Source organism: Camelus bactrianus, chromosome 16 (assembly GCF_048773025.1).
Source record: "Camelus bactrianus isolate YW-2024 breed Bactrian camel chromosome 16, ASM4877302v1, whole genome shotgun sequence".
NCBI lineage: Eukaryota > Metazoa > Chordata > Mammalia > Artiodactyla > Camelidae > Camelus > Camelus bactrianus.
The window spans coordinates 44,027,353-44,160,812 of NC_133554.1; the positions used below are offsets into that span (position 1 = coordinate 44,027,353).

Below are 133,460 nucleotides of genomic sequence, written 5' to 3' on the forward strand. Positions count from 1 at the left end.
GCATTACAGCCTGTTTCCCTTCACAGGCTCCAGATGTTGGGAGGGGGACGGGACAGGAGCCACAGGCACCCACCTGCAGAGCCTGAGTGGAGCAAACACGGTCACCCTTCGGCACAGGCCAAGTGTCAGGGTGGTGACAGGAGGCAGGCGTCACTAAGAGGCCAGGCCAGGGAGCTCACACTGATTGAGTGCATGAGTGTGGTGTTCAAGGCTGTTGGTCCAAAGGTCCTGGAGGGTCCACATTCCCAAGATACCCTCTCACTTGCCAGGCTCCCCTTGAACTTTGTGGCTCTGACCCTTTGGAAGTCTCTGGGCTGCATTCCTCAGGGTCTGCTTGCTTCTATCTTGTGGCTGAAGGTATGTTCCTGGGAGAGCCTTCCAACGAGGCCACCTTACACACTCTCCCTTGGGGAGATTTGAGCTATTCCTTCTGACCCCAGTGGGGAGCCCCATTGCACACCCCTTAGTCAGCAAGCCAGCCACAGCAGAAGAGCCCCCCATGCAGACATCAGCCTAAGATTCCAGGTCCCCTCTCCCCACCCTTGCATATGGAGAAGCAGAGGTGGAACAGCTGAGAGAAACATCCTTGCCCACCCCCATCCCCCAGGCATTTGTGTTTTGGGGGCAAAATGAGTGTATTTACACCCCTCATGGTCCAGATTTCTTTAAAAAAGAAAACACAAGAAAGTCAAAATATGATATTTATCTGGAGTGAGAGGGTAAAGAGAAGTTCAATCACTGAGCTGTGAAGCAAAATCAAAATAAGAATCAGCAACAGACCAGCTCTGTCTTAACCCCTTCCTCAGCTGAGCACTTTTCACCTAACCCCTTCCTCAGCTGAGCACTTTTCACCTATCCTACTGATATTCTCAAATCAAGAACGTAGATCCCACAACTTTTCATTTTTATATGAAGGTCCCTCTGCCAGAACTTAGTTCCTTTCCAGCTCACCTGGTAGAGCCTGGGGTCCAGGCAGTTCCTGCAGGCAATGATGAGGCTTCCACATGGTCTGAGCTCCCGGTTTCCCTCTGGTCACAAGCTCACTTGGACTCAAATCTCTGTGCCCTGAACTCCCCTCTTGCCAGGGCCTGCCCACTCAGTGTCCTCCACTAGCGCTGGGTCTGCGGTGTGGGCTTCTGGCTGGAGAAGGAACCCCCTCTCTTCCTGACCTCACAGCTCCCCCCTCCTAGAAATGACAATGGCAGAATAGGGCAAGTTCTAGAAGCAGACACTGCACACCACATGAGTTCCTCCAACCAGGAGGCACCTGAGAAAGCCTGGTCTTTGAGACCTACCTCCTCTCCACCATACTCCTGCCCCTACACTCCTTTCTGGAAAATGTCTCAGTTTTTAATTATGCCCATCCAAAGTCCATGTCCTGAGAGGGGCAGCAGGGATGTGAGGCCCAGGAGGCTGCTGCCTGACCAGGTCAGACTTGTCCCCAGTGGACACCCCTGGCTCCGCAGTGCCCTGCATGTCAAAGGCTTCCCCAGCCCAGGGACAGAGGAGGACACAAAAACTGAGGGAATGGTGGGGGGGCACAGATTATAGGACTTGAGGCAGCAGGGACATCCCTCCAGGACCTCGGAGGGAAACACCAGGGAGTAGATGCTGAAGAAACAAGAGGAGGGGAAGGAGAAGGAGAGAAAAAGGAGAGAGAAGGAGTCAGCTAGGGTGACAGTCGCGATGGAAGCACCTTCCTAAGATCTGGGACACAGGCCTAGTAGGGACCCTGTCCTGGGGCTCCAAGAACAGCTGGTCTCCAGAAGCCTCACCTTCATATTCAAGAGCCAGGGCAGGAAGGGAGGGTATAGCTCAGTGGTAGAGTTCTTGCCTAGCAAGCATGAGGGCCTGGGTTCAATCCCTAGTACCTCCTTAAAAAAACAAAACAAAAAAAACACAGCTAATTACTCCTCCCCTCCCCCAAATAAGTATACATGAAAAACTGGAAGGAAAGAAAAAAAGAATGATTTAAAAAAAAAAAGTCCCAGGGTAGAAGAGGAGCTGAGGAGTTCCAATAAAGCTTCTGAATATGCTTAGGGTAACTGAACTATACATTTAAAAATGGTCGAATGGATCCTACTGTACAGCACAGAGAATTCTATTCAATACATTGTAATGGCCTATAATGAAAAGGAATATATACATATAGTGTGGCTGAATCACTATGCTGTACACCAGAAATTAGCACACTGTAAATCAACTCTATTTCAATTTTTTCAAAAAGACTTAAATAGAATAGAATTTAAATACAAAAAATAAACTAAATAAAATGGTCAAATGGAAAATTTTACATTATGTATAAGTATGTTGTGTAAAAGTTTAAGTAAAATGTTTATGTTATGCAAAAAGAAAAGAAAAGAAAAGAAAAGAAAGGAAATGGTACAGTTACTTTGGAAGAGCCTGGCAGTTCCTCAAGAGGTTAAACAAAGAATTACCATTTGACTGAGAAATTCTACTCCCAGGTGTGCACCCAAGAGAAATGAAGGCATACGTCCATATGAAAATTTGTACACAAATGTTTGTAGCAGCATTATACACAATCAAACAGTGAAAACAAAATGTGATCTGTTATTATAATGGAATATTATTCAGCCAGAAAGGAACAAAGTCCTGATTCATTCTACAACATGGATGCACCTCAAAAACACTAAACTGAGTGAAAGAAGCCAACACAAAAGACCACATATGAGTCTATTTATATGAAATTTCCAGAATATAGGCAAATCTGCAGTGACAGAAAGGTCAGTGGCTGCCTAGAGCGAGGAAGGGGTTAGAGGGAAATAGGCAGTGACGGCTAACAAGTTTTGGGGTTTCTTTCTGGGGTGATGAAAATGTTAGGGAATTAGAGAGCAGCAATGGTTACATAACTTAATGAATATACCCAAGCTCATTAGATTTTACATGTTAAAAGGGTGAATTTTACGTTATGGGAATTATATCTCATTTAAAAAATAAGATTACCAACTGTTAGAAAAGACAGGAGTCTTCTGGTAAAAGTTTGGCCATCACTCCTGGCTCCTGGCTGGCCATTCCTCTCCTCTCAGGGACAGGAGCCCAGCAGGTCTGGGGTCCACAAAGCCAAGTACCCCTGTGTCAGGTGTCACAGGCTCAGGATGCTCCCAGTAGGGAGGGGGAGGCAGGGAGGACAGTGGGAGAGAGAGGACCTTGGGGTGTGAGGAGGGAGAAGAGGGCACAGACTGCCCTGCCCAGTGCCCATTGCCTCCCCTCCCACACTTCCCAGTCCTGGGTCCCCAGCCAAAATCCCCATTCCAGGGCCCATCTAGTTGTAAGAGAAGCCCCCGTGGGAGAAGGCAGGGAGGTCCGGGGCACAGGCTGCATACTTGGGGAGGCAAGCCATGGGGTTGACCTCACAAGCCCTAGGATCCTGGTCTGCCCGGAAGTAGATGGAGTCAGCAGAGTCAAAGGAGGGGTCCTGGTCAAAGAAGTTGTAGGGCCGGAGGAAGAAGCCCACTCCGTTCCCTACAGTCACCGTATTGGGAACGTCCTCTGCATGTGGGATGTGCAGGAAACCGGTTGTCACCCAGGCCACCAGGTCCTAGCAGGGGTGAAGAAAGAGGATTTTGAAGCCTGGCTTTGCTAAGGACATGCCTGCCCCCTCCTTCGCAGTGGCCTTGTGTGGAACGATTCAGTTCACCAGACCAGGAAAAATGTGAAATTATAATGCTTTCTTCCTTGGTGGGCTCCAAAGACCCCCTGGAGGACTCTGGATTAGGAGAGAATGAGGTGGCTCGTCCTTGCTCCCCCTCGTCCGCCTCTGACCCCCACCTCCTCCCTCTCGACTCACCTGCCCAGCGATGGTCTCATTGTTGATGAAGTCCGTGAAGTCCAAGGTCGGGGTCCAGGGGTCATTCAAATTGTAGATGCTGATGCTGCTGGGCTCCTCCTCCTTCCGCTGGGTCACAGCCAGCTGGTACCTGCAGGGGATTTGGATTAGACCCCCAAGTTCAATCGACCCGTCCCGCTGCCTGAAGCTGCACTAGGGTGGGGACATGAAGGGGAAATGAGCACAGAGGTCTCAGGGTATCAAACCTCTTTATTATTCTTTGTCCACTTCCCGTTCTTTCTCTCTTAAAGTTCCTGCATTTCTTCAATATCCTGTATCTCAAACATCTACTGGCCCGCTGTTCAGACTTCAGATGGGACTGTCGCTCATGTGTCCATCCAGATGGATGCATATGCCCAGACACAGCCTGATTCCCATCTTAGGTCAATTTCAGTATCTTATGTGCTTGGATTTTAGGGGACACCCCCTCAGATCTGTGCTCCTCTCTTCTTCTTTGTTTCCCTTCCAACCTTGATTGCAAACATTTTAAACATAGAGAAGAGTTGAAAGAATAGTAAACACCCACATGCTCACATCCTAGATTCTACCTGGAACATTTTGTTGTATCTGATTCAGCACATATCTCTCCATTCATCCATCCAACCAGTAGGATTCATTTTGAGTGGCCTAAGATTGTGGCTGCAGGGATGTGTGTGTGTGTGTGTGTGTGTGTGTGTGTGTGTGTGTGTGTGTGTGTGATGCATGCACACCCACGGGAGGTGGGGGAACCTGGGTTCCCAGCAACATGGAGCCTCTTGTACAATCTGCCTCCCCCAGTGCCTCTCTGGCACCCCACCACCCACCTCGCCCAGCTGAAGGCTCTCTCCATGGAGCTGGCCTGGGGCAGCGGCTCCCCAGGAAAGCTGACCACCTGGATGCGGTAGCCCCGAGGGTGGCCCCACTTGTTGCTGTGGTTGCTGGCCAGGTACACGTAGCGAGGCGGGGCAGTTCCCAGGGGGAAGGCAGCCTGGTCTTCCGTCTCCAGCAACTTCCGGGTCACCTGCAGCCTCTGTATCTGGTGCTCAGGACTCCAGGGTATCGCCGTGGGGACAAAAGCCGTGTCTTCAGCCCAGACCCAGTTCTCCACTCCTGCAAGGGTTGGGTGGAGGTGGGTGAAGGGGAAGGGTGGGAGGGAGGGCTGGTCATACGGTGGCCCTACCCCCTCTAGACTCTGCCCCGACCTGGCTTCTGAGGAGGGGCCAAAGAGAAGTCCAGACTGAGTGTGCCCCTTGCTTCCTTCCCCTCTTGTCAAGATACCCCAGATCCAGAGTTTGGAGAAAGTCTTCCCCCGGATATCATATCCAGTAATCATCCCAGATGTCTTGTGACTGGGCTTCCAGTGACTTTGTCCCTCTGAGGAGCTAAAGGGAGAATGGTTTACCTGAGGTTGGAGCAGTTGAGCAGGCAATGTGCAGAGTCAGTTTCTTTCTGACCTGAGGAAAGGGTCTGCACCTCACATCTGAAGCCTTATGGCATCACCAGACTGCCTTATCATGTAAATAATAACAGTGGTAGCTCACAATTGTTGAACTTGAAAAAGCTCTGCAAGGCAGGGTGCTGAGTACTTTACATGTAGTGATGCTCTACTTGCACAACTATCTTATGAAGGAGGAACTGTAGTTGTTCCCATTTTACAGATGGGATAACTGAGAATTAGGGAATTTAAATAATGTGCCCTGGTTTGTCACCAAGGGCACTTGGTTAGTTTCATGACAGGGCTGGGGACCCAGGTCTTGGTCTGGCTCTACAGGACCCAGAGGAGACCAACATAAAGTGGTCCCATCACACATGGACAGCAGACACGCAGGCTAGAAGGAAGGAAAGGCAGACCCTGGGCCCAACATTGCTGGAGCTTACAGGTGTTTTCTATTGTTTGGGGTTTGGAAAGGAATTAAGAGGAAGGCCAAAGGCACAGTCTGTTGCCTGAATATTTGGAATTTTGAATGATTTTATTAGAGTCCAACTAGGTTCCATATTATGAGGCAACTTAAGTGATCTGAGACCAAAGAGCAGTAAACCAAAACATGCTGGAAGCTCCCTCCATACCTTCCAAGGATCAAAGAGAGCAGAGACTGTTTGAGCAAACCCTCAGTTTCCTTTTGTGGATTACTGCTCCTAGTCCACACTCTACAGTGCCTACTTGTAGAGGACAATTAAAGGGAAAGAGTTCTCATTCTGATATATCCACACTAGTAGGCTCATGTGGATAATAACAGCAACAACAATAGCTAATATTTCTCAGTGTGTGTCAGGCGCAGTTCCAAGTGTTTGAAAAGTTGCCATTGCTTAGATGTAGAGATAAAGAGGGACATGTTGTGTTAGTTCTAATACATACATATATTTTCTAAGTCCAATAAGAGCCTAAAAGCAACATCCCAGTAATAATGAGCACACCTGGTACCCAGATCTTGGCTTCTACATACTATTCTCCAATAAAGGAGCCAGAGATTCTTGGAGAAGTGGTTGATTCCAGGGCTGGAGCAGAGAAAATACCAGATGGATTTAGAACATCTTATGGTGCCAGAAAGTAAAGAAATGCTTAAAAAAGGATGGCGGCATGTCAGAAGGACACAGAAATCAACCTGAAGGATCTCCCAATGGCCAAAACTGGAACAATTTAAGGAACAAAATAAACAATAGTACTGGGTTTTAACCCTTAGAATAAAATATCCATGAATTTATACAGTAATGAATAAATGATTACATATATTACAATGAGGGAAAAGGAGAGATAAGACTTTCTTATGGAGAATTCCAATTATTAATGTATAAAGAATAAGGGAAAACATTTAAATGACTAGGAGGGAAACAGCAACAATAATTGTTGCATCGAAAAATCCACCAATAGATGCTAAAATTAGCAGGCAAGAATTTGAGAAGAGGGGTGGAGGGTATAGCTCAGTGGTAGAATGCTCAATTAGCATGCACGAAGTCCTGGGTTCAATTCCCCAGCACCTCCATTAAAAATAAATTTTTAAAAAATTTTAAAAAAGAAATTTGAGAAGAAAATAAATAGTATATTTGCATAGCATCAAAAATTTCCCCCAAATATTTGTTAATTGCAAATGGAAACATACTAACTTTTACGACGAAGGAAGCTGGAAAACACTACGTTAAACAACTGCTTGAGGTCAACATCACTGATAAGACAACATATGGACATCATGTACCCTTGATATGATGCTCTAGGGAGGAGATACATCATTTCTGTGGTTTTCTTGCCAAAAAAAAAAAAAAAAAAAAAACCACAAAAACAAAAACACAAGCTCAATCTAATTATGAGAAAATATTAGAGAAACCCAAATTGAAAGACACCCTACAAAATGATTGACCAGTATCTTCTAAAAGAAAATTAGTAGAAGCACTGATGAAATTCTCCTAAGGTCTATGGTTTATAGTATGATAATAATATTAATTCCCTGCTTTTGATTATCCTATGGTTATGTGAGACGTTAATATGAGGGGGAGATGGTGAAGGGTTTATGGGAATTCTGTATAATCTCTGCAGCTTTTCTCTAAGTCTAAAGTTATTTCAAAAGACAAAAGGTTTTAAAATAGTCACCATTAATCTTTACAACAATCTTATGAGGAATGCGCTGCCTATACCATTTTTATACTTGAGTTAAGCTGAGACACAAAGAGGTTAAGTGTAAAAATATTTCAATCACACACATTTTCTGGGAGTTCTCCATGCTCTCTCTGCATCTCCATTAGAATGTAAACCTCCTGAGAGCAGGGACGTTGTTTCTTTTGTTAAATTGTTTAAGCGCAGTGCTCGGCACAAATATGCATTCAGTAAATATTCCTTGCTTGCATGAGTGTGATATGTTGTTATGCAAGAAAACAGAAGTGACAATATATGTGTACAGTATGGTTGAAATTTGATAGTAAAAATCTAAATATGCCTATCAGTATAGCTTATCTTGTACATAGTAAACACCATAATATACTCTAGAATTGCAGACCCACTGTTTTAAAAGACGGAAGAATTTTCTTAAGCATGAGAGAACAGACATCTAAGGGTGAAAATCTCGAAGGAATTCGATGACTTTCACATTTACTTCATATACTTGTACATTTTTAAGGTTTCAATGACAATTTTAAAGCTAGGCATGAAGACTTCATCCTCCTCTACTGGAATCCTTGCCTCCGCCAGGATGTCTTACCTCCCACATCAAGATCCACCTTGAAGTTGACACTGTGAGTATGGACGGTGCCCAGCGTGTGCTCCCCAACCTGGTTTCCAAATCTTCGGGCAGCACCAAAGAGGAACGATGAACCAATATAGCCCGTGGCATGGACTTTGACTTCTATGGCCCCATTGGGGTGGAAGACCAAATCGCATATATAGTCATAGTTGAGCATGGTGGACACAGATCTGATAACCAGCACTGTCTCTGCAAGGCCCCCAAAATAGTAGGCGGTCTCATCTGAGTGGTGTCGCCTCAGTGGGAGGCCCTGGTTCTGCTCAAACACACAGAAGGCATCGTGTAGTGTCTTGGGGGCTTGGGACTCCAAAAGGAAGTGCCAGTCCACGTAGGTGGCCAGATAGGGGCAGTCCACCCCACGGGTCAGAGGTGTGGAGAAGTAGCCCAAGCCAAAGTTGCTGTCCGCATACCGGCCTCTCAGAGCAGAAGGAGAATTTCCACCGTAGACGGCCAAGGCCTCCTGGAGGCTGACCTCATAGGCCACTCTCTCCCTTCGGAAGCGGATGTCAAAGATCCTTGGGCCAGTGAAAACTCCAAGGCCAAAGGAGAAAGTCCACAATGAGGAGGCCACTCGACTCCCCTGGACAATGAAGCGAGGACCCTGGGGATGGAACTGCAGAGGGGGAGACAGACCCGGGGGCACTGGGGATTTCAGGGACCAGGACCCACCTGTGCCATTGTCTGGGACCACCACCACATTCACCCGGCCAGCCTCAAACTCTTCCTCCAGCTGGGCCAGACTCTCATAGTAGCGGCCTTGAAAGAACACTTTCTGGATGGTCCAGCCGGTGGGGTCCAGAGCCTTGTGGTCTACCAGTAGTTCCAACCCCAAGGGGTTCAGGTAATACCCAGCCCCTGAGTTGTTGTAGTAGAGGCCAAACCAGGTGGCCCGGTCCCCTGACTGCAAACCACGGGGGGCTGAGTTCATTGTCACCAGGTTCTTTTCTTGGCGTTTGTAGGAGCAGCAGTGATGGAGAAGCCCAGCAGCCTGGGGCAGCTCTCTGTTGAAGATCATGTGGTCTATGTCCAAGTACTCTCGGATGGGCACAGGGCGTCGGTGATAGGGCAGGGGTCCCCCATTACGCTGCACAGTCACATCCCGCATGTAAGAGGGGTGGGGCAGTGGTCCCACCACCAGCTCAGTCACGTTGGGATGGAGCTGTCTACCAAAGAAGACGATGGCCAGTGCCTCCCGGGCAGGCGGGGGTCTCCCCTTGTCCAGGTGGGCCAAGGCTGCAGCCTTGGGGGGCAGCTGCAGCTCTATTGAGAAGACACAGTTGTCCGAGGGTTGGGCCTGGGCTGCGTCCACCAGGTCTGGCCCCAGTTTCTGGGCCAGAAAGCTCATCACAGCTGCCAGCTCTTCTCGGCTCAGGTCTGCAAACAGCTGGCTCTGGCCATGGTGTGTCCATTGCTGGGCACTGGGAGATACGGAGGGGCAGCTGGGTTTACATTCCTTCCCTACTCCTTCCTTACTCCCAGCACCACCTTCACCCATGGCCATCACCAGAACACTACACAAAAGAATGAAGAGGGCCATAGCTGAAGCTCCTGGCTGTCTTCAGTCTCTTGAATCAGAATGCAGAATGCAAGATAAAAAGATCGACCAACAGGACCTGAGTGCAGGATGTCTCTTTCAGTCTCCAGAGGTGCTTGGTCTCTGGGTGGTTTTTCTGGGAAAGAGGCATGATGGGTACATTGAAGACAAGCAGCCAAGTACAGAGGGTTGGGAGGGGGTGGAAGTGGACGGTGCCAGGAGTCTGGCCAGGCTTGGGAGGCGGGGCTCAGGTGGGAACCTGGACTTTCAATGGCCCATGTAAGCCTGTCCTCCGGTTCCAAGTCAAACACTCAAGTTCAAGGTTGGGAATGAAGCAGGGGAGGGGTGGGCTTTGGCATTAACACAGCTGGAGCGAGTGCAGCAAGAGGAAGAACTGACAGGGGCAGAAAGGGACTGTCCTTGGGCTCTTCCTCTACCCTCTGGATGGAATCTTTCTCCTGGCTACAAGGCTGCAAGCAAAACTCACCTGTGCTCACCCCTCCAGCTTGCTTCCCTCCTTCCTCTCTCTAGTTTGTGATGCCCTCCAGGCTCTGCTCCTCATCACTGTCTACTGCTACCCACCCCCCATCAACCAGAATCCTACTGGAATCCACTCCCTGGGAGGCTTGAGAGGTCTACTGAGAACACAAAGCACCTGGGAAGAGCTGGGGGGCTGAAGGGCTGAGCCAGGTCAACATACTGGAGGCCCTGAGGACCCTAAATCACTGGAGGGAAGCATTCGCGGGCAGGAGGGTAGAGCCAATCCGAAGTCAGAGTAGGTGGTGGGGTGGCAGTATAACAGAGACCCCCATCCATCCCTCGAGCAGGGCTGATGGGTCAGGTTAGAGCTCAGGGTGCCTGGAAAACTGGCTATAAAATTAACCTAGCAGCCTAGAACCCTCATCTCCAGGAAACCCTCCTCCAAAATGTTGTAGAGGCAGAGAGCGAAAGCACCTCCACTTTCTGGGCAGCCAGGTCCAGAACTAAGAGAAACTGAGGGTTCCAGAGAGGGGACATGCTTTCCTTTATGATCCTGGGGGAGAAGACTTTCTAACCTGGACATGTCCAGGAACATTTCTTCAGGAAGCCACGATAGACAGATGCATGGGCCTGGGGGAGAACAGACTGGATGTTCAGCTGAAGAGAACAGGAGGTGAAAAGGTATAGAAAGTTGAAACAGCATTGACATGGGCAGGGAACGGCCAAAAGGTCAGTGTCCTTGGTGCGAGGTGGGAGGGGAGGCAGGCAGGTCGGGAAGCCTTGTGTTTTAAGCAAAGTAGTAATTGCAGGAAAAGAGTTAAGAAATCTTGGAACCAGTTAAACCAGGTAAATCAACACCAGAAAGGTCAGATTATCCAGATATCAGCTCATTTATGCAATCAGCTATATTTTGATATGGAAATTAAACATAAGGGGTCATTTTGTTACTGACCCAGGTTCTTGGACTCTTTAATCAATAGAAATCGATAAGAGACCAGATGAGAAATTCAGGCAAGGGACTCGTGCTGCAGCAGGAGGGAGCAAAGACAAAAGACAGGTTCCCTTGCTTGCTCTCTGTGGAGGTTAGACTGGTTTCCTTAAATGAGGTGAGGGTTGGAGGGCTTGGTGGGTCAGTTCCAGGGGTGGCTTAGGTGGTCTGTCCACCCCCTTGGTGCTGTGTGCAGGCATCATGCACAGTCCCCTACTTTTGCTCTGGCACCTCAGAAGTGGCAGTTGGTTTGTGACCTTTTTGTATCTTATTGTTCATAATTGCCCTGAGTGCGCATGCATGGATGCAGTTATTTTTAAGCCCTTATAGTTCCTTTGTATTCTGTTGCTCCCAGAGACATTTGTTCAGGTACAAGAGCAGACACTCCGGTAGAGGGTCCCAGGTCCCAGCCTATCTCAATTTGAAATGAACCATTTGGGTTTCATAATAAGGAGGAGTAGAATCTAAGGTCAAGGCCCAGCCCTGGCCACAAGGCAAGCTTTCCCAGCCTGGGAACATGAATCTGGGCCTTTGGTAAGTTATGGTCTTTGCTCCCAGCCAAGAACACAATGTTAAGATGGCTAGTGTTTTTTGTCCTGACCAGTGTTACCAAGCAAAGGTCGTGAATGTTTGCTCTGGTTGGGTAATGCCAGGCTGTCAGATGGGAAGTGGGCAATGATCAGGTGGTGGGAGGGAGAGCCTTTGCCTTGCCTGGTGGGGGGATGAGGATGTAAGAAGGCACCCCCTCTGACCACCTTCCCTAAGTGTCTCACTGTCACATTGTTTCCTTCTGACATCATTTCATCCTGGGCTTCACAATCATCATGTCAAACACTCTGAAAACTTGTTGAAAAGGCGTCTCTTTTGAAGAATTAGGAGACAGGACCACACACCCTACTCCCCTAACTAGGTCTTATTTCTCTTTGGACAGACCTGGCCCCAGCCTCTATGAATGTGTTGAAGATGAGCTTATCCCTGGGAGCCAGAGCCCACTCCTGGCCTTCAGGTTGAAGACTGAGCCCCAGGACGTGGTGCTTCAACCGAGCTGCTGCCCTAGAGACCATGTGCAGCCAGTGGGAACCCCCCTCCGTATACCCAGTCACTCCACTCTGATCCGCATTCTAGGGAGATGGCTCTGGCTGAGGCGCGGAGCAGGGCTTGGGTATAGGACAGACTAGAGTCGAGGAGACCAGGCAGGAGGCAAAGGGCCAGGGTGAGGTGAGTGGCCTTGAGGACACAGAGGAAAGGATGAGTCTGGACAGATGTTGTAGGTGGAGTAGATGGGACTCAGTGCCTGATTGGGTGGGTGGGTGAGTAAGGGCACAGCCTCTTAGATGACACCACAAAGACACAAAGGTTTCCCATTGGGTGACTTGGGGTGGGAAGAGGCTCTCACTAGTTGGACCTTCATGGAGAGCAGTGAGTTTAAAGGGGAAACCAACAAGTTTGAGTTTGAGGTGCTCAGGGGGAACCCCAGCACAGATGCCCAGAAAAAAGGGCCATTGGCTCTATGGGCTAGGAGTTCAGGAGAGAGGTTCCTCTAGGCTAGAAATACAGACTTGGGCAAAACAACAAATATTAGTCATGAATTAAGGAGAGCCTGAGCTCACCCAGAGAGGACCTCTGGAGAGAGGAGACAGGAGGGCCAGGGACAGAGTCCTGGAAAATACTGAGGTGTGGGGCTGAGGGGACCTGTGGGCAGAGCAGAGGGCAAGGAGCCAGCACAGGAGCCCGAGAAGCAGCAAATATAGATGAGGAGGAGTCAGAATGTGGGGAGGTCAAGATAAGAGAGAGTTTAAGAAGCGAGTAGTCAAATGCCACTGAGAGGTCCGGAAACTAGGCTGGGAAGGCCTGCGGATTTTGCATCTGGGAGTCACTGGTGACCTTCGTCAGAGCAGGGCCTGTGGCTTGTGGGTCAGCAGAGGGAGGGCAGGGCATTGAGGAGTGACAGAGGTGGGAGGAAAGGAAGCAAGCCCAGGAGGGGTAGAAAGAACATTCCTTGGAGGGCACAGGCTGAGAGAAGACCCCCGGCCAGGAGAGGTAGGGTCCTGGGAGAAGCTTAGAAAGTTGAGAGGAAGAGCCAGTCAAAAGGGAGAGATTTAAAGTACGGGGAGATGAGTGGATAACTGAAAGAGAACTTTCTAGGAGGAGCCAGAAGTGGTGGGTTTCCCCTTAGAACGGGTAAGGAGGCCGTAGAATTAATGAGCCCATCCTCACTGCCAAACCATTCAAAAAAGCTGTCAGGAGGGCTTCAGACACATTTTTTTTTTTAGGGATTTCACTTTTTTCCAAACCCACTGTGCACTGTGTAAAGGATCATCTAACCAGTTATGCCGTCACCACGCTAACTACCAAGGGGACTGATTGTTGGGTGGAATTGTACTTTAATCAGCAAGTGACTTTCCCAGGCGGTAAGTGATCATTAAATACAGTAATGCTCTTCCACTCAGGAGGTCATGGGCTGCACAGCGGGAAAAACCAGAGTCAGTGGCCAGGGATCCTTCTTTACTTCATCTGTGACCTCAGCAGAGGTGGGAAGTGGGGAGGGAGGCAGCTGGATGTGGGGTTCTGATCCCGGCTCTCTGCAAGCATGGCCTCCTCAGGCCAGATTTCCCACGGGAGTCCTCTGCCGGCCTCCCCCTGCATTCCGGCCACCGTCATTTCTCACCTCTGACCCACCGCCCTGTGGCTAAGCCATCTGTCCACTCTATTCATTGTACCTGGGTTGGAGGGAATGTCCTCAAAGGCAACTCTGACCCTGTCACTCCCTTGGTGAGAATCCTTCCATGGCTCCCTGTTTTCCTTAGAGCAACCATGGCAGCAAGGACCTGCCTCTTCTGCCCTCTGTTTGCCCCTCGGGACTCCCCTCACAGCCCACCCACCTGTCAACAAACTTAGGTACTTGTATGGTGCCACTGTGTCACCTCCTGGCCTTTGAAGATGCTGTTTCCTCTTTTTAGAACCTTCTCTCCATTCTCTTCCTTCTCCCGGGGCTAGCTTCTACTCTTCTGCCAGGATCAATTTAGACATCATGTCCCTCAGGGAGCCTTTCCTCATCCTCAAGTCTGGGTTAGGAGCCCCTGCTACCTCCCGCCTCCTCTCTGAAAGTCCCTCGTGTAATTGCCCCTTTACCTGTCCCTCTAGCCCCTCCCAAGGTGCCTGGCAGGTAGGAGGCACTTGGGAAATCATTGTTGAATGCATGTAGGAATCCTTCTCTTCCACTGCAGAGGGAGACTTTCCCAGGCGCTGCAGGAGGAGAGCAGAGGCAGGTGAGTGCATCCTGTGCTCCTCACAAGGGCTCCCCGTGTCTACATTCCTGGAGAAGTCCCAGCTGTGCCCCTGACCTAGCCTCGGGTGGCCCCTTGTCCATCTCCTCTTAGGAGGGCAATGGGGGCAAGTCCTAAAGATCTCTGGCCTTGGAGACACCAGTTCTTTTAGAACCTGACATCTTTGGTCACTATTCCTGCCTATCGCTTGACCACAAGTCTGAGGCAGACAGTCCTTCCAGCCTCAGGGGTCTAAGGGAGAGAGTGGGTGGGGTAGGGGGCTGGGGGTCCAACTTGCAGCCCTCTAAACCCCAGCAGGGCTAACGATCTCATGATCTCCATGTCCACTGAGGCCTGGAACAGGGGTGTTATCCCCATGATGACATGTAGAGAGACATAACCACAGTCCCTTTTTCAGATCAAGGCTTGTGAGCGAGCCTTCACACACATTCACATGCACACTCACCACTTGCAAACACTCACCCTCTTGGGTCTGGAGATGGGTTACAAGACAAGGAGTTTCAAGTTATTAAATCGGGGTAGGGGGAGGTGTGGACACCAGCATTCCTTTTTTCCTTTTCCCTCCAGCTGACTGTTGTGCAACTGACCATAAAAAGGAGCCAGAAGGAGGTGGAAACAAAAGGCATGTAATGGAGAAGGTAAACTACTCAGGTCATAGAAAGAAGTAGTATCAAGTAAGTATCAGAGCCACGTTGGTCATGACATCCCTTTTTCTCCTCTGTCTCAGTCTTCAGTCTCTCCTTGTCTTAAATCTCTTTCTGTCCTCTGTCACTCTTGCTTCTACCCCAGGCCATGTTATAAATTCATCCAGCCATCCCTGGCCCTCTCTCCTTACTGAAGTCTTTTTCCCTGTTCTTTGGAACCTGGTTTCTCTCCAGCTTACTGACTCGTCTCCATCCATTGTTCCACTGACCCAGAAGTGAACTTGGACTTGGGGCAGGACAGAAGGTAGCAGAAACTTCCGTGATGCCTGCTCTCCCTGGATGTGATCTCCCTCTGGGCAGAAGCTGAGAAGCATCCAAAATCTGGTCCCTGCATGGCACCTCCTAGCCTGGCCTGGGCTCCCAGCAGGCAGAAGTCACCCCTCCCCATTGCTTCCCCTTGCCCCCTCTTCTGAGAGAAACAAAGAGAGAGAGCGCATGAGACAGAGCAAAAGAGAGATTGACTGAAGTTTAATATTTCCCCTGGAGATATACACTCAAGAGAAGGCAAAGGAGTTACCAGAGGCCACACCCATTTCTCTGGGTCTCAAAAATGAGAAAACTGAGTCCCAGGCCCATCTCTTAACTCACTTTACCCTCCCCTACCTCACCCTTTTTAAGGCCCGTCTGTAAAAGAAAAAAATAGTTCTTGTTTGGGCCCATTTATTATCTGAATAATAATAAATGAATAGGTAAAATTATGGTTCAAAATTCAAAATGTACAAAAGGATTTATAATACTAAGTCTCCTCTCTCTCTGGTCCCCACTTCCCAGTTTCCCTCACCAGAGGCAACCTGTGTTACCTGTTTCTTCTGAATATGCATCTATAAGAAAATATTTGTATTATCCTCCCTTCTAATACACAAATGGAAGTGCCCTATACACAGTTCTGCACCTTGCCCCTTTCACTGGAAGATGATTCCCTATAAAGAGATGTAATTAGTTTTATAATTGCATAGTATTGCATTGTTAAGGCTGTATCAGAATTTATTTAACCAATCCTCTAGGGAAGGATGGTTCTGCTGTTTCCAATCTCTTTCTATTTGTATACCAATCCCTAATCCAGACCCTCCTCCCCTGCCTCAAACCAGGACAGTGATGGGGAGAGGCTCCTCCCCCAGAGGCTGGCCTTATTTGCATGCCCACATGTGACTGGACAGCCCCTGGCCCCCTGGCTGGAGTTCCTGGGTCTTCCTGCTTCTCACAATTGGTGCCCACCCAGCCTCCCTTGTTGGCTGTTACAGAGTACAGAGGGCATTGGTCACACACAGACCTGGCACAAAATGACCACTCCACATTACCACTGCACCCACAAATCCACTTAAAGTGCTAAGTTGAGTTGCTGCTGACTCTATTCATCCTCTCCCAGAGAATGCAAGGCAGGGCTATACAAATGGGCAGAGAAAATTGTGGGGAAACACACCCTGCCCCAGGACTGGGGGTAAGGGCAGCTCCCAGACACAGGGAGACAGACAGGCGTCCTCTCAAACTAGATGTACCTTGCATATTGAGACTTCCACAGGCCTAGAGCCAGGAGAAGAGACCAGAGTTAAGAAATGAGGGCTAGGGGAGCATCAGGGCAGAGGAACATCCCTTCAGGGCTGGGAGGGAAATCCCAGGATATAAGAACAGGTAGGAACAGGAGATGGTTAGGCAAGAAGGAAGAGAGAGACAAGGAAGACTAGTATGAGAGTGACCATGGGCCAAGGGGCCTCTTCCAGCTTTATTCATGGCGTTATAGGCCTGGCAGGAACCCTGCCCTGGGGCCTCTAGGGGGCTATCCCCATAGAGAGCCTTCTTCCTTGCCTCCCAAGGGAAGGACTGGAGAGTCTTAGGAGAGAATTGGGATGTCCTAAAAAGGTTTGGGACAGCCAAAAAGCAAAACCAAAAACAGGAGTCTTCTGGGAAAAGCTTAACCATCATCACTCCACGGTCCCGAATGGCCGTTCCTCTCCTCTCAGGGACAGGAGCCCAGCAGGTCTGGGGTCCACAAAGCCAAGTGCCCCCTGTGTCAGGTGTCACAGGCTCAGGATGCTCCCAGCAGGGAGGGGGAGGCAGGGAGGACAATGGGAGAGAGAGGACCTTGGGGTGTGAGGAGGGCACAGGCTGCCCTGCCCAGTGCCTGTTGCCTCCCCTCCCACACTTCCTGGTCCAAGGGCCCCAGTCAAAATCCTCATCCCAGGGCCCACCTAGTTATGAGCGAAGCCTGCGTGGGAGAAGGCAGGGAAGTGGGGGGCACAGGCATCAGCCTTGGGAAGGCAAGCCAGGGGGTTGATCTCACAGGCCCCAGCATCCTGGTCCCCCCGGAAGTAGACAGAGTCAGCAGAATCAAAGGAGGGGTCGTAGTCAAAGAAGTTGTAGGGTCTGAGGAGGAAGCCTGCGGCATTCCCTGCAGTCACCGTGTTGGGGACGTCCTCTGCATGCGGGATGTGCAGGAAACCAGGTGTCACCCAGGCCACCAGGTCCTAGCAAGGGGTGAAGAAAAAGGATTATAAGGCCTGGCTTTGCTAAAGACATACCTGCCCCCTCCCCCACAGTGGCCTTGTATGGAATGATTCACCTTGCCAGCCCACCTTCCCTCAGAAGGATTTTAACTCTTTAAACATGTTTCCTACTAGCCCAGAAGTCAAAGCATAGTCAATTTCATATTGGGAGCCACACCTGCCCCCAGTGCCAGCCCACACCCACCATCTCTGATGTTCCCCATAGCATCTCCATCAGCCTACCCACCCCCAGAGGAATGATGACACCCACCAGCTACTTAGCTCCTCTCCCCTAACTCTGTGAGAGAGTTCCTAAACTCTAACTGAGAGGCGGATGGAGGAGGGAAGTTCAGGGCTTGGGAAGCAGAAAAGTCCGACATTTAAAAATTAATCCTTTAGTGGTAAAGCCAGGACTGAAGAAGCTTTAGATATAAGCTATGTGGCCTTCCTTGGTGACTTTCAGCACTCCTGAGTCCTGGGGCCCTAAAAGGGCCAAGTCCACAAAGTTGAGACTTAGAAGGCTGTAGTGTCTTGAGGAGAGGCTGGTGCCTCAGCCAGTGTGTACGAGTGAACTCCCAGCTTGGGAAGATTCCCTCAACAGGTAATGATCGGATCCACAGAAGGCAGGAGTCAGCTCTGCCTTTGAGGAGATAGATGGCTTTCAGGGACCCCCAGGAAAAGGCGGGGCTCATCTCTGGGCCCCTGCCCGCCTCCCTCAGTCCCCACGTGGTCAACCGACCTCTCCAGCAATAGTCTCGTTGTTGATGAAGCCAGAGAAGTCCACAGAGGGGGTCCAGGGGTCATTCTGATTGAAGATGCTGGTGCTGGTGGGCTCTGTCTCCTTCCTCTGGGTCACGGCCAGCTTGTACCTAGAGTTGTACTAGTCAGGCCTCCAGGTCACTAGCCCCATCCTGCCTCCTGATTATTGGGGAAGGGAGCCCAGCACATGGACCTCAGCTTTCCCATCTCATCCACACAGTGACTTTGATGCCACCCTAATGGGTTGCCCAACATCTTTCCATGTCCTCCTGTTCACCCCTTGTCATTTCACAGCATGGCCTCTCCAAAACAGAAAAGAATTCTGCCATCTGGGCTTTAGTATTCCAAGGGGGCCATGTATCCATCCACTGTGTGAATTTTGATACCCAGGAAATCCTTTTTGAGTTCTTCTCTCACCTCGCATAAAATTTGAACTGAGTTCCCGAGTGCCCCTCCCAACACTCCCTTCTCACTCTCATTCTCCGCCCCTTCCCACTCCACAAAACACACACACCGTGCCACCCACCTCGCCCAGCTGAGGCTTCTCTCCATGGAGCTGGCCTGGGGCAGCGGCTCCCCAGGAAAGCTGACCACCTGGATGCGGTAGCCCCGAGGGTGGCCCCACTTGTTGCTGTGGTTGCTGGCCAGGTACACGTAGCGAGGCGGGGCAGTTCCCAGGGGGAAGGCAGCCTGGTCTTCCGTCTCCAGCAACTTCCGAGTCACCTGCATTCTCTGTATCTGGTGCTCAGGACTCCAGGGTACCGCCGAGGGGGCATAAGCCATATCTTCAGCCCAGACCCAGTTCTCCACTCCTGCAAGGGTTGGGTGGAGGTGGGTGAAGGGGAAGGGTGGGAGGGAGGGCTGGTCATACGGTGGCCCTACCCTCTCTGGACTCTGCCCCCACCTGGCTTCAGAGTGGAGGCCAAAGAGAAGCCCAGACTGAGTGTGCCCCCTGCTTCTCTCCCGTCTTGACAAGTTATCCCCCATCTTTCAGCCAAAGCTGTTGACCTGTGAAATATGTCTTCAAGGATTTCATTCATTCATCCGTTCACACCCATTAGTGGAGAGGCCTGTGCTCGGCGCGGGGGACATACAGGTGAATGAAACTTTATTCTTACCCTCCTGCTCCCACTGAAGCCACAGAGGAGCAAAGCCCTGAGGGGCCTGCAGTGCCAGAAGAGCACGCTCACGATTCAAGGTTAGAGGAACACAGGTGCAGGCAGGAGTGGGGGCCTTCCTGGGCAACGCTTCAGCCTGTCCTCAGGGGATGTCATCAGCAGAGATGACACGGCAGGGCATTCTAGGCAGGGCCAAAACATGAGCAAAAGAAAAACAGCCCGACTGGCCTGGGCGCTGTGTGTGTCCAGGGCCAGGCAGGGTGTGTGTGCAGCTAATGCAGCCCTGGGGGAGAATATGAAAGGCAGGCAGGAGCTGCACTCTGAGGGGAAGGGCTTCGTAGGTCCCTCTGTGGACAGGGTCCCATAGGTGATGGGGAACGTGGGAGGTGTGTGAGGGAGCATGCTGGCATGGGCTGGTAGGTCCCTCTGGGTGCAGATTGAGCCCTGAATCTGAGAGGAAGAATAGTCAAAATGGCAAAGAGAGGACTGGCTCAACAGAGGGATGGCAGTGGGGTCTAGCGAGCAGTTTGGGATGTTTCAGAGGCAGAACAGAAAAAAATCTGGTGATTAACTCAATGTGGGGAAGGACAGTGAAAAATGACAAGGCCTCTAAGACATCATGTAGCCTTGGCTCTCTATGTGACCACCAACTCCAGGAACTACCCGGAATGTTCCACAGCAGTCACTCTACCCCTCACACTTAAATGTATTGTGCCCAGAGGGAAACTCAGGGAAGAGGAGGGAACACCTTCCAAGGAAACGTACAATCTGGGATATTCCCTGATTAGCCTACATGTGCCAGGGACTCGGCAGAAAGCAAACAGATCTTCCAAAACACCAGCACTGCAGGCCAGACACAGATGAGCCAAAAAACAAATGTCTGCCTCGCTAAAATGAAGCCCATATAAGTGCCAGGGAAGGAAGAGGGCAATAGGGACCCTTAGCCCAGATCCTGCCTGAGCTGAGCTATTGCCCAAGATTTTCGGATGAAATCAAGTGGAGAGAGGGTGGCAGGGCTGCACCCAGCCAGTGAGTTAACCTCTCAGTGACATTCAGCAGCCAGCTCTCTCCCATCCAGCAAAAGAGGAAGCATGAAATTCCAAAACCACTCAGGCTCAGATCTTCCTTTCCTGGAAAACCTCCATAAAACTCAAAGCAAATGCAGACAACTCTTTAGGCTCCTCTTCTGAATCCTTGCCTCCGCCAGGATGTCTTACCTCCCACATCCAGATCCACCTTGAAGTTGGCACTGTGGGTGTGGATGGTGCCCAGCGTGTGCTCCCCAACCTGGTTTCCGAATCTTCGGGCAGCACCAAAGAGGAACGCTGAGCTGATGTAGCCCGTGGCATGGAATTTGACTTCTATGGCCCCACTGGGATGGAAGACCATATCCCACACGTAGTCATAATTGAGCAAGGTGGACACAGATCTGATGATCAGCACAGTCTCCTGAAGGCCCCCAAAATAGTGGGAGTGAAAATATGAGTGGTGTCGCCTCAGTGGGAGGCCCTGGTTCTGCTCAAACACACAGAAGGCATCGTGTAGTGTCTTGGGGGCTTGGGACTCCAGAAGGAAGTGCCAGTCCACGTAGGTGGCCAGATAGGGGCAGTCCACCCCACGGGTCAGAGGTGTGGAGTACTTGCCCATGCCAAAGCTGCCGTCCATATAGCGGGTCATCATTGCTGCTGGGGTATTTCCACCGTAGACGGCCAAGGCCTCCTGGAGGCTGATCTCGTAAGCTAAACGTTCTCCCTGGAAGCGGATGTCAAAGATCCTTGGGCCAGTGAAAGCTCCAAGGCCAAAAGAGAAAGTCCACAATGAGGAGGCCACTCGACTCCCCTGGACAATGAAGCGAGGACCCTGGGGATGGAACTGCAGAGGGGGAGACAGACCCCGGGGCACCGGGGATTTCAGGGACCAGGATGCACCTGTGCCATTGTCTGGGACCACCACCACATTCACCCGGCCAGCCTCAAACTCTTCCTCCAGCTGGGCCAGACTCTCATAGTAGCGGCCTTGAAAGAACACTTTCTGGATGGTCCAGCCGGTGGGGTCCAGAGCCTTGTGGTCTACCAGTAGTTCCAACCCCACAGGATTGAGGTAATACCCAGCTCCTGAGATATTGTAGTAGAGGCCAAACCAGGTGGCCCGGTCCCCTGACTGTAAACCACGAGGGGCTGTGGTCATTGTCACCAGGTTCTGTCCTTGGCGTTTGTAGGAGCAGCAGTGATGGAGGAGCCCAGCAGCCTGGGGCAGCTCTCTGTTGAAGATCATGTGGTCTATGTCCAAGTACTCTCGGATGGGCACAGGGCGTCGGTGATAGGGCAGGGGTCCCCCATTACGCTGCACAGTCACATCCCGCATGTAAGAGGGGTGGGGCAGTGGTCCCACCACCAGCTCAGTCACGTTGGGATGGAGCTGTCTACCAAAGAAGACGATGGCCAGTGCCTCCCGGGCAGGCGGGGGTCTCCCCTTGTCCAGGTGGGCCAAGGCTGCAGCCTTGGGGGGCAGCTGCAGCTCTATTGAGAAGACACAGTTGTCTGAGGGTTGGGCCTGGGCTGCGTCCACCAGTCCTGGCCCCAGCTTCTGGGTCAGAAATCTCATCACAGCTGCCAGCTCTTCTCGGCTCAGGTCTGCAAACAGCTGGCTATGGCCACGGTGTGTCCAGGGCTGGGCACTGGGAGATACGGAGGGGCAGAAGGCAGGCAGGCTGGATTCACCCCCATCTCCTCCTCTGCCAGCTAGCAAGACACACACCAAGGCAAAGATAGTGATGATAGCCAGAGCGAGGAGCACCAGGGTGGTCTTCTGGTTCATTGTCCCAAGAACATAGAGATGGAGGGTTGAACAAAAATCGAGATATGTATTCTCAGGCGAGCTGAAGAAGGTCTCTTTTAACCCCTGTATTGGGAGCTCTGGACTCTGGCTGAGGTTCTCAGTATTCCGACGCAAAGGAGACTGAGGGTGGGAAGAGCAGGGAAGGCTGGGGAGGGGGCGGGGCAGGCTGGGGTTGGAGGGCGGGCCTGAAGCAGGGTAGCAGCAATTTCCATAGACCTTACATGGCTTTGTCTCCCAGGCTCCAATTCAGACTCTGCTCTCTGGGTCAGGGTTGGAACAGAGGAGAGCTGAGGTAGGGGGAAGGGGTGGAGGGGATTTCAAAATAATGCAACTGACCAGCCTGAGCACAGAAATGCACCACCCGCAAGGAGGCAGCCCCTCATCCCCCTCAGCCCCATTTCTTCCTCCAGTCCCCACTTCCCCAGGGCCAGATGTTTCTTTTCTGATACCTTGGAACTCTTGTCTTCCTTCCAGGAAAACCCCACTCCCAGCCCTTCATTGTCCCCGGCAGCATTTCTTGGCCAGGTCCGTTCCCCTCCCCTACTCCTCCATGGCTAATTTCCTTGGCCAGAGTCTTTAGTATTCTCTGGGAGATTCTAGAAACTTCAAAAATAGAAGAAATTCAAGTAAAAATCTTGTAATACTTTTTATTATAAATTACACACACCTCCGATTTTTACAAAATTCTATCTATTCTTCCGTTTCAATGCACATGCATGAAGAAATGTCTGGAATAACATTCACCAAATGTGAATGCTAGCCATTTCTGAGTGGTAGGATTTGGGGTGTTTTTGCTTGAATATTTTAATAACATCATTTCTATAAATTCATCATTTTAAAAAATGAACTGGAAATAAGAATTAACCAAAAGGCTATATGGTGGTTTATGTGATAGGAGGCTGTTTCCCAAGGGTGGAGTGTCAGGGGAGCAGGAAGTGGGAACAGAGAGTATGGTACATGTCTTGGCACCCCACTCCGTGTCCCACCACACACTCAGGGCTAAAAGTCTTGGTAAGAGAAAGGGGGCAGATCCGGGACACAGGACGCCAGGTGGGGGATGCAGGCCACATGATTGACACTGCAGAGCCCAGCATTCTGGTCCTTCTCAAAGTAGACGCTGTCAGGGGAGAAGATGGAGGGGTCCTCATCAAAGAAGTTATAGGGTCGGAGCAAGAAGCCAACTCTGTTCCCCAGAGTCACTGTATTGGGGACATCCTCAGCGTGGGGGATGTGCAGGAAGCTGGCTGTAACCCAAGCCACCAGGTCCTGAAGGAAGAGGAGGAGCCAGAGACTTTGGAGGTGAGACCCTTGCAGAGAATCTCCCCTCAGCCACAATCCCCAACCTCCAGTCCCGCCTGCTTCCACCCCCGCCCAGCCTCAGGCCCAAGGTTTGATAATCCCTGAGAAGCCGTAGGGTGGTCTAAGTCCCAGGGCTAATCTCACCCCGGGAAGGGATGACCCTTCTGGTCATTAGGGAGCTCCCTGGCTCCTAATCAAATGGTGGGAAACCCACCATTCCCTCCATCCTATAGCCAGGGGCCGGGCAGCCAAGACACCAGGCTCAGGGGAGCCCCTCTTCTGTGTCCCTAGGGCTACCAACCTCTCCTAAGAGGGTCTCATTGTTGATGAAGTCAGCAAAGGCCATAGTGGGTGTCCAGATGTCATTCTGGTAATAGATGCTGCTGCTCTGTGACTCCTTCTCCTTCCTCCGAGTCACCGCGAGCTGGTATCTGACCAGGAATGTTTGTAGGAAGGTGGTATCAGAAAATGCCAAGGGCCTTTATCAGCCCGGAAGTCCTTTGGATCAGATTTCTGTCTGAGACCATTTCCCACCCCATATCTACTTGGATCTGAGATGAGGTTTGGAGCAAGGGTAGTGAGTTGGGGTCTCCAAGAGCCAGGATGGGAAGGGGACTGGTCCTTCCCTACCACCCAGTGCCCAGGGCCCTCCTCACCTCCCCCAGCTGAGGGCCCTCTCCATGTCGCTGTCCAGAGGCATGTGTATGCCGAAGGGGCTGTGGATCTGGATTCGATACCCGCGCTGGTGACCCCAGGCATTAGTCTGGTTGCTAGCCAAGTAAAGGTAGCGGGGAAGGGGGCTCCCCAAAAGAAAAGCTGTCAGATCCTCCCTTCCCAGGACCTGCCGAGTCAGCTGTGGGCGCTGCAGTTGGTGCTCCGGACTCCAAGGGGCTGCCACAGGTTTAAACACCACGTCTTCAGCTACGACCCAGTTTTTCAGCCCTGCCAGGGTGAGGGGAGGGAGAGGAGTTCCACACCAGGTGAGACAGGTCCCTCGTCTTCTCCATGACGCCCACTACACTGGCCTAACAAAGCTCATCAGAGAGCACTCGTGCTGGGAGTCAGGTCTGGATTTGAGGGATAGCCTGTCTTCTTCAAATGTGCCCTGGTCCAATACTGTTACCACCGGTCACAAGTGGCTATTTCAATTTCAATTAAAAATCCGGGGTTGGGGGGAGGATATAGCTCAGTGGTAAGCATGCACGAGGTCCAGGGTTTAATCCCCAGTACCTCCCCAGTTTATTTAATAAATAAACCTAACTATCTCCCCCACCAAAAAAAATTTTAATTCAGTTCCTCAGTCACACTAGCTACATTTCAAGTGCTCAATAGCTGCCTGTGGCTAGTGGCTCACATATTGGACACTGCAGGCAGAGAACATTTCCATCGTTGCATAAAGTTCTATTAGCACTGGTCTACCCAGTAGACTTTGGACCAATTCTTGGCTTCTCTGATTCTCACTCTATGAATCTCTATACTGGGCATAATAAAGGTTGTTCTGTGGCTGAGCTCTATAAATAGAAAAGCACATACAGGTGGCTAGTAACATGCTTCTAACCAGGAACGGGCTATTTGTCTTGGAGAAGCTGGCTGGAAAAACCCAATCTCCTCCCATGGTGCCCTGCATAATCCTCCTCGTTCTGAGACTTTGCTATTTTTTTTTTCAATATGGCAGGGACCACTTTCAGACTTTTTTATAAGTAAGTAGATTTTTATCTTTAAATTGTCAGGGAGATCCTTGGAACACTTAGACTCTGCAGGTCTGGACCACTGGTTCCTTTAAACATAACTCTTAAGAAGGCTCTGGCACAGGGAGGCACTCTACTGAAGCCAGTGCCTCTGCCCGTCGTCCTGTGCCCAGGGGCCTGACACAGCATCTCTGGCCCACAGCACCAGCCTCTGTTGCATACTCTAGGGATCCAATGTTACTTGATTTTACATCCCAAGACAAGGCTGTTTAATGCCAAAATGCTGGGGGGGGGGGGGATCTTCAAATCAGAAAATAGTCATATTCCAAATATGTCAAAGAATAATCGTTACTATGCATGATTGAAAATAGCATTTCAATCATGCTATTTTCTTAGCTCTCCCTCCCCTCCACCCCCCCCCCACATACACACCATCTTTATACTCAAAGAGGATATGAAAATGTTTCACAAGAAATATGCTGAGTTACATTGCATTATACTTGGGCCGTCACTTCCTGACCCACCTCCATGCACCCTCCTGTTTCCACAACTGTAAACTGGAGAGGGCCTGGTAGATTCCTAATTTTCTTTCTGGGTATAATAGTCCAATTTGGTAATTTTCTGTCCTGCACAAAAATCTGGCAGGAAGAGAAAGTCTCCTTTGTGCTTTGAACCCTACTTGAGAAATCCCTTTCCACCCTTGCAGCAAGACTATTGCGTGCCTGCCATGTCACAGGACAGCCCACTGTGATGACATGTGCTGGCAGGAACAGGATGCCCCTCCCCACCCGGTCCCCAGGAGGATGAGGCCTGTCCCATAGCCCCGCTTGTCTGAAATCCTGTGGAGCAGTCCCCAGCCAGCACCTCCCTTTCTCAGGCCCCAGAATTTCTTCCACTCTGAAAACCTCTTTAGACAGACTGCTTCCCATGTCCGCTCGGGCCCCTGCTCTCCCCACCTCCACTGACTCTCAGAATCAGGAGTCCCAGCTCCAGCTGCAACTGGTGCCAGACAGGGCCAGGTCACCACCTACAGACAGGCCAAGGCAGCCAGCGCAGCCATTACATTTAGTTTCACAGTTGCAGCAGGTCAGAGGGGCCTGGGCGGGGGGGAGGGGGGGAGCCCTCTCTACCTTTTGCCACATGTCCAGTGAGCCCAGTACCTCAGGCTGACTGCAGCTGAATACATGCAAATCAGTCCCTGCTGTTGCTAAATTGTGTGGGAATGCCATGCTTTCCTATTCTGGCTCGATATGGGGGTCTCCCTTCCCTCTGGCCCACCCCAACTCTCAACCCTCACCCCCTGGGCACTCACCTGCCACATCCAGGTCCAGCTTGAAATGGAAGGCATGTGTGTGCACCGCCCCCAGCACTCGCTCCCCCACGCGGTTCCCAAAAAGAAGGCTCTCCTGTCCCCCACTCAGGAAAGCTGTGTTGATGTAGCCTGTGGCATGGACCCGCCCTTCAAGAGCCCCATTTGGGTGCAATACAAAGTCCCAAATGTAGTCATAGTTGCCTACAGAGGACACAGACCTGACTACAAGGGCCGAGCCAGCCAAACCACCATAGAAATGACTCTGAAGGTGATTGTGGTGCCTTCGGAGGGGTAGTCCCTGGGCCTCCTCAAATATACACACAGCCCCTGGGAGCAGCTGGACTACCCCTTTGCCCACTAATATGTGGATGTCCACCATGGTAGACTGGTAGGGGCAGTCCACTCCCCGCACCAAGCCCCGGCTGTGACTGCCAAGTCCATAGCTGCTATCCAAGTATCGGGTCATCATTGTCTTGGGTGAATCAGCACCATAGATAGATACGCACTCCTGGACACTGACTTCATAGGCCACTCGCTCGCCCTTGAACCGAACATCAAATATTCTCATGCCACTGAACACTCCATGGCCAAAGGTAAACGTCCAGAGAGAGGACGCCACCAGGTTCCCTTGGACACTGTACCGGGAGCCCTGAGGTGAAAACTGAAGAGGGGGAAGAGGACCTGGGGAGATCCGGGACCGCAGGGATGAGGTCCCATCTGGCAGGGGTAGAGGAACTCTAACCACTTCCAGCCGGCCAGCCTTAAACTCCCATTCCAACTGGCTCAGGTCTGCATAGTAGTGCCCAAGATAGAAGACCTGCTGGACAGCCCAGTGGGCAGGGTCCAGGGCCCTGTGGTCCAGCAGTAGCTCCAGCCCCACGGGGTGAAGAAAAATTCCAACACCTGAGATGTTGTGGTAGAGGGCAATCCAGGTAGCACGGTCCCCCGAGCGTAAGCCACGAGGGGTGGCGTGCAGACCTGCCAAAGTGGAGCCACTGTAGTTGAAGACAGAAGCCAGGAAGACTGGTGCCTTGGGGAGCTCCACCTCTTTCAAATGTTTCCACATCTGGGCAGACTCGGTTCTCAGCACAGGGCGTCGATGATAGGGCAAGGGGCCCCCGTGACGCTCCACAGTCACATCCCGCATGTAAGAAGGGCGTGGCAGCGGCCCCACCACCAGCTCAGTCACGTTGGGCTGGGGTTGTCCGCCAAAGAAGACAATGGCCAGTGCCTCCCGGGCAGGTGGGGGGCTCCCCCTGTCCAGGTGGGCCAGGGCTGCAGCCTTGCGGGGCAGCTGCAGCTCCACTGAGAAGACACAGTTGTCGAAGGGGCGGGCCTGGGCTGCGTCCACCAGGCCTGGCCCCAGCTTCTGAGTCAGAAAGCTCATCACAGCCATCAGCTCCTCTCGGCTCAGGTCTGCAAACAGCTGGCTCTGGCCAGGGTGTGTCCAGGGCTGGGCACTGTGGGATACAGAGGGGCAGCGGGGAGGCTGGCTGGAGCCACCTTGGCTGGTCAGCAAGACATAGGCCAGGGCAAAGATGGTAATGAGGGACAGTGCCAGGAACACGAGGACTACCTTGAGATTCATGATGAATGCTAAGAGCTGAAATGAGAGTCCCACCAGTTGCTCCTTCCAGTTACTGACATCAAATCAGGGTTTATATTCAGTAGGATGGATAGGAATAGAGAAAACTCCACCCTGTGGGTTGGACAGGAAATTTCTAACCTTGATTTATATAATTCTGCTCCAATTTTCTGTTCTGTGGTTTGGCTCAGGTACTACTTCCACGTGCATAGTCTCCCCTATCCCTGAACGCCTCCCAGCAGCACTGTCAGTACCCACTGGAGATTTCCATCACTGATACCAGCTTAGAGGGCATCTGTATGTACACTCAACTCCACCTTCCATCCAGAATAGGTCTGAGAAAGAACGCAAGTCTCAGATGCCCAATCAAGTCCTGTGTGCTTCACGCAGCTACTCAAACTGTCCATTTTCCTACCTCCTGGCAGGCGCTACCCCCCAGTATTTCCAGGATCCACTGCCCAGTTCAGCAGTAAGCACTGTGGTCTGCCAGTTGCCTGGGGCCAAGCCTTTGATTTGCAGTCTCAGGCCTCTTCTTCTAGTGGGTGAGAAAGAAGTGGTGAAGGCCTGGCCACAGCAGTCAGGTTTGTACACCAATAGCAGGTCCCTAAGCTGTGTGACTTGAGGAGAGTTACTTATCATGAGATTCAGTGTCCTCACCTATAAAGAAGGGATAAAGCTACCCTAGAGATGCATGAAGATTAAATGTGATCATGCACATAAAGTGCTTAACAGAGCCTGACACAGGGTAGGCATTCAAAACTTGTCAGCTACTGGTACTGAGCTCTGAAACAGAATAAAGCAGATGTTCCTCCATTGTTCAAGATCCTAAATCTCTTTTTTGCAGAGACCACGGATACCAGAAGGCTACTTGGCAAGGTGGAAGTTAAGGAACCTTTATTTCAGAGGGAGCTAGGGTCCTAGACATCCCTCCAAGTCATTTGAAAACCAAAACCAGAAGTCCCTGGCATCTCCTCAAGAAACTTAAGACATTACTCAGAGGGGAATATTAGTATAAGGTAAAGAATGGGGCAGGGTGTGCCTTAAATCAGATGATTCCCCACATGGAACAAGAGCAGCCTCTACTGGCAGTTCATGGGTAGCACAGGGGAAGGAAGGAAGGAGCTGGGATCTTTAAGAATAGAAGGCAGCTTAGGTTTGGAAAGAGCTTTCACATAACTCAGACTGAACACAAATGAAAGACCCACTCTTGTCTCTTGGTAGGAAGAAGCCTCAGTCTTCCCATCATTCCAGAGAAAAGAGACAGCTTAACTGGTATAAAGACACCCAGTAGGGTGGCAGGAGGTCTACGTGGAGGTGAGTGTCCCAATGTGCACACAAGAGTACGGGTACGTCCCTGGCCACCACAGCATCGCATCAGGGTCTGCAGCTTTAGAAAGAGGTCAAAGTACCTGTATTTTTAATAATTTCTTGACATGGCAAAGAATTTTACATTATGATCCAAGGGTGATAGGGTGAGGAGGAGGGGCAGTGGAACAATCCAACAAACAAAAAGGGAAACTGAGAAACACATGGTGGAAGGAGGGAAGGGTTTTAGTTGGAAGGGGTCTGGAGGGTGGGTAGGGGCACTGCCCAACTAATATGCACTTGGCTTGTTACTGAGCACTATTCACGGCAAGACAGCATCCTAACTCCTTCTCTGCAGCACACCACCGGGAGTAAAAATGATGCGTCCAGATGGAAATATGATTGGGGACTGGAAGATAGAGACAGGGGAAGAATAGAAGTCAGAAGTAATACACTGAGAGAGTCACTGGCAAGCTGACCACAGATACCGACTCTCCAGTAGTGTGTGGTAGAATAAAAAAGTGGGGATTGATGAAGGTTAACCAAAACGCTGTAACAAGTGACATCTCTGGAAGATTTGAGAGATAGGAGGCAACTCTTCTATGGTTTTGACTTGCCCAGAAGATTTCCACACACACACGACATGATGTGTACACACACATACACACACAAGTGACCGCTTTCCCTGGAAGCACAATACTATAAACAACAAACAAGAGACATTTCTCCGAAAGAGAAAGCCCACTGGGAGCAGCGGCATCTGGTCCTCACAGCTGCAGACACCCCTAACCCAATTTACATCTGGCCTGGGAGGAGGCAACCAAGAGTCAGAGGACCAGCCTTTGCAATAACGCCCAAAAGGACCCAAGTCACAGAGGAAGGAGGCTTCCCCAGTCCCTGTGCTTCTCATCTCTCAGCTCTCCTCCAACTCCCCAGTCTCGGGCACCAAGAGGCTACCATATTAGGAGACAATAGGCTCTGGTGGATTGAGGACAAGGACAACTATCACCTTCTGAATGGGGGTGTGTGTGTGTGTGTGTGTGTGTGTGTGTGTGTATGTGTGTGTGTGTGTGTGTGTGTGTGTGTGTTAGACACATATATGTGTATGTGAAAATGCATTATAAAAACTTCTGAAGGAGCTAGAGACTTGGCCAAAGGTCTAAGGTGTTTCTTGTCATTATCAGGGTCAAGGTGGAACGTATGTAGATGGGGAACCCTAAGCGACCACCAGGGCAACTGTGGCAGGAAGGATCCAATGTCCCACAGTGCAAGAGACACTAAACTTTCATGAAGAAGAGAGGAGCTGGTCCCCCCCAACCCCGCTCCAGTTCCTACAAAACATCTAGTACTTTCCCTCCAGTTCCCTCAGCTTCTAACCAACTAATCACCAAAAGGAAGAAAACACAAAGCCCAAGACACAGGAGGGAGGCGGGAGAGAAAACACAAGTATTCTTGTGCCAACATCCTGCACACACAAACCTGGAGTTTTCCAGAAATTAGGGCAGGTGGGGCGTGGGGTGTTAGGGGAGGAAATAGAGGAGTTCCTGAGGCCTGAAAAAAGAGGTAAACACGTCACAGAACTACATGAGAGTTTCATTAGACTCTAACTAAAAACAGAGAGAGGTGTGATTACTATTTCCAGCCAGTTTCCCCATCACGATAGTCATGTAACAAACCAAGGCAATGTCGGTCTTGAGCCAGACTCACAGAGTCCCCTGGCCCTGGCCCTGGCCTCAGTACAGTGTCTCTGCGTTGCTGCTCCGGGGCCGTTTGATCTTCTCAATATTTTTCAGGATCATGTCATGTAGAGTGACCTAGGAGAAGAAGGATCAGAGAATCACACATCTGTTCTACCCCTACCTTGCTAGGGAAATGAGACATCCCCATGAATCCCCAAGCAATTATCCACATAACCCTGATCTCATTCACCTGAACTTGAATTAAGGGTGGCTGCCTTCCTGCCTCTTATACCCCAAATCTGAGTGCACCTGGGTATCTTCCAGACCCAAGTGTCTAATAATTAACATTTATTAAGCACTTAACATTAAAAAATTGCACTGGGTCCCCTCATATGTTATCTCACTCATTTTTAAAAACCAATCTTTGTGCTACTCTTAAGTTCCATTTTAGAGATGAAGAAACTGAAGTTTGAGATTAAACTTGCCCAAAGCCACATTACAGGTAGAGTTGGTTCTAAACCTAAGTCTGACACCCACACCTTCACCCCTATACTGTACTGCACTCCCTCCCATCCAGGTAGAAAGAAAGGAGATACCCGCCTAGGTACCTTCAATGATCTCATAGTTCTCAACACTCAGTTGATGGGCAGAATTTGTTCCGCTCATTTTACCACCACACTCTGTCTCGACCCACAGAGTGGCAAGAAAATGATTACCAGAACTAAGAGAAGCCAGAGTAACTGCAGGCAGGGACCAAGGTTACTTACATATTGATTCCTTAGCTCTGATATGATGAGCCGAAGGCTGATATATTCTTTCTCATCAATCTCTGTCACTGTGCGGCGATAGTCCTCCTGAGAGGAGGGGCAGAGAAAAGACTCGTCCCCGTGTTCTGACTGTCCCCACACAGCTCTTCCCAGGAACAGTCACTCCTCCCTGCCCTACCACTTCCACCCTCAGGCCACAAAACCCTTACTTACCACATGGGGATATTTAGCTATTTTAGAAACCAATTTGGCTCTTGTAATATAATATCTGGAAGGAGAGAGAAGAGGAGGAAGCTGCAGGGGACCCCTGGCAGTGCTTACCACCTCACCAGCCCCCAATTCCTGAGCCAGGCCCAACAGTCCTACCTAGAAATCTGGTCCAGATAAGATGCAGCTTCACTCTCAACAGTTCTTAGTTCTGCAACTGTCTCCTCCTGAAAAAAACAAGTAAGTCAAAAGTCACTTTCACGTTATTGCACAGCAGACCAAAGAGAAAGGGAAAATAGAACATGGGAGATGAGATTATCTCCCAAACCTTCCACAGTTTCTAATGCAGGCACATTACCTGAATGGACACCCCAAAGTTGTTCCCATCTTCTATCCTAGGAATCAGGAGCTGTACCCACATTTTGACCTGGAGGATGAGGGGACCAATATATATATATATATGAGGACCATGGCCTTTTCTGCTGAAGCCACGAAGTATACAATTCATGCTGCTAGGGCCAGATGCCACGGGTACAGGAGCCAAAATACTTAGCCTGCCAACTTCCACATCCACTCCATGCCTCCAGCCCCACATCTGTCATTCTTTGTAGTTCAAGCAGGCTATCTGGAGTCAACCCATAGGTCACTAGTCCCTGCCTTACCGTATTGCATTTCTCGATCAGCAGTCGGATCTCAGGCTTCACTTTCTCAATAATGTCCACCAGCTGCTGGTTGCTTTTCAGCATCCCATTGGGCATCACGAACACCTTAGTTCCTTGTGGGGACGTGAAGAAGGTCAAATGATTTCGGGGTGGGGGGCAGGTAGCAGAATATAGCACTCCCCACCTCTCTTCCTCAGACCTATGAGTTGCTGTGACCTCTGCCTTTTATCTATCATAACCCTACCTATAAATCACTAACAATCAAAAAGGGAGAATATATAGATTAACATTTGAGTGTCTGAAGTATCCCAAAAGTCTGTCTGAAGAATAAGGAAATTAAAATATGATCTACAGAGGTAATGTACCAACTATTTTTGAATAGTAAAAAATGACATGAAACTGGGGCTTCTGTGAAAAATCTGATGTGTAGCCAATGCCAACCACCCTCCCTTGGCAGTCCACACAAGTTAAACCCTCCGTTAATTGGAAAATTAGGTTTAGAGTGCTAAATAATGACCATGACTGGAGGACTTGGGAATGCTAACTCTGGGAAATAAAATTAGATCCTGCTTCCTGGCAAGGAGAACACAAGATCCATACTGTGTCTCAGGGCTGCAAGTCAGGAAAGGTCAGGGTGGGGGATAGTGGGGATAGCTCTTACCTTGGAAGGCCTCTTCGCATTCATCCAACCTTCGCTTCTTGTAAGTGGGCTAAGGACGCAAATAGGAATTACCCTGCTCAGCATCGACATCCCCATCACAAGTTACCCTTCAAGCAAGTCTAATCCGTTCTTCGACCCCATATGTTGTCTTATTAACTTATGCACTATTTCTTAAGCACATACAAGGCTTTAACAAAAGGTTCTTGCCACAAAGCAACTTACACTCTAGTTGGGAAGACCAACCTTTCAAGAAATATAACACATTAAACAATTAGAGGCAGTGGAGGATATTATAAACAATAGGAAAAATGAACCATTCAATGCAGAGTGAGGATAATTAAGGGACTATATTCAAATCTGCTGGTTTAGCAAAGAAACAGAATATTCAATCAATAAACATGTGTTCAGCACCTGCTCTTTACTAGGAACAATGCTAGGTGCTGGAGATAACAAGGAAAAGACAAGACAGTTTCTGCTTTCCAGAAATGCAAGTTCTATCAATGAAACAAAAGTATAATCAATGTTATAACAGAATGTGGACATATAACTGATGAAGACTGAGTGCTAAAGATACACAAAGATAGGCACTGGAGTTATACAACAAGAACTGTTCATCCCGTAACAAGACTCAAGACATTGAAACAGGTGAGAAAAGCCTTGCTTAGAGCCATGTGGACAGACCAGATAACCTGAGGGAACCTGTATCAGTTCTATTTTAAACTCATTCTAACAGAGTAGTATTAACATATTCACCTCATTCTATAAATGAAAATCAGGGTCTAAAGGGAGTGTACCGGAGTCCTAATGTCTATAAGAACCCTCATTCTCAGATCCAAATCCCACTGTTCCCTCTGTAACTGTTCAAACTGACCAAGAAATAGAGGACCTATTGCTTCAAAACACAAAGATAAATAGAGGACACTTACACCGTCCAGTCCATCATGGCTATTGGTGAGAAGAATGGGGTCAGGGACTGGGAGATTCATGTCTGAGTGGATCTGAGTTAGGTCATGGATGTTTAGGATTGGTTCCTGTAAGAGAGACGCCCACCCCAAAAACATTAGTCTTTTCAAGAGGAACAAAGAAGTATTTCATTTGAAGGGCAAGAAATGAAAGTGCTTCACATTACAAAACAAAATACAATCAACACGTGATTTGTCCCATTTGACAGAAAGATCAGGGCCAAAAAAATTGGGGAATTTGAGGAAAAGAAAAGGGTCTCTCACCTTCAAAAAACTATCAAGTTCTAACAATTTCTTTGGGAAAAAATTTGCCACCAAGTCTTCTGCCTAAAGATGAGGGTAAATACAGCTGAATTAGTAATTGTGGGAAAGTCTGTCTCTACAGGTATTTCTTCTCTGGGGAACTCCCAAGTATTAACCAACGCTCATTTTTATGTTTATTTCACTCACCTCACTTGTGATCCGCTCCCTGAAAGAATCAACCTAAAATTAACAAAGAAAACAATTCAGTAAGTGCAAGTCAGTACCTGGCAACAGAAGTAAGGGCAAGATGGGGAACCCCAAATCCAGCTGTCTTTCCCTTACTTTGTAATTGTAATGAGAAGCAGAGAGGCCCCCAGACTGCAAATACTTAATTTTTTTTAGGATCCATTTCTCCATCTCAGGAGAGGGAGGCAAGCGGGGCTTGAGGGCAGCACCCGCCTGTCTTCCTTTCCTCCCTCCCTCCCTCCCTGTGTCTGAAGCTGTCTGAATTTGAGCATAGACAAAAGACAGGTAGATGTGGGGGCGGGGAGTGCGTGAGCTCATAAACGTTGTCAACCTCCATCCAAACCTGGCCTAAGATACGAGGCAGGCCCTACGCTAAGGGCAGGGGCAGTAGCAGCGTCCGGAGGCTGGGACGTTGCTGGGCTGGGGGACTTCCAGCTGTTGCTGGTCTAAAGCACTGAGTCCACCACGTGTCCGCAGAAGTCTCCCCTGGGCTCTCCACCATCAGACGCGGTACAGAAGGCCACCCCCATGTCATCCTCTCCCCCGATGCCGTCTCCGGGAGTTGGGGGCTGGGATGAGCTGAACGGAAGCTCAAGGCTGGTGTACCCAGGGAGACAAAGACGCCACGGGGAGTCGGCAACCGATCAGAGAGCTCGGGAATAGAAGCGAGGGGTAAGGAAGGCCGGACCGGTGCTGCTACCTTGAGCTTCACTTCCTGATCCACCTTCAGCAACGAGGCCATGGCCGGGCCGGGCCGTGTCCGTTCCGCTGGAGACCGGAGGCGCTGTGGGCTCCGGGAAGGGGGTCAGAAGGACGGGAGGAATCTCGGTTGCTCTCGGGACGCGGCTGCCCTCGCTGGCTCACTCGCTGCTCGCTCGCTCCCTCCCTTCGTACCGCCCGTCCGACCGCCCGCTACCTGCTGCCTGCTGCCTGCTTGCTCTCTCTCGCTCGCCCTCCCGGCTTTCGCCGCTCACGCCGGAAGTTACGTCACAGCCAATCGCCGGGACTCCGGCGAGGATGAGCGCGTACCCTGCGCAGGCGCGTTGAGGGCTGCGGTTCGGCTTTTGACGCTCGGTGTCTGGCTCTTAACTCCCGGCTCCTGTGCCAGATAAGGCTTAAGTGAGAGGGAGAGCGGCGGAGGTTAGTTTGGTGGGATGTGAGCCTCCAAGGGACTGTTTGCTTCTCTGTTATACCGGCACTCGCCTTCACCGAAGGGACGTTCGGAGCCGCTGCCCCTTCGAGCGGGGACCTGGCTAACGACGCCGTCGCGCCCCAGTGACGTCGGCCTGAAGAAGCCGGCGGTCCCAGCGCTGGGTTCCGGGCGCCTACTCTGTGATTCCTGCTGCCTCCACTCCTTGAGCGAAGCCAAATAGAAGTCCTATTGTACCAGGCTTCCCCACCTTTCTCTGCCACTTAGCCGCTTATTCTCATACACTTCGAGATCTCAGAGATCAACTGCCTGATAGGATGGGCAAATTGATGCCTGAGTCGGGTAGTGCTTGTCCGAGGCCACACAGTGAGTGTTTCCAGTAAATCCAAGACCAGAACTCAAGACTCCTGACTTACAGGACAATGCTGTATCCATTGGCAGAGGCTGCATCTCTTAACTCACTCATTCTGTCTGTCTCTTAACATTTGTAATTTCACTCAATAAAATGGACCAAGCTCTGGGACAGTGTCCCAGAGGCTAGAAATATAATGAGTCATTTCGTAAGTTAAAATCTGGTATCCACGTTAAAAAGTGAAATTAGTTTTAATCATTTAACGCAATTTATCCAAATATCATTTCTTCATGTAATTAATATAAAAAATATTAATGAGCTCTTGTACATTATTTTCTCACACCAAGTCTTCGAAATCCATTATGAATTTTGCACTTACTTGCGCATCTCAATTCAGAGGAGCCATATTTGCAGTACTTAGTAACCATATGTGGCTAGTGGCTCCTGTTTTGAACAGCACAGTTCTGGGAAGTTAAAAGTAAACACGACTCAAGTTCTCTGGTCTCATGGGACTTACTACTGGAGAAAGAGACTAGAAAGTAAATTGACAACATAATTGCAAAGATTGACAAATGTTAGGGAAAAAACGACCTAGAGAATACCAGAGGTCTGTCTATTTTAGATAAAACGGCCAAGAAAGGCCTCTCAGATGAAGTGACAATTATGCTAAAATCTAAAGGGTGTAAAGGGGTTACCTTGGGAAGAGTGAGAAGAGCCTTCAAAGGTATGGGTGCAGCACGGGCAAATGCCTTGGGGAAGGAAAGAGGCTTTGAAAGACTAGTTAGTGAGCTGAGGGTGGGGGCATGGTGGGAGTGGGGTGGGGAAGCTTGTTAGGAAATAATTTGAATTAAGTGCAAAGGCAGGTCATCTGACTTACATTTTATCCTGGGCACATCTCTGTGTTAAGAACAAGGGAGATGGTGGGAATACTACAGTTAAATGAAGTGTGGCTGACTATGGCTGTTAGAATCAGGGAAACCTGGCTTTAGATCCCACCTCAGCTCTTTACTAACTGGGATATCTTAGGAAAATTACTAAAATGCTGAGTCTCAATTCTCTCATCTGTAAAATGGAATTTTAATTATTATTAATAAATAGTATGTAATTTTGTATGGTTCTTATGAATACTGAAAATCACATATAGGTAAAAGAACTAGCACAGTGCCTGGACACAAGGCAGGCACTAGATAAACAGTAGTCATGATCAGATAAGCTACCTATTAGCACATATCATGAGGAGGTTACTCCTTAAACCATATAATTAGTTTATATTGTTAACCTCCCACTTTCAAAGTCCTTTTCCACTTATTAAAGGCCACATACAACATAGCCTGTACTACCCATCTTCCTTATTAACATCTAACAGTTTTCCCCCATTTACCTCAGCTTTCTGTTAACATTTATCCCTAGTAACTTTTGAACTCTGATCTGGAACTTAAGTTCAGAAATGCTTTCCCATATTAACTGTATCCTATCTTAAGTGTGTCATTTCCCTGCATTTCTTTCAGAATTAATAGCTTCAACTTGAAAATGTAGTATGTTTGTGCTTGTTGTTGAAATACGGCTTTGTGCTCAAATAATTTAGTTTCGTCTTCTTCAAGTAAGTTGTAAGAAGACATACACACTCCTTTTTTTATTTCCCTTCCTCCTCCCTTATTCAAATGTATTCTGTGATGTCCACTCATTTGTTTATTCAGGGAACAACTGCTGAGGGCACCACTATATTTAACAATCTCTATGCATTCCTGGGTACTTATGAATCAAACGTGATCACTGATGACTGGTCTCACTTTAAATTCAAGTTCACAAGACTCAAATGGATGCACAACACTGCCTGTGATCCTACTACATGCTCCTGACAAGGCTCCTCTCCCACACTCCAAACGACTGTCATATGTTCTCATCTTCCTAAACCTCCAATATCCCTCCCCTCCAGCCCCCAACTTATTGTCTTGGCTCATTCTTGATTGGGAAAATAGAAGAAAATGACAACTTCATTTGCCAACCTGTAAAGACTCTACCTTTTCTCTTTCATTGAAGGAAACACTCCTGTTCCCATCAAAAACCAACTCTTCCTTGTGTGTGTTGGATCCCATTCCCTTTCATTTTCTCAAGGTCTGTGCTCCAGTGATTCTTCATTCTTTTTTCTATATTACATTTACTCTTCTTTTTTTTTTTTAACATTTTTTATCGAGTTATAGTCATTTTAAAATGTGTCAAATTCCAGTGTAGAGCACAATTTTTCAGTTATACATGAACATACATATATTGATTGTCACATTTTTTCCCTGTGAGCCACCACAAGATCTTGCATATATTTCCCTGTGCTATACAGTATAATCTTGTTTATCTATTCTACATATGCCTGTCAGTATCTACAAATTTTGAATACATTTACCCTTCTTTGCTGAATGATTTCCAAACATAACAAATATCTTCCATCTTGAGAAAAACCCTCTCTTGAACTCAGGTTCCTCTCTGAATATCTCTCAGTTTCTGTGCTCTTCATGGCAAGAATTCTTGAACAATATTATTGTCTCTTAACCTACTTCCTCATCTCCCATTTACTCCAATTCACTCCAAAATGGCTTTCTCACCCTACATCCTGACTAGATACTTCTTATTAGGTTACTTATGATTTCCATGTTGATGACACCGGTAGTCACCTCTCTTCATCTTACTCGAACCTCTAAGTGGTACTCAACACGTTAGCCATTCCCCATTTTAAAACACAGAGGGCAAGCTGTTCTTCCAGTTTTCCTCCAGCCTCTATGGTGACTTCATTTCCCCTGCTAGCTCCTTCTCCCTAAGAAGTATTACCCATATTCATGACTTTAAATACCATATGTATGCTGATGGCCCTAAATTTTAATCTCCAGTCCTGACAGCTTCACTGAGCACCAACTGTGTATTTGACATCTCTACTTAGATAGCTAATTGGCATCTCAAACTTAATGGGAGCAAACCAAAGCTTTTGATTCTCCCGCACACTTGTTACTTTACTGCTCTTCCCCGTCTCAGTAACTGACACAACTGTCTACCTAGCTGTTCAAACCAAACACCTAACCATCAACCCTGAGTCCAGTCTTTCTCTCATCTCCCACATCCAATCCATCAGTAGGTCCTGTCAGCTTTATCTGTATAATGAACTCCGTATTTGTATTTTTTTCTCCGTCTCCTCACTTGTTCTCCTAGTCAAAGCCATTGTAATCCTTTGCCAGGACTCTTACAATTGACTCGTACTTGGTCTCCATTTTCACTCTTGCCACCCTCCCCTACATCTATTTTCTACTCAGCACCCAAAATTACCTTCTAATATGGCAACCATAGTTATGGCAGTATCTACTAAAGCTGAATAAATATATATGTCTCAGAAATCCCATCTCTAGGAACATACCTAACAGAAACACATAAATATATTCACCAAAACACATAAACAAGAACGTTCATAGTACTAGCCACAATAGCCCCAACTGGAAATTACCCAAAAGTCTCTCAACAGTAGGATACATTACTAAATTTATTCACCCAAAAGAATACTGCACATTATTGAGAACGGATGAACAAGATGGATGAATCTCACAAACATAATACTGAGTAAAAGAAATCAGACACAAAAGAGTACATACTAGGGGAGGACAGCTCAGTGGTAGAGTATGCGCTTAGCATGCACGAGGTCCTGGGTTCAGCCCCCAGTATCTCCATTTAAAAATTTAAATAAACCTAATTACCCCCCAAAACAAAAACAAAATTTAAATTTAAAAAGCAAAAAAAAAAAAGGAAACAACAACAAAAAGTATATACTGTATGAGTCCATTTACATGAAATTCAAAAACAGTCGAACTAATCTGTAGTGTTAGAAGATACTGTTTACCCTTGAGATGAGTAGCAACTGGATGGTGGCAAGAGGGAGGGGAGTTGAGTGCTGGTTATGCCGGTGTGTTCATTTGTGAAAATTCATTGAGCTGGACACTCATGATTTATGTCCTTTTCTCTATGTATTTTATACTTCAGTAAACAGTTTTTTTAAAAAACCAGCAAGATCATGTCTCTTGTCTGCTTAACACACTTGACGGTTTCGTAGTTGACAGAAGCCCACCTGAATCCCCTAGTTGAAGGAACTCCACCCACCCTTGCCCCCTCTTATTCTCTATCACATCATCCTCCTTTTATTTTCCCTAGCATACCTACTATTTTGTTTTGCTGCTATAACAAAGTACCACAAACTGGGTGACTTATAACAAGGGTAATGAATTGTCTCATAACTCGGGAGAGGACAAGTCTGAAATCAAAAGTGTTGTCAGGATGTTGTTCAAATATTTGTTGAATTGATGACCTATGGTATGCTGCTGCTGACCACGCACAATCTCTCAGGCACTACAGATACTGACCGTCACACATTCTCCAAGCAGCAGTAGAGCACAAAAAGAGTTTATTATGTGCCAGACGTTACTCCTTGTGCTTCCTATTATTAGCTCATTTAATCATCACACTACCCTCTGTGATGTATACTATTATTCTCATTTTATAAATAAGAAAACAAGGTACAGAGCGGTTAAATAACTTGCTCAAAGTCAGAGTTGGTGAATGACAAAGATAGGTTTTGAACCCAGGCAGTCTAGACTTCCAAACCCAAAGTTGTCATCTCTGTTAAGTCCTACCTCTCTAGAAGCCCTTTACATCTCTACGCCTTTCTGAGATGGCGTTAATGGCAGCCACACAGGAAGAAATTTAGGACTATGAACCTGCTACAACAGGGCTAGGTGAGAATTCTTTGGGGATGATTCCACTCATCTCCTCTAGAGGGGGGTCTCAAGCTGAAAGATCCAAGAGGAATAAGGGTTGTAAAGTCTACCTCTAATTAGCAATACCAGGAGAAAATCAATCCAGTCCCTCATAATATATCTGATACTAATTATAGGAGGATCATACACATTTAAAATACTAATAGAAAGTCACTTCTAGAACTGGAAACAATTTTCTGAGCAATTTAAGTCATCAAGAAAAAGCAGATTTGACTTCATAAACATTTAAAACATCTGCACATCTGGAAAACTCCTTAGTTAAATAGACCATTCATGCAAATTAATGAAAAATATTAAGAAAAATATTAAGAATCTAGTAGATAAATGAGCAAAAGAACAAACAAACTTCACAAAAGAGGAACTACAAGTCAATATTTACAAGTAACAAATGATGTCAACTAAAAATAACAAGGAAGTGCCATTTTTTTGCCCTCATTCTTCAACTATATTATACCTAATACTGGCCAAGGCGTCGTGAAACAGGCTCTCTCATACATTACTGGAGGCTGAATATAATTATGCACAACAGCTTTGGAAAATAATTGCTAATGTTAATCAAGAGACATGAAATAGCCAAACTCTTTTAATTCAGTAATCCCAATTATGAAGCTCTACCATTAGGAAACAGTCAGCTCTTCATTGAAACATTATTGTAATCACCAAAACAGGAAGCAATGGAAATTTCCAGCAACAAAGAAACACAGTAAGGTAGAGCACTTGATGCAATGTAATGCAGTCATGAGAATGACAAGCACAAAAACTGTAACAACAGGGGAAATATTTATTATGTAATGTAAAATTTTAAAACCAAGATACAAAAATTATATGTAGATTACAAATATGAATACTACCTTGTTAAAATACATAGGGAAAAAACATTGTAATGGAAAACAATAAAAATTATAGTGTGATGAGACTACGGGTAATTTTCATGACACTGTTGCCCTAACTTCCTGTATTGTTATATTATCTTTCTGTAAAAGTTTAATTTTGTTGTAAATGAATTATAGGCTTATCGTAAAAAAAAAACCTAACAACACAAACTTTTATGACACAAAAGTCTCTGTCCCATGGTCCAGTGAAAGACATAGCTCACTGCATCTCATATCACATAACACATAATATATACTACATGTTATTTTTTGTACAAATGGAATCATATGTTTACTGCCTATAACTTTTCTCATTTCAATTGTCAAGCATCTCTTGCCTCAATTCACACAAAACCTCCCAACTGGTCTCCCTGCTTCTATCTTTTCCCTTCTTCAGATCGTTCTCCAAAGTAGCCAAACGAACCATGTAAAAAGCAACTTATTTCATTCTTTTTTTTCCCTTGCTTTATTCTTTTTAATGGTTGTGTAGTAATCTCCTGAATGAATAATAAGGTAATTTATTTAAACAATCCCTATTATTGAAGGAATTTAGCCATGAACATTCTTGTACATGTATATCTGATAACTTGCAATTTTAGGAAAATTCCTAGAAAGAGACTTTATGAATCAAAGAATCGAACATTTAAAATTTTGATAGACATTACCAAACTGACTTCCCAAAAGATTATACTAATTTACACACAGTTACCCAAATGCTCCTCAATCAATACTGGATGTTATCAACTGGTTTGGCCTTTACCAAACTCAAAAATGAGAAATGCTGCCTCGCTTAAGTTTGATTTCCATTAATTACAAGTGAAATGAAATACTTTTTAATTTTTTAATCAATTTTTTTTGTGTGAGGTGCTTTCTCATTCTTTGCCCATTTCATCAACAGCCTATCTGTATTTTTACTGATTTAATAGACTTCTGTATGTTAAGGAAATTTACCTTCTGTCTTCTGAGCTGCAATTATTTTCCATATTTTTCTTTCGTAAAAAATTTTTAGTGTTTTTGATAGCTCAGAAAGTTTTAATTTCTAAGAAGTAAAATTCAGTCTTTTCCTTTTGGCTTCTGATTTTCATGACATGCTTGGACAGACCCTCTTTACTCCAAGATTATAAAAATATTCATTCATATTCACTCATGCTTTCATCTACTACCTTTAATTATTGTATTTTTGACGTTTACATTTGTGATCAACTTGGAAATTCTTTTGGTGTAAACAGTGAAGTAGAAGATTCATTTACATGGCTCTTTGGTCCCACTCATTACTTATTAAATAGTTCATTTCCCACTGATTTGAAATCTTAGCTTTATCACATATTAAATTTTCCTGTGTACTTCGTCTATTTTTGAACTCTATTCTGTTCCACTGATATTCTTGCACCAAGACAAAAATGTTTTAGTTTTATAATTTTATAATACGTTTCAATATCTGAAATGTTCGACTTTCCCTAATTAAGAACTGAAACTTTAAAACATAAAATGAAATACAATAAAGTTTACCTCCTCACTTTCCCCTCCAAGTATGTCTACCACACTCTTGGGCGTCTGAAAGACAGCCCAGCTCTCCCAAGGTGAATAGTTAAACACCGTACTGAATAGCTAAAGCGGCTCCGCTCAGAAGAGACAAATCTGAAGAAAAGTCATTAAGTTAGAAAACAGCAGAATCTCCAGATTTCCACCCAACTCGGAGGTTCCACTTCCCGCCGCAACGCCAGTCCACTGGCCCACGCCTGCCGCGTTTCCCAGCTCAGCCTCTAGAGGCCGCAGCCGGGCGGAAGCGGGTGGACCATGACCCACCCCGAGAGCAGCTGCAGCCGTCATGACGTCACGTCCGGTCCCGGCGGAAGTCCCGCTGGCAGACCGGGAAGTAGCTGAAGGCTGGGAGATGGCAGTTTTGGAGGCCTCGCTCCCGGGTAGACCCGAGGCCACGATGCCCCCGCGGTAGACCGGACCAGTGTGGCGGGGTTCGGGTCCCGAGGTAAAGAGCGTCAGGGGCTGAACGCGACCTTAGAAGGGAATCTGGGAACTCTGACGGCCTCTATTGCAGACCCTCCCTCACTTTGGGCTGTAAACTGCCTTTGCCGGGGCTGCCCTGGAAGCAGGTCCGGTTGGTGTCCTACCGCTCCTACGGGGAATGGCGCGGGGCGGGATTTTACCCCTCCACCACAACAGCAAGGCAGGTTGTAGCCTAGGACCGGGGGATTCAAGGGCGCCGATTCTCCTGACATCGTCTTCTTTACACTGCAGCAGGGATGGAAGGGTCTAAGACAACCAGCAGCACCATGCAGGTGAGCTTCGTGTGTCAGCGCTGCAGCCAGCCCCTAAAACTGGACACGAGCTTCAAGATCCTGGACCGTGTCACCATCCAGGAGCTCACAGGTCAGCGAGACACTTGGGGAGAGGATGGTCAAGATCGTTGAAAGTGGGCAGCTTTGGAGATGAAGGTCTTAGGGACTACACATAGCCTGTAAAGACACGCCTAGAAAAGTCGCTTCGTCTCTCTGGCTCCCTGTTTTCTTATTGGGAACATTAAGGAGTTCCGACACTGTGCTTCTGAGAGCTTTCTGTAGCAAGGAAAGGAACTTAATTTTTTGCTCCTGCTGTTTCAGAGTAAAGGAGTATGTATATATAATAATAAATGGGACTTGTTGAGGACTTGCCATATGCCAGGTGCGTTAACTGCATTACTTTGGTTAGTCCCTGCAACAACCCTTGTAGAATAATACAATTATACTCCCCTATGGAGTTGTAGTAAAATTATCATTTTACCCATGAGGAACTGAGGCTCACAGAAGTTAAGTGACTTACCCAGTGGCCAGCAGCTGGTAAGTAGAAGAACACTATCAAAGTCCTAAGAAATGAGATGAATTTAGAAAAAAAAAAAAAAAAAGGACTGGATAGGCAGTTTAAATAAGCTAATGGGTCTGGAGTCAGCCTGCTTCGATTTAAATCCTGGCTGTCATGTACTAGCTGACTTTTTGCAAGTTACTTTATCTCTCTAAGCCCTAGTTTCTTAGTTTCTTTATCTGTAAAATGTAAAATGACCACAAGGTAGTTGTAAGTATCAAATATGACAAAGACCATAAATACTTAGGAATATGCTGGGGAAATAGCACTCAGTAAATGTTAACTATTATTGTTACTACTCAATCTCTTTTTTGAGGGGAATTAACTCTTTAATATATTTTTTAATTTTTATTATGGAAAATTTCAAACATACAATCAAGAGAATTCCATAATGAACTCCCTTATATCCATCACCCCAGTTTCAACAATTAGCCACATTCTGCCATTCTTGTGTTCTCTATACCTCCACTCCCATCTCCACTCAATTATTTTGCTTTTTACTACCCACCCTTTTAAAGGTAAATGTTATGCATTGAAATGTACATATCTTAGCTATACTTTTTTGACAAATGGATATACTCATGTAACTCAGATCTACGTTGTGGTGTAGAAAGGTTTCATCTTCCCATAAAGCTCCCTCATGTTCCTTCCCAGTTGTTCTGGGGTAGAGGGGATGTTAACTTTTGTTAAACTTCAAAATTTATAACGAATCCCCATGTACTCACCACCGAGCTTCAACAATGATCAATGCATATGTAATCATGTTTCATCTACAGCCCCATCCATTCCCTTCCCATCCTAAATTACTTTGAAACAAATCCCAAACTTAAAAATACTATAAATATTTCAGTAAGTATTTTTGAAAGATAAAGTGTCCTTTTAAAGACATAATCATACCATTATACTGGAAAAAAATGTAACTGTTCCTTAGTCTGATTTATTGAGGGGAAGGGGAAGAAGACAACAGATTTTTCCTTGTGTAAGTGGTATTTTAAGAAAAAAGTGGAGGTGAGGGTGGTGATGAGAATATTTTTTATTCTTTTCTCATACTTTGCATACCTGCTCCTACTCTGATAAGACTCCTTCTGAAAGACTCACTGTTTTCCTTGCTCTTAGCTCCATTACTTGCCACAGCCCAGGTGAAACCAGGAGAGACCCAGGAGGAAGAGGCTAACTCAGGAGAGGTATGAAAACCCTGAAAGCAAAGTGAGTTTCTGCAGGGTACTTGGTGCTCCGAGAACCCTCAGACATGTAGGATCTCTGGTTAACAAGAGACATTTTGCATGATCAGGTCACTGGATGATTGGAGATACAGAAATGCATCTGAGGTCGTGGGGTTACTGAATGAGGCATCCATTCAAAAATATGGAGAGGCTCTTCTTTATTTGAAGCAGCATTATAAGCCATTGTAGGTGGGAGATGGGACGACCTATATATCCAGGTCATCCCGGGGCATTCTTGGTTTACATCTATTACTCTAGCTAATTATTAATATTCACTTCTCTCTAGTCTGGAAAGTATCTTGGTTTGGACATCACATTGTTTGATTACACTAACTAGAAAGGGTTGTCATTGTTAGAGAGCATGTCACTTTTTAAACTATGATAACATCAGTGATATTTTCATTGTCAAAGATAGATGTCATAAGATTTTGATCATATATAAATTATATCAAAGCATTGAAAATATAAATTATCTACTTTGTTCCGTGCCATGGCAAACTTCATTGCAGTCTGCTCTGGCTTTTTCCTTGTGCCATGATTTAGGGCAGTCTCCTCTACCCCAACTGGTAAGTGTTGAGAAAATGCAGATTTAACTATAATAGGGCACAGTTAGGAAATGCTATTCCCCGCAACAAATCAAGTGGGACTTGGGGTTTGTCTGAACCCGGTGTTCTTTCTTAGTGCATGTGTCCAAGGATTGGCTAGATAACACCCATTTCTTAAGTCTGTGGTTTATCAAGTCTTGTGGTTATCAATCAGCAGTAAAGCCAAATAGTTCTGAGGCTGTTGGAGAAATAGAGTCCACCTCTAAGCTGCCAGAACTCTAATGCCCTCTTATTTCTTTCCCAGGAGCCATTTATTGAAACTCGCCAGGATGGTGTCTCTCGCAGATTCATCCCCCCAGCCAGGTGCCTACTCCTCCTCAGCCCCCTGTTCCTTGCCAAAGGCCAGTAGAATTTGAATTGAACCCAGAATTGAGACCTGGAGCCAGGTGATGGAGATGAGTCATCACCTAGCCTTTTGGCTCTTCCAGAAAGGATGTATCATTCCCTTACACGTGGCCCATCACCTTCCAGTATTGATTTTTTCCTGTAGCTGTTCACACAGTGGGAAGGGACCATAGCTCTCATGATGAAGAAAAGCTGAGAGCATAATTGTCTAATAAAAGGGCTCTTGAAAAGTTTTCAGATAGCTAATGTTAATTAAATGTTCAGGTTCTTAGTCTTGATGCATGTGAAGGTTGCTAGCAAGGGGTATAATATTTTTAAATGGTCTTTCCTGATTCTCCTTCCTTTTCTACTATAGACACATATATATCAGTTTTTGATGCCCCCTCTCCCTCCTTAGTCCATCCAGGCCAACCTTCGTGCTGAGTGCCCCTGTGGAAGACCAGCATGGCCTTCCCTTGGGAGAGAGGTACCCTTGGGAGGTCAGTCGGGCTAGGAGTGGGTATACGCCTTGAGGCCCCTCAGCCGGTGCTTGAGAGTCTCTGCCACTGGCACTGCAGTAGGTGGAGGAGGCCTCTCTGCTCCCTCATGTGGCCCGTGGGCGGGGGGCTGTCTGCAGGATGATGTCTACAGAAAGTGCCAACAGCTTCACTCTGATCGGGGAGGCATCTGATGGCGGCACCATGGAGAACCTCAGCCGAAGACTGAAGGCAAGTTGACCTCATTTTGGTGTCAAGCAGTGGGCCTACCTGGTAGAGGGGGTGTCTGGGCAGATAGCGTGGGGCAGGCCCTACCCTGACTCTCCCATGCTTCCAGGTCACTGGGGACCTTTTTGACATCATGTCAGGCCAGACAGATGTGGATCACCCACTGTGTGAGGAATGCACAGATACTCTTTTAGACCAGCTGGACACTCAGCTGAACGTCACTGAAAATGAGTGTCAGAACTACAAGTGAGTGCCTTCAGAGCCTCGGCTGGGAAACAGAGATCTGGGTCTAAGAGTTCTCACTACTCTGAGACTGTGTGGCCCTTACCCATGAGCTATGCTCCACTCAGGTCAGTGGAATACAGGTTCCCTCTGGTAAGAATTCTGTGCCTGTGTCCCTGGCAGACGCTGTTTGGAGATGTTAGAGCAAATGAATGAAGATGACAGCGAACAGCTCCAGATGGAGCTAAATGAGCTGGCATTAGAAGAGGAGAGGCTGATCCAAGAGCTGGAAGATGTGGAAAAGAACCGTAAGATAGTGGCAGAAAATCTCGAGAAGGTCCAGGCTGAGGCTGAGAGATTGGATCAGGAGGAAGCTCAGTGAGTGATCACCCTGTTCTTACATCTTCCTGCCCTCAAGGCTTCCGGAAAGGAAATGGCTTTCAGCTGAATGTGTCTGATTAGTTTGTAAACTGCAGTCAGCTGTCATTCAGCAGCATGTCTGCTCTAGATCCTGCATATTGTTCCCAGGCCCTGTTTCTAGAGGTTTGTCAGGAGGCTTACTTTTGAAGGGTCAGGATGATTAAGTGAAAAGAACATTGGTTAAATAGCTGAGAACTAGGCCCCTAGTCACAGCTCTGTCCTGTACGGAACTAGGCTCATTTGGGTAAGTCAGCCAGTAAACCTAGTCTGCCCCTCTGGAAAGATGAGCATATTGGCTACATTTGTTCTTTCAGCTCATAAATTTTTGTTGGTGCTCTTGACTTGAGAGAGCCCTCTAATGGAGGAGACAGTGTCCACACTAACTAAAGGTGGGAAGTGAAGGACAGAGAAAAAAGTTAATTTTTTTCACAGGATAGTGTCATAAGTTCCATTGGAAATTATGTATACTAACCATTTAAAAGACAGTACAGGGGATGAGGGGGTAGAGGGGTATAGCTCAATGGTAGAATGTGTGCTTAGCATGCACGAGGTCCTGGGTTTATTCCCCAGAACCTCCATTAAAAAATAAATAAACCTACCTCCACCCTTCTTCCACCAAAAAAACAAAACAAAAAAACGAACAAAAAAAACAATATAGAGGTGAAATTACAGAAGTTCAGTTATGGCCAGTTCAGGGAAGAAACTATCATTGACTAACTCACCTTGCTTCAGGAAAAGGTCAGAAATCCAAGAAGTGTCTGGTCCTGGTTTGGGAGAGTCCTATTTTCCTCCCCTTTTTGCATATGGGCATCTGAAATTTGAGACATTTCTGTCCCTCCCAGGCAAAACTGCTAGGGCAAGTATGTTCCTTTGAGTGGGATCTATGCCAAATATAAAAAGCTACTGTAACTAGACATGACCATAATCACTAGAATAAATCATTAAGAGGGTTGATGGGAGAGAAATTTTAGCCCCCAGTCTAACATCCTTCAGTGGCCACCTTGGCTGTTCACAGGTATCAAAGGGAATACAGTGAATTTAAACGACAACAGCTGGAACTGGATGATGAGCTGAAGAGTGTAGAAAACCAGATGCGTTATGCCCAGATGCAGCTGGACAAGCTGAAGAAAACCAATGTCTTTAATGCGACCTTCCACATTTGGTAATGAGGGCTAGAGGGTGAGGAACATCTTGCAACACCACATATCTGGGCGTTAGCTGTTGATCAGTAGGCCAGAGTACCCACCTCCCATGAAATAGGATTGTGCTATCTTCACCCCATCTAGGTTTCTTTCATTCCTTCTGATGGCATAGGCACAATCAGGGGATTGGAATTCTAGAGCTTAATAACATCCATTCTTCCAAGGAAAGGGAAAGATAGGAGGCCTCCAGCCACATGAAAATCTGGTCATCTGCCTGGTGTTGATTTCTTACCCCAGAGTCATTTGTTTATTCATGTATTTGACATTTTATCCATTTAAACTGGTATCTGTTGAGCATCTGCTACGTGGTAGGCACTGTGCTGAGCACTGGGAGGGCAACAGCAAGCAGTATGCACTCTGCCTTCTGGTTTCTGTAATCTTGTGGAAGAGATAGATCAGTAACAGGCAGTTATAATACAGTTTGGTGGTGGTAAACCCTGGGTGCTGTGGGGACACATAAGGGCACTTTACCCAATTTGAGGAGGCTGCATGGAATGTTTCCCCTAGAGGAAGTTGATGTTTAAGCTGAGATGTGGAATATAAGTCTGCAGAGGAGGGAGGTGGTTCCTGGCAGAGACCATCATGTGCAAAGGAACAGAGGAAAGTGGGAATGGTAATCTCCCACTGGACTGAAAGGAGCTTATTGTGACTGGGGATTGAGCATAAAGGAGAGAATGACAGGATATGAAACTGGAGAATTACCAATTCCTAAAGGATCTTGTAGGCCTCATTAAGGGATTTGGACTTTATCCAAAAGGCAGAGGGAGCCCCTGAAGCATTTTAGGCAGAAAAGTGACGTAAGTACATTTGCACTTGTGAATGACGGCTTTACCTGCAATGTGAGAAATGACTTGGGGAGGAGGGCAAGATTGTTGGTGAGGGAACTTGTTAGTAGGAATCTAAACAGGAAAAGCTAGAGTGGTAACATTGAGTCTGAAGAGAAGTGGACAGATTTAAGAGGCTTAGGAGTAGAATCAACAGAGCTTGGTGGTTTTCCAGGAGGGAGGGAGGTGGGAGAGAGCGTTCAAGGATGACGCCCAGGTTTCTGCTTTGGCATCTGAGCAGCAGGGAGAGACATGGTGACTCATGTTTTAGACATGTATTTAAAGTACCAAGTAGAACTTGGCTATATGAATATGGAGATAAGGAGAGAGATTTATAGTAGGTTTGAGGTAAGAGCAGGAAATTTCAAAATTCGCTACATTTTAAGTTCTCCCTATATTTTTCCCTGCCCTTCTGTAGGCACAGTGGACAATTTGGCACAATCAATAACTTCAGACTGGGTCGCCTGCCCAGTGTTCCTGTGGAATGGAATGAGATTAATGCTGCTTGGGGCCAGACAGTGTTGCTGCTCCATGCACTGGCCAATAAGATGGGTCTGAAATTTCAGAGGTAAGAAATGTAGCCCTTTCTTGAGTGTGGTACGTCTTTGATATAATCTGTATCTCTCACCTGGTACTCTTGTCCACTGTGGAGGAGGGAGTATTCTGGCTTTGAGGACTGTCTGCTTCTGGTTTTCCCCTCGCCACGGGCGCTTTCCTCCAATAGGCCAGTCCTTGAACTGCGTGACCATAGCAGTGGTCCCCAATCTCCTGTCTCCAGAACCTTAGTGTTCCTAAAGCTATTTTTCAGTTTTTGTTTGTAAATCTAGGCCAAAACATATGTTCATCCATAAAAGACCCTCAGATAATTATATAATAAATGTAGTTTGTTAGGTAAACAAAATCTTTTAAACATGGAGCCTGTGGAGAGGTGAGAGAGAGGAGTGGGAATAATAAAAGAGGCCATTGGGTGGCAGAAGACTGAAAATCACTGGGTTATAATATCCTAGTAATCACTTTAGGAGGAGTCCTATATCCATTTCTGTCTGCATCTCCATTTTAGGTATCGACTTGTTCCCTATGGAAACCATTCATATCTGGAGTCTCTGACAGACAAATCTAAGGTACTCTAGGAAGCCCCATTTTCACTGGAATATAGAATCCTTGTACCTCCTGGCAAAAAGATTTATTTTGATAATGGCATTACTTAATTTCTTTCTTAGACAGATCTCATGACAAGCCAATGTCTTGTTCAATGTCTTGTCTAGTTCAGTATTAGCTCTTTGGCGCCTGTAGAGAAAATTTAAGTTTTTACAGTTTGTTGAGAAGGGATATGGGCAGATCAGAGGGGAATGTGTGTACCAGGATGGGGACGGCATCACTGTGCAGTGGATGTTTAATACATTTCCACTGATGGTGAAACAGTTCTGGGTGCATTGTTATTTGCCCAGGGTTACTGTTGCCTGTGGAATACAGACAGCATGGCTTGAAAGATTGATAGGACTGGGAACAACCTCTGGTAGCCTTTGCTGGAGCCACATCCATAGCCAATTCTCTCTCCTCTGGCAGGAGCTGCCGTTATACTGTTCTGGGGGGCTGCGGTTTTTCTGGGACAACAAGTTTGACCATGCAATGGTGGCTTTCCTGGACTGTGTGCAGCAGTTCAAAGAAGAGGTTGAGAAAGGCGAGACACGTTTTTGTCTTCCTTACAGGTCAGTATCCCCAAATGCTAATGAGCCTAGAGTAGGACCAAGTCGAGCAGAATTGAAGGGACAGTAAAAATGGAGGCAAAATGAGTATACATGGTGGGAAAGCAGAAAATGGAATAAAATCACATGAGACTTGATGGGCAAAGACTGAGCCAACACTGCAAGCAGGATAGAATGTGACCACCTGGTCCCTGGAGGAAAAAGAATGTTGATTTAGATGGTGTGGGGGATTTTCTTGGCACAGAGCTCAAGCCTGCTCTCCAATTTCAGGAAGGCTTTTTCCCTTATGCCCTTGGAAATACACAGGAAGGCTTCCTTTGGTCAAATTTTATAGGATTGATAGATGGAGACCTTAATTCAAGAGAGTAAGGCTGAGCTGCTTCTGTCACCCCAAAACAAAGCATTTCTTCTCTTCTGCCTCCCTTCTCTCCCCATCAGTTGAGGGGTGCCTAGGAAAACAGTGAGGAGAACTGTAACCCTCGCTTACCCTCTGTTACAGGCATCTCATCTGTTGGGGTGTGTGTCCTGTCCCTGTACTCCACAATGACAATGAGGCTCTTGTGACAGCCTTCTTGATTTGGGGCTTTCAAGCAAATCCAAAATACACTACCGTTCCTTGCCAAGAGTTCTCTAATAGATAAGATGACGTGAATGGTCCCATGATCAAGTCCCTGCCCTTTTGCCTGAACTGACTTAACTCAGATCTCAGTTACTAACGAGCTCTGCTGTGTCCATCTGCAGGATGGATGTAGAGAAAGGCAAGATTGAAGACACAGGAGGCAGTGGTGGCTCCTATTCCATCAAAACCCAGTTTAACTCTGAGGAACAGTGGACAAAAGCTCTCAAGTTCATGCTGACAAATCTGAAGTGGGGTCTTGCTTGGGTATCCTCGCAGTTTTATAACAAATGACTGACTTTCTTTTTTCCTTAGGGGGCTGTTTGCCTTAAGGCTTTATTTTGTTTTGTTTGCAAAAAAAAAAAAGTTTTAAATTAAATTCGGGTACTATTAAGCAGCACATGTTTACAATACCAAAAAAAAAAAATCCACAAAAGCCACTTTATTTTGAAATATCATATGACATATAGTGTGCAGAGCTACAACATGCCATGTATAGCGACCAGCCTTTGTCATAGTTTTGACTATTAACCCAATGCCTTCCTTTCCTTCTGTCCCCTCAAAACAACTAATTTAAGTTTGCTTTTTTTAAAAAACTGAGTTGAATTGAGATTGATGTGTTTTCACTGGATTTTATCTCTCAACTTCCTGCACTTAAAATATGAAATAGAAACTTCTGTCTCCACTGAGACAACGATATGTGTGAGATGCAGTTGGATAACGTGAGAAAATGACATATAAGCTTTGGTCACCTTGTGATGTGATCAGAAGCTTGAAATTTAACACTTCTCACTCGGTTCTAGTACTGAATGCCTACTCTGCTCTGTGTTAGAGATATGAAACAATGTTTGATACTGTTTGAGACATTATGGAAAGATTTAATTATTTGTAATAAAAGATTTACTGAAGTCTGATAACTGCCCAGAGGTGCACTGTTGGGTTTTTCTTTAACTAAAATAGAGTACTTTGTATCCTGGGAGAATTGAGTTCAAGTGCAGGTATGTGGAAAGTCTGCTGAAACATGTTTAGAGATGGGGTTTTGTTTTTTTAAGACTCTAATGGAAAAATAGACAGCTGTAGAGAAAGCCCTATTTGTGTAGATCTCAGTAAAAGAACAGAAATGTTAAACTAACTCTAAGGGAAAATAAAGGCTACCTCCTTGATGCTCAGTTAGCGTCACTCAGATGGTCTCAGTTTTTGAGCCCCTGGTTTATACTAAATTCCATTTCTGATGTTCTCTCGTAATAAAATGAACAGTTAAAGAAAAGCCATAAATATCTTGTTAAACAAAAATAAACTAATTTCACTGATATTCTATCTCCTCCCAGCTCTTTGACATTTTCAGTCTGATACGACAAGAAGGGCAGGCTTGTCCACCTTAAATCTTTCTCTGATACAGAAGAATAAGCATGCAGTTGGAATATACAACATAGCTCAAAATATACTTGAAGCTTTTGTACCCTGAGTATGAAAGTAAACAAAGGGAGGTTTGGGTGCAGTGACAGAAGGCTGTTTATACTTGGATTGCACCTGCCTCACGTGTTGGAGGAAGTTGCAGCCCTCAGAGCTCGGGCCCCCAGGTGGGGAGGAATAGGCTGCTGTCGGCCTGGAGTGTTGGCTCCCACGCTGTGAGTCAGGATTGTGTAAGAGAACTCAGCAATGCTTTCCACAGCAATGCCAGTGATGCTCTGCAAATGCCCCACAACCTTCAGAAATAGAGACAGATTTCTTATTACTGAATAAACATGTGTTAGTGTACAAATAGACACAGACAGCCCCGGGGCTGTTCTCTCAAGCCAAATGTAAATTTTTCTGTTTCTCTGAATTTACAGAGAAGATTAAATCCAGATCCCAGTGTTTGCCAATGGCCAGATTACACTAGGATACCTTTGCCCTGATAGTGTCAGCATGGAAAGTTTCTGCTAGACGTTTCCCTCTGCTGGAGATAAGTTTTATGAAATATGAGAGGGATATTTGGGTCTTGACATTTTCTCTATTTGGGAGGATATACTTACTGGACTTTTAACATTAGCAGATTATCATCATCAAGGGAAATGAACAAGCTGAACTTGGGCCTCCATTTCCAATTTCATAAGGGGAAAACTGGAGAACATTATCCAGTCCTATCCTAGTTTTTTTCACTCCCAAATCCTAATCATTTGTTCTAATCCTAGGTCTTGGCACTTTTATAACTTGTCTTCTGTTTTCCTTTAACTGATGGGAGAATGCTTTCTATTAAATGAATTCTGACCATGCTGGTCCTGCTCAGTGGTGCGTACCTGGCTCCAACACTCATGGTTTTGGATGAAAGCACTTGCTGCAATGATTCCTACTGCCAACAGCATGAAGTCTTCCTTCACTGAAACAAACTTTTCCCTGAGTGATTAAAACCATATTAATTTTGGAACTAGAATGAAACTTGATCTAAATCCTAGAGTCATGGTACTTCAACTTTGAGTTATTTATGTTGATCATTGTGGATATTTTTAGATGTGGAGGGAAATGGTCAAGTAATAACTAATTGACCCCCTCTCCCAACCTCCCCCAACTCAACTGGGATTAAAACTTGAGCCTCCTGTCTGAATGGTGTATGAGCCTTTTGTTGTTCCGTCTCCCTAATAAATGTAACCATGAGGCTTTTTACTAGTCTGACTTCACAGAAATCAAATACTTTTGTCCAAGTTGCAACCTTGTTGACTGGCTTTTTTTCCTAAGTGACTATAAAAGCAGTTCAGTAATCTCAAATTATAAGCAGCTATAAAAGAAGAACTAGGAAAGAAAGGATGTTAATTACTTGAAGTCACTTAAATTTAAAAGTAAAAGCCTTTAGGGTTTTGCTGATTGGGTTCAGTCATCTGCATCCAAGCAACAGATTGGAAGTTAATTAGAACTAGGTAATTCATGCAGGTTATCTGTGGACTGGGTGCCTTGCTAGGTAAATTCCATTCCCCAAGTTCTTTTGGTATGTTCCTGACTCCCTGTTTCTGGAAAGACCTTATACTAAAGGAGTTGCCTTACCCTTGCAGCTGACTGGGTGTGGAGTTCTCAATTGAAGCCCTCAGCAAGCTCTCATATACGGGTTCATGGAGAAGATACACTAGGTCGAGCAGGGTCAGGCAGGTTGCATGCAGCCGTGTGACTGGAACCAAACAGCCATTGTATCCTAAATGGAGTATGTGCATGGTAAAGAGCATTATGTGCATCTCTGATCAAAATCACAGTTGTCATGTGACACAAAGCTGTTGAGCTGCTAATGTGCTTCCTGGTTGCTATGTTCTACTGTAAGAAATGTCTTTCACTGGAGGTCAGTTTTAAAGGACAAAGGGAGAGGTAGAGAAACCTCCATCTACAGTATTTATACAATTAGAGCGTATTTGTTTGTTACCCCTTATGCCTCTCTATAAAATCAACTCTTTGATCATGTGATAAGAGACTGTTTAATGAGCCCAAATAAAACCCAGGTGCTGAGACCTGTGTTTCTTTCCCTGAGAAATACTAGAAGGAACTACTTTCCTCAGTCATTGCCAGCTTCCTGCTGTCCCTCGTTGGCAGGTTCTGCCCACTGCCCTCAAATCCCTGGGCACATTCTTATTGTTTTCTATGGAAGACTCCTACCCATATGCCTGACACACTTAATTAAGTACCTAAAACCTCCAGAAGCATCTCCACATATGCCAGGGGAGTAGGCAGATTGATTTGGAAGTTCAGGGACTTCAAGACATCAAGCTCTGACTCCAGCAGTTCTTCTTTGGTGTGTAGATACCCCAGAGCCTGGAGGAAATTCAGGACTGTAACGTTGCTGATTATCTGAGCAAAGGAAACCAACATAGAATGAAAGGGAGAACAGAGTGTCAGAATAGAGGTCATACATCTTGGCATAGTATACAAAGCCCTTCACAATCTAGCCCATGCCTTTATCTCGCCTTCTCTCTTGGTAACTCTCCCTTATACCCTCCACTTGTCCTATAGAATTACTTGCAGTTCCCAAACCCACATGCTGTTTCCTGTACCTGAATCTCCCTCCCCTTCCCCCCACAGTTCCCTCTGCTTTCCTTACCTCTTCTCCCCCTTCCCTAAGGATTCACCCATCTCCCCTTCAAGAAGTCATTTTCTCTACATACACTTCCTTGCTTCTCCAAGGCTCATGAGGTACATTCATAACCCTCTGTATTTATACTGATCAGAGCACTTTCTGACGTTATTCACCTTTGTCTTCTCTCGTTAGATAATAAATTCCTTGAGAGCACAGACAATATTTTTACTCTTGTAACCAAGGCATCTAGTGCAACATCTGGCCATAGAAGACAATAAATATTTGTTGAGTCAATGATACTTTACAGACATTGCATAGTCATGTGGAAACATTTTATCCTTTATAAATGTAATAGTTTTCCTTTAATACTGATAGCTATGTTGGCAATTCAGGCACCTTATGTAAACTGTCCTTGGGTCCAAGAGGAGAAAAGGTGACCTGTATGAATGATGGCATCTGTCCAGCAATTAATTATACTTTGGGAACAGAACCTCAGGCTATTTAATAACTGCCTGTGTGTGACTCTGTGTGTGTATGTGTGTGTGTGTGTGTGTGTGTGTGTGTGTGTGTGTGTGTGTGTGTGTGTGTAGGAGGTATGCTTAGGAAGCACAATTACACTCTGGAACTTCCGCATGAGTATTCTCACCTAGCCTAGGTTTCTCATAGCCATCTTTGGATGAGCTGGTTTCTTTCTAACACTCAGATGCCCATGAATGACCCCACTCCTTACTTTGTAGTGGAAGGAAAGTTTGCTCGCCAGCTGAACACATGACACAAGACGCAGGATAAACTTGTTGAAAAGCTGCTCTTTCAGGGCCCTCCAGTTCTGAGGCTCTGTCTTATCTCTCAGCTGGATTGCAGCTTGCCTGCAAATGTTCTCTGCCTGCTTAACCATAAACCTATAAAAAAGGGAAAGGGGAGAGGAAACAATCCACACTCACTCAAACTAAACGGAGTTTGTGCTTCAAAGTATGCTACATCTTATCCTCTCCAATGTCAATAGCTCGCTTAAAAAATTTACATTTGCAAATAAAAGAGGGTGCAAACCAGGTCTCATGGTAAGAGGCAACTAGTTTATATATTTTTAAGATTACATTAGCCATTCTGAGAGGTACCCCTCACAAAGGCCGTATGTTCAGGGCTTTACCTTTCTAGGATTTCTACAGCCTGGTAGCCCACAGATTTCTCCAGACACCATTGTTCAGACAGGAGAAAAACAAACTCTGCCAAAATAGGAAAGAAGAGCCTAATTCACAAGGTGCAACCAAAACCACTCTGTGAAGTCTTGGCATTGTGTAAAAGCCATGATGGGGCTAAGGGAAAAGGGTCAGGAGGTGAGAAAGATGAAACTGAAACAACTCAAGCTAAGCCTGCTCTTCCCTTCACTGCCCATAGGCAGATGAGAGGCCTGAAAAGGAGGCTGGCTGAATGCAAAGACAAAGGCTTACTAAGCCCCCTCAGTGTCCCTTGAGCCTTCCTGTGGGTCTCAGCTGATAAAAGACTTGGCCAGCTGCATGTAAACACATCAGCTAGTCTAGCTGGCCTCTACACCATGCTGGGAACCCCCAGCTTCAAGGAAGATTTTTGGTTGGATAAAAACCCTAACCCCTATATTCTGTTTTCAGTGGATTGTTGACAGGAGTAGAAAGGTCCCTCCTGGAACTTCGATAGTCTTTATAACACTGTTTGTTTAGTAACCACCCTCTGGAGAACTCCCATTGCTTTACAAACACGATTCACCTTACAGCTGGACACCACCTCTCCACCACCAGTTTGTTTGGTAAATCTATGGTAGCTGAGCCTCTCCCCAGGAGCAAGTTCATTACTGTGAAGTGGCTTGTTTGGAAAAAACATCCCTTAAATCAGGGAACAGAGCCCAACTTGGGCAGCAGGGGAGGGGAAATCACTGGTCAGGTGGGAAGGGTAAGATGCCTTGGCAAGATTTTAGGCTGCCTGTGTTTCTCTTTGAAAGAACAGCCCCAGATAGAATTCTATTTAGTTAGCAATATCATTAGGGGGTGGAAACAAGGATAAATGTTAGTTCTCAAAGCTCCTACAGAACTAGGAACTTTAAGCTTTAATCCACAAAGAATTACATATAGCCGAATTACCATGTATCTTCAGAGAAAATTTGACTTGGGGAAAAAAACTACCTGCAAAATTTAAGCAAGCACCCGACAGTTTAACAATCTACTCGACACACATTACATGTAGATATATGTACAAAACCTTATCGTTACAGAGGCTGAAGTTATGCTAGCAGTGTCCAGTGAAGAAGAGTTTTTAAGCAATTAAGCAAAGTATCCTAGAACACATAATTGTTTGTTATTAGCCAGTATTGTTTGCTGGAGTTTAGGTTTTGTTTCTTTGTTTCATTTGTGTGTTTGGTTTGATTTTGCTTTTGATCTGAATTATCTGGGCAATTATTTCTATTTTCCATTTTAAACTGCCAACGTTTGAGTTAGGTGGAATGGATGAGAGTTACACTTCTCTCTTACTGTTGGCTCCACCTCCTATACTTACAAATATATTCAGATCTATTAACTAAAAGATTCTCCTCTATTCTCTTATGCTAGGGCTCTATCTCTCCAGCTTTCCATCTATTAAATTTCTTGAAAGCCTAGCTTACATCCGCTGCTTCCACTTCATCAGTCACTCCCTAATGTTCTGCAGTTTGGCTTCTACTTTTCCCAACTTGCTGAAATGATTGTCTCAAAGGTCAGAAAATACATCAAAATTGTTAAATATCATGGCACTTTTGTAAGCCTCATTCCTGTTGTTCATATCCCTGAAGCATCTGAAACTGCTGGCCAATCATCTTCATGAAACTCTCCTCTTGGCTTTTAAAGTTCTGTTCCTATCTCCCCAACCATTCCATTTATTTCCTTCATGACTCTTCTTCTTACTCTGCTTTCCTGAACACAAAATGTTTCCCAAGGAACTGTACCTGACCTGTTTCTCTTCTCTCCCTCTAAGAGCTCATCCTCTGCCACAGTTTCAACAGTATCATGATGGAGACAACTCCCAAACCCTTATCTCTAGTTCTGACCTCTCTTCTGATTTACTTTTTAAACAGCGTGCTAGAAACGTACCTTCCTCTTAATGTTCTACAAGCACCCGAAACTCAGTAGATCCAAAACCAAAGCTATTTTCTTTCCCAAACAAGTCATTTTTCCTCCTGTTTTATTTTTTTTTAATGTATGTCTCTGTTTCTCTTTATGGCGCCAATATATTCCTAGACTCAACCTTTGGTAGTCATCTTTGCCTTCTTCACTTCTTAAATTCATGCATTGCAGAACCCTAGATTTTACTTCTGAAATGTTTTGAATCCATCCTCCCATGTCATTCTCTCTGCCCTATCACCTGAACTACTGACAAAGACTCCATCGGTCTTCCTATCTCCCATCTCTCTTTACTCCAATCCATCCTTTACATCATAGCCAATTTTTTTTTTTTTTTTTTTTTTTTTTTTTTTTTGGTGAGGGGAGGTAAATAGATTTATTTATTTATTTGTTTTTAATGGAGATACTGCTGATTGAACCCAGGACCTCGTGCATGCTAAGCATACACTCTAGCACTTGAGCTATACCCTCCCCCAGCCAAAATACTTTTTCTAAGGCAAAGGTTACAGCTATATCACTCCCATATGAAGAACCTTCAATGCCTTCTTGTTTTCCTATTATCCTGGCATTCAAAGTTCCACATGGAATTTCTCCAAACTACCTTTCTGGTACTTTCAACTACTCTGCCATATACTCTAGCCAACCTGGATGACATGGTATCCACATTCACCTGAAGTGTCTCTATTCTGATGGCTTGACTCATGTTATCCCCTTTTAGTAGAAACACGGTCCCTGCCTACCAACTTCAACTAAAATGTCATCCTTCCTTTAAGGTCTACCTCAAGTACCACGATGCCTGGAGGACTCCTTTAATTCATCCTACCCCCACCTCTCTCTTCACTCCTTTCTATCCCCATAAAAGCTTATTTTATCTGGTATGTCACTTAAATAACTATACTTGTATCCAGTCATTTGCAGATTTGTCCTAATATCCTCCAAAGATTATATACATGGTTTGAAAGTGGAGACTAGATTTTCTTCCATCTTTCTATCCCAGGAAGCAGGAAGAATAACGTATTGAAATCAAGGGTAGGGTGCTGGCGAGTCTTGCTCATCATTGTACCCCTAGCACCTAGCATACAGTAGGTACTAACGAAACTTATTTGAAAGAATAAAGTACACTGAATCTCAAAGTCGGCGCCTCAAAGACAGATGCCCAGTCTCCCATAAACCCAGCTCCCTGGCCTGTGTCCCCACCCACGATCCGGGTCTCCCTGAAGCTGCCCATCCGGCTCGCAGCCTCCTGCACGGCCTGTTCATTCTGCTGGGCCAAGTGGAGCAGAGCGTCTTCGATTGTCTCTGTGGCAACAGCTCCAAACTGAAAGTCACTGTGAGAAGCCAACCTTGGCCTCACAGGTCGGTCCATTTTCAGAACGCTTTTTGGGCACCCGGACAGCTCACTGAACCCATAAACCGACCCCCTTAGTTTCTCTTCAGACTGCCACACCCTGGATTCTCCGTCCTTCCGTATGCTGGTTCTCGCCTCAAGTCTGAGGAAAACCCAATTAACTACCACAACCTCCAGCCTTCCGCAGCCTTTTACCGCCCCAACGGCCACCGACCCCTCAGCCAATCAGAAAGCACGGCCTCTTCCTGCCTGCCCCGCCCTTCCCCTACGGCCAGGAGTCACACGCTTCGGGAAAGGAAACGCGGACTACATCTCCCAGCGTCCCCTGCGTCAGCCAAGGACTACTATTCCCACTAAGCTCCGCGCCTCGGGAGCTGCGAAGAACGGAGCGGTAACATGGCGGAGCCGGGAGCTGGAGACCCTCTGGAAGCTAAGAGTGGAAAGGCCCCTATGGCTCAGCGCATCGACCCGACTCGGGAGAAGCTGACTCCAGCGCAACTGCAATTTATGCGGCAGGTGCAGCTCGCCCAGTGGCAGAAGACGCTGCCGCAGCGGCGAACCCGGAACCTCTTGACCGGCCTAGGCATTGGGGCCGTGGTGTTAGCAATTTGTATCCGTCTGGACTATAGACTCAGGGAGACAGCGTATGGGGGCAGGGGGAGGGGAGCAGAGGCGTGTAGGAGGGCAGTGCGGGGGTGGTAGAAAGAGCCGGAGCTGTGAAAGTCTTGGCTACTTCTAACGCTGAGCCAAGAGTTTAGGGTATCTTACTTTGTCATTTTAAAGGTGCTCTTAAGAAAATTTTTTTTTTTAAATTTCTTTGGGGTGGGAGGTAAGTAGGTTTATTTATTTATTTTTGATGGAGGTACTGGGAATTGAACCTAGGACCTCGTGCATGCTAAGCGTGCACTCTACCACTAAGCTGTATATCCTCCCCCTTTAAAGGAGCTCTTTTAATATAATGTATTAATGATAACGGAATCAGAACAGCAGAGGGCAGAAGATGGAATCACTGAGGATGAGAGATCAACAAGGGTGGTTAAGCAAGTCTGGGAAAAGGGAATGTGTGTATTCCACATGGTTTCCTGAACCCACCTCCCCAGATGGTTACACCTTCTACTCGGTGTCCCAGGAGCGTTTTTTAGATGAGCTGGAGGATGAGGCCAAAGCTGCTCGAGCCCGAGCTCTGGAAAGGGCATCAGGACACTGATCCAGATGGGCATTGCGCATCTCCAACCTGCTGGAGCCTCTTCACCTGATGGATGGTGCCCCATGACCCTGTAAAAACTGAGGCCTGCACACAGCATTGCTGGCCTTCTTATTAACCTTGGACAATGTAGCCAGGCCCAAGTAGCCAGGGGTTTGTGCATTTGTCTATTGTCAAGGGAACATGCCCACCTCGCACTCACTGTGTGTGCACTCACAGTATGCAGCCACTGACTCCTTGTAGTTTGTTTCCTTGTTTGAGGTATCTGACCTTGGCCTTTCGCAAGCTTTCTGACTTTGTGGTTTATCCCCTTCTCTTCCCAGGGGCTGGCTGGGAGGGTGGAGAATAAGAGGTGGGCTGTTATGGGGGTGGGTGTGGCAGCTCTGTGCAGGGTTGGAGCCTAAAGTGGGGAAGATGGGGTCAGGTTGAGAATAATAAACTGAGTCATCTCTCTTGGAGTTCAGTGAGTGTGTTGGGCTGACACTTCATGCTGGAAAGCTCCACAGGCAGTAGCTGCAGCTGTGGCATTGCCCCAGGGAGCTGTAAATGTTTAACTAGAATTACTTTTTCCGTGCAATCTTTCCACCTGATTTAAGGGAGAGATCATGGTGGGTCATGGCTGTTTGAGACTGAACCAGGTCTTGGGGGAAGGAAGGTCACTCTTGTCTACCCTCAAGAATGCACTACTCCAACTTCACTGCCTTTTCCCGTCTTGAGAGAGGTAGGTGAGGGATGAGGGGCAAGCAGCTTTCATTCCTTTAACTTCTACTGGGGCCTGCTTGTGGACGCGTGAGGTGGGGCCAGGTGGGTCACTGATCTTGCAGTTTCCTCTTGAACTGTTGGCAGGAAGCCAGAAGGCTGGGTTCCACCCCTGCCTCCCATTGTAAGAGGGGAGAGTCCCTTCTAAATCCTCCCCTGACTCACCCACAAGGCTTTGCTCCCAGTTCCTGAGGCCCGACATACAAATTCACTGGGTTCAAGGTTCCGGCATTTTTATTGACTGCTACTAATTCTGGTGTGAGAACACCCCTTCCTCCTGCCCAGCTGGGAGTGTGTCCTCTAGAAGCATCTGGGCTCGGGTGGGATTGCTTAGTGGTTGACTCTCGGCTGGGGAGTTGGCAGGGGTGAGGATGGTGGGCTGCAGAATTTACACCTGTTACACACAGCCACATGTTTGGCTCTTCCCTACGATGGAGCAGCACTCTCCATGCCCCGTAGGCCTCCTCTTCCCTCAGTGCTGAGGTCTTCCTTGCAGAGTTGTGTTGATCAGCAGATTCTTAGAGCACAGTCTCCATGGTGGGCCCTGGTGTGGGTGAGACACATGGCTTCTGTTCGGAATTCACTGGAGAGAGAAGAAAAAGCACTGAAGAAACCTCCAGGGTGGGAGGAGGGTGTAGCTGCAGCCAGTTACCATTCCCTGGGCTCTCCCTCCCTTGGACCCGCCCTCACCATCCTGCCAACATCCCCGGCGAATGTCACCCCCTTGCTTGCCCGCTGCTCCTGGGAGCCGGTGCTGCTGCCACTCAGGGAGTTCCTTCGCATGATGCCTGGGTGCAGGATGGGGAGGGAGAGCACTGATTGAAGGAAGGGGCTGTGGGGAGCAGGGGCTAATCCCCCCAAACCAAGGGGCAGACCCCCAGGGCCTGGAAAAAAGCCACATCACTAGGGAGGGCACTCTGGAAAGATGAGAGCTGGGCGACTGCTGTCTCACCAGGGCCCAGGGGCTCAGAGCGCTGCAGGCTGTTGCGGCGGGAGGTGGGGAAACTGCCCTTGGAGAGGCGGCGCTGGCGGCTGGACAGCATAGCAGCGGGGGCCACGATACCGGGCGGGGGCTGCTTCCCCAGCCGGCAGTACAAGTCCTCGATTTCCTGTTTCTGTAGTGTCTGTAGTGCCTCCACCTCTGACAAGTGCCTGAGGACACACCAGGAGCATGAGAGGGCTTGCCACACACTTGGCTCTCCCAGGCCCACCTCCTGACCTCCATCCTCCTCAGACTCACTTCTGCCGAAGACTCTGCAGCTCAGCCCAGAATTCCTCATCGTCCCCACTGCTCTCTGATTCCTCACTGCTCAGACACAGGCTGCTGTAGGAGTAGTTCATCCACACTGGGCTGGGATGGCTCAGGGGTGGAGGGCTGCCCCCTACTTGGGATTCCTTCCCATCGTCCCCTTCCTCTTCAGCTCCAGCCCCCAGGCCTTCGGTTGCACGGTCACTTTCAGCCAGAGCCTCTCTGGCCTCTGGCCCGCCTCCAGCACTATCCTCTGTGTCTGAGCTCTCCGAGGTCAGGGGAGGGGTTGAAGGCTTCGGGGAACCAGAGAGAGGTGGGGATGTTGGTTGCAGGCGAAGAGGCTCAGCTGGTTCCTTGGATGAAGTCACTTGGAAGCGCCCAACAAGCTGGGGCTTTCCCTCTGTAGCAAGACAAGTGGGGAGTCATGGAAGAAGGGAGGGAAATCAGAGGCAGGATATAAAGTGACTGGATAATGGGCAGGGGAACGTCAGTGGTCAGAGGCCTCACCTTCAGAGATGGGCGCCAGTCTGGCTTCACCCAGAAGTGGCCGACCAGCATTTGGGGAGGCCTACAAAATGTGGGTTCATGAGTAAATAAATAATCCAGAGTGGAGCCCCTCTAATCATCCCTCTTGGTTTGCTACTCACCTCACTCTCCATCTCAGCTGTCAGAGGTGAAAGCCTCTCCTGGCCACAAGGAGCAAGGGGAGTTGGAGGAGGCAGGCTAGGTAGGGGACCAGGAGGAGCTGGAGGAGACTGAGAAAGGAGCCCAGGGGAGGGGGACAGCAGGGACTGGGCCACAGTCATTACAGCCAGTGAGAAGGCACTAGCCAGAGAGAGGAGAGGGGCTGCTGTGCTGGAGGGGAGGGGAGGAGCTGAGGGGCAGGGAGGAAAGGTAGGAGGAATAGGAGTGACCTGGGAACAAGTGGGGAGGAGAGAACTCTGTGGAAACTGAGAGGATGGGATTGGACACTGGGATGCACTGGGGGAGAATGCAAGTGGAGAGCTGGGGGGCTGTAGAGAGAGACTTGAGGAGACGGGAGAAACTGGGGAGAAAGAGGAAGGGCTAGGATGACATGGGGGAGAAGTGATGGGGAAGATGGGACTTGGGAAGACAGGGGTTCCAGGGGAAAAGGGGTTTCCAGGAGACGAGGGGGTTCCAGGAGAGGATGGGGAGGTGGAGAAGGCTGCCCAGCTCCTCTGCTCCAGGGAGGTGCTGCTCTGGAGCTCTGCTGGGAGGGAGGGGATGTTGAGATTCCAGTCCTCCATTCCCTATACCCTTCCCAGGAGCAACCCCAGGAGTTGGGATGAGCAGGGACAGAGCTCAGTACATACCACTGGATGGGTCTGGGAGGGAGCCCGGGAGGGCAGGCAATGGTGCTGGCTCCTCCTGAGAGAGAGACAGGGGCCACAGTCACAGTGGGAAGAGCTGAGTCTTAGATGGAAGGTTTCAGACTGGGGTTCTTAAGCTAGGACTCATGAACCTCTAGGACGCCACGGATGAGTTTTGGGGATTCAAAAGTGTATTTGCTGAAATCGTTAGTGGTAAAGGGGTGTGTCACCTGCAATTTACATAAATGGTTCCCAGGGGGAAAAAAGTAATCCATGTGCACACACATAGGTGGGGGAGAGAGGAAGAGAGAGTGGTAAAGCTAATGTGGAAAACACAACTGGCAAATCTAGGCAGGGCATCTAGGAGTTCTCTGCAAAATTCTTGCAACTTCTCTCTGTAAGTCTGAAATTATTTCAAAATAATGAGTTAAAAGAAAAGTATGCATTGAATACATATTTCTGGAGCAAGAGTCCATGGCTTTCATCAGATTATCAAATAGGGGAAGAGCCATTATTTTGGGGTCCCGGAGATGAAGACAAGTTAGATCCAAGGGGACTGGTGAGGGCAGAGTAATGAAGCCTGGAGCAGAGCCTCTTCCCCCTGGAGGTGCCCAGAGGGGTCTGACCTGGGGGCTCAGGGGGTCTTCAGCAGCCTCCACAGGGCCAGTATCTCTCTTCAACAGAGTCTCCACTCGCTGGATAATCTCCCGAATCCGGCTCAAGAATCCAGCTCGCTCCGAGGGCAGAATGAACTCGTTATACACCTGGCGAGAGTCAATGGGAAGGGGAGGGAGGGCTCAGTTATTTCACTCATCCCTCTCTCCCTGCCCCAGTCTTTAAAAACCAACCCTTTATCTCACTACTTCTGCTCACCTCCAACTTGAAACAACTATTCTTATAAGTACCTCTTGTGTGCCAGGCATTGTGTGGTGTAAGGAGAAACACAGCTTCGAGGAAAGAGGCTAATAATCACAGCATGCGTGTATATACCAGATCTTTACATTCTTATCACATTTAACACCAGCAACCAGCTTTCTGGGGTCTAAAGTAACACTTCCATTTTATTTCATTTTAATTGAAATATAGGCAATTTACAATATTGTGTTAATTTCTGGTATATAGCATAGTGATTCAGTTATACATATATATATATATTCCTTTTCATATTCTTTTTCATTATAGGTTATTACAATGTATTGAATATAGTTCCCTGTGCTATACAGTAGGACCTTGTTGTTTATCTATTTTATATATAGTAGTTAGTATCTGCAAATCCTGAACTCCCCAATTTATCCCTCCCCATCCTCTTACCCCCTGGTAACCTTAAGTTTGTTTTCCATGTCTGTGACTCTTTCTGTTTTGTAAATAAGTTCATTTGTGTCATTTTTTTAAGATTCCACATATAAATGATATCATAGAGTATTTTTCTTTCTCTTTCTGGTTTACTTCACTTAGTATGACAATCTCCAGGTCCATCCAAACACCCCCACTTTACAGGTAAGATAGCCAATGTTCAACGAGGTTAAGTTCAGTCTGCCTAAGACTGCAGGATTTGCACCCAGATCTGTCTAAAGCCAAAGCCTGAGTTCTTTCCACGGTCGCCTCACACGCTTCTTGACACAATTCCTGCACTGACAGGGTTTATAAAATACACCACATGGATCCATATAAACACACAGCCCCACAAAGTAGAAATAAGGCAATAAATGATAAATGTCACATTCAGTTCCACGAACACTTATTGAGCACATGCTATGTGCCAGGCATTGTGCGAGGTTCTGTGAGGAATACAGGCAAGCATGAAACAAGGTCCTGGTCCTGAAGACGCCGAAAATCTAGTGGAAGAGACACGTGTACATAACTCAATAGACTGCCAGTCAGCCCATGGTAGGTAAGGCATTTATGATTGAGATAAAAATGCTACTCCAGGAGGGGGAAGGGAAGAGCTGCCATTTAATGTGTATAAAGGTTCAGATTTGCAAGATAAAAAGGTTCTAGAGATCTGTTGCTCAACAGTGTAAATATACTTAACATTACTGAACTATACACTTAAAAACAGTTAAGATGGTACTTTTTATGTTATATGTCTTTGAAAATGCTGTTCCAAGGAAAAAGCTATCCATACCACCTCAGGGGACCGGGAAAAGCTGGCATGGCTCCAGAGCTGAGCTTTGAAGGATGAGTAAGAAATGCAACCCTTTATGGAGGACCTACCATGTGTGGACACTTCCCATACTTACCTCATCATTTCACTTCTCAGACATACTGTATCACCTCTCATAAATTACATATTACATCAGAACTTCTTTGTAAATAAGTATTACCGCCTTAATTTTACCGATGAGGTTCAGAGAGGTTAAGAAACTTTCCCAAGTTTGCCAAATTAATAAATAAATAACAGAGCTGAAGCTTGAACTCAGGTCTCATGTGAACGCCTGCCCTTTCCTCTGTTCCACGCTGTTCTGAAGCAGAAAAGGGCGTGGCGCCATCACAAGACAGTGAAGCCTGGAGTATAGCTGACAGTGCTGGGAATATTAAAGGCCAAGCTCCAGAATCTGGATCTTACTCTGTAACCACAGGTAGCCGCGAAAGATTTGGGGGCCCAAAGCGACAAGAGCAGATCTAAGTAGAGGAGTGGAGGGTGGACTGGTGAGGAGAGGAAAGAGGGCAATGGACCCTGGGTTCAGGGGGCAGGGTGAGATCTAAGTGGGGCTTGAAAGCCCAGTAGAGAAAGCTCCAGGGCGAGAGACCCCTGAGGAGATGGAGGCAGAAGCTGAAAGGCATCCAAGCCTCTTCAGAGAACCATTCAGAAACCAGTGTGGCTGGAGGAAAGATTCTTGAAGGGTTGAGTGGCTTGACAGAAGATGATGAGCCTGCATGCCAAGTGATGTCTTGTCTTTGTCCCAGATACAAGCTGAATGACATGACAGAGGAGGAGCTTTAGAGAGAGTTCCTAAAATCTGACGTTTCTCCCATTCCCTTCCCTCCTTCACTCCAGAGGCTGGCATCCACCGCCCCAACTCCACTGAAACTGGTCCCCTACAAAGACCTCCTCCTGACAAAAACCAGTGTGGTCTTGCCTCAGGCTTCACCCTCTGCCACTTCCTTGAAACAATCTCCTTACTCAGTTTTTACTGACATCTCCAGGAGCTCCTCCTACCTCTCTTGGGCTCCATCTCTGTCCTTGAAGGACCCATCCCTGCCCCTCCATTCCAGAACTGGGGGTAAACACTAAGACACACCTCTATGCCTCTGGCTGTGCAGGGCCATCTCCTCTCATGCTCAGCTCTGCTGAGACTCCTAGATCCACCGCTCTCTCTAGCCCTGCCTGACCAACATCCTGCCCCTCTGAAAGATCTTATATTACCTGCCCCTCTGTCATTCAAGCTCATCATGATCCCTAAAAAAAAGAAATCCCTACTTTCATTTGCTAACTTCCTCTCTCCTTTGATGGCCTATTCCCATTAGTTCCTCCAAGCTACAAGTTGGCTTTGATATTCCCTCTCCCTCACTCCTGATCATATCCACTCAGCAAATATTTATTAAGCATCACTATGTACATTGTAATATGTCAATGAACTACTGGATTATAGAGTAATTTATTTTCCCCAAATAGCCCTCAGATTCACCCCTTTTCTTCCTCTCTTCCCCATAATCCATTCTCTCCTCGGACCACATCTGGCTTCTTGTGTCCACCTGCCAACTGGATCCCCAACCCCCAACCCTCTCCCACTTCCCACAGCAGAACTGTCTTAAAACCTATTCTCGCCATGTTACACTCTACCCCTTAAGACTGTCTATGATCTGGGCCCACCTACGCGCCCAACCTCACTTCCACAGCTCTCCTATAGGAACCCTTAATTCCAGTGACAAAGGTCTCCTCATGAAGCCCTCCCAGCCCCGTATTTCAAGTCACTCCCTATTTCCATGCCTTTGCTCTGCTGTACCTCCTCTAGACATGCCCTTTCCACTGCCATTCTTAGCCATCTGTCAAGACCTTGCATAAATCCTACCTCTTCCCCCTGCTGCCCCCAGCCCATCCTTTACTTACAGAATCACATGTCTAGCATGCCTTCACTGTAGCATTTGTATATGCCCTGTTAGTCTCAAATTTCTCCAGCTAAGGATCCAAATCTCACTGAAAAAAACAGAAATCTGCCCCCAAACAAGGGTTAAGATGTCTTCAGTGTCTCTGTGCTGCATGCCAACCAGCTTTAAAACCCTTGCTATTGAATAGGGGTGGGAGTTCAGCACCAGGGGACATCAGGAGGGAGACTTTTGTCCCAGACCGAAAGACTCCATCTTCGTCTCTCTCCCCCTCACCATGGCAGCTGCAATCTCTTCCGGGCTGTCCCCATCCAGATCAAATCGGAAGGTCACCATCTTGCTGTTGTGTGTCTGTAGCTGGCACTCAACCACTCTGTCATTCTGGTCTGAGACCTTCAGGGTCAAAGTCAGCAGAGGGGAGGAGGTCAAGCTCTCTGTCTTCATCACATGTCCTAACTCCACTCTAACCAAGTGACAGTGGCCAGATTGGAACTGAAGAGAAGCAGATTCCACTCCCAAAGTCTAGTAATAAAAACATGACTGGCTGCCTCTTGGGTACTAGTAACACACTGGTTCTCATTTTTTTCTGGCTGACCTCCCCATCCCCTAGACAGTTCCCTCCAGGCCCTGTAGGTTATTCCCCAACTCTTGCCCCTTTCTTACACTAGTGACCCGAAGCCGGGATCGGGGTCTGCGCCGGAGATTTCTCCCTGGGGGTCTCCTCATCCGTCCCATCCCTTCTCCCACATCACTAAGGCCTGATGCTGCATCTGAGGCATAGCTGAAAGAGGGAAAGGATATAGGAGTGTCAGAGTGGACACTGGGACCCCAGAGCTCCATATGCCTCACACTAACACCCCAAATCATATCAGAATTTACCTGTCTCCAGGGGAAAAGTCATTTCCAGGACCAGAACATGGAATGGACAGGGAAAAAGCCTGAAACAGGATATGGGTTCACAAGGTCAAGGGAAGGTAACTGGGATGCAGGGAGATGGTGTCAAGGGTGCTGGGGTACAAGGCAATGGGAATTAATGGAGATGAGGACAAGAGCAGTAGATTCCCAAGGACACAGAGCCAGGTTGTGGGGTTGGTTGGGTTTTACAGGAAGGGAGATGGGTCATAAGCTTGTAATGGCTGGAAGCCCCCCCATGTGACCCCCTCTCACCGAGGACAGGCAGAGATGGGACTCAGCAGGGCTGGATGGCACCCCCCTGGGGGCCTGAAGGGCAGGGTCTGAGGCATCCAGGAAGCCGGAGGAGCTGAGGTAGCCATCAGTCTCGCAATCCGCTGGTTGGGGAGGGAGAGATCAAAAAAGGGGAAATAAGGGGGTTTGGTGGCAGAGGAGAGAAGCTGCCTGAGCAAGAAGGGTCCTGGAGCTGTGGGAGAGTTATTTCCTAGAAGAAGTCATGGCTAGATGTGAAAGGCAGGGCTAGTGAGAAGGCAGGTTGAACTTCTGGGTAGAGGGCAGAGGCCAGGAGTTCTGAGACCTGGGTCCTGAGGTCAGAGTTGACTTACAGGTGGTAGATGAGTAGCTGGCATGGCGGAAGAGGAAGGGCTGGTGCTGGTCTGCCTCTGGCTCCTCAGGCTCAGGGGGGAAGACACTAGAGGGACCAGGAGTCATGGGGACAGCTGCTGGTGGGGGTCCTGGCACTGGGGGGAGAGCCTCCAACTCCTTAGCTTTGCGCAGCTTCTCTCGCTTTCGCTGGATGGCAGCAACACGTTCACGCACTGCACGGGCCACTGGCTGGTAATCAGCTTCACACACTAAGCCCAGGGCCACCTGGAGTTGAGAGGTTGAGAAAAACAGTTTGAGCTGAGATTTCTTCCCAACAAAGACCCATCAAGATATGGGAGAAAAGGAACCAACATTTATTGATTACCCACTGTGTCCATTAACTGGCAACACTTTACATTATCATCATTAAATCCTCCCAGCAACCTTCTGAGGTAGGTCTTATCAGCCCCATTTAGAAATAAGTAAAGTAAGTGACCAGTTCTTGGTTATACAGTAAGTAGATTGCTCTTGGGGGTGGAGGGGACATTTGGGAATATCTGGAAACATTTTTAGCCATCACAACTGAGAGGTAGGTACTACTGGGGTCTAGAGAATAGAAGTCTGGGATTCTTAAATCCTACAATGCACAGCACAGTCTCCCCAAACAAAGATGTCAGTGGTGTCAAGGTCAAGAACTCCTGTATGTAATGAATCTGATCTCAGGTCAGGTTTGAGCTATGCTCTATGAAAGCTCTTATGCCACATTTCAAACACATTCTCAGGGTCTTGACCCAGATCCACCAACAGATGATTCCCACCCTTTCAACTGCCATTTTTTAAATCAAGAATTCCATACCCTTTCTCTTCCCACCTCAGGCCTTCCTAAACCAGCCCTGACTGCACCTTCTACCTCCGCTATATGCCTCTCCTGGTCCACCAGCTGCTGTTCATCATCTCCTTATTCATTCCAATAACACGCTTTGTTGGGCATGTAAAGGAGGTGGGGTACGATGATCTGACCTAAAATCTGAACAACCCAAGTCAGTTCTGCTGCTTACTTGCTTGGGAGTTTGTTTGTACAAGATACTCAACCTCTCTGAGCTTTCATTTCCTCATCAATAAATTGGGATAAAATCACGCATGCAGTGTAGGTAAAACCATCAAATGCATCTGAAAGGGCTCTAAGCTGTGTACAGATGTGGGTGATTAACGAGCTCCCACGATGCACTCAGCACTGTCAGGGGTAGAAAAATCAATGCACACAGTCTCTGCCCTAAAGGACTTTACAGTCTCGAAGAGAAGACAGTCAAGACTGTATCCTGGTATAAAACAAGGCAGATGGTGACAGATCCTGTAACAGAGGACCTGATGAAATGGAAAGGAGCATTTAATTTTGACTCTAGAGGGGATCAGCTTCCTGAAATGGATGGTTCTGAGCGTTAAGGAAGACCGAGAAAAAGACAAGAGGCAGGGAGGGGGATGAAAAAGGGGAAAATAGGTAAGCCGGAGAGAAGGGGATTTCAGAAAAATCGGATCAGCATTCTGGAAAAGGAATTCTTCAACCTTGGAGAATACTGGGTGTGCGTGCGGGTGCGTTAAGGCGGGAGTGGCAGGGAGAGACTTGCAGGAAGGCTGCGAGTGGGTCGGGTTGGGCCCCCCTCCCACCACCCAGGCACCCCACCCTCGTGGCACTGGCCTCTCCAGTCGACACCCACACACCCCTCACATGCCCAGCCGAAGGGCACTCTGTCCTCGGCTCACCATCTCCTGCGCAACCTCCTCAGCCGCATCCCGGCCCAGTTGGAACAGGAATTCAATGGCCTGGTTGTCCCGTGGGCGTCCCCCTCGCCGCGCGTCCTCCATGCGCAGCCAGAGCTTGAGGTCGGGCTTCTCTCCGTCGTCCTCCTCCGCCAGCTCCACGTGGACGCCGCGCTCCTCGCGGAAGAAGGCGTGAGCCAGAAGGTCCTGGATGGTGAACCTGAGGACGGCGCCACAGTGAGCTAAGCCCCACCACCACCACCGCCCGGCCCTCCTCTAAACCACCACCATCCTGCCCGCTCAACCCACCTCTCGTTCTTATCCGTGCGGATGCAGCCTTCAATGATCTCCTTCACCTCGGGCATCTTCACCTTGTAGAAACTGTTCGGCTTTGTACCCTGGGGAATAGGGTTGCTTGAGGCCTCCCGCTCTATGCTGGACACCAGTCCCCACCCCCACCACCACCCACGCCCGAGGCAGCCCGGCAGCAGTCGCAAAAGCACCGCGATTGCTACTAGATTTGATTTCAAATCCCAGGCCCCCCACGTATCGACAGCGTGACCTTGAACAAGTCTCCTGCTGAGCCAGTTTTCTCATTTGTAAAACGCAGTGTAGAACATTTGCCATGCTCACCCCGCGGGGCAGCTGGAAGGATTCGATGAGATTGGATGTGAAATCGTTTGTAAACTCTAGGGAGCGCTACACACGTCATTATTCTAAATAGCTTGTACTAGAGGGGCTGCGTGTTCATCCAATATCCTTCAGTGCTCACGAGGGCATCTTTATGTCGCCTGTTTTCATTAGGGAACGGGCCTTTATAGCGGGGTGGCTGGGGCAGGAACCTGGAAGGGGACCTGTAATTCCCTCTCCTCCCTGCCCGCTCTCACCGAAGTGACCTTGCGGTAGATTTGTGCAGCATTCTGGCACTCGGAGTAAGGATACTCGGAGGTCGCCATCTCCAGCATACACATGCCAAACGCGTACACGTCCACGGCCTCATCGTACTTTTCCTCGTACATCTCTGGAGCCATGAACTCCGGGGTCCCTGTGGGATCCACAGCAGGCGTCAGGCTGCAGAGGCTCTCTTCTGGCTACGTCCCTCCCCTTGAGTGTCCCACCGGCTAGGCAGCCCCGGGGCAACCCCGCAAGTTCTGAAATGCAAGTGTCAGATCCTTCCACGTTTTTTTGTGTGTCTGTGTGTCTGTGTGTCTGTGTGTGTGGTGGGTGCGGGGAAGAGGGAATGCCATTGGTCTTCCCATCTTCCCCGTGGTCTTCTAACTCGGTGGATCTTGAAGCTGGGGAGAGGGGCCCCCAGGCTCTCTCCTGACGTGGGGAGGTAGGAATGGCAAGGACCCTCTTGGAGGGACGCACCGATGACGCTCTTGGCAAAGGAGGCGCGCTTGAGTGTGGCCAGGCCCAGGTCCCCGATCTTAACGGAGCCGGTAGGGCCCGTGATAAAGACGTTGTCGCACTTGAGATCCCGGTGCAGGATGGGAGGTACCCGAGAGTGTAGGAAATGGAGCCCCCGAAGGATTTGGCGGCTCCAGCGCTGAAGGACTCGCGGCTTCATCTCGCGGAACCGCCTCAGGTATCTGGCGGAGGGCACACATCTAGAGTGTTGGGGTGGGGCACATATAGGCCAAGGAGGGAGCCCCCCACTGGTAAGTCCCCGGTGGCTCGCCCACTCCCCGCCTACGCATCTTCGCCCAGCACCTCCTGGCCTAGATCCGTGTCGGCCTCCAGGCAGAAACTCAGTCAAGGGGAGTAGTAGGTAGACAGGAAGTTACAAAACGGGGGCCGAGCGGTAAATTCAGATAGGGCCGCCTCCTAGGTGCTGTGGAGGCGCCGGAAGGGATGATTAACTGCCCCCGGCGTGGGGGAGGGCTTCACAGAGGAAATAACTTTTATCTTGCGCCTTGAAGGATGAGTAGGAGTTCAGGGGTGAAACGAAGAAGGGATGGAGTCTTTCCAGGCAGAAAGGACACCCGTGCTCAAAGACACGGAGACAGCAAGGGACAGGATCGGGTGAGAGGAGGTGCTGGGAATTCGATTTGTCTGGAATGTAGGCTGGGGACTACTACATTCATAAGGACTTTGTGAGCAGTCCTTAGAGAGTGTGGACTTTATCCCGAGGGCGGTGGGAAAACTTGAAGGGGTTTTTAAGGAGAGGAGTGATAAGGTCAGATTCCCGCAGGCCGCAGGAAGATAGGAAAGCTTGAAGAGAGAGAGGTAGAGGGGAAGAAGGTTCTTTACAGGGCAGCTGCAGTGTTCCAGACCAGTGAGGGGGGTGGTGGATGGAGGGAGCAGTGAAAGCCGGATGAGGAGATAACTATAAGGAAAGTCTTGGAGACAGACTGATGAGGGAAGGGGGATGCACGGAGTGGAGAGAGAGAAGGCATCAGGCGAGATGCCCAAGTTTTGTCTGGAGTGCTGGGTGGATGCTGCCCTTCACCAAGGCAGGGACACAGGAGGGGTGGATGAGAGATAGCCCGGTTTTGGACCTGAGTGTAAAGTTTGAGCAGACTGGGGCTCCTCCAGAAGCTATGGGGACCTCCCACCACCAGCCCTCCCACCAGCTGCCACCAGGTGCAGAGCTCACGTCTTAAGCGTGCCCGAGGTCATGAGTTCGGTGACCAGGACTATGCAAACCTGGCCCCTCAGCACCGACTTCCACGAGTCGTAGAAGCGGACGATATTGGGGTGTTGCAGCCCCTTGAGCATCTCCACCTCCTCCGAGAATCGCTGCCGCTCAGCTCGGGACAGTTTCCGAGTCTGTGGGGTAGGAGATGGGGTCACGGTCACATCAGGCCCAGGAGCCCCACGGTGTGGGGGATGGGGGCACATGAGGCGGGGCTAGGGGGAGAGGCAAGGGTAGGAGTCAACGAATTGGGTGGATGGGTGGGATCATTCGCCAGTCCTTTGTAGACTCCAAATTCCCGGTGCGCCCCTTTGGGCTGCTCCAAGGACACGCCCACCATGGAACTGGGGCCGCCCCCTGGACCCCCCGCTGGACACAAGCGCTTTTATGCAGCCCGGTCCGGGAGCCCTGAGCTCAATAGCTCCTTTGTAGCCGCCCAGGCCGGCCATGAGGCGGGAGGGGACACCCGGGGGCTGGCAGCGGGCAGGCAGCAGGCAGGCAGCAGGCGGATGGCAGGCAGAGAATTGGGGCCGGCAAGGGCATTGGCCCCAGAAACTAGGAACTGCTAGATCCAGACAGGAGGCAGGAGGGCTGCAGAGGGAAGCAAAGAAAAAGACAGAAAAGATCCAGGACCAGGCGCCAGGAGCCCACCCCCTGCCCCATGGCTGTCTTCCAACCTCCCCCCCCAATCTCCCTTCTCCACCCCCACCCCCTCAGTTTGGCTGCCTCTCCTTGCCTGGCCTGGAGCCTGGGGCGCGGCACTGGCAGGCGTAAGGGGTGAGCCCAGTGCCAGGGCTGGAGGGGAGGACCCTCCCCCCAGGCTCTGTCCCGGAGTCTGAATCCAAAGCTGCTAGCCCAGACTTAAACCCCGCACAGCACGAAGGTCCTTCAGACCAACAGACCCCTACAGCCCATGGAGTTCAGCACCTTTGGATCTGGGAAGGGAGAGCCCAGGTAGGCAATGGGATGAGGAGCAGGACTGGGCTCATACCAGCTCTGTAGCTCCTTGTCTCCCCCTCCCCCAGCTGTGGAGAAGTCCAGAAGTATGACCGCTCCAGAAGGGGCCTTGGAGGGCTTCATCCTGCCACAACAGCCCTAAAACTTCTGGAAGTGGAGAGGACCCTGCCTCAGCTCCTGGACTCCGTCATTCCAGCCTCCTAATCTGCAAAGACCCAGGGTGAGGGAGTAGGAGGACCAGGGTCACACTGAGGGTCTCAGGACTCAGGAAAGGGAGAGGAAAAGACAGCGGGTAACCACTGCAGGAAAGTGGTGGGGCCAGCCCCTCCTCAGGTCTGAACTGGCTTCCTACCCAATTTCCTACTCTACTTTCCATTTCTCATTGTTGAGTATGGAGACCATAAAGTGAGAATGTCTAAATCCATAGGGGAGCCACTATACACCACCTGCCTCAGGATCTCCTTCTACTGCCCGGAATCAGCCAGGTCCATGAATCATCAGCACGGGTGACAAGTGGCCGGACGTTTGACTGGAAAAATACATTCCCCCTTGCTGCTTTCCCCTGGGTCTCCCATCCCAAGACCTCCAAAGGGTCCCATCCCGTGGTGTCACCGAGGGGGCACCCAGCCGCACCTGCAGCTCACACCAGGCCACCTCCACTGTGGTGTCGGTGTCCAGCCCTCGATACACCGTCTTGAACGAGCCACGTCCAATCTCGATGTCAAACTTGAGGTATCGGCCGTCCGGGGACGTTGCCACAGCCTGGGTCTCCATGTCCTCCTTTTCCTCCTGCTCTCGCCGCCGCTCCCGGGCCGCCGCTTCGGGGATCCTCGGTGGTTCCCGGGACCCCAAGCCTCCTGCCGAGCCGGTGAGCTCCGGACGCGCGACATCTGCAGCCCTCGCCGGGGCTCCCCCAGTCCACGTGCCCTCAGGGGGCTCTTCAGAGCTAGGTGGTGGGCTCCTCACGGGGCCGGAACCAGCCGAGTCTGGAGGATCAGGGGGCTCCGGAACGGGTGAGGCTGGCTGAGACCAAGAGCTCAGCAGTCCCAAGTCGACTGAGCTGCGGCGGCTGAGGCGGGAAGAGCGCGGCCGGGGCTCAGCCTTCCCGGAGAAGCGGCGCGCCCGGCGAGGAGGGGGCCCGAGGCGGGGCGGCCCCGCGGCGGCGGGAGGCGGCGGGGGCCGCAGGGCCATGTCGGCCTCCGCCTGGGACATGGGGACGGCAGTCTCTGGAGCCGGGGGTGCCAGCATGAGAAAAGGCTGGGCGTCACAGGGCGGTAAGCCGGGTGGCTGGAAAGGAGGCGGCCTGACTGGCGGACTAGCTGGGTGCGCAGCGATCGGACTGAGCTACTGGGGCCCCAGCTCCGGGCTTGCCTGCCCTACAGCCCCGCCCCCGCCCCGCCCCCGGCCGAACACCGGCCCTTACCCCGCAAGGCCGCCCCCTCGGAGCCGCCAGAGCTGTGGAGACCCGCGCGCGCGTAGACCCTCACCTCGGCCACCGCCCCGCCCCCGGCCGCTGATCCTCCTCTCCCTGGCCTCCGGGAGCACCCGCCCTCAGTCTCGTTCCCAGGCTAGGGCTCGGTGCAGGACGGCGGGGTGTCCTCCCGCATTAATAGTGCGCAAACCTGTTTGGGGGGGTCGCGGTACTAGGGCAGGGAGATGAAACGTGACCGTGGCTCCTTGGCTCCAGAAAGGGGGGTGGTGAGGAGGAGGCTACCACCAGCCTGCACGCCCCAGATAAGGTAGCGCCACCCACTCCTAATCGTCCGGAGTGGCCCCAGGCCGACAATGTGGAGGTCAATGGAAAGATCTGGTTTGCTCAGACACTGCAGTCTCTCCAGGCTGCACAGGGATGGGTATGTGCACCCCAAGGCAAGCCCCTCTCCAAAACCAAGGACCCAGTCATCTATCCTCTCCACCTCCCTACCTTGACCGCAGCCCTGGCCGTAGCCAGAGTAGCTGTTTTTGCTATGTGGGCTCTCCTTCCTCCCCCTCCTGTTTGCCAGTTTCCAATAAACTGAAGTCCATATCCGGTTTACTCCCCCTCAGCTCCCCTTGGCCTCAACTACCCAACTCAGACTAGACAGATGCAGGGAGGGGCCTCATAATAGTTCAGGACTTCTATGGGGAGATGGTGAGGGAAGGGGAACCATTAAGTTACTCCATTTCAAAGACAGAAAGCAATCTGTCCCCAAGCTGTGTTCCATCAGCACTCCCCCACACAGCCCACCCAGCAGATGTAAAACCACAGGCTCACTGGAGCATTACAGCCTGGGAGGACCTTCTCAAAGGCCATAGGCCTTCTCTCCCCTCTCCTAGGCCAGGATTCACTCAGGGGTTAACACTTTCAACCCTCCCTATGCCCATTCCAGTAGTAATTTCAGAAAAAGGCAGTGGGGTTGAGCTTTTTAATATCATAAATCAGTGTCTGGCCCCGCCTCTCACTGCAAGGCTCCTTCCTGGGCCTCCTATCTTTATATTGCCTGGAGGGCTGCCTGCAGCCAGGGCTTCACTCATCCCCTAGGAAGGATCCAGCACCAGCCTGAGAAGGGAGGCAACAGCAGCTAAGGGGGTGGGAGGCAGAAGAGACAGAAGCTTGTGCAGGTGCATGTGTCTATGTACTTACATGTGTGAACACATGTGAAGTGTTAAGATTTGCAGACCCTGACTCAGGGACAATCTAGGACAGGAGAGGAGGTGGGGCAAGGAGAAGCACATCTTTTCTCCCTGGCACCTCAGCCTCACCCCATCCCAGGCCAGACACATGGGGTAAGTGGGAAACCCATCCCTGGACTGGAGCCCTTTTGAGTCTGGTGGAGTCACAGATCCAGTCTGTGGGGACAATTCATCTGTCTCCTTTTGAAAGCCCTGGAAGGGTGGGAGGTGAGATGTAAAGGGAGACAGGTCTCTGCTAGAAGAACTTGACACCACGGCCATCGCTGACGGTGATGATCTCGGCCTTGTGCTCCTGCTGTAGGGCCTGCAGAGCCCGCAGTAGGGTTGCCTCATCCAGGCCATGGAACTCTAGACAGGGAAAGATGGATAGTCAGGGACACACAGCAACTTGGGGGTCAAGGCCTCTGAGGAAAGCAGTCTAGCTGGAAGCTGAGACTGTAGCTGCTGTAGCTGCCACCCACCCTTCCTCCTTCCTCAGTATTCCTTAAGGGGGGGGAGGCGGTGGAAGAAAGCCTGAGTCAGCATGAAATGAGAGCTCATGCTTATTTCCCCCTTTCTAGTTGTTCTGTCAGACTCAACCCACACCTGCTCCCACACTACTGCCTGCCCCACCCCACCCCCATTAGTGTCTGGTGTGGGTCACAGAGAAGGGGCCCCAACAATCAAGCCTAGGGAGGTGAAGCCTGGAAGCTGACCCTAACTGCATCTCTACCCATCGGGAGGACCTGTCTTAAAATGAAGAGGTACAGCCATACCTCTAGCCAGGAGACATTAAGGTCTAGCATAGATATCTGCCCCCTCTTAGTCAAAAGGAATAAGGCTGGGAGCCAAGGGCCAGCTGAGTAGCTGGAGATACGGCAAGATTCGGCAGGGAGATGTAAGAGGCAGGAGGCAAGTCCTAACAGGCTTGCACACCTCACCCCCTGCGTGGGCCCAGCTCTTGAGTCAGGGAGCCTCCAGCTCTCTGAGGAAGCCTCCAGCTTTGCCTGGCCTGAGTGGTGGGCTGGGCAAGGCTGCAGCACTGAAGTCATGGCATGATGGTGGGAGTAGCAAGCAGAGGCCTGCAGGAAAGGGGGGAAAAGCCAAGAGCTATAAACTCTGTTGGGGCAGCCAGGTCTGGCAGAAGGGGAGGTGCCCTTTTTCCCCAGCTCAGATTGGTACTTTTGGTGATCCTGGGGATCAGAATATGAAGTCAGAGATGAAAGAGCTAAGAGAGTATTTACACTATGTAAAAATCAAACAGTATACAAATCCTTGCCTGGAGAGAAACCAAAGTATTCTAAAGGGATGGGGGTGGGGATGGGGGTGTTGGCCCAATCCCTTCAGCTGACACCCACAAATCTTGAGCTCTCTATAAGAATAAAGGGTGAAAGAAAGCCTGAGTCAACAAGGAATGAGATTTCAGGCTTAATCTCCTGCCCCGGTTCCTCATTTGGCATCTACATCAATAATTCTTACCTTTTCATGGGTCACAGATGCCCTTTGAAATCTTATAATATGGACTCTATTCCTAGAAAAATGCACATACACTGCCACAAACAAAATTTGTGGGTTTTCTGTATGTGAATTCAGGTAGTTTATGAAAATCTTGGACATAGATTAAGAACACTTGCATTACTTAGTATTTGGAATTCAGAGGCAGAAAAGTGGGAAGTCTGAATGTCAACTAAACAAAGATTAGAGGGAATTCAGATGACAAAACTGGGAGGAAAGGGAAAAGCATTACCCTCATCCTCTGTGTCTTCCCCATTGGTCAGTTCATACAGGGTAAACACCGAATTGTTCTGTCCACTCCTGGAAACCTATAGACACAGAAAACAGGGACTGAATAAGAACCAGGAATTTCCTGGGAGATGGTAAGCTCCACCTCTCTGACCCAGGAATACCCCCCAAAGTATTCCCAAACCAGGGCAGAGGAGTGGCCTAAAAACCACAAACCCTACAGGTGCTATATTTATACATGTACACACACACATTCAGAACCACTAAACCACAGGCCTTCACGTGTCTGAGGAGTGACCTCTCATTCTGGTTGTTTTCCTGTTCAAGAATGGGTGGTATGTGTTTGTTATATTTGGGTTGTTGATGCTTCTTCCCCTCCTCTCTCCCTCGGGAATGTTTAGGGCTGGTGGTGACCAGGAATTAGGGGGAAAAGAGTCTGTCCCCACACCCACACTGGTTCAGAAAGTCTTTCATATTGTGGACAGCCCCATAAGGATGTGGTGGGAGTGGGGCTCCAGGTTTTTGTTTTTGTTTTTCCCTTCCTTTCCCCATTTATCTTCTGTGGCCAAAAGCTCCAGCCAACAATAGTATTCATGGTTCCCAGTACTGCATTCTCCAAATATGGCCTCATGTAGCCTCTGGCCTCCTACAGGCAAAGGAAGGGAAGTTCTTTGCAGTTCTTCCCAGGGAAACTGAGTCACTGAAAAAGGCTTTCCTGGAAGACCTACACTTCCTCTTTCCACCCTCTTCCACTTTGCTCAGCACAGATCTGAAAACACCAGGTATCTGCTGAGCACAGATTCATTCTCCTTTGCGTCTCTGGGTCAGAATAGTCTCACCCACTGATAGATGAGTTTCCCCCATTCTTCTGGCCTCCTCCACATGATCAGGAAGCTAGACTTGTTCTTATCCAACCACTCGAGGTTCCCTGCAAAATGGATACTTATGAAAGCATCATGCTCTATGAAGAGACAAAGAAGCAAAAAACAAAGTGGAACAGAATGGAAGAGATTCAGCTTTCAGAAAAAGAAATTCAAGAATTGTTTTACTATTACTATCTACAAGGCACCCATTTTCCTTCTCTTCAGGTCCTGGGGTACAGATGGAGAGAATTCAATTCTGTATACCATTGAGGGGAAAAGGACCCAGGGAATTGGGCTACTCTATATAGCACTCTGGACCCCAAGCCAGGGGAGAAAAAAAGTTCTTAAAAGAAAAGACCTGTGCTAATCTACCCTCAGGAAAACACAACTAGGAGGGAAAATAAGGAAGCTGGGGAACTGAACCCACCTTTCTTCCTCAGTTCCTCTAATACAACCTGGATTGATTCCACAGGGAGCTTCCCTGGTTTAAAGTTAAGGGAATGGCATTAATAGAATGAACTGGGTGGGATAAAACTTCTAAGAGCCAGTCTCATGCCCAGAACTACTCTTCTCCCTCACATGCACAAAGATGTGCAATTCCCCAACTGGGTATAAACTGGCATTTCCTGCATATTAGGGGGAGAAAGGTAAAGAGAAACTACACCAATTAAGAAAGAAGAGCGTTAGAGAATGAAAGGTACTATCGTTTCTCACCCTCCTTCCTTCAGCCATTCTCCAGATATTTTAGGGATGAATCAGGCAGCAAAAGCAAATGACCCTTACTTCCTGAGACGAGGAGAGTAGATGGAGAAAATTACTAAAGGTAATGCCGGAGTTTGAGTCTCATACAGAGGACAGAAGATTTAAAAACTCAAAAAAGTTCAGGTTGAAAAACCTAAGACTTGGCTTCAGGACAGATATTCTAAGGCCTGAATGACACCTGGGTACTCATCACTGCCAAGGACAAGAGGGTTTGGTGCTGCATTTAGGTTGGGGTTGGGGGTAAAATGGATGTCAGCCTCTCAGACTGGCTCTTTCCCAGGTCGTTTGGGTGGGAGCCTGCCTTCTGTGGGTGAAGGAGTGGTGGTGAAGTATGGGCATACGGGAAAGTGCGGAGATGCCTGAGGGAGGATACGTTGTAGCTTCACGTTGTTGAAGAGAGGACTCTCTTGAGCTTCCATCACCGTCATGCTGGACTGTTTGTGCAGGCGGCAGAAGGACAGGACCAGCGAGCACCAGGCGGCCAGCTGCTTCTGCCGAGTGTCCACGTTCGGCTGCAACCTGCCGGGTTAAGCGGGTGTGGGGAAGAATTAGAGGACGTGAAAGGGCGAGCGGCAGCTATTGCCGGGGGCGCGTTTTGGGGAGAAGTGAGGGACTTCGAGTGGCGGCGACCAGATCCGTTCTCCCCCTCCCCACTTGAAGTATCAGGGCTGAGCCCGGGGCCCGGGGGAGGAGAGGGAGTCCCAGCGGGGCTTCTCACGGTCTGAGCCTCACGTAAAGAAGGGCGGGAAGCGATACTGCCACGGCCACTCGAAACTCATCGCCATCGTAGTAACCCAGGAAACCCGGAACCCGCCGGCAAAGGACTTCCGGTCTCCGCTCGGGCACGTCCGGGCAGAAAGCACAGCAGAAAGGTTCCGGGCGCCTCTGGGGAGAGGAGCGGCCCAACAAAAGGGATCGTCTTCGTCAGCCCTTCCCTTGCCTTTATCCTGGAAGTCCTTACCATCTAGAGCAGAAAGGGGCCTGAGAAGTCTTCTGATTCCACCCCAGAGAAGGGCAGTGACTTCCCGAAAGCGGGCACCCTTAACTGCAAGTGGAACCCAGGTCTCCAGAGCCCAGCCAAGCTTTTTTCCACTATGCTAGGCTTCTTTTAATATTAACATTTGTGTCATTTAACTTAAACGCCTCGCTATTACCCAGTCTCCTCAATTCCTGTGTCCTTTGACTCCATCATTCTTCAGTCTCCTGCAGCACCCGTGGGAGCACATTTGTAGCTTTTATCGCTGGAAACGGCTCTGCTTCCATGAATCAAGAGCTGCCACCTTTGACCACAGCCATCTCTCTCACCTCTCCCATGTCCTCACCTTTCTAGTCTCAAGTCCCTGAACCCCTTTTGGTCTTATCTGACTCCTTACGTAGCCTAGATTACTCAGTTTTGTCCCCTTGCCTAGATACCTGCTGGTCAGTTCCCAAACCAGAGTTGTTGATCCCTGCCCACCTGTCTACCCTCTCTCCTTTTCACTCCGTGACTGGGGAGTATTACTGCAATAACAGCAGCAGAAGCAGCAACAACAAAAAAATCACCAGGGTCTGCTCACTGAGTCCCAGATTCCCTGGCTAACCTCACTGCTGGACTCTCAGTGCAGCTCAATGATGTTTTGTCTTTTACTTCTTGTCACATCCCTCAAGGTAACTCTCCAAATTTTCCACACTCATCAAGCCGTTCCATCTGTCCCCATCCCCCCATCTCTGCAGAATGCCCTTCCTATTTTTATGAGATTGAGGCCATGCATGTGAACCTCTTAATCTTTCCTGTCTGTCACCACACTCGATTCATCTCTCAAAAATTCCTCTTAAAAAAAAAAAAAGAAAAGAAAGAAAGAAAGAAAGAAAACAAAAAGAAAAAAAAATCCTCTTCATTTTTACTCCTTCCTTTTGGACTCAAAGGAAGAAGTATCACTCTCCCTTTACAAAACCAACCATCTTGGAATATCTTCTTGCCTCTCCTTTCCAACTTCCTCCAGGACGTCTCTGTGTATCAGTTTCCCTCTTTCCCTTTCCCCTGGCTCCTCTCCCCTAGTCTACAAACATGCTGGGGTAATCCCTACCTGAAAATATGCAGTTTCCTTGACTCTACCACCGTCTCAATTTCCTGTCTGATTTCTAACATCTCCCCCACTAAAGTCCATCCTTCATTGCGTACAGTTCCTGATCCACAGAAAGGCCCAACAAATATTTGTTGAACAAATGAATGAGCCATTCAAAGAGCACCATCTCCTTTGCTTCCTTTGCACTGTTTTATCCTCATCCTACTACTGTCTCTCTGATCTTTCCCTGTGTCTTTTTTCCCTCATTGTTTAAATGTGGGTGTTCCCTAAAAACCTCATTCTTCTTCAATATACTTTCTCCCTGAGAATGCTCATTGCTCTTATGGCTTCACATGGCATTTCTGTGCAGGGAACTCCTAAGCCTATATTTCTACCTCCAACCTTTTTCTGCCACCACCACCACTCCCATTTCTAACTCTAAGCAGTACATATCAGCTTGTTCTGTTGTTATCTCATATTATATATCCTTTTCTCCAAGCCAGCTAAAATGGCCTTTTGAAAACTATTACCTCCACCATTGTGCTCATAACCCGGGTTCAAAGCTGGCGTCAGCCCTAACCTCTCCAATCCTTCACTTTCATATCCAAATCCTATAAACTCCCCACCCCCCCCTGTTTTTAAACACCTTTCCTACTTTTTAATTATTTTATATTTCCCCACTCACCACTCCTTTGGTCCATTCGCTCGTTTTCTCAAGCATGGACTATTGCAATAATTTCCTAATTCAGCTCCCTTCCTACTCTCTCTCCTAGAGGAATATACTCCATCTAAGGCCTAGTCAGGTGCCAACTCCACAATCATACCCCTGTGGTCTCACCTCTTGTGATCACACCTCAGCTAGACATCACCTCTCTTTCCTTTGCAGTCAGGTAACATTTGGTTTGTATCCCTTGCATGACTCTCATCATACACTCCATGGTTTTTGTTTATTTGTGCACATGTCAGCTCCCCTGCCAGATGAAAGCCACTGAGGGCAGAAACCAAGCCCTATCTCACTTATCTTCCCAATACAATATGCTATACACAGTGTCTTACATCAGCATGCCTTTGATGTATATTAGTGAAATATATGAAGGCAAATATGGGCCAAGAAGAGGATAAATATATCCTTCCACACAATGGATGCATTCATAGAAATAGAGCAAAGATTTCTCTCTGCTGAAAACTCAAAATGTCCTAGGGAAGAGTTTTGTCTCCAGAGAGACAGATGTGTCCTGAGGAAAGAAGTATGTCTCAGAGAATGAGTAGATATGTTCCAGGAAGCATATAGATAAATATCTGTGGAACAGACAGTAATGTCCCAGGAAATGGATATGCATGTATTCAGGGAAGTAGATATTTCAAACAGGAAGGAAGGAGGTTCCTAAAGAGGTGCCAGGTGCCACAGGTGTCTTTATGAAGAACAAAGTTATTTTCTAGATTTTTCTTGATGGCCTAGCAGGTTTGTCCCAGGGAGAACTGGAGGTGAAGCTTCCCTGTTGAGAATTGGGCCTCACTGTCCAGGGAACATATACACAGTGTGTCCGTGTACAGAAATGGTGTGCCACTAGGTATGTCCCTAGAAAGAGAAAAAGTGTCTTAAGGGAGTATGAGTATGGCTCAGGAAGCTAATAGAAGGGTCCAGTGAAGAACTAGTGGTTGCTATGGGGATCACTGGTCTCTAACCACAAGGTCCAATAGCCTCAGTTTTGAGCTTCTTCAGGTCATGTCCATCTTCTGATTGTTGGCTTTAGTGGACACCAGGGGGCAGTGTGTGGCCAGAGTGTAGGCCACACCCACCCAGGGTCCAGGACAATGTAGGATGAGGGCCCAGGACCTGGAGGGGGAGTCCTGTGGTGAGTCTAGTAGTGGAAGCACCACTGCTTTTGCCCTTAATCCTGTGGTCCTTGGGGATGGACTCCTGTTGGTCAGATCAGGGTTCCTAGTCCCAGGCCCTGTGAATAAACTGAGGCTTGAAGAAAGGGAAAATGCAGGGCTCCTGGGTGTCCCCCCCAGCTTCTTGCAGGAGTCACAGCAGAGTCTTGCCTTGTCCCTCCCCCCTCAACTCCCCAGCTGCTGTCCAGACCGGAAGGGAGTCTCTTCCTGCACATTTCCTGGAGCTGGGTTTGGATAGGGGCAGGAAAGGCCCCCACCTTGGGAGGAAAGAGTGTAGGGGTGTGGCCTTCAGGTGGGGGAGGGAGTCATGGAGGGCAAGTAAAACAATGGGCCTATCCAGATTCTTCCAGCTCTGCTGCCCAGAGATGAGGGCCTGTGGGAATGGCAGAGACTCTGGGAAGGACTCAGGCCCCACTGGGAGGGGGAGGGAAACAGTGTATTAAAAAAAAACAAACAAACTTTATTTTGAAGATTACAGAATGTGTGCCGTGACCCCACCCAGCTTCCATTTCCACCAATCTAGAGATCCGCGGTAGGGCTGAGAGAAGGAAGTAGGGAGGGGAGGAGAGAGCTGGTGGAGGCAGAGGAAAGGTATGAGATGGCTGCAGAAGAGCTCACACCACCCTAGGCCTGGGCTTCACTGTCTTTACTCCTCCACACCACAAGGGTGACGAGGAAGGGGATGAGGCAGATGGGGGTTATGATCATGGCCAGGAGCACATCCTCTGGGGGGTCTGAGAAGGTAGGCTGCACCAGGGAGCAGTTGGCAAAGTGGATCTGGTGAGTCTCAAAGATGATCCGTTCTGCCCAGGGATTGGGGAAGCCCAGGCCGAACTCCTCTGCTTCCTGTTCCAAGCACTCTTGAAGGGCGCTATAAGGCCTGGGGGCAGGAGAGGACTAGAGTGAGGGAGGGGTTGGGCCCAGAGAGAGGAGTGCCCCATACTCACTCCAGGCCCACAAGGAGCAAGTCCCACCCCACCCCACCCCAGCCCGGCCCAAGCAGCCCTCCAGCACTGCCCCTACCTGCTAATCAGGGCCCAGTCACACCAATCCTTTTCGATAGAATCCATCTGATCCTTATAACAGAGCCAGCAAAGTTGGGCTTTTGTCTCATAGTTCTCCTCCACCGTTTTTCCTGTGGGCAGAGATGCTCCACATTGACCACTCCCCTGCCCCTCCCTCCAAGCCCTCTGGTCCAGGTACTTCCACTGAGGAACCACTGTCCCTGTCTTCAAATGTGGGAACTGCCAGGAAAGCCTCAGAAAGTTTTCTAAGCAAGACACTCCTGGATGAGGAGAGAGTCCCAGCCCAGGAAACGTTTAGTGCTTTCCATATGCACAGCACTTCTCAGCCTCACAAGGACTTCCACATACACTTTTTCTGGGATGTTCTAACCCACCTGTGAGGTGGGCCAGCTCAGAGCCAGGTAGTGGCTTTGTGGGATGAAAGGTAGAAAGACCACAAGGAACTCCAAGAGAGAACAGAGGGGAGTTTAGGGGCGCCAACTGGGTTTGGGCCTGGCTTGTGGGAAAGGGACCCTCCTCACTGAACTCCCTCCTCCTTGCCCTGGGTCAGACTCCCACCTCCGCTGGGCACTTACCTTCTGACTTTAAGTCGTCTTGGGTGGGAAAAGGCTGAGCTAGGGACTCCTGGGGTTTCAGGACGGCTGTGGGCAGAAAAGGGAGAGGGAGGTGGGATGAAGCGGATCTGGGCAGTGTAGCCAGGAAGAGGGGGTGTGCGGGTTGGGGGCTGAGACCTTTGGAATTCACGGCTACTGTCAGAAGAGAAAGAGGAGTAATCCAGGCCCCCAGGGGTTGTCTCAAGAGAGGGGCTGATACCAATTTCTTCCCACTCACATCCAAACCCCCTCCCTCCTCGCCAGCCCCAGAACTCCCGAGACCTCTCCGCGGGGCCCCGGCAACCCAGCTTTCCCAAGCGGGAAGCAGCTCGCGCTGCGCCCTCACCGAGGTGGGGCCCGGGACCGTCTGAAAGACAGCGCTGTCCGCACCCGCATCATGGGGCCCGTTCAGGCCTCGGCCGTCCAGCCCCCCTCCCCTCCAGGGCCTCCCGCTCCTCCCGCTCCTCCCGCTCCTCCCGCCCGGGCCCCGGGGCGCTGCGCTCACCGCCCAGCAGCAGGAGGAGGCGGAGCGCTGCGGGTCGCCCGGCGCGGGTCGCGGGGAGCCGCGGGCCTCCGGGGGCGCGCTCCGCCCGGAGCGAGGCCATCGCGCGGCGAGCAGGCGAGGAGCGGCGGCGGCGCAGAGCCGGGCCGGGGCGGGGGCGCCTATATCCCCGTCCCTAGCCGCAGGAAGCCGCGCCGCTTCCTCGCAGGGGCTGGGACGGCTGCGGCCACGTGGGGGGCGGGGGCGACGCCCGGGGCCGGCAGGCTGGAAGGGGAGTCGCTGCCCCACCCGGCCCTGGCGCCCGCCGCTCCCTCCGCCTGGTCGGCGTTGGCCCACCCTTTCTTTTAGCTCACCCTGCGGGGCTGGACAGCTCCCCTCGTAACCCCAGAACTGGGATCCATTTCCTGGGCTCAGCCGCGTGGCGCCTACGACTCGCCTAAGGTCTCCCAAAATCTGCTACCCAGTCTCTAGTCCCTACTTCCCTTTCTCCGCGAGGAGATGGGGGCGTGTGGTGGGGAGGACAGTGAAATGAGAGAGGGGGCTGGGAGCTCAGAGGGCCTCTCAACGCCGCAGTATCTAAGGCAGGGGGTTGGGGCTGTCGTGGGCCGTGGGGGAAGGGGGGTGCCTGGAGCTGCGCTCAGAGTTCCCTTTTCCTGTGAACACCCACTGATGTCAGCCCGCCTGCCAAAATCGAGGAGGAGATGAAGAGGGAGTTGGCCCTCCAGAGTCAGCAGAAGGCCTGGGGATAGGGGTAGAGGGGAAACCAAAGGTCCAAATACCCTCCCTTCCAGGCACCCTCTGGGGCCTAGACCCACAAACCAGATTGAAGGCAGGGGCAAAAAGTAAGATTACTTCATTCCTAAGAAGGTGGCCACAACTTTTCAGGATCAAGGTTGTGAGAAGGGAGGGGCTTAGAACCTGCAATGTGTGACTTTAGTCATGAGTGGGTTACTTATTTACAGAGGAAGAAGCTAAAGCTCAGGAAAAGAGCCCAGAATTTGAGTTCAGAAGCTCTGAGTCCTAATTCTTTTTTCCCACTCTCCAGCTAGATAGCCTGGAATGATTTCAGTTACCTTCACAAATTCTCAGATTCCTGCCATGTAAAAGAGGGACATTACCCTCCTCACTAAACTGTAGTGAGGGTGACAGTGTGAAAGGGCACTGCATCCACTCAGCAGATGCTAGTTTCCTTTCCTCCTTTCCTAAGGACTTGCCTAAGGTCATACTGCTGAGAAGCAGCAAAGCTCAGCCTGGGGCCCCAGCGGCCCTGACTTCTGCCACACCACAGCTGTCTCTGCGTCCTGAGCCAGAGCTTCACTAGCCTGAAGCAGCCGAGGATCCCAGGAGCTGATTGGGCCATGACGTTCAACTCCAGACACAGCTGTCAGTGCCGAACTTTCCTAAATTACTCCCAGACACTGACCCTTGGACTCAGCTGCTGCTGTTGTCCCAGTTTTACTGATCCCTTCCCACCACAAATTATCTTTCATGATCTCTCTTCAGATCTTCAGCTCAGGGTCTTAAGCTCTTAAATCACGGCCACTGATGTAACCTGTTGTTCTTCCAGAGCTAGGGTCAAGAGGTTGCTTTAGCAAGGGATCCAGAAGGAAAAGGGAAGTAGTATACCTGGCATGAGCCCTCCTGGTGAAGGTCATCTTTTGCAATGTGCAGAAAAGAGCCAGGTAGCCCTGGAACCACTTCAGGTCAGGGACAAACTCCATTCCTTCCCTCTCACCTGTGATTGCCCTTTTCAAGAAGGAAACATGGTCAGAGGGAAATTTCTAGGTGAAAAGATGAGAGGTGGAAGCAAGGAGGGGCAGAAAGCAAAATCAGCCATTTCCACTGGCCAGAAGCACCTGAGTCCACTGTGGTTTAGGACTGGGGCTGGGATCAAGATTAAAGTTGATAAAAACTTGGGGTTTAAAATAAGGCCGTATGATGTAAAAGATAAAAACAAACACTGGTTAGGATTCTGAAAGCAAGTTTTGCCTCTGTCTTGCTGTGTAACCTTGGGAAGGCCATTTCACATCTTTGGAGCTCAACATTTTCATGTATAAAATGACCCTAGTCTCAAAAGGGAAAACATAAGCTTGTGTTGTAATGTGGAGACCTCCAAAGGAGAGCTTACTGTAGCCTTTCCTGAACTGAGGAATCCAAACCTCCTGCTGGAGAATCTGGAAATTTCCTTTCTTTCTGATTTTCCTCTTCCCACTTTTTTTCTAGCCAGTTGGATGTTTGGCTGTTTTCATTGACCCCTGGGGGCATCCTGCTAACTAAGGGTCTGCTATGGGGGTCCTTTGGGGCTGAATGAGGACTAGAGATCTCACCTTTTCCAAGTTACCATAGGAAATAGTCCCATGATCTGCAGCAAGGGGACAGAGAAGGGCTTCATTAGGGACAGAGGCTGGTTCTTCATGGGAAGTTATGATTTCCACCCCTGGGGACACTTCCCTTTCCTTTCTAAGCCCATTTCTGCTTTAAAATATATTTTTTGCTATAAAGATATACTTTTTAATTGCTAGTAATACATAAGTATAGACTGGTTGCAAAATACTTAAACACAGAAAACTTTATACTCCCATTCCTTTCTAACTCAACTCCCTATGTATTTTGGACTTAAAAAAAAGCATAAATGGGAATTAATATCATTATTCAGTGACTTTTTAAAATTAATAATATATCTTGGGTTATCTTTCCATGATACCATATAAGGATGTGCCTTTTTCCTTTTAACTGCAGTATAGTATTGTCTTTAGTCTTTTTTTCTTATAACCGGTGGAATCTAGGCTTTAAGTTCCCTACACACTCCCTTATTCCTCTGTCCCTACCCTACTCCCACCCCAGTGCTTGGGAAGAGAAGGATCTGGTTCTGTTCCAGCTGGACATTGACCTGAGATTTCTGGCTCCAACCTAGATTAACTTCTCCTGGGCAGGGATCCTACCCCCGTGTAAATTTCCCTTCTTATTACAGGCCAAGGGCCATTCTGCCTGGAGAAAAGGGAGAGATGACTTGACCCTAAAAAGGAGTGCCACTTCTAATCCCCAGCCTTCCCCCTACATACACAAATTCAGAAGAGCATAGGGGGAGTAAACAGCACTGGGGGCTTCCTACACAATGAAATTACACGCAGAACATCCAGGAATTAGCATCTCTACTGTGTAGAGACATTCACAACATGCTGGCTTCTTTCCCAGCTGTCTGCAAAATAAAGAGCAGAGCTCAGGAAAAGGTGTGGGGGAGAGTCAGGGTCAGGGAAGCCAGAAGTTCTGGCTGGGAGGGGCTGATCCTTCCAAGCTGGAGAGAGGAAATAGGCTTCTTCAGAGGGCAGGGAGGCAGCAAGGAGAACCAGAGAGCTACAGGCAGGGAGCCAGCTGGCTAAGGGAGGGAAGACAAAGGGGTAGGGACACCACTACTCCATTCTTCCCAGGCCCTCATCTCCAGAATGATGGCATGAGGAGCAAGACCATCTCTCAAAGGGAAGAATGATTATTGGAGAGAAAACATTGGCTCTCTTATAATATCTACAAGTTGTAAGTAAAAAGCAGAGCAAATGGTCAGGCCATATTCCTCATCAATTTCTGGGGACTTAACAGTAGCTACCATTTGTTGAACAATTACTATATACTGCATAGTGTGTTATCTGACACATATGCTGAGTGATTTGCAAGCATTTCTTAAAACTTTACCACTGTAACATCAGAATTATCTTGTCCATAAGTGAAAAAGGGCAAGAGGAATGATTTGTCCAAGATCCCAGAGGAAGTAACTGGCAAAGTCAGGATTTGAACCCAGGACTGCATGATGCTAAGCTTCATGTCTTAACCATTAGATTTATCATCTGTTTCTCACTCCAAGTCAGAATATTGATGCTTTACTGGGTCTTGAGGGGAGGGGAGAAGAATAGACAGTTTCTTCTAGGACCAGATTGACCCCTCCAGAAATAGGATCCTGCTTTACCCAATTGTGTGCACAGAAGCTGCATTCCTGCTTCCTTCCCTGAACCAGGCTGGACCATGACATCACATAGAGGAGGCTGTTTTTCTGAAAAGAACCCAGGCCAGTTTTATAAGAATGATGTTCAGACAGTGTGACTGAAGAGGACCATGGCCAGGAGACCAAAGCACACGCCCAGCAGTGCTGAGAACATTGTTGGTCCCTCGGCACCTGGGGCTGACTCATTGCTGTCAGGACCCAATGCCAGATGCCAGGATTGCTTTCACCCTTCCTCCATTCCTCAAAGCTGTCCTCTGAAACTATCCCCAGGAACCTTCCACCCCGTCCCAGCACCCCAGAAGTCTAGGTGTTGTGTAACATGGGGGCGCCTTGAGGAAGCCAAGCAGTGTGCTCAGAGCTTCATACAAATTGTTTTCCTTACAATGTACAACTCTATTAAGTTAGGTACCATAATAATTCACTTTACAAAAGAGGAAACTAAGGCTTAGAAAGGTTAATCCATACCTGAAGGCAGTCAACCTATTATCCAACCTGCTAGACAGAATGAAATAGTAAGAGATGAGGAAGACTGGCCAGGAGAGCAATCACATAGGGCTCCTCGTGGCACAGGGGCCTTCCCCACTCAGTATGACCCCTGTCCTGTCTATGCTTACTTCACCAGCAGACAGTATCTTTTCACATTCTTTCTCCCAAGACCTTAAGGCAGTAGATAGACAATAAAAAAAAAATCCATGACATTACAAAATAAGTCATTTCTTAGATCATGACAAAGATCCAACATATCTAAAGCAAAGAGGACACTATTTGCTTTAGATATGTTGTACATGTTAAACACATGATATGCGCATGTGTGTTTAACATATGCAGTGTGTGTAATGTCAGCTTGAGTGATACTGAGACAGGACGGGGGCAGGGCACAGCCACTCAAGGAAAAACAGCAATTTAACACCAAAATGGTGGAAGATTCAACCCCCAGTAGGCCTTGATGCTCAAGATGGTGGGAGATTTGACTTCTAGCAGACCTTGAGCTTCATTATACGCCCATTGTCCCATTGTAATATATTAGCATGATAAATAACATGCCCACAGGCACCATGACAGTCCCAAGGCTAGCCACAAAAGGTCAAAGAGTGGGAAATGGTCAACTTCCTGGGAATCCCAGCCCCCTCCCCAGGCTAGTTAGACTGGTCCTTCCACTTACTAGCACATGAAGCCACCAAGCCCATAAAAACTGGCAACACTGTGCCTCGCGGCGGCCACCCTCTCTCTCTCTTCCCCTCCTTCAGAGAGGGCCTGTGCTCTGTCTATGGAGTGTGTACCTACTTTTACTCTAATCTGAGCACCAAACCCCCACACCTTGTGGCCATTCTCTTGCCTTTCGATGTGTCTCTCTAATTAAGTCTACCTTTACTCAACTGTAGATCACTCTTGAATTCTTTCCTGCATGAAGCCAAGGACCCACACTTGGCGGGGCACGTCCCAGGGGCTTAACCGAAGCCTGGGACATGGCGCTCCTCACGCCCCACATCCATTTTTCCTTCATCGGTACTATAAAAGGTAATATTTTCCTCATCTTTAAAATGCAGGAATAATAATAGTATCTACAAGTTACAAGTTAAAGCACTTAGAGGAGTACTTGGCCCAAAGTCAAAATATATAATTATTATTATTACTACTACTACTATTATTATTATTAATATTCTATTGTCTAGGTGGTTAAGAGCACACACTTTGGGGTCAAGCAGATTTGAATTTGAATCCCAGCACAATCAATTATTTAGCTGTATGTGATCTTGCACAATTTACTTAACTCCTTTGAGTTTGTTTTCTTAACTGCAAAAATGGGGTTACTAGCGTGTATCTCACTGAGCAGTAGAGGTGATACATGTTAAAGCATTTGGCCCAATGCCTGGCACTAGTAAGCATGTAATAAATGGTAGTTGCTCTCATAATGTGTACTGACCGCATATAGTTATAAAACTCTATTTCCAAGATATTCTGGGATCCTTCCAGTTTCATAATTTTTTTTTCATTACACAACACTCTTTATTGAAAAGACTACAGACTTTGGAGTCAGATAATCCTAGCTTGGGTTTGAATTCCAGCAATCCTACTTACCAGTCATGTGGCTACAGCCAGTGTTGTCCACCTCTCCGAGCCTCAATGTTCTTCTCTGTAAAATGGGGATAATAATACCCACCCCCAGGCATCTTGCAAGGATTGCATGAGATGATGTAGGTTCCCATCCAGCCCAATATCTAGTGATTACGTGAATGCTAGAGGCATTTTGTTAATTATATAAATAAATGTGACATTTTTGTTTCTTTCCATACAGTGTCATGGATGTAATCTGTAAATGTATGTGTTATACTTTCTTTCTCCAAAACAGTCTCCATAGCCTTGTATCCCATCCTAGCTGCACTGAGACTCAAAAGGCCATGGTATTAGCAGCATGGGATCCTGCTGATAAGCCAAAGAAGGAAGAAAGGGAAGTAACAGAACCAAGGGCAACTCCCCTTTCCTGTCTGGCTAGGATTTGTTTGTCTTCCACACAGGCTGTACCCTGCTGATATGGGGGTCTGTCTAGTGTCCAGCTTTTTTTTTTGGTGGGGGGAGGCAATCAGGGTTATTTATTTATTGGAGGTACTGGGGATTGAATCCAGGACCTCATGCATGCTAAGCACACACTCTACCACTGAACTGTACCCTTCCCCCCAACAGTGTCCAGCTTTGATTGCATCCCCAGTATAGAGGAAGTTAGGAGCCCCTTGTCTTTCAGCAACTATTTTCCTCTGAATTTGCAGAGAAGAGTCCCAAACACATTTTTTTTTCTGGTGCCACTGGTAAGAGAAGAAAACCATGGAGAAAATCCAGACTAGTGATGTCAGTGGTAGAAGACCTCAGAGGAAAGAGGAGTTAGAGTGGAGTGGTTTAGAACACAGGTCTGGGGTCAGAATGACTGGGACAAAATTCTGGCCATACCTGGGTGACCTTGGGCACGTTCCAGGCTCTTTAAGCCCTGGTTTCCTTAGCTGGAAAATGAGTAAAAGAATATTGCTGACCTCATATGGAACAAAGATGACCCATTGTAAAGCACTTAGCACAATGCCAGGCACAGATTGAGTGGTCTGTATTTGAAGGCTATTATCGTTTTTCTAGCTCTGCAGTTATATAGCTGAGGACCCTGATGACCAGGAAGGAAGCACAGCTCATTAGCTGTCCACCCAAACAGGACTACTTCCCAGACAGGGCTGTGCCAAAGGCGTGTCCCGTGGGATCAAGGCCCTGCATTAACTGTGCCAAGAGAATGGAGAACAGGCAGCACCACCCTAGCTGTGGGGTTGGAGTTTTCAGAGTATGTGCAAAGCAGGGCCTGAATCCCACTCACGTAATCCCTCAGAAAGTCTCTTCCTGATGGAATTATTTATTTTGTAATTAACAAAGCCTAAGGAGGCCCTTTTTAATATTTTGGCTTGGAGTCTTAGAGTTTAAACTTCTAACAGCCATGGACAAGGGTTTATTGTGGACCTGTTCTTACTTGTTGAATTGAATGCATTATTATGATCCCTAAGCAACTAGGGGTCAGGAGCTAAGTACCTGAGGCGGAAAGCTGGGTTTTTGAGATGAGAGGACAAAATGTCCAGGACTGGAGTGGTTGCAAAAATCAAGCCATGTTTCCAGGCTCAGTAATGTCCAGACCTCAACTTGCTTTGGAGCTGCCTCTGCCTCTTAAGTGTTCAGGGAGGGGTCTGGCACTTCTGCTGGCCACACTAAGGCCTGGGCAGCAGCCCCAGTTTCTGGTGACCTTCGTGCAGGGTTTTAGGTTGTGCTTTTGCTTTGTTTTCTTGTTTGTTTCTCCACAGCAGGGTGGCCTTACTCTGCTTCTGGGTGGGAAATGGGGGAGGAGGGAGGATGGTTTGCTCCCATCTCCACAGCTGTGTTTACACTTCTCCGTCAGGGACTGTCTGGGGCCCAACTTTTTCCTCAGTCTTCTATGTCCTCTAGGAGAAATGCTATTTGATATTCCTGTGGGCTTTACAAGGGAGGGGCAGAATGAGCCGAGGGGTCACCATCCAAAGGGGGCTGGAAGGAAGAAGGGAGAAAATTTGGAAGGGAGAAAGAAATATTGCAGAAAACTCTGGTTGAATTATGGGAAACATCACCTCCTTCCCCTTTTTACTAGTGGCCTGAAGACCAGCAGGGGACAAAAGTACACTTAGAACTTGCCTGCCCCCAGGAGGAACAGAACACGTGACATGTCCTTTCTAATCACTGAGTGGAACAAAATCTCTCACTTTGTGACGGGGATGTGAGTGCACGGAGCTGAACAGTCTTCCCTGAGGCTGCTTTGGGGCCAGTGGTAAGAGAGACAGCATGTTAAAGCCAATAAGATCATGCTAAAATACATGCAAATTAAAAAGGATTTTAAAAAATGGTCAAGTAAATAATGCTCTTCTCCAGGGAGCAAGTTGAGCTGGTATTAATCGGTATACTAGTGTTGCTAGACTCTCAGCCAAGCCCAGGAGAATGGCTGCCAAGGCAAATCAGGCATCAGGTTTCAGAAATTAAACACATAATTTTATTTTTCCGCAATAGGGAACTTTCAGAAAAAGAACCGGCCCTATTAGGCTACTCGGCACACTTTGTCTAGTTTCTTTCAGCCCCAGAGGCCTCCAATTTAAGAGCAAGATGAGCAACTGAAAGCCAGGAGTGACACAGTTATTCCTTTCTCCCATTAACTGCCTAGGGGTGGGGCTGGGAGGAGTGGGGCAGGGGTGATGGTACTGTTTTTCAAAGGTCCAGTAGCTGACCACTTGCCAACAGTTTTTCTACGAATTTATAGGACAAAGACCTGAAGGGTTGGAAAAGAAAAAGAGGAAGAGCTGGCCAAACAAAGATTGGCTGATAGCGACTCATGGACCATGGGCAGCAAAGAGAGAGCTTGGTCTCAGGAAAAACTCTCCCATTACCATGAAGAGGAACCAACTGGCAGACAAATTTTCCCCAAGAACCCCACACTTACTTGTGATGTGGAAAGTTGTTTTTATAATCCTCTAGTGAACAAGGATTACTAAATCCTGGGTTTCGTCCTATGTCAAATATTGTGGTGGATGTGAAAGAGGCAGACAGCATGATAGCGAGTATGAAGTTGTAGTGAAGCACCAGAAGAGAGGGAGATGGGGGGATGGGGGGTGGGGTGGGGTGGGGGTGGCAGGCTTAATGAGGAGGTGGAGCTTGTGCTGGGGTGCACACTCTGATCTACAACTTTGACATAAATCCCCTCACCTTCCTTCCTTTCCACCTCAAAATATTTTTGTAACCATACTTTGTTATCGAAATACTGTATCTCTTCTCTTGTCACTTGGCATACTTCCAATGTGGTCCACTCCCATGGTGTTAGTCACCAACAATAAATTGATGGTTCCCAGATCTTCTGAACATCCCTCCTTAGATAACCCACATTCTTTTTTTTTTTTAACCTACTGCCCACCCCTTCCCTGCCGCTTTTTAAACCAGAATTTTTTATTTCAAAATTATTTATATGTATAATGGTTCTCAAACTTGGTTACATAGTGGAATTCCCTGGGATGCTCTTAGAACTCTTGAAGCCCAGGCCATACTCCAGATCAAGTAATCAGACTCCCTGAAGGTTGGAGGAAGAAATCAGTAGTTATTAAACCTCCACAGGTGATTTTAATGTGAGCCAAGTTTGAGAACCACTGATCTAGCAGGCATTTGGAATTGAAAGGAACATCACTGCAAACTGCCAAGTATGAAGGATTTGTTAGTGAACTGATAAAGGCAAAAGAAAAACAGTAAAGTCAAAGTTTCTGATATAAGGAAAAGAACACTAAATCTGCAGCCAGAGACTGAGTTTAAGAACTGACAGAGAAAATTTTCATCTGCGTAAGGCAAGTCTTTTTACTCCTTTATGCCAGAATAGCCTTGTGTGTAAAACTGAAATTCTCCCTACCTACTTCATAGAGTTGTTCTGAAGATTACTTAAAAAAAAAAAAAAAAAAAAGAGCATTATAGGCTTTTAAATTATGTATGTGGAGACAAATTTAAGGTAATATTATTTTGGGTTTTAAATTTTAATTTTTAACTTTATATTCTGAAATAATTTCAGATTTACAAAAGAGTTGCAAATGGTAGAGTTCCTATATACCCTTCAGCCAACTTTCTCAAATGTTTGAGGGAGTGCAAGTACCCAAACCAGGAATGAAGTTGACAAAATACTATTAATTAATCTGCCGACCTTATTCTGATTTCATCAATTATCCCACTGGTGACCTTTTCCTGGACCAGGATCCAATCCCGGATCAGGGTCCAATCCCGGATCACACATTACATTTAGTTGTCATGTCTCCTCAGTCTCCTCCAATCTGGGACAGTTCCTTACACTTTGTCTTTTATAACCTTGACATTTTTGAATGTCATTTATTGTGTAGTTTACCCCTTATTTTGGATTTGTCTGATGCTTCCTCATAACTTAATTCAGCTTATGCATTTTTTCAAGAATGCTACAGAAGTGATTTTGTGCCTTTCTCATTTCATTATACTGAGAGGTACCTATTAAGAATATCTCTTAGCACTAGTGATGTTAACTTTGATAACTTGACTAAGGTGATGTCTGCTAGATCTCTCTCCTGTAAAGTTAGTCTTTTTCCTTTTGTAACTTACAGGTATCTTGTGAGGAGGTACTTTGATTCAAGGCAATTAATTTGAGTCTGGGAAAATTACTGACAGAATTAGGGAAGGTGGGTGTAAATAAAGCAAGAAAATAATTTAGAGCCCATAGACGGGTGTTTGGGGGTATTTGTGAGTGTGAAGGATCTGTATGAGGGGGTTCCAGGTTGGTTTCAAATGCTGAAGTGGCTTGTCATTCGCGAGTGAGGATGGTGCAATCGCTGGATAAGGTCCTCAAGAAAATGTAAGTGTCTCTGAAAGGTTTCCAAGAGCCCTTCCTGTCTCCTGACAGCGCCACCTTGGAAACTGTCGGGGTCTGACTGCACCACGTCGGACTCTCGAGTTAGGGGTACTGGAGCCAACCGGCAGGTATGGGAAGAAGGAAGCCCAGGCGGCCAGGCCAGCGTGGGGGCGGGCGGTGCAGTGCGCACGCGCCTGGAGGAGGCGCGGGGGCGGGGCGGCGGCACGGGGGCGGGGCGGCGGCGCGCAGGCGTCTTAGCGGCGGGTCCCTGCGGCTCGGGATGGAGGGTGAGTGAGTAAACAAGCCAGGCTAGGGCGGTGGGGCCGGGCCTCCTCACCTCGCCGCCCGGGGCCTGAGGGAAGGAGAGGCGAAGGGGTCAGAGACTTGGGAGGAAGCGGAGGGGCACACTACCTGCCTGGCCAGGGGTCACGGGGCGCCCACTCCCCATTCCGAGGGCTGAGGGAAAGGGGGCTATGGGGCGAGAGAGCCCCCGGCGCGGACCGCGTCTGCGGCGGGGAGGGCGGTGTGTCGGGGAGGAGGAGCGGCGGGGGCGGGTCCGGGGACGGGGAATCCCGTTGGAGGGCGGGGTGGGCGGGAGCCCCAGCGCTGGGAGGGCACGGGTGGGCGGTGGCACCTGTGGGGGCCCTTAGCGAGGTGGACTCCCGGGGATCTGGGGCAGTACACGGGGAAGGCCATACACGCGGGGTCAGCTTGCGAAGACTTTGCAGGGTGTTGAAGAAGCGGTGGCAATAAAAACAGGGCCAGGACTAGGATCAGGCGAGTGAGGCTCCTAAAGCGCAAAATGTAAAGGGGCGCGCATTCTTGGGGTCGAGCCGGTGCCGCATGTCTCCTTCGGATTTGCGCGCAAGGCACCCAGCTGGCCTCCCCTCGGTCTCTGAGAGGCGAGTTCTCTCCAAATTTGGTCTCGCGCCAATCCCTACCCACCCCAGAATTCTCTTGGGGATCAAATGATATAAGGGAACGCGCCTTGAAGCAAAGGCAAGGTGGCGTATGTGGGACATGCCTGTTACGAAATGTGGGACAAACTTATTTCGGTAAAAAGTGACTGCTGAGAAATGGTTTTGGGGGCGGGGAGTGGATGGGATGTGGAAGGATGTTGGTGCCGCCGGTGGAAATACTGAGAATGGGCTTTTGATAGGTGAAATATGGAATTGTAAGTGGAGTAGTCTAGGTATCGAGTCTAAGGCTAGAGGGGTGGGGAGGAGGGCTGAGAGCCGAGGTAGGCGGAACACTGGGTGCGTTCGAGGACGGCGTTGAAAGTGTGGGTCTCTTCTTCCGCATTTGCTGCCATGATGCCTTTAACGATAAGAACCTCCCACTCAGTACTTTAAAGTTTAGAAAACAGGCATTGAATAAAGTTTCCGGCCTGAGAAGGTGCTAACTCTACCAGAGGTTTCTGTGAGAGTTTATTTTAAGCCTTGGAATCCCCAGGGCTGGGATGGCGTGGCATTGATAAAAGAGGTTACTTAATTGCATAGGAGAAAAGTGCGTATTGGGAGTATTGGGAGATAAAGTACTTTTTTTAATGCATTAATAATAGAGGAAAGGATCATCAGTAAAAGTGTTATACTATTATTGTCATGTGTATGCTGAGTGTATCACAGACAGCGTGAATTAATTCTCCCAGGGCAGAGATGTTTTTTTCACTGATGTACCCTAAACACCTAAACCTGCCAGGCACACAGTAGGTGCTCAACACATATTTGTGGAATAAATAAATAGTAGGAAGATCTCTAGGACTGGGAGTTGGGAGATCTGGATCCTAGTTCTGCCACTAACTTGTAGGCCAATCATGGACCTTGGTGCTAAGACAGACCTTTAAAACTTCCTGGGGTTAGACTTTTTGAAATAAATTCTGCTTATAACTTTTTAGTTAAATGTATCTTTATATACAAATGTAAAGCAACTATTTTAGAATAAATATTTTAGTAAAATACCATTAAAAAAAACTCCCTGGGATGGAAATGACTTTTTCATTATGATATTACTTTAATTCTCTTTGAAAGAGCGCTAGAATAAGAAGCCTAGGATTAAAAATGAAATTTTGTTCCCTAGAAGACATTTGTGAGAAGGGAAAAGGGGGGAAAATGTACTTGGACTTGTTTATCTTATACTTGCCTTTGAATTAGCATGGCTTTAAAAATCTGTTTAAAATATAGTTTTTGTCCCTTTAATTCTTGGAATCTGAAATCCAGCTTCCTTAGTTCTCTGAGTAACAATTCTTCCCTTGATTTGTGCCTTACGTGAAACATATAACAATTTATTTCACTAAGTATATCTTTTTCCTGTCTTATATTAGGTTTTAAAAGTTTCTACTTTGTTGACTAGCTACTTCCCAAACAAAGGTTTGAGGCAGCAACACTAAAAACATATTACATGTCTACTTAGGATAGTTAAGTTACAGAGAAAAGGGGTAAAATAGGGCAGAGGACCTGAACAGGCATTTTTCCAAAGAAGACATACAGAAGACCAACAGGTACATGAAAAGATACTCATCATCACTAATTATCAGGGAAATGCAGATCAAAACTGCAATGAATTATTACCTCACATCTGTCAGAATGGCTATTGTCAGAAAGACAAGAAATATAAAAGTGTTGGTGAGGATGTGGAGAAAAGGGAACCCTCATGCACTGTTGGTCACAATGTAAGTTGGTACAGCCTTTGTGGAAAACAGTACGGAGATTCCTCAAAAAATTGAACAGTAAGACTGCCATACGGTGCTTTCTTCCTTGGGCAGCACATATACTAAAATTGGAACGATAAAGAAGATTAGCATGTCCCCTGCACAGGGATGACATGCAAATTCATGAAGCATTCCATATTAAAAAACAAACAAACAAAAATACCTGCCATACAATCCAGCAATTCCACTCCTGAGTATTTATCTGAAGAAAATGAAAACATTAATTCAAAGAGATAAATGCACTCCAGTGTTTTCAAAGCAGCATTATTTACAATAGCCAAGATGTAGAAACAATCTAAATGTCCATCAGCAGATGAATAGATAAAAAAAGACAGGATACACACACACACACACACACACACACACACACACACACACACACACACACACACACACACACACACACGAATATTATTGGGCCATTAAAAAGATGAAATTTTGCCATTTGCAACAACATTGGTGGACCTGGAGGATATTATGCTTTGTGAAATAAGTCAGACAGAAGAGGACTAATATTGTATGTATTCTCTTGTATGTGGAATCTAAAAAAGTAAAATAATGAATAAAATTTTAAGAAAAAATATGTAGAGAAAGATGAAGAGAATTATACCAGTTAGATTAGGATTGAGGGGGAGGGTTTGAAAGAGAAAAACCTGTTTAGGAAATGCCTCTATACCAGAAAGTGCCTGGCTTTGTTTGTTTTTAATTTGTCCAAACTGTGTGTTGGGCTTCTTCATGACCTCTTTAGTCCATTAGCCTGTCAGCCAGGACTTCAGCACTCCAAATCTTAATGTCAAGAATTTCTTAATGGGAGTAATTTCATGCCTGTGATGTGTTGTGGCCTCTGACACACTTGCCCTAATATTTTGATTCAAAATGGATTAACTGAAAATCTTATTTTATTGAATGATAATGAGCAGTCAATAAATATTAAACTTTGTGCTAGTGTAATGCAGAGCCAGCCAAGGTAGAGCTCTAGCCCATTAGGAGATTCCTTTAATTCTTCTGTATCAACGTTGTAAATCCTAAGAGCCAGTGTTTTCCTTTGGGTCTCATGAAAACTAACCCTGCTTTGATTTTAATCATTGTTGTCTCCTGTGCACGTGACCTGATTCTCTTAATAAAGCAACACTAGAAAATATTAATGCTGTAATTTTATTTTAAATAAGAATTCAAGGTCACAGCTTCTTGTTAGTAAGATTGTTTCTATGTATATAGGGCCCAGAAGCTCAACCTAATAACAAATAACTTGGAGAAGTGAGAGTGCATAAGTTAAAGATGTGCTTAATAGATACTAGTTGAAGGATCCGTAAGGCTACTTATCTAGCCACGAAGTTGATTTTAATGGAAATGTTGATGAAATTGGCGATCACCAGAATTGTGTGTTACTAGACAGTTTTTGCAGAGGATGTTCACCCCTACTGTTCATGTTTCAGCTGTATCATGAACTGAAAAGGAAAGAATAAGGTGGAAAATTAAAAAATCTGCAGTGCCATCTGCCTCCAAAGCCTTACTCAGCCTGCTGGTTAATAAAATTATTTGCTATAAAAGATAAAGTAGTAAAGACATTGAACTTGGCCCTAAGACAAGCTGTTTCTGCGAAGGGGCACCTTTATGTGGGTGAAAGAACTTCCTAGTTTGAGATTTTTATATTCTAGTCTAGTATGTCTCATTTTCCTGATACTCTTTGTGGGGACTGGCTAACTGCCAAATAAACTTCTAGAGACACTGAAGACCCATTTTAAAAGCCTAGCAAAATAAATATTGCCTCATGGTCACATGAGATTCAAATGTCACTTTAATTGTAGAAAGAGGAAGTGTGGCTTATTTTACATTATGATTGCTTAAAAGTCAATGACATTTTCGTGTGTATGTGTGTACTATTTTGGCCAAATAAAGCACTTGAGTAAAATTAGAAACAATGCCATTAATTATTAGACTATTGCAGTGTGTTTATTGTCATCTCTTTTGACAGCCTGTAGGAGATCACATTTCAGTTATAACTCCTTTTTAAATAAAATTATTGATGTTTTTCTGTGACCATCTCCTCTAAGAAATCTGCACACATATCCTAGCAACTATGGATTCTTTTCTTTTCCATTACTTGATCTCTAGTTTTAAATGGACATAGCAACCTGACCTAAGCTTACTATTTCAAAAAGGAAAACTTCCTAAAGGAATGGGAGAGGGATTGCAGTTCAAAACCATTTTTTTAGGAGGTTATGATGTGTCGTTGAATTGTAATCCAAAACATTTGGGTCATCTGAGTCTTGATTGGATAACATAAGGTTTCTGAGGGAGGCAGTTTTGTCCTAGATTTGAACCATTTTTTCATTTCCTGGAGCAGATTATTATTAAGCTTGTTCAAGGCAGCAATTATATGAGCAACTACTTAATATTGCATGTGAGTGGAGAATATATTCTTCGTTTTTTCATTCAAAAAAAAAACAAAACAAAGAGTCCCTCCCTCTTTTGTCCTTCATTCTAGAGAGGAATGAGAAGTACTTAAAAGATGTAGGAGGAAGAGAGATGCTGTAATTTACTGGAAAGAAATTCAAGTCTGCTTAATTTTTTTTTTATAACCAGCACCTTAGGACTCTGGAATTCAAATTTTTAGATTATGGTGGTGGTGTTTGATTCCCTTCCCCTAGAGACGTAATATTTAACGCATAGAGAATTCTGTTTTTAAGAGCTTGAATCACTTGATTGAGTTAATAGCAAAGATAGCTCTTCTATCTTTCCTTTATTTATCCTCTACCTTTAAATGCCTTTGACATAGCATTACACCAATACATTTGGTTCTTCAAATGAAACAGATACAGTCCTCTTAAAGTCCAGTTGCATGAGATACTATAATCATTACCTGATTGTGGCATATGTGTGACAGTGGGTTAAATTTTGCTGTTTTCTTATCTGTGCTTTCATTTCTTATGGGTAAAACAGGCAATTTTAAAATGTTTCTAAACTTTAGTTTCTGTTTCAAATTTTGACTCTTCGTGGCTCCTTGTAATGTTTTTAGAAATTTAGAATGTTAGGTGAAATGAATAGAATTAGTTCTCCAGGAAACCTGAGTAGTTGATACAGAGGAAAAACATAACCTTACAGATTTTTTTGAATTTTTACCCGTACTTAATATTTGTTCTTTCTCTAAAATAATTGATGGGCCTGCTGGTTGAGTCTAGAAGTTGGTTCAGACAAGCAGAAAAGTGCATTTGATAATTATGAGAATATTTTTGTATGTGTGACTGGAAGGATAGAATTTAATAAAATAAAAGTGCCTTTCTCAAATGGCATCAAGTATTATTAGGACCTGACTTACATGCAGATATAGTGGTAGCAGAGACCTCAAAGTCTTCATAGTTCTTGGGGGGAATACTACTGAGGGTATCAGGGTCTAAATACGCTCCACTGACTTAAAAGCACTGTGTGTTTTCTTTTGAAAAGCTGAATATTTGTTTTGCCTTTGTGTCTTGCCATTCCTCTGAAGAAGAGAAGACACTTATAAAACCCTACACTTTGCCTTGCATTCTATAAGGTAGGTAGAGTGTGGTACAGTAAGTACTTCTTTAAAACTGTGAACCTTAATTCAAACATGAAAAAAAGAAAGATTTGCAATGTTATATATTTCCGTATGTCTTGCTGTTGACTTGGAGATGAGATTATGCTGTTACTATATCTGACCTTTATTGCTAGGTGTGTGGTGAACTTAGGCAATTTGGTAGGTATAGTTTTATAGTGTGGGTGGATCTTTCCATGAAGCTCTTTGATGGTAACTTGATTCTTGCTAAACATTTCTCTAAACTAAGGTAGTAAGTAGGCTTCCAAAATTCCAAGTAATCCAAGTTCCTAAATATCTGTGAAAGAAAGTCTTGAAAGCTGAATTAAAAACAAGGTACCACAGGAGGACAGAGAAACTGCTTTTATGAAATCTTTTCTTAATTGAAATGTTCTGTTGAACTCATAGATTTGGGTTCTTTAAGCTTATGTTTTTATGAGTAGATGTAATGGGAATGAAAGTATAATTGACCGTATTTATCTGAGTTTGAGGAATGCTTCATTTCCAGGCAGTAAAATGCTATTTGTCATCTCTGTCTCTTTTAGATTACAGCGAAATGGATATATCAAATCCCCCAACTTCCAAATGTATCACTTACTGGAAAAGAAAAGTTAAATCTGAGTACATGCGCCTTCGACAACTTAAACGGCTCCAGGCGAATATGGGTGCAAAGGTAAACATACTTCCCAAGTGAAAGGTTATGTATGTTAATGTATTGATACCATATTGAAGCGTTGGGTTTTTTTTTCTAAAACTCTTCTCTTAAAATCCTAACAATTTTTTCCTTGCCTCTGCTAGGCTCTATATGTAGCAAATTTTGCAAAAGTTCAAGAAAAAACCCAGATCCTCAATGAAGAATGGAAGAAGCTTCGTGTCCAACCTGTTCAGTTGATGAAGCCTGTGAGTGGGCACCCTTTTCTCAAAAAGGTACTTCCATCATCAAAAGTAAAGTGTTATATACATATGCTGCAAGTGAGGACGTGGCAGCTTTGGAGGGTCAGCCTTTACTAGGATTCACTGTCACTCACGTCAGAGATGAGAATTTAGAGTCTAGAGTGTTTCAGTTACTGCACAAAAGCATGTTATTTTACATATTTATAGCAGACAATGCTCACTCAGCTCAGAAGTGGATAGAAGCATTTCAGAAAGGCATAATATTGTAGCTACATATTGGTTTCATCTTTTGTATGATTCCAGAAGGATGAAATCTCATCAGAATAGAGTAAATGCAGTATAAAAATTTTATATAAATGAACAGTGCCAAGATAAATCCAGCCAAAATCTTCACCAAATAAGTTATTTTGTTAGGTATAAGGTAATTTTTTAAAAATGTTTGTTTTTCATGTATGTTATTTATTAAACTTTTGATTTTTTTTTTTTTTTTGAAAAGGTACTTCCAGTATCTAAGCTCAACCTTCCTCTCTTTCTTGGACTAAAGGATTTTTTCCTGTATTTGTGACTTATTAGAAAATAAGGATAATGGTTAGAGCTATTACAGTCGACTTTGAATAACTAGGATGGTAAATCTGTAAATTTAAAAATGAAAGAATAACCTTTTCACCTATTGTTCTCCTCAGTTAATGAGTATAGACAAATAAGTCATTTACTGTCTCCTGGGCTCTGTGTACAAGCTTCAGAGCAACCTTTTTATGTGTCGTTTGGCACCCCAACTACTTTGAAATTGGAAAAGGAATGTCATGGAAGATGGACAGGAGTATATTGATCAACAGGATATCCCTTATTGTAAACTTAAAAGTCATTCTAGTTTCTCATAGAGATAATATTTTAAAAATATAAAAAGCAGGTAGTGTATTGAGAGCAGTTTCCTTTCCTAAAGCGGAATATGACTGTAATTTCTATACTACTTTACTTCCCTCTGTAATGTCCCCATCACCTATGCAGCTAAGTTCATGTCCTCTGTCTCAAAGTTTAGGTCTTCAGGAAAACTTCCTTGTCTTCCTCCTCTTTTCCCAGGACTTTCAGAGGCCCTTTGCTGTTGTGTACAGCCCAAGGAGACCAACAGTTTTAGATTGAACTAAACATCAGTTGGGTGTGGGGGCACTGTGCTGGACTCTGTAGAGGATACAAAGGTGAATAGGAGACAGTTCCTGCTTTCCACAGGTTTACAGTCAAGTGGTGCTTTTAGGAGCTGATTGTTACAAAACCCTCAGTTAATTAATTTGTGAGAATTAGAAGGCGACTGGGATCATTTTGGAAGGAAACTCCAATTCTCTCCTGGGTTGTGGGCTTGCCTTTCCCTCTTTATGTCATTGCTTATATTTCAGTGCACCATAGAGAGCATTTTCCCGGGATTTGCGAGCCAGCATATGTTAATGAGGTCTCTGAACACAGTTGCATTGGTTCCCATCATGTATTCCTGGTCTCCTCTCCAGCAGAACTTCATGGTAGGTATTGAAAGCACCATGGTGATTGTTTAAACTATGTGATTTTTTTGTTGATAAGCTGGCACTCCTCTTAGGGTAAAGATTATCAGAATATACTTAGCAAAGTTTCAACATGAAGCGCACAGTGTTTTTGTAATTTATTTACTCTGAAAAACACAAATTGCAGGTTGTTCTAACTTGTTAGATTTTGTGCTCTCTCAAGTGTACTTCTGAATTGATGCTGGTTCTATTTTGAATGAAGGTAACTGGGCAAGACTCCAGTTTTTCCTTACTACCTTGGCCCAATTTTATAACATCATGTGCAGTTAAATGCAGTCTAAATCAGACACTTCAGGCTTAAAGCAGGTTGACAACTCTCTGCTGATGGAGCAATCCTTTCTTAATCCCCTAAAGGCAAGATGCTATGAAAGCAACAGAGATAACAGAGGCACAGATGGATCTACAATCCTTTCATCTGGGCTTTATGCTGACTCCTGCTAGGATTATTTGTGGTTCTGATAATCAGTCCTCTCTAAATACTGCCATTGCTTATCATGCCTGGTGACAGATAACAGTTCTACTGCCTGGAATAGGATATAAGTTTACAGAAGGAAATCGTCTCTTAGAATAAAACTTCAGAGTAATTTTACTTGATAGTTGGAGATCTAAGAGTGACTGTGTTCTCTGATTAACAACAACAACAAAATCCTTTGGTATTGTTTATTGCTAGAAAATATACATGGCTTATACTGCAATTGACTTTAGGTTCCCACTGAGTGTGAGTGGCATGAATTACAATCATAATTTTTTATTATTATTATGGGAGGTTAGTCTTAGTCTGTGTAATAAAATATACAAATATTTTATGGTTGCCGGTTTCTGTTCTAAATATTCCAGTTATATTGTAGGTAACACTCTTGGAAGCCTTCTTTTTCGTCTGTCTCTCTACTTATGAGAAGAATAAGAATTGAAGACTTTTTAGACTGTTGCTTATGTGATATTTGTACCTATTTCACAATGATGTTTAGAGGATAAAATGAGGTAATAAGTGAAATCACTATGAAAAATAAATGTGCTTTCAAATTCTAGGTGTTGGTGGAAATATCATTGTTAGTATCCAGCTTAACATTTGGTAGTTAATGTTCTCAAGTGGTAAAACCAACTTTTTTTCCCCCCTAAGAGTAGCATTTGTTCCCTTCCATTTGAAGTTTTGTTGGCAAAACAAAATGGCCAGTCTTTAAAATGCAGTCAACGCTGTAACCAAAGGCTTTTTCAGGAGATTCAAGCAGCAAACAAGGCTCAGCAAAGGTTCTGTTAAAAAGGAAAGAGGAGATGGACAGTGGATTCATGACATGAATCACATCTGGTTTGATTTCAGGTAGAAGATGAGACAGTTCTGTGCAATATCCCCTACATGGGAGATGAGGTGAAAGAAGAAGATGAGACTTTCATTGAAGAGCTGATCAATAACTACGATGGCAAAGTCCACGGCGAAGAAGGTAGTGGCACTGGGCCTCTTAGGAGAAAATTTTGTTCAAATGGTGCCTCTTCTTTGGTGAACCATCATCTACTTTTATCTGCTGCCTCATGATGTACACACTGAAGAATATTTCAGTGTCATCACGTGGCTGGGAGTAAAACTTTTATATTAAAAACATGCCAGTTAAATTTTAAAAGGAGTTGGGACATAAAGGATTATGTAGTAATCAGTGGCTGGAGAGAAAGTTCAGCAAACAAGTAAGTTTGATCTTAGGCGTTTTTCTTAAATCCACCCAAGGCCATTTTGTTTTCTTTCCTTTTCTCTGAGACTGACAATAACATAACGTCTCTTCTTAGATCCAGATACCCCCTGTATCTCCCAGAAGTTGGTTATTATATTCTGACTTTTCTAAAAGTATTACCAGGTCAACACGCAATAAAGCCAATCTAATAATACTGGGTTGTGGTTAAGGAAAGTACAGTGTTAATTGTAGGGCACCAAGCAAGGGGAACAGGCAGCTCATGCTCAAAAGAGCCAAACTTCCATTGGCTTTCAGGGAAGGGATTTTTAAAGGCAGTGTGAGGGAGGGGGCCATAGGGTACATGATCAGCTTGTGTCCAATTCTTGAATTGATTGGCATCAAGGTGAAGTTTCAAGCATTATCAGACTTCTGGTTTCAACCAGTCTAGGGTCTACGTACTTGCAGTCAGCAGTTTTCATCTGGTTGGGGTCTGCTTCTTGTAAAAACAGCTCAGGAATGTGTCTCAGGCCTTTATCTATATCTTTCAGGGAACTGGGAGTTTGGTGGTTCTGCTAATGTGGCAGATTTATGGTCTAAATTGTTAACAATTGTGCCCAACAGCTATTTTTTGTTTCCACATCTTCACATTTCCTAATCATTAACTCTTGAGCCAGCCTTTTTGTGACTCAGGGAGGGCCTGGGAGACTAAAGCAAAAGCCTTTTACTTCAAAGGACACTGACACAGGGGCTTGTACATGATTTCAAAAGCAAGTCATTTGTATTTAGTTGCATCTTTAGAAAAGGTTGTCAGGGTGTAAAAAGTGGGAAGATAGGAAGAGATAATCTGTGAATTTGCAAACCAGTAGCCTCACCTGCTCTTTAGGCAGTTGAGTGTTGTAGTGATGCTGTTGAAATGCATTATTTATACACAGCGCCCCCTAGTGTTCAGAGGCTGTATCCTAAGTTGTAGTATAACCTCATATAGTATGATTTTAGAAAAAAGTGTTGTCTTTTGATTCAAATTTATCATCAGCCCCCAAAACCACATACTTTTTCATTTTATCATTCTTTCTCTGTCCTATTTTAATTGCTCGCACATTTTGCAAGATTTTGGATCATAACTACGAACTGATCTATAACTGAGGAAGTGAGGACCCCAGTAAGACTAAAGCCCATACCTGGATTTCCTATTCTAGCCAGCTGAACTGTTAACAGTTGTAAGATCCAGTCAGATTATTGTAATTCCCTGGTTGTCCATGTAAAAATGTACATACGTTATCTATCTGAGCCTCAGGAGTGAATTTGGGAAAACCTTCCTAGGGGGACTAATAGTTTGAAATGACCATTGCTCATCTAGCTAATTCTTATATTTCAGAGATGATCCCTGGATCTGTCCTAATTAGTGATGCCGTTTTCCTGGAGTTGGTAGATGCTTTGAATCAATACTCGGATGAGGAGGAGGAAGGGCACAACGACACCTCAGATGGAAAGCAAGATGACAGCAAAGAAGATCTGCCAGTAACAAGAAAAAGAAAACGACATGCTATTGAAGGTGAGTAGCATGACGTCCTTATCCCACCTTGAAAGTGACAGGGAGAGGGAAGAAGACAAAAACAGAGGGGTCTTTTTTGTGGGAGCAGGGGAGGGAGGTAATTAGGCTTGCTTGCTTGCTTTCTTTCTTTCTTTCTTTCTTTCTTTCTTTATTGTTTAGAGGCAGTACTGGGGATTGAACCCAGGATCTTGTGCATACTAAACATGCGCTCTATCACTTTGAGCTATGCCCTCCCCTGAGGTTTATTTATTAAAGGCTGCTAGTACTTCTCATTGATCCTCTTAAAACATGATCATTGACTAATGGTTTAAGATAGTTGTGACCTAGCTGAAGAGGAAAGTCAGAGAACTTAGAGAATAATCATTCTTCATTTCTAATTATAAAAACAGTGTGTTTGGAAAACATGTAGTTATAAAGAAGAAAATAAAATTACCCTATTATCCTGCTACCTAGAAATAACCAGCATTAATATTTTCTTCTGGACTTAAAAATGTATGGATTATAAATATATGTACACCTAAAATGGATACAGTGTTATATATCAATTGTATCTCAATTTTTAGAAAAGTGCATGTGTAAATCCACATATATATACGTTATGTGAACTTGGTATCATGCCACATATGTGTGTATACACATATATAATTTTATATCCCTTTTTATTTAATCTTACATCCTGAGCATTTTCCCATGTTGTTAAATATTTAATTATTTAACTAATTTCGTGTTTAATTTTACTCTGTGTTATTTAATTATATGTCCAGAGACATAGTGTCTCTCTTGTTATAATTGAGTTACGGTATCAGTCTTGTTCTTCAGCATCAACATTATGATAGGGTTCTTATGTAGTCACGTCTCTCCATGAAAACGTCTGTTTTCACCTCCAGATTCTGTCTTGGACTGTGGATTTTGTTGTTAACATGTAGATGATTCTGATTTCCTTATTTAGTGGTAGCCTATTTAAGTCCAGGTAGCACTGACCTTCATGTATTCCTAAACTGTCAATGGTTAAGTTAACAAAGCAGCTCTAATCAAAATTCTGTGACAAAAGGAAAAATGATCAAATAACTTTGTTTGCACACTCTGATTATGGCTCTCAGGAGCTTTTTGTCATTTCCAATTCAGGCAGCAAAAAGAGTTCCAAGAAGCAGTTCCCAAATGACATGATCTTCAGCGCGATTGCCTCAATGTTCCCTGAGAACGGTGTCCCAGATGACATGAAGGAGAGGTAGGGAAAGCTGTCCCCCTCAGGCCATGTAGAGCACTTGGGCAGGACTTCTATACAAGGTTGTTTGGGGGTAATAAATAATCTTGCTTATGGTAAGTGCATTGTGATTTGCCCACACTTCTGATTACCTCTAAATGCCCATGCCCATAGTAAGGATCATCATTTGCTGGCTTTTGAGTAAGTCTGGGCAGAGAAGTTTAAAAATTTTGCCATTTTTCTGGAGAGTTACTCCAGCACCATATTTATCAAATCTTTCCCTCCCCTTACTTTCAGACGCACGCCCAGCATAAGTACAGTGGTGTACCCACTTGGTTGTACACCATTCCAAAATCAGCAGGACTCATAAAAAACGACATCCCTCCTTGGACTGTGTCTGGATGACTGTCAGGACTCAATCTGCATTTTCTCAGTGGAGACGTTCCCTTGGAAGGAACTGTTATCTCTCTTTTCTTAACTAGGTATCGAGAACTAACAGAGATGTCAGACCCCAATGCACTTCCCCCTCAGTGTACACCCAACATCGATGGCCCCAATGCCAAGTCTGTGCAGCGGGAGCAGTCTCTGCACTCCTTCCACACACTGTTCTGCCGGCGCTGCTTTAAATACGACTGCTTCCTTCACCGTGAGTGGGTCTACTCTGAAATGCCCTCCTGTTTTCCATCCCCTAACACCACTTCCTTCTCTTTATTTTAGTTTGTTATGTAGAGTTCCCAGCTTCTGATCTGATGATGGTTTTACAAAAGGGCCAGTTCTATTTCCTCTTGTTCAGTAATAGTACAATGTGCTTTGCATGGTCAGAACAGAATAACCAGCAGCATAATTGTCCCTGAGAACCCACTAGCTTTGGAAGAATTGTGTTGATGTCAGAGATGATTAAATTTTGTCACCATGATGATAGATGTTTATATCTTAATTCTCTTACAATAGCTCCTAATTCAGTATTGTTCCTCCCCATCCTGTCAAGTGCATGAATTCTTGAAAACAGGACAGTTATATGTTTTTCAGCTTTTCATGCCACCCCTAATGTGTATAAACGCAAGAACAAAGAAATCAAGATTGAGCCAGAACCATGTGGTACAGACTGCTTCCTTTTGCTGGTATGTTTTTAAGCTGTTCTGCCGTTGATAAACTTTGTTGAAAACTGAACAAGAAGTGGTCCTTGGGCTTTCTGTGTCTGGGAACACAAACCAAATGAGCCAGCACATAGCACCCTGGGGGGTCATACAGTACGGAAAAGACATGACTTCTGCTCTTGAGGAGCTCAAAGATACTGCAGCAGCAGGACTGTGAAGTTAGTCTTATGGAGTGAGGTTTGAAGAGCATTGAAGGCTTTCCTGCTCTAAATGTCATCCATTCAGATTTCAGAGTCTGAAACTGTATTGTTTGAATTGGAGGGGGGTGTGTGTGTGTGTGAGAGAGAGCGAGCGAGCAAGAGAGAGAGAGTGTGAGAGGGACTGTTTTCTTTAAATGCATATAAATCTAGGAGGAAAAACACCTGAAGGTACTGATGTCTTATTGTCTGGTAATCAACAGATGGACCCTTCCCTGATAGGCAGACCTTATGCAGTAGCATAAATTCTCTTGCATTCATGTGGGGAGACAGTACACTGAGAGCCAGCAGGGAATAGGTTCAAGCTGACTTGCCAAAGACACAGTTTTGCTTTCTACACAGTAGGGTGAGCTTAGGTAAAGAATAAACACCTTGATAAAATTTCTGCTAACCTATTACAATGAGGTTATACAACCAAGTGCCTTTTGGGACTGTCTTTACTGGATAATAGAAGGAAAGATGGTAGAGAGTGCCATTGGGTAAAAATCTGGAAAGTGTGCCATATGGTAATAGCATAAGAGTAAATAGACTTTATCTGGTTTTTTCGTCATATGTATTGACTCCTTCCTATATACCAAGTGCTGTGCTGAACCTTAACATATTATCTTATTTTCATGCTTACAACAACATCCTGAGGTGGAGTAACTATAGGTTACAAAAGTTACATATTTTGCCTAAAGTTTGTTACCATGTCAGTGGTGTGGCAGTGATGAAATTCAAGCTCTCATCTAACTCCACGTCTATGCTTTTTAATGCATTCCATGCCTTTTAAAATGTCACCATGTTACATCAACATGCCAGCATTTCTGTAACTCAAAAGGTCATTGTCCTTCTCACGGTAGTTATCCTGGAACCCTGTACATGTTAGAGATGCTCCCAATGCCCAAAATGTGTGTGTGTGTGTGTGTGTGTGTGTACTGACAGAAATGCATATGCATAGTTTTCCTTCTACTGCTTTTTGGTAAAAAAATCAGTAGATATTCAAATATAATGCCGGACTATTTCAACCCCCCGCCCAACTTTTTATTAAGAACATTTTCAGTCATACAAAGAGGTTGAAAGATGCCTTCTTCCTGGATTTAATAACATTTTTTTCCATATTTGCTTTATCCTTGTATTTGTGTATGTTTATCTTTTGATGAACCATTTGAAAATAAGTTGCAAACATTGTGATACTTGTTTGCTAAATATTTCAGCATGAATCTAAAAATAAAGACGTTCTCTTATATAACCATATAATTACACCTGTGAAAATTAACAAGAATTTCATAACATCTATCCATTCCATATTTAAATTTTTTTCAACTGCACCAAGAATAATTTTTTTTCCAAACCGGGATCATTCAGTCATGTACCATATTTCATGATATTGTCCTTTCAGTCTCTTTTAATCACAAATACTCACACCACTTTTTTTTTCTTTTTGAAAAGTCCAGGCTGGTTGTCTTTTAGGATGTCCCATATTCTGGGTTTATCTGTTGTTTTCTTCTGGTGTCATTTAACTTGTTCCTCTATCCTCCATTTCCCATAAGCTAGAATTAACTCTGGGAATTAATTATATTTATGTTAGTCATAATTATATTTGTGTTAAACCTTTTGGATAAGAATACATTATAAGTGATACTGTGTATGTCACATTGTGGCATTTTCACATAATATCAGATTCAATTAATTTCAGAGTTTCTCTTTTGAAATTTCTTTTAGGGCCTACAGTACATTATTCTGAATATCCTTAGTAATGGTAAACCTTTATCCTTTACTTGTAGATTTAGTTTTCAGAAACAGAAATCTTTGGGAACCAAGTCTGGTGAGCAGATAGATGATCAAGCTGAATGATAATTATTTGGTCTTTATTTTTTAAAAAAGGCTAACATTATAAATCAGCTATACTTCAATAAAAAAATAAAATTAAAAAAAAGGAAAAAGACATAGCTATAAAGTAATGAAACAGTATTCTTCCAAGTTTAATATACTGATTTGGAGGGAAGTTCCAAAATAAAATAGTAATATTATATAGGTTTACAGATTATACATTTTATTATTGTAACAGAGACAGTGCAGTAGAATGGAAAGAACAGTGAGACCTGGGGACAAGGAGCCCCAATTTTTGTACTCATTCTGGAATGCTTGGCTGCATACTTTCAACAGGTCCCTTCCCTTCTCTGAACCTCACTTCCGTATCCACAGGAGAATGTGTTCTTAACATTCTAGACAGCTAGCATGCAAATGAATTTAAGATACAGCTCACTGGAAAGTTGAAGATGCATAGATGCATCAGTTGTATCTTTACAAAGGTTATTTTATAAGACAGCTCTTCTGTGATGAGGTATAAGTTTGTAAGTTTTAGAATGTTTTTTGAGAAGCTGTTATGTGGTCATACCTATATGGTACAGAGAAAAAAAAAGAAGAAAAAGTGTCTAGTAAGCACAGATGTTGAAGATGGTTTGTGATGATAGGGTCAGTGTGGTGGCTCCGGGCTTGTTCCTATTTCCTAACTGTAGCACGTTCCCTGCAGGAAGGAGCAAAGGAGTACGCCATGCTCCACAACCCCCGCTCCAAGTGCTCAGGTCGTCGCCGGCGAAGGCACCACGTGGTCAGTGCTTCCTGCTCCAACACTTCAGCCTCTGCTGTGGCTGAGACTAAAGAAGGGGACAGTGACAGGGACACTGGCAATGATTGGGCCTCTAGTTCTTCAGGTAAGAGAACAGAAAACGATCTTTCTGTTCCAACAGGACTCTGGTCAACCCAAGATCACTCCCTAACACTTAGCATTATTACATTTTTTAAATTGTTCATTCTTTCTGCAGGTTCTGCCTATAAGCAGAAGAGACAGGGAATATTTTTGTTCCTAACTATTCTGCCTTTTAAAGTAGAATGAAGAACTGAGTTTGCAGCAAACTGCCGATGACAGCCTCACTCCATCTTCTGTTTCTCTTGTTTCTTCCTCTCTTAGAGGCTAACTCACGCTGTCAGACCCCCACAAAACAGAAGGCCAGTCCGGCCCCACCTCAACTATGTGTAGTGGAAGCACCCTTGGAGCCTGTGGAGTGGACTGGGGCTGAAGAATCTCTTTTTCGAGTCTTTCATGGCACCTACTTCAACAACTTCTGTTCAATAGCCAGGCTTCTGGGAACTAAGACGTGCAAGCAGGTACTGTCTGAAGGGAGCAGGAGCAAGCCTGGGCCCTCCCGTCACCCACTGCTCTCTCAGCCCTTTTGCTGTCTTGTAAGGCTGCCTGTCTGAATTGAAGCTGTCATAGGCTCAGTCCCGCAGGACCCTGTGCTTCTGGGCCAGGAAGTGGGCTCCCCAGACATGGGACCTCCTGCCAGTGCCGGGCCTGGCAGTGCTCGGGGACCTGCTCTCCTTGCTGAATTCCTATTTCTGTCTCCAGCCACTGTCTAACTCTTCAGGATGTTTCTATCCGCTTTTAGCTTGTGTGGTGTGTGCTTGTGTGTGTGTGTGTGTGTGTGTGTGTGTGTGTGTGTGTGTGTGTGTGTGTGTGTCCTGTGTCTCTTTCTAAACGTAGACTCCTTTCCTAGAAGAGACTCCAGGTATCTCTGAGGAATCTTCTTACCTCGCACTCCTGCTCCTGCTTCTGTAGCTGCAGTTCCGCACCCCACATTGGTCTCCTCATTTGCTTTATTCTCCAAATGTTCTGTTGCTACATTTTCTAACTACTACCCCCCAATAGCTGGACCTCGACCTTGCCTTTCTCACTCACATCGTCACTAACATCACAATTTGATAGCAGCTACTGATGCTCTGAAGGCAGGAAAAGCCTGCAGTGAGAAGACAGACTGAAGTGCGGGCACAGGGAGTCGGGTGTTAGGGCCAGTTTGTCCAAAAAGGAAGGAACACCAAGCTTAAGCCCTGCTCACTTAGCTCCCTACCTTCTGGAAGAGTCTCGGTGATCTCTCCTTTGTGCTTCTGCTTAGAACAAGCAATAGAACCATGAGCTGAAGTGCCCTTTGCTTTCATTTTGGAGCTCATACCTGTTTCCCTGAGGCACAGGTTCTTGACCTCAAAATCTGCAGGACTGTGTGTAGAACAATGTGTGTGTTTTCTGAGAAGATTTATAGTTTTCATGGAATCTCAAGAAGGCCTTTAACCAAAATGGAAAAGAACAAGCTAAAAAACAAATGCTCTAAGGGAAGCAGCATGTTGAAAAGGAACCAACTTTCCAGAAACGTTGTCCTGCTGAAATAGTCAAGGCTCTGACACTTTTATGCCAACAGAGGGAGCTAGTGCTCAGCCGGGTGGTACCTCATGTCCTGCCTTAGACTCTGTTACACAAGCTACATAGTTTTCCCGCTCCTAGGAAGAGGCAGACACAGCTGGTTGGAATTGACTTACTCAGGGCTTGGTAGGCAAAGCAGTAGATGGAAGCTACTGACCAGGAAAGCTGTACCTGTGCTAGTATTTCTCCTTCTTGAATCGTGATACACACTTAAGAATCAACTTTAGAGCCAGTGACCCCATGTTCCAGGGCCACTCTGTCCAGTTGTCTGCCCTCACACTCTCCAGAACCCTCCCAAGCCCAGCACCTGACAGGCTCACGTATCTGACCACTCAGCTCAAGAAGAAGTGACAGGTCCTGTTGGACTTCTCTTCCAGGTCTTCCAGTTTGCAGTCAAAGAATCACTTATCCTGAAGCTGCCAACAGACGAGCTCATGAACCCCTCGCAGAAGAAGAAGAGAAAGCACAGGCAAGGGCTGGACAGAGAGCTTTCTTCCACCATCACCTGTGCCCCGACCTCCCCTTGTACTTCCCTGCTGCCTCCCTCTCTAGCCCCTTCCCATCCATTAGCACTGCCCAACAGGGGGCCAGCCTTCTCAGCCTTCTCAGCCTGTGGGTCTCTGCCCTTCCCTTGTCCCTTTATGCTGTGGACCATGAAATAACCGGTTTTCCATTTGTAAGCTCCTGGCCGGTAGGACGTGAGCTGCCTTATGGCTCCACCCTGAGGCCATTTCGTCTGCTGGGTCGTTAGTTAGCACTATACCCACTTCTCAACTCTGACCAGAGTTTGGTTTTTTTTTTTTTTTTTTTTTGGCACTTGTTTTTCTAAGTTGCATAATGACACTGTCTTCTAGCTAGCCTTTGCTTAGGGTTGGAAGGTTGGTTTGGTGTTTTTTTTTTAATCTGACACTCTGCCTGGCTTTGTTCCCTCAGAAACTGACACCAGTTCTAGATATAGAAGGAAATCCCTGTGGCTTCTCCCTTTCAATTCCTTCACTCAGAGCAGATTCCTAAAAATCCTTCCCACCTCCCATCTTGAAACTTTAATAGACATAGAGGGCTGGGTTTCATTTTGTATGTGTTTTTTGTACTTCTACATATGTTCGGAGGGGAGGGTATAGCTCAGTGGTAGAGTATGTGCTTAGCATGCACGAGGTCCTAGGTTTAATCCCCAGTACCCACATTAAAAATAAAATAAATACATAAATAAACCTAATTCCTCCACCCAAATACATACGTTTGTTTACTGAGGGGGTGTTGTTTGTGTCTTAATCTTGAGGCATAGGCCAGCTGCAGGTAGGGTGGACTCCAGCTTCCCTGGACCAGTGTGAAGGCCTCCTGTGAAGGGCTTTGGGGGGAGGATCCCCAGTCATCAGACCACAGTCCCTTAGAGCAGGTCATGTTGTCATTTACCCAAATCTACAGAGTTCCCCAGGGCCACAACCCAGAGCCATGCTGTCTCTCTTTCAGGTTGTGGGCTGCACACTGCAGGAAAATCCAGCTGAAGAAAGGTAAGGTCCACCAGGGTGCTCGGCTCAGGCGGCTCCTGTGGCCACCCCTCCTGCTGCTCCCGCTGTGGCGGCGCTTGTTGACCCTGCATAGCTTCCGCACGTGCAGGTTCCCCTGCAGAGCTGGGAACAGCTCAGCTTCTCACTGCACCCAGGAAGACCTCTTAAGAGGTAGAGTTACAGGCCTTGTGGTCTCTGACTTTCGTCATGTGCCACCTGCTGGGTTCTACTCTTCATTTAGTGTTTAAAATAATCTGGCCATTTCCAAAGCAAATCACCCCTTTGTAACTTATTAACTATCATCACCTGTGATAGCGTCTCCCTTCAGACGCTAAATGTGTGTCCAAGGTTATGGTCAGAACAAGCCTCCTCTGAGTGCGAGGGAGGGCAGCTCGGGAGCGTGGGCACAGCAGCATCCTGGTCTATTCTTTACTCTCCTAGATAACTCTTCCACCCAAGTGTACAACTACCAACCCTGCGACCACCCGGACCGCCCCTGTGACAGCACCTGCCCCTGCATCATGACTCAGAATTTCTGTGAGAAGTTCTGCCAGTGCAACCCAGACTGTAAGAGTCCTCTGTTTGCCTCAGCACCCCAGATTGCCCTTCCCCCACCCCGTCCCATGCCCTTTGCTGCTTATGGGCCTTCTGATGTTGTCTTTGCTGTGTTTTAAGTATTCTACACAGGAAATAAGATACTTAAGACCTAGAAAATACATTTTTTGAAAATCCTTAGGTATATGATTCTAAAAGCATCAATTATGCAGAAATCAGATGCTTTCCTACCTTCACCTTCCAGGGCAGCATTAAGAAACATGGGAATCTTTTCCCTTAAGGCACAAACACAGCCTCCCTTTTCAGGATGTTGTTTTACAACGTGTATAGGTTGCAGTTCTGTGCATGTCTATTTTAGTCTCATATCTGGAGGTTTTTTGTTTGTTTGATATCTGGAGTTTTAGTATCAGGTCAAGCTGGATGTCAGCAGAAGATGGAACAGAGGCTCAGAGTGCTTCTCCCTCACTTCCTGTCCCCCTTCCCCCACCCCCGCTCAAGACTGAGCAGTTTGATGGCAGCCCCCAGAGCTTGCAGAACTTGTTACCCAGGCAGTTGTGCTAGAAATACCTCCTAACCCATAGCAGATATCAATCTTAACCACAGAGGAGGGGTGGGTGTTGTGCTGGGGAGGACAGTGGGTGGAGGAGGGTGGCATAGAACGGATGCCTTCTGTTCTCAAAATGATTCTTGTTTTGATAGGGAGGATTTACCAGTGAAAAGCATTGATTTCTTTTCCTCTGGGGCACCATCCACTTCCCTTCCAAATTCTACCAACAAAGCTGGGGGAGAGCATTGTTAGGGAATCTCTAGGAAACACATCTCCAGAGTCAAACCTGCTTTTTTGACTCTCGGGTGTGAACATTGGGAGACACTCCATTTTCTCTGAAAAGCACTTGAGTATGATTTTTGAGAAGGGAGCTTTTCTCCTATTTTGCCAAATATCCTTGAACCCATAGCATTGACTTCCCCACTGTCCATGGAGTCAAACCTGAGCCCTAGCTTTAGCCTGCTTCTCTTCCTAACCCCTGTCCTCCCACACAGGTCAGAATCGCTTTCCTGGCTGTCGCTGTAAGACGCAGTGCAACACCAAGCAGTGTCCATGCTACCTGGCGGTGCGAGAGTGTGACCCTGACCTGTGTCTCACCTGTGGGGCCTCAGAGCACTGGGACTGCAAGGTGGTTTCCTGTAAGAACTGCAGCATCCAGCGTGGCCTCAAGAAGGTGAGGGCTTTTCCCAGGACTCCGGGCCAGATAGTGGAGTGGGAAAGACTGAAGTGTCCAACCGGCCTCTTTCTACTGGTTCCTTAGGGGGTTTGTACATCAAAGTGGTAGTAGATCCTAACAGACACACGTCTCCCGAGTTAATCATGTTTTGATTCCAGTGAGGGATTAGAAGAGTGACCCCATGAACTGGCCAGAGAGGAGCAGAGAGGATGGACATGTCGTTGACGTTGTCTGTTTTCGCTCGACACACAGCATCAGTTCCACGCTGGTCCAGGAGGCCCCCAGGTCTAGAGGAAGAGGTGTCACATCTTCCACCACCTCCCTTTTTTGTTTTTCCTCCCACCAGAACACAATGGCTTAGGCCTTTTTCTGTTTTCAGATCCTCTTAACAGTTGCTAGTTCTTTCCACCCTGCTCCCCGCAGCACACGTGCACGTCCAGCACACATCCCCCCGGCTCACACACACCCTGTAGTCTGAGGTTTGACTCCCTCTTCCCCAGCACCTGCTGTTAGCCCCCTCAGATGTGGCCGGATGGGGCACCTTCATTAAGGAGTCTGTGCAGAAGAACGAATTCATTTCTGAATACTGTGGTGAGGTGAGTGCTATCGGTTTGGCCCACACTCTTATCTGGGGAGATACTCTTTAGAAACCTTGATTTTCTGTGGGCCAGACTTCTGTGAATTAATCTCTAAATAACTCAGCTGGGTTCTCATGTGGCCTCTCAGGGGATCCCACAGAACTGTTTGCAGTCCTGAAACAAACCACTCTTCAACTTTTTGGCAACTCAGGCTATGCAAGGGGGGCAGGTGGGGACTCTGGTCAGCCTTAATGCTGGTCAGCCTGGGTGGGGATTGGGATGAAATAATCCAAGGTCTCCCACTTACAATTCTCATCGTGATACTCAGTAAGGGACAGGGGAGCATGCCCTGAGCAGACAGCCGATCGCTTATGTGCTCCTTGTCTGTCTCTGCAGCTCATCTCTCAGGATGAGGCTGATCGACGAGGGAAGGTCTATGACAAATACATGTCCAGCTTCCTCTTCAATCTCAACAATGGTACGGAGTCGCTTCCTCTCATCCCAGGGTGGTCTCGGGCAGGTCTTCTTACCAGATTCCCGTGGCCACAGTGCAGGCTCAGATCAGCTCTGAGTCTTCCAGCAGAAGCTGAGCACAGTGGTGAGGCTTAACTCACAGACACCATTAGCCACAGTTTTCTTGCTTTGGGAGAACCTTCATTTCCAGGTTGTGTTTGCAGTCAGAGCACTGAGCACTTATACCTCAGAAGTATCCCTGCCTAGCAGATGGGGAAAGGAGATCTGTGATTCCAGCAAGACTGGGGGTGGGGGACCCAAAGGGAGCGCTTCCACAGGAGGCTGTGTTCCTGGGCTGCTGGCTTCCTCAGCTCCTGTTGGTTTGTTGGGCTTCAGAATTCCTCCTGGATTGTATTTTTTCTGTTACTGTTTACTTGATTTTAAATTCACATCAAGAAGCTGTAGAGTTGCTTGGTGAGTTCACGGCCTTCCTTGGTTTACTTTATACAGATTTTGTAGTGGATGCTACCCGGAAAGGAAACAAAATTCGGTTTGCAAACCATTCAGTGAACCCCAACTGTTATGCCAAAGGTGAGTTCCCAGCAACCTGGGAGGTGGGGTGAAGGATGGTTGCTCCACTTACTGTGATTTCTATCCATGATTCAGTTTTTTTTATAGCTGATTTTTTTTTTGTCCAAAGATAATCATGATGAATACCTGGTATCATTTTGACTCTCTCTCGTTCAGTTTTATAATCTGCTTTTTCCACTGAATACTTATAAATATTTCCCCACAAACATGAGTCTTTTAAAGATAATTCTTTCCCCATGTTACTAGCCAGAATAACAGATCTAAAAGCATAGAGACAGCTACCTTCAGTGACTACTTTCTAATTCCACTTCATTTATGTTTTCACTGGGAATTTGGAGAAAATCAGCCCAGACTTTACTGATTGATGACTTGGAGATGACTAGGAATCTAGCCTTGGGTTTATCCTATTTGCAGTGGTCATGGTGAATGGAGATCATCGGATTGGGATCTTTGCCAAGAGGGCAATTCAGGCTGGTGAAGAGCTCTTCTTTGACTACAGGTGAGGCAGCCAGGAGTGGTCCTAGGGAGGTGGCCCTAGAGGTAGTAGGGGTGGCTGTTGGAATTGATTTGGGGGCTTAAGGGGAGTGATGTGGGTGACAGAGATGATCTCACGGTGGTCAGGGCTTTTTCTTTGTTCTGTTCTCTGGTGCCTTGCCTCGGAAGTAGGGGCATCATAAACCGCTGTTAGGGAGTGGGAGGGGGAAGTGAAATGGGAGGGGACTCCATCTTTTTAATCACAAAGCCTTGATAGTAACCTGGTTCCTCCTCCTGCTCTGGGACAGGTACAGCCAAGCTGATGCCCTCAAGTACGTGGGGATCGAGAGGGAGACTGATGTCCTTTAGCCCTCCCGGGCCCCACACCAGCGCTTATGGTAGCGGCACTGTCTCTGCTTTCATGCACACACCACCGCTGCTCGAGTTTCCTGCACTATGTGTCTCCTACACCGAGAAACCCACCCACCCGCTCCCTCTGTAGTGAGGCCTCAGCTGTGTCCAGTGGGGACAAAACTATCTCCATGAGAGGGGAGACAAAGGCAGCTAGGGCTTGGGCTCCCAGGAGAGAGAGTTGCACAAGCAGGAGACTGCATCTCAGGCCTTGGAGGAAGAGAACACAGGCTGGGGGCAGATGACTTATGCTTGATTTTCTTATCAGCTACCCAGGCTGTAGGCCTCAGGAATCAACTTGGACAAGCGGGCAATTCAGGCTGGTGAATTGCATTAGCCTGTGATTCTAGCTTTCCAAATTAAGGGTCCTTCTGTAGTTGGGTTGCCAGCGTCTCTGTGGTCCTAATACCTGGAGAGAACAGGCTCAGTGAAGTTTGGTACCTGGAGCTTAGCGTGGTTGGGGTTAAAGGCGAGCCTGGCAGGCAACACAGGCTGAGTTCAGCGGGGAGATGGGTCACCTTACTACCTCTTTCCTCCTGACAGGCTTCACACTGAAAGAGTGTGGGTTCTAAGTATAGATATGCAACACTGGGAGAAGGAAAACTAAGTCATTCTTCCACGGACAGAGAGTGAGAACCAGCCTGACAACAATAGATAACCTGCTAAGCTTGGGGCCCAGCTGTATACCCTGGAGATGGATGGATACATTTTCAGATTCCCAGGAGCAGCTGCTGGTACCCTGTCAGCTCTTTCCGAAGTTCTGGCTTAGCAACTGCAGGCACACATCATGCTGCTGCTGAAGGAGTTGAGGGGCTTTTGTGGCCTGGCTGTGATGCTCTGGTCCCCTGCACACACAGTTGTTTTCAGGCCTTTCATTCCCCTTGAGGCTAGGCTCACAGGGCCACTGTGGCTTCTCTTCTGGGTAGAGGGGTGCAGGCCTGGACTAGAGAGGGGGAATGCTGTTGGTTGATTACTTTCCTGTCTGTAGCACCTGCTGTTGGAAAGGGTGAGTGGACAGTATGTGTTTGGAGGTGGGCGAGGGGCTCCCAGATTGCACGTGTTTAAGATGGCATCGTGCATGCAGCACTGACTGGCAGAGGGTCCTTGAGGCAGGCCGACCACCTGTGCCAGTTTGTGGTGCCATTCTCTCTGAGATACACACAGAGCAAAGCACTTTATTTCCTTTAGAAGGTCTGTAGATTGGGGTGGCGTTTGAGCTAAGGTCTCTGGGGTCCCTGCCTAAATCACTTTCCTGAGGGAGAAGGGAGAGAGGGTGGAAGATTCTTCTCTAGTTCTGTCTCATGTCCTGGGGGAGGCAGGGGAGGCTGCCTCGAAACAGGAGAACCTAATGAGAGTGACGCCAGCTCTAAGAGCTGCCCCTGTGCCTGTGGCTGGTGCTGAGCTGGCAGGGAATATGGAGCATTGCGCTGGATATAAAGACGTGGGCAGGTGCAGACTGGCCTAGGGAGTGTCAGAATAGGGAGCAGGCTTCTCCCTTCTCTCGGGGAAATCAGAGCCTCTCTTCCCCGGTCTATGCTGACCACTCCCTTCCTACAACCCCACTGGCTGTCCCGTAAAGCAAGGAGTAGGCTTCCCTCTGGCCAAGCTGTCACATAGGGATTTTTGTGGGACATGCACGCATGCACGCACACATACACGCACACACACACACACACACACACACACATGTTTCACTCACCACACTTGTGAGCACACATGCACTCAGCACTGAGCACACGCCCAGCCAGTTCCTGACGAGAAGCCTCTTCCCACCTGATTGGGCCAGCCCCCACCATGATTCTGAAATCTGCATCTGCCGTGGTTTGTATGCATTGTGTACTGGGGACACCTTCTAGCTGAACTGTGGGCTCTGAATTACTCATAAATTATAGGGAAAAACTATAGACAAATGAAGGAGAGTTAGGGCTGTATGAAATGCCAGAGGCTGGCTATAAGGAATAGGTGGGGGAAAAAATTACATGCAGCCTTTGAGAGGCTAGACTCAAAGGAGCCCCCCCCCCACCAGTGTGCAGACTCACTGTGGTTGATCCCCTCCCCCCCAGTGTCAGACCACTAATACTCCTGTTCTGCCAGCATTCCCATCCTTTTCCCTGCTATCCCCCACCTTTAAATGACGGGTCTCAACCCCTCCCCCCCAGACATGTAATGATGGATGGAGCAAGGTGGTAGGAACCGGGGGAGGCTGGTATATGTGCGGCTTTATTGCCAGTGAATTTCACGCACTTTAAAGTCCTGTGGCTTGTGACCTCTTATCTGAATAAAGTGGTAGAATCCATTTTGGCAAGTTGTGCACTGCATTCTTTGGGGTCCAGGGGTGGATCCCTGGGAAGATTCAGGGATGGTGGTACAGGGGCAGCTTGGGTTGAAGCTTTAGCATTCTGGTCCCCACTTGTCCACTGAGATCTGGGGTTGGGGGAAATCTGTGAGTACAGGGTTGGCAAGAACCAGTCAGGCTCCTAGTAGGTGATGGAAGGGTTCTGAATGCTCCCCACAGAGATTCCTGAGCCATCAGATTAGTTCCCTTAAAATCATCACGCTTTTCCCATAACCACGGCGCCAACTATCACACACAGACTGGGGCTCTGCCACTCTGCTTTATTAGAACAGCTCCGAGTCTGAGAGCACAGCTTCAGAGTGGAGGCTGGATCAGCCTGGGTGAGTGACCAGCAGACCTCATGAGACTTCCAACATGGGAGAAGCACGCTACAGACTGTGGGCACAGCACAGGACAGGACAGTCGATTGTTTTTTTCTTTTATATATAAACTGATAATTAAAAAATTAGAGTAATATATAGAGTTTCTCTGGAGAGAGACTTTGCAACAAAAGATATATATAAAGAATATGACCTCCTGGGCAAATGAAGCAGCATCTCTGAGCGGAGGAAAGAGGGCTCCTCATGCATTGGAGAGGGGGCCAAGCCTTTGGACAGGCACCAAGGCTATTGCATATCTTGGAAGAGAGGGGAAGGGTAGAGTGCTGGCTAGTCAGTGTGTCTGCGTTATTCTCTCTACATCGCAGGTTTTTTATGGCTTTGGCTAAAGCGTGTAAAGCAGTGGAGGTACTAAGGTGCTAAACTGAGGCCTTTCGGTCTCTGTGAAAAACAAAAAAGGGGGGTGACGGACAGCAATGAAGCCCTCCCTAACCCCCAACTGAGTGGGAGCAGATGGAAGACATTCTGTAGGGCAGAGGGGAGGCTGGGGGATATGATTTAGCAGCCTCCTCCCCCCATACCCTGTGTATCCCTGCAATCCCACACATCTGTCCCTGCTGAGATTGAATATTTGAAGGGAGGCAGTTAATCTCCCCTGCACTGTGTTGTTAATCCCTGGCAGCAGCTGGGACAGGGATGGCAGGAAGGGCCTGTCTCAACCCCATGAGGCCTCTCCTTTGGGGCAAGCAAACAATCAGGAGCCTGAGGAAATAGGGATGGGCAGGGCATTGGTTTAGGCAGTGAGGCTCAACCACTCCCTTTGGTCCCATCTGTAGCTCTGCCCACCAAACTTGGCAGGAGGGGCATCCTCTGGATGAGCAGAGCCAGCTAAGAGGAGCCAAATGTCCCTGACAAGGTAGGGTAGAGGCAGGAACTGGGGAATTCGGAGGAGATGGACTTGGTCCCTGAAGCCCTTCTGATTCATTCAGATCTGGACTCCTCTAGGATCTGGGGTAGGTTTTGGTCCCGGGGCCCAGGGGCTGGGGCTGGAGCTGGGGCTGGAACTTGGGTGGAAGCTGGTGTCGGGGCCGGGGCCGGGGCCGGGGCTAGGCCTGAAGTAGGTAGGGGAGGTTTGCTGCTAGGGTGGTAATCGTGAGTGGCCTTGGGCTCATTGGTGTGGTAGGAACCCTTGTAGCGATGATTTTGCAGATAGAAGAGCACCAACATCCCCACCAGCCCCAGCAGCAGGAAGGCCACCAAAACTGAAAGGGAAAAAAGGAGCAATTCAGGGCAGATCTTTGGGGTTTCGCCTACATACAGAAAACATACAGCGTCAGCTGTATGGCCACATCAAGTTATTCCTAAGTACCTGGTAGGTCTGAATTCCTGGCTTATCTCTTGCCGCCTTCTATTTCTAATATTCTCTTTCCCCATCCCTGGTACTTACCCCAATTTCTCATCTCTCTGGATGTTACTGTACCCCATTTCCTCATCCCTTAGCTGTAGCCCCATTGTAATATTTCAATTAAAAGTCTACAGCATCTTCAAACATTTAAAATTCTCCAACCTAATTATAAACTACCTTCAGCAAAGCCTGTCGCATCCTTCTTGGCACCACCATACACCTAGTACCTTCACCTTCCCTCAGCCCTGAGGATACGGGGCTGGGAGGGAATGCTGACAGTCAGAGGGCAGAATGAGGAGGTCAGGGTAGTGACTGCTACTCACAGCCCAGAAGTATGGCAACCCATCCATCATCATGGTAGTATGGGAAGTCTGCAAAGGAGAGCGCACCAGTTAGGAGGGGGCCCCTCCAGGATAAGACTTATTTCCCTTCTCTCTCTTCCCTCCCTCTTCTGTGTCCTGGGGATGTACCTGGGGGCAGATACCAGGGGTCCAGCTCAGGTGGCACCTCTGAGACAAGACGTGGCATGGCTCCACAATTAGACTCAGACAGTTCTCCCTGAACGCGAAGGGCCTCAGCTAGCTCTGCAGTCATGGGTCGAGGCGTTCGGAAGTGGGTTTTGAGAGGAGCCACGTTGTTGAATCGAACACCAGACAGGCAGCCCGAGAAACCTGGTGTGTTGTATCGCTGGATCTCTGGGTCAATTACTCCCGTCTCTGAGGGAGAGGCAGGCCCAGAGAGAAAGAGGCTTGGACCACCAACCCCCCCTCTCACCAGTCCTCTCATCACCGCCTTCATTGCCACTCCCCGTCCTTCACTCTCCTCTAGGCTCTAGTGACTTCACCCACAGCTCTTTCCCCAAAATGCATTCTCACCCACAGCTTACCCATAACGCGCCCCAGATACAAGGCCTTGGGTGAGTCCAGCTGGCTGTCCACCAACAGTGAGAACTTCTGTTCTGTCAAGGGGAAGTAGTCCACCTGAAGCGGGATGGGAAAGGAGGTGAGGGAGGGCAAACCAGAGGCAGACATAGCCCAGATCATGCTGGAATTCTCCCCTCCAAACTGGTGGTGAGTCCTACCTCGCTCAGTCCTAGGTGGGCAGCCCCTGGGCCCAGATGTAGGATTTGGTATTAAAAACCCAACAACCTGGTTTTGAGCCCTGTTTTTGCAGCTTATGATGGTTTGACTTTGGGGAAACCACTTACTTTCTGAGTCCATTCACTGAGTGGTCAAGCGAATATAAAAGAGCTGCCTACCTGCACTACCTCACAGAGCAGTTGTGAGGGCCCGTGAGGTAATACACGTGAAAATCCTCTGTAAATTGGAATGTGCTCTACAAATGCTAAACATCTGACATTTACTGCTGCCACAACCTAGTTGGTGAGCTTGTGATCTGAACCCACCCGCCCATCTCTGCACACACCTGGATGAAGAGGTGGCGGTAGACCCGAGTGATGTTGACGCTGTGGGGCTGGCCGTCAGTGACCGGGCGGGTGGTCAGCTGGTACACGTAGGGACTGGTGCCCAGCTGATAGCGCAGCTGCAGGGTCCCTGTGGGGTGGGGAGGAGAAAGAGGGGGTCTCCTCTCAGCTCTGACAGTTCCCGTCTCCTAAGAGCGCTTGGGTCCTTGTGTTGGTGGATCAGTTGTTTTGAGAATGGAGGGTGCCCAGAGGTAGCTGGAGTTGAGGGCGAGAGCCTGCGGGGAGCTTACCGTCTTCCTTAATGAGTACAGCCATGTAGTCACGCACAAAGGAGCTGACATAGAGCAGGACGGCGGGGGCGGAGTGGGTGCTGAAGCTGAAGGAAACCTCCTCTCCAGTGACGTTGTAGACAGGCCCACGGTAGCCCGGCACTGGTCGGCCAGGCCGCGGGTAGTCAGGCAGACGGTACCCAGGGCCGTGGTAGCCAGGCACGTAGCCCGGCGTGTCGTAGCCGGGGATGTAGCCGGGCTCATAGCCGGGCACCGGCCGGCTCAGCATGTGGGAGAACTCCCGGGCTGCGGAGCGCAGCGCCGACTGTAGGTTATAGCGCATCCAGGTGCCGGGCTCAAAGAAACCACCAATATCTGAAGGCAGAGGTAGTGAGGTCAATGCCCCCTTCCCAAATTCAGACGCTGTCTGTGTCATCCACACACACCCTCTGGCCCTTGTCCCCAGGTTCTGCCACCACCACAGCCAATATCTATTCACTTTGAGGTCCCCTGGAGCCTCTATGTCACAGAAGGGAATCTTACAAACCATGAGAACTATAAAAGATCATCTAATCCAACCCCTGCATTTTTGCAGGTGGGGAAACTGAGGCTCAGAAACGGGTAGTGACTTGCCTAAGGAAACACAGTAAATTGAGAATCATCTGGTACACCTGGCACTGCTCACACTGCCAAAGCAAGACCAAAGGTCTTCTGTTGGTACCTAAGTCCCTGTATCTCCCTACCTCATCAGACTTCTCCCACCAGTAACCTACCTGCTCACACATCCTCCTAGACTAGCCTCAGGGAGGATGCAGTCTGGGTCTATGTGCTGAATCTTGCTAAGGTGAATGTCAAGGCTCGCCTTAACCAAGAACCAGGTTGTAGACATGTTTTAGGAGTGCAGCGATTGTCAAGTAGGAAATGGCTTGGGAAGGCATCATGCAGCCTGAGGCAGATATGCTTGCAAGGAGGGTAACCTGTGTTCCCTTGGTACTAGTGGGAAGATGGGGAAGTTATTTGTTTATTACTTTTGAGTTCTTTTAGAACCAGCTAGCTGCACCATCCCTTCCTTGCTCCACCTTATTCCTTTGGAGTCACCCAGCATCTTAACTGCCTGGTGGCCCCAGCTCAAAGATTAAGAACCCAGGGGCAACTCTACTTTTCCCTGACGCTGACTCTATGCCCTCCTTCCTTCCCTGCCCTCCCTACACCCCATTACACCCTATGGCTCCTTGTCCTCCTATAACCAGCAGCACTAACCGTGGTTGCAGTATGGCCCATCAAAAGCCGTGAGGTCACAGTCACAGGTATAGTAGCTGTAGCGCTCCACACAGCGGCCTCCATGGAAACAGGGGAACCTGGGGTGGGCGCAGTGGCCCGTGCAGTTGGGTGAGGTACCCTCAGAGGCATTGGCACGGCCCTCCAGGTTCAGAGTCACTCCATTCAGACGCATAGCCCTCAAGCAACCCACAAAGGGCCGCCTCTTAAGCTCCGCAGATCCTGGGGAAGGTGGGCAGGTCAAGAAATGGGTGCAGAGCCAGAGATCGGGATAAGTTTTGGGTCTGGGAAGGGAGCTGAGGGGGCTAGAAGAATGGACTGGAGACCAGAGACTGGAGAGGAAAAGTGGGCCTTTGGCTCACTCTGAGTCCAAGGGGATTGGAACCTAAGACACGGGGTTCCTGGAAACATGGAGAGTGGCTTTGAAGGTGGGGTAAGGATGCTTCAGACCTGCCTCTGTGTTGCTGCTCACCAACATAGAGGGGCTGGTCATACTCCAACCAGAGGTAGGTCTGCAGGGGCATAGGTCGCAGCACCCAGGGCCGGTGATCCACACGGAGCCGGGCCTGCTTCACGTTGATCTCCACCCGGACGAGGTGCCACTCATCGTCACTGAACTCGAAGTCATCTGAGTGCACTGTCAAGTTCTCATCCCCATTGCCCACATCGAAGGCGAAGACCACATCCCAGGATGCTGAACAATGTTGGGGGAAGGGGAGAGGACTCAGACCTCCGAGATCCCTCACAGGGATACAATACAATCCCTCTTCTTCTTCACTCCTTTGAGCTTCTTGAATGTCCCTCCAATTTGTTTACACCCTGGGACAAAACCCATAAACTGCTTAAAATGTCATCTGGTCTCTCCTCAGTTCCCAGAAGTGGGGTTGGGAGCCAGCTTCCCAGCCCCACTTCTCAGGTTAGAAGCAGAGCTCGTCAGGCAGGAAACCACCCCCTTCAAAAGTCCAGCTTCCTTACTCACAAGTCAGGGGCCTAAGACCCAGAAAGGCCAAGTGGTTGCCCAGGGTCACAAAGCCAGCTGTCAAGACAGAGCTGGGTCTAGAAGCCAGGGCCACCTAAAGCCCTTTGCTGCCTCTCAAAGACACATCTGCCCTTGTTACCTACCCCTGCCTCCACCCACCCCACCTCTCCCCAGGGACCTTCATCTCCCCCGTGTTCCCCCAGGGTTTGCCTGCTCACTGTTGAGTTCCACTCGAACATAAGGGCGGCGCCACTGGTAGTAAGAGCCCCCTATATTCTCTAGGAAGACTCCTGAGGGAGCCGAGGTCCTGAAGTAGAAGGAAACATCAAGGCTGTGGTTGGCCTGGATTGGGGGAAAGCGTAGCGCAGCCCCAGTGTGGAAGGAGATGGTGTTCCAGGAATTTCCTACAAAACCAGATGGAGGAAGACCTTGTCAGTGAGGTGGGAGGGGGGAGGAGTAAGGAGCCTCAGGTTGGGGGGCGGGTGGGCAGAGATAGGACAAATGGGTACAGCTGTGGGTAGCCAAGGGGAGACTGAGGAGTGTGACGGAAGACAGTAAGGAGCAGAGGAACAACATAGGTGTGGGTATGTCACAGCAGGAGCTGGGGTGTCTGGCACTGTGTCCAGGGACCTCCAGTGGGTCAGGTGGCCTAGATTTTAGAAACTGGAGAGCCAACCCTGGGAGGGCATACAAGGGACCTGCCACTCACGATCGCCATAGCAGCGCAGAGGCCTCAGGAAGAACTGGGCCTCAGAACTGGAACGGTTTGTGTCCCCCACCACCACTTGAGTGACAGGCAAATGGTCCACAAAGGTCAGCAGTCCCTTGTCGGTTCTCCTGTGGGGGCAGGATGCAGTGGCTCAGCCCCTGCCACTCAGCTGCCCCTGGCATCCTGAAAGCCCTGTCCCTTGGCCCCACCACTTACCACTGGGGCTGGTCAGCATCACAGTTACAGTGCAGAGCGGGGTCCACACAGCTCCTGTCCAGACCACAGGCACAGCGCTGAATCCCGGGCTGTGAGCCGCCCCAGTAGAAGTGTTGCTCCTCGTTTCGGCCAATCCAAAAGCTGTAGGGGTAGCCTCCTGGGGAAGAGGCGCAGGCAATTTCCAGACCCTATCCATCCATTAGCCTCTGGGGTCCTCTTACCCTTCCAACCAGTCCAGACCCTTACTTGAATCCTCTAGCCCAGCGCTCCCCAGAACCCTCTGGTCTTTTCCCAGGCCCAACTGGTCTCTCCTCTGCTCCCCTCACCTT

General features: G+C 47.4%; 12 protein-coding genes, 1 long non-coding RNA gene and 1 other non-coding gene across 35 annotated transcripts in view; 5 read left to right on the top strand and 9 right to left on the bottom strand.

Moving 5' to 3' along the window:
- Positions 1-2,682: 2,682 nt before the first annotated feature.
- LOC105080089 (primary amine oxidase, liver isozyme-like) lies at positions 2,683-9,764 on the bottom strand. The gene is made up of 4 exons (XM_010968954.3): positions 8,014-9,764; positions 4,651-4,936; positions 3,809-3,938; positions 2,683-3,559 (listed from the first exon to the last, which is right to left on the bottom strand). The coding sequence occupies exons 1-4, from the start codon at positions 9,590-9,592 to the stop codon at positions 3,284-3,286; spliced, it is 2,271 nt and encodes a 756-aa protein (XP_010967256.2). The 5' UTR covers positions 9,593-9,764; the 3' UTR covers positions 2,683-3,283.
- A 1,807-nt stretch (positions 9,765-11,571) lies between these two features.
- On the top strand, positions 11,572-15,673 carry LOC123612546 (uncharacterized). Of its 4 annotated transcripts, none has more exons than XR_006719809.2 (4): positions 11,572-13,238; positions 13,331-13,468; positions 14,285-14,326; positions 14,912-15,673. It is a non-coding gene; the product is annotated as an uncharacterized LOC123612546 (long non-coding RNA). The 4 variants fall into 4 exon arrangements; XR_006719810.2 differs by having other exon boundaries at positions 11,572-13,097; XR_012499595.1 differs by having other exon boundaries at positions 11,572-12,971.
- On the bottom strand, positions 15,496-22,372 carry LOC105080090 (amine oxidase copper containing 3). Of its 2 annotated transcripts, XM_074343361.1 has the most exons (5): positions 20,623-22,372; positions 18,814-19,099; positions 18,268-18,397; positions 17,327-17,510; positions 15,496-17,069 (listed from the first exon to the last, which is right to left on the bottom strand). In XM_074343361.1, the coding sequence occupies exons 1-5, from the start codon at positions 22,220-22,222 to the stop codon at positions 16,609-16,611; spliced, it is 2,661 nt and encodes an 886-aa protein (XP_074199462.1). In that variant the 5' UTR covers positions 22,223-22,372; the 3' UTR covers positions 15,496-16,608. The 2 variants fall into 2 exon arrangements, with proteins under 2 accessions (XP_074199462.1, XP_010967257.1); XM_010968955.3 differs by having other exon boundaries at positions 16,907-17,510.
- A 504-nt stretch (positions 22,373-22,876) lies between these two features.
- On the bottom strand, positions 22,877-29,375 carry AOC2 (amine oxidase copper containing 2). 2 transcript variants are annotated; one of them, XM_045505906.2, is made up of 4 exons: positions 26,543-29,375; positions 24,199-24,484; positions 23,844-23,973; positions 22,877-23,360 (listed from the first exon to the last, which is right to left on the bottom strand). In XM_045505906.2, the coding sequence occupies exons 1-4, from the start codon at positions 28,128-28,130 to the stop codon at positions 23,349-23,351; spliced, it is 2,016 nt and encodes a 671-aa protein (XP_045361862.1). In that variant the 5' UTR covers positions 28,131-29,375; the 3' UTR covers positions 22,877-23,348. The 2 variants fall into 2 exon arrangements, with proteins under 2 accessions (XP_045361862.1, XP_010967258.1); XM_010968956.3 differs by having other exon boundaries at positions 22,877-23,509.
- A 152-nt stretch (positions 29,376-29,527) lies between these two features.
- On the bottom strand, positions 29,528-36,046 carry PSME3 (proteasome activator subunit 3). Of its 2 annotated transcripts, XM_010968958.3 has the most exons (12): positions 35,560-36,046; positions 34,821-34,853; positions 34,635-34,697; positions 34,335-34,439; positions 33,409-33,457; positions 32,748-32,860; positions 32,444-32,512; positions 32,245-32,312; positions 32,092-32,146; positions 31,879-31,965; positions 31,140-31,246; positions 29,528-29,841 (listed from the first exon to the last, which is right to left on the bottom strand). In XM_010968958.3, the coding sequence occupies exons 1-11, from the start codon at positions 35,599-35,601 to the stop codon at positions 31,166-31,168; spliced, it is 765 nt and encodes a 254-aa protein (XP_010967260.1). In that variant the 5' UTR covers positions 35,602-36,046; the 3' UTR covers positions 29,528-29,841; positions 31,140-31,165. The 2 variants fall into 2 exon arrangements, with proteins under 2 accessions (XP_010967260.1, XP_074199463.1); XM_074343362.1 differs by having other exon boundaries at positions 29,528-31,246; positions 35,560-36,043.
- Positions 36,047-43,876: 7,830 nt separating this feature from the next.
- On the top strand, positions 43,877-56,231 carry BECN1 (beclin 1). 5 transcript variants are annotated; one of them, XM_010968966.3, is made up of 13 exons: positions 43,877-44,025; positions 44,295-44,426; positions 46,011-46,078; positions 46,967-47,025; positions 47,465-47,533; positions 47,684-47,774; positions 47,881-48,017; positions 48,177-48,371; positions 49,429-49,575; positions 50,858-51,007; positions 51,500-51,560; positions 52,006-52,148; positions 54,936-56,231. In XM_010968966.3, the coding sequence occupies exons 2-13, from the start codon at positions 44,300-44,302 to the stop codon at positions 54,973-54,975; spliced, it is 1,287 nt and encodes a 428-aa protein (XP_010967268.1). In that variant the 5' UTR covers positions 43,877-44,025; positions 44,295-44,299; the 3' UTR covers positions 54,976-56,231. The 5 variants fall into 5 exon arrangements, with proteins under 5 accessions (XP_010967268.1, XP_010967263.1, XP_010967264.1 ...); XM_010968961.3 differs by lacking the exon at positions 54,936-56,231 and adding an exon at positions 52,887-53,683; XM_010968962.3 differs by lacking the exon at positions 54,936-56,231 and adding an exon at positions 52,887-53,683 and having other exon boundaries at positions 44,298-44,426.
- CNTD1 (cyclin N-terminal domain containing 1) lies at positions 54,297-61,476 on the bottom strand. The gene is made up of 7 exons (XM_010968960.3): positions 61,114-61,476; positions 57,942-58,017; positions 57,525-57,693; positions 56,406-56,568; positions 55,780-55,924; positions 55,041-55,137; positions 54,297-54,467 (listed from the first exon to the last, which is right to left on the bottom strand). The coding sequence occupies exons 1-7, from the start codon at positions 61,280-61,282 to the stop codon at positions 54,297-54,299; spliced, it is 990 nt and encodes a 329-aa protein (XP_010967262.1). The 5' UTR covers positions 61,283-61,476.
- Positions 61,477-61,616: 140 nt separating this feature from the next.
- Positions 61,617-62,931, top strand: COA3 (cytochrome c oxidase assembly factor 3). Its single transcript, XM_010968967.3, has 2 exons — positions 61,617-61,874; positions 62,365-62,931. The coding sequence occupies exons 1-2, from the start codon at positions 61,661-61,663 to the stop codon at positions 62,469-62,471; spliced, it is 321 nt and encodes a 106-aa protein (XP_010967269.1). The 5' UTR covers positions 61,617-61,660; the 3' UTR covers positions 62,472-62,931.
- Positions 62,932-63,443: 512 nt separating this feature from the next.
- Positions 63,444-78,167, bottom strand: WNK4 (WNK lysine deficient protein kinase 4). 8 transcript variants are annotated; one of them, XM_045505903.2, is made up of 19 exons: positions 77,338-78,166; positions 75,709-75,881; positions 74,481-74,701; positions 73,997-74,154; positions 73,419-73,507; positions 73,113-73,329; positions 71,372-71,636; positions 71,022-71,143; positions 70,734-70,792; positions 70,518-70,635; positions 70,131-70,247; positions 66,434-66,571; positions 65,811-65,865; positions 65,124-65,707; positions 64,984-65,044; positions 64,468-64,876; positions 64,180-64,379; positions 63,960-64,015; positions 63,444-63,810 (listed from the first exon to the last, which is right to left on the bottom strand). In XM_045505903.2, exons 1-19 carry the CDS (start codon positions 77,950-77,952, stop codon positions 63,808-63,810), a joined length of 3,660 nt encoding a protein of 1,219 aa, XP_045361859.2. In that variant the 5' UTR covers positions 77,953-78,166; the 3' UTR covers positions 63,444-63,807. The 8 variants fall into 8 exon arrangements, 3 of the variants coding, with proteins under 3 accessions (XP_045361859.2, XP_010967270.2, XP_045361858.2); XM_010968968.3 differs by having other exon boundaries at positions 63,918-64,015; positions 77,338-78,165; XR_012499600.1 differs by adding an exon at positions 76,739-76,909 and having other exon boundaries at positions 63,760-63,810; positions 63,918-64,379; positions 77,338-77,477.
- Positions 78,168-79,095: 928 nt separating this feature from the next.
- Positions 79,096-83,614, bottom strand: VPS25 (vacuolar protein sorting 25 homolog). Its single transcript, XM_010968970.3, has 6 exons — positions 83,457-83,614; positions 83,098-83,243; positions 82,390-82,443; positions 81,939-82,027; positions 81,104-81,179; positions 79,096-79,725 (listed from the first exon to the last, which is right to left on the bottom strand). Exons 1-6 carry the CDS (start codon positions 83,507-83,509, stop codon positions 79,613-79,615), a joined length of 531 nt encoding a protein of 176 aa, XP_010967272.1. The 5' UTR covers positions 83,510-83,614; the 3' UTR covers positions 79,096-79,612.
- A 3,490-nt stretch (positions 83,615-87,104) lies between these two features.
- On the bottom strand, positions 87,105-89,017 carry RAMP2 (receptor activity modifying protein 2). Its single transcript, XM_074343363.1, has 4 exons — positions 88,789-89,017; positions 88,266-88,331; positions 87,689-87,800; positions 87,105-87,545 (listed from the first exon to the last, which is right to left on the bottom strand). Exons 1-4 carry the CDS (start codon positions 88,886-88,888, stop codon positions 87,290-87,292), a joined length of 534 nt encoding a protein of 177 aa, XP_074199464.1. The 5' UTR covers positions 88,889-89,017; the 3' UTR covers positions 87,105-87,289.
- Positions 89,018-99,890: 10,873 nt separating this feature from the next.
- EZH1 (enhancer of zeste 1 polycomb repressive complex 2 subunit) lies at positions 99,891-126,475 on the top strand. Of its 3 annotated transcripts, none has more exons than XM_074343364.1 (21): positions 99,891-99,958; positions 105,823-105,913; positions 106,480-106,607; positions 106,733-106,861; positions 108,220-108,339; positions 109,697-109,817; positions 111,415-111,591; positions 112,717-112,819; positions 113,278-113,441; positions 113,810-113,916; positions 116,665-116,845; positions 117,103-117,299; positions 118,764-118,855; positions 119,857-119,897; positions 120,336-120,461; positions 121,491-121,669; positions 122,173-122,268; positions 122,647-122,728; positions 123,214-123,294; positions 123,709-123,793; positions 124,077-126,475. In XM_074343364.1, the coding sequence occupies exons 3-21, from the start codon at positions 106,491-106,493 to the stop codon at positions 124,135-124,137; spliced, it is 2,259 nt and encodes a 752-aa protein (XP_074199465.1). In that variant the 5' UTR covers positions 99,891-99,958; positions 105,823-105,913; positions 106,480-106,490; the 3' UTR covers positions 124,138-126,475. The 3 variants fall into 3 exon arrangements, with proteins under 3 accessions (XP_074199465.1, XP_074199466.1, XP_045361851.1); XM_074343365.1 differs by having other exon boundaries at positions 113,825-113,916; XM_045505895.2 differs by lacking the exon at positions 99,891-99,958 and adding an exon at positions 100,424-100,448.
- LOC123612552 (U6 spliceosomal RNA) lies at positions 102,413-102,521 on the top strand. Its single transcript, XR_006719821.1, has one exon. It is a non-coding gene; the product is annotated as a U6 spliceosomal RNA (small nuclear RNA).
- Positions 126,476-126,775: 300 nt separating the features above from the next.
- Positions 126,776-133,460, bottom strand: part of CNTNAP1 (contactin associated protein 1) — a 15,488-nt gene continuing 8,803 nt past the window's right edge. For all 3 annotated transcript variants that reach the window (XM_045505894.2, XM_045505893.2, XM_010968976.3), the window contains exons 14-24: positions 133,132-133,288; positions 132,916-133,043; positions 132,425-132,610; positions 131,700-131,921; positions 131,210-131,449; positions 129,971-130,324; positions 129,683-129,810; positions 129,144-129,237; positions 128,728-128,973; positions 128,581-128,628; positions 126,776-128,114 (exon numbers count right to left, since the gene is read on the bottom strand). In XM_045505894.2, the coding sequence (XP_045361850.1) occupies positions 127,834-128,114; positions 128,581-128,628; positions 128,728-128,973; positions 129,144-129,237; positions 129,683-129,810; positions 129,971-130,324; positions 131,210-131,449; positions 131,700-131,921; positions 132,425-132,610; positions 132,916-133,043; positions 133,132-133,288 (2,084 nt within the window). In that variant the 3' untranslated portion in view covers positions 126,776-127,833. The remainder of the gene's footprint in view (positions 128,115-128,580; positions 128,629-128,727; positions 128,974-129,143; positions 129,238-129,682; positions 129,811-129,970; positions 130,325-131,209; positions 131,450-131,699; positions 131,922-132,424; positions 132,611-132,915; positions 133,044-133,131; positions 133,289-133,460) is intronic.

What these genes read in the sequence shown, in the direction of transcription:
- LOC105080089 (XM_010968954.3), bottom strand. Translation starts at nt 9,592, where the DNA reads ATGGCCCTCTTCATTCTTTTGTGTAGTGTTCTGGTGATGGCCATGGGT. An exon ending in GGTGGATCTTGATGTGGGAG is followed by an intron (nt 4,937 to 8,013) that starts GTAAGACATCCT and finishes CAACCCTTGCAG; the next exon opens with GAGTGGAGAACTGGGTCTGG. An exon ending in AGAGCCTTCAGCTGGGCGAG is followed by an intron (nt 3,939 to 4,650) that starts GTGGGTGGTGGG and finishes AATCCCCTGCAG; the next exon opens with GTACCAGCTGGCTGTGACCC.
- LOC105080090 (XM_074343361.1), bottom strand. Translation starts at nt 22,222, where the DNA reads ATGAACCAGAAGACCACCCTGGTGCTCCTCGCTCTGGCTATCATCACT. An exon ending in GGTGGATCTGGATGTGGGAG is followed by an intron (nt 19,100 to 20,622) that starts GTAAGACATCCT and finishes CAACCCTTGCAG; the next exon opens with GAGTGGAGAACTGGGTCTGG. An exon ending in AGAAGCCTCAGCTGGGCGAG is followed by an intron (nt 18,398 to 18,813) that starts GTGGGTGGCACG and finishes GTACAACTCTAG; the next exon opens with GTACAAGCTGGCCGTGACCC.
- AOC2 (XM_010968956.3), bottom strand. Translation starts at nt 28,130, where the DNA reads ATGAATCTCAAGGTAGTCCTCGTGTTCCTGGCACTGTCCCTCATTACC. An exon ending in GCTGGACCTGGATGTGGCAG is followed by an intron (nt 24,485 to 26,542) that starts GTGAGTGCCCAG and finishes TCACCCTGGCAG; the next exon opens with GGCTGAAAAACTGGGTCGTA. An exon ending in ATGAGACCCTCTTAGGAGAG is followed by an intron (nt 23,510 to 23,843) that starts GTTGGTAGCCCT and finishes CTCTTCCTTCAG; the next exon opens with GACCTGGTGGCTTGGGTTAC.
- PSME3 (XM_010968958.3), bottom strand. Translation starts at nt 35,601, where the DNA reads ATGGCCTCGTTGCTGAAGGTGGATCAGGAAGTGAAGCTCAAG. An exon ending in AACTTGATAGTTTTTTGAAG is followed by an intron (nt 34,440 to 34,634) that starts GTGAGAGACCCT and finishes TCTCTCTTACAG; the next exon opens with GAACCAATCCTAAACATCCA. An exon ending in CAGAGCTAAGGAATCAATAT is followed by an intron (nt 31,247 to 31,878) that starts GTAAGTAACCTT and finishes TTCTTCTCCTAG; the next exon opens with GTCACTCTACATGACATGAT.
- BECN1 (XM_010968961.3), top strand. Translation starts at nt 44,300, where the DNA reads ATGGAAGGGTCTAAGACAACCAGCAGCACCATGCAGGTGAGCTTCGTG. An exon ending in TTGGATCAGGAGGAAGCTCA is followed by an intron (nt 48,372 to 49,428) that starts GTGAGTGATCAC and finishes GGCTGTTCACAG; the next exon opens with GTATCAAAGGGAATACAGTG. An exon ending in CTCTGACAGACAAATCTAAG is followed by an intron (nt 51,561 to 52,005) that starts GTACTCTAGGAA and finishes CTCCTCTGGCAG; the next exon opens with GAGCTGCCGTTATACTGTTC.
- CNTD1 (XM_010968960.3), bottom strand. Translation starts at nt 61,282, where the DNA reads ATGGACCGACCTGTGAGGCCAAGGTTGGCTTCTCACAGTGACTTTCAG. An exon ending in GCTGTAGAAATCCTAGAAAG is followed by an intron (nt 57,694 to 57,941) that starts GTAAAGCCCTGA and finishes CCTTTTTTATAG; the next exon opens with GTTTATGGTTAAGCAGGCAG. An exon ending in AACTTTCCTTCCACTACAAA is followed by an intron (nt 56,569 to 57,524) that starts GTAAGGAGTGGG and finishes TCCTTTGCTCAG; the next exon opens with ATAATCAGCAACGTTACAGT.
- COA3 (XM_010968967.3), top strand. Translation starts at nt 61,661, where the DNA reads ATGGCGGAGCCGGGAGCTGGAGACCCTCTGGAAGCTAAGAGTGGAAAG. An exon ending in GGCCGTGGTGTTAGCAATTT is followed by an intron (nt 61,875 to 62,364) that starts GTATCCGTCTGG and finishes CCACCTCCCCAG; the next exon opens with ATGGTTACACCTTCTACTCG.
- WNK4 (XM_010968968.3), bottom strand. Translation starts at nt 77,952, where the DNA reads ATGCTGGCACCCCCGGCTCCAGAGACTGCCGTCCCCATGTCCCAGGCG. An exon ending in TCTACCGCAAGGTCACTTCG is followed by an intron (nt 73,508 to 73,996) that starts GTGAGAGCGGGC and finishes CCTATTCCCCAG; the next exon opens with GGTACAAAGCCGAACAGTTT. An exon ending in CTCTGAGCCCCTGGGCCCTG is followed by an intron (nt 64,016 to 64,179) that starts GTGAGACAGCAG and finishes TCCTGCACCCAG; the next exon opens with GCATCATGCGAAGGAACTCC.
- VPS25 (XM_010968970.3), bottom strand. Translation starts at nt 83,509, where the DNA reads ATGGCGATGAGTTTCGAGTGGCCGTGGCAGTATCGCTTCCCGCCCTTC. An exon ending in CAACAACGTGAAGCTACAAC is followed by an intron (nt 82,444 to 83,097) that starts GTATCCTCCCTC and finishes ACTTTAAACCAG; the next exon opens with GGAAGCTCCCTGTGGAATCA. An exon ending in GGAAACTCATCTATCAGTGG is followed by an intron (nt 81,180 to 81,938) that starts GTGAGACTATTC and finishes CTGTGTCTATAG; the next exon opens with GTTTCCAGGAGTGGACAGAA.
- RAMP2 (XM_074343363.1), bottom strand. Translation starts at nt 88,888, where the DNA reads ATGGCCTCGCTCCGGGCGGAGCGCGCCCCCGGAGGCCCGCGGCTCCCC. An exon ending in CCTCCTCCTGCTGCTGGGCG is followed by an intron (nt 88,332 to 88,788) that starts GTGAGCGCAGCG and finishes TTCTGCCCACAG; the next exon opens with CCGTCCTGAAACCCCAGGAG. An exon ending in GACTGGGCCCTGATTAGCAG is followed by an intron (nt 87,546 to 87,688) that starts GTAGGGGCAGTG and finishes TCCTGCCCCCAG; the next exon opens with GCCTTATAGCGCCCTTCAAG.
- EZH1 (XM_074343364.1), top strand. Translation starts at nt 106,491, where the DNA reads ATGGATATATCAAATCCCCCAACTTCCAAATGTATCACTTACTGGAAA. An exon ending in CTCTCCAGCAGAACTTCATG is followed by an intron (nt 108,340 to 109,696) that starts GTAGGTATTGAA and finishes GTTTGATTTCAG; the next exon opens with GTAGAAGATGAGACAGTTCT. An exon ending in CTGCCAGTGCAACCCAGACT is followed by an intron (nt 120,462 to 121,490) that starts GTAAGAGTCCTC and finishes CCTCCCACACAG; the next exon opens with GTCAGAATCGCTTTCCTGGC.